The 144,179-nt window shown below is 43.2% G+C and overlaps 1 protein-coding gene across 3 annotated transcripts; it reads right to left on the bottom strand.

The window, feature by feature from the left end:
* Nucleotides 1-4,908: 4,908 nt before the first annotated feature.
* Nucleotides 4,909-116,559, bottom strand: FRMPD3 (FERM and PDZ domain containing 3). 3 transcript variants are annotated; one of them, XM_074201801.1, is made up of 13 exons: nt 116,278-116,559; nt 85,830-85,915; nt 47,285-47,389; nt 46,959-47,066; nt 42,415-42,546; nt 38,633-38,752; nt 35,906-36,042; nt 33,092-33,218; nt 32,423-32,512; nt 31,089-31,268; nt 27,739-27,883; nt 12,512-13,333; nt 4,909-9,576 (listed from the first exon to the last, which is right to left on the bottom strand). In XM_074201801.1, exons 4-13 carry the CDS (start codon nt 47,061-47,063, stop codon nt 6,644-6,646), a joined length of 4,791 nt encoding a protein of 1,596 aa, XP_074057902.1. In that variant the 5' UTR covers nt 47,064-47,066; nt 47,285-47,389; nt 85,830-85,915; nt 116,278-116,559; the 3' UTR covers nt 4,909-6,643. The 3 variants fall into 3 exon arrangements, with proteins under 3 accessions (XP_074057902.1, XP_074057904.1, XP_074057903.1); XM_074201803.1 differs by lacking the exon at nt 116,278-116,559 and adding an exon at nt 115,297-115,432; XM_074201802.1 differs by lacking the exons at nt 85,830-85,915; nt 116,278-116,559 and adding exons at nt 70,633-70,726; nt 77,408-77,494.
* Nucleotides 116,560-144,179: the final 27,620 nt, after the last annotated feature.

Below are 144,179 nucleotides of genomic sequence, written 5' to 3' on the forward strand. Positions count from 1 at the left end.
CTGGTCAATGCCAATATTGGCAGCAGGAAGTCAAAGTTTTGCAGGAGGCATCCATGGGAATTTTCTTTTTTGATTTCTCACAAGTGAAATGGGTTGCCTTCATCATTTCCTCAATGTGTCTTCAGTGTGAACTGAGAAGGTTTGGTTGTCCCAGGGGTCCAATCACATTCCCATCCCTTCCTGTGTCCCGAGCCTTTAGCTGGTGTAAATCAGGCAAGTTGATGAATGTCACTTTCAGGGGAAGATAGGAATGAAGAGGGCGCTGATAGAAACAGATCCAAGAATAACTTCTGCTACTGTGGGTGGGGGTGGGGAGGCATTATAGCCCCATAGGAAGGACCCCCTGACCAGGGAATAGTTATTGAAACATGCAGAACCCACTAGCTCAGCGTGAATCAGTGGCATCTCCCACCTGACCATTGTGGTAACTGTGCTCTAAGTGTGCGTTCTGAGGGAGTTCATAGGCCCACCGTGTTCTACCCTGAACTGACCACAATGGTATTGGGTTTGACATACTTGGAACTGCCTAGCCAGAAGATGCTCTGGAAGTCATCTAGTCTGGGGAGAAATTCCCTCTACAACATATCTAAAGATCATTATGCCTTTGCTTGAGAGACTCCAATGAAAAACCTCACCCCCCCCCCCACTCCATCCTCTGGCCTCTGAGGCAGCCCATTCTACTTTGGATCAGCACAGAAGGTTTGGGACATTTTCCCCTCAATGTCAAGTCTTTATCTGCCCCTAAGTCCCTTCTGCCCCATTATTCCTCGCCCTTGGGGGGCTATCTCTTTTCCATGTGATAGACCTTCAATAATTATTAGTTGGTCCCTCTACTCCCCCCACCCCACCCCATAATCCTCTCTTCTCCAGGAATTATCGCATCCTTAATAACTTTAGCAAGTCTTCATAGAAGATGCCCCCCTCCCACATCCTTATAGAACATCACAAAGGAGGAAAAAGAGATGTCCAACAATTAGGAACTGAGTTCTCCTTTTGCCACATGTACTCCCCCTAAGCTTCCCATTACTTCCAAAATCAAACAGAAATCCTCTTTTTGACTTTTCAAGACCTACATAATCTGTCCACTTTCCAATTCTTTCCCTCCATACTCTGTGATCCAGTGTCACTGGTCTCCTGACCTTTCCAGATATATATATATATATATATATATATATATATATATATATATATATATATATATATATATCACTTCATTTCCCATCTCCCAGGCTGTCCTCTGTGCCTCGAATGCCCTTCTTCCTCCTCATTTCCACTTCCCAGTTTCCCTGGCTTCCTTTAAATTCAGCTCAAATCCCAGTTCTCTAGGCACTGGTGCCTTCCCTAGTATGGGTGATCTTTGAGGACAAGTCTAGAATTTTGCCTTTCTTTTCATCCCGAAGGTACTTAATGAATTCTTGTTGGCAGACTGTAGGTACAAAGGATAAGGGCTACCTGGTTGACATAGAAACTTCGAGGAAGAAATCCCAAGTATTTGTTTAATACTCTCTGAGAAACCCTGTGGGCTTCTGAGTGTTTTACTTTTCTTTTTCTATGGGGGTGTATTCTAAATTCCATTTGTATTGTGCTTTTGGGGTTCGAAGTCTACTGGAGTGCCCTTTGGTATAGAGACCCAAAGGAATCTTACCTGGCTGTCCAAAGGGTATCGCTGATGTGACAGGGATATATGGAGCCGTTTTGGTGTTCCCTGCATAGAAAGGGACATCTGGCATTTTATCCAGACCCCAGTTGGATGGTCTTATGTGCTAAGGGAAGCGTGGAGGAGATTTCACAAAGTTTGGTTTCTTACTGAAATGATTCCTAGTTCCCACAGACCTGCTACTGGTTTTGCTGTAGCCTTTGGACTCTGGCTGAGTGTAGAGTAGAGGAACCCTTTGATGGGAGAGAGAAAGGCCGAAGTTCCCAGCCTATCTCTAGCCAGTAGGCTAGTATTGCTACATGTCAGTTTGATATTTCACTTAAAGGTGGAGTGGTTTGTAGTGAACCCCAAGTTCCTAATCCCTGTGGACAGATTCTTACATGTTCAAAGAACTCTGTAAGGGATCAGGCTTTCCCTCAGAATAGGGAGGCATGGTTTTCATTTTAAGACCTATTAGGGCACTGTAAAATGATGCTTGTGAAGTTGAATTACTGTATTTGGAGTATAGGAGATTATTAATTATTGAATTTGATGACTTACTGAAGTCCATAGCCTTTCCCAGACTCTTTAGCACAAGCCCCATAGATGGGATTCACAAAGGATAATATAGTACCCCCTCCAATCAATACTGACGTTTGAACTTTGGCCTTTGCCAAGCACACTCCAGTGGATTTGTGAGGGCAGCAAATATTCAAACTTGGAGGAGTGTGTAAATCGAGTCAATTCATCTAATAGTTTAAAGTAAGTGACCAGATGCTCTGGCCTGATCCCTTTGTTGGGTGAGAGTCATCAATCAGCCAGAGGTACAGAGCTAAGTGGGGAGAGAGCCACAGGGTTTGGACTAAGTGTGACAAGTCCTTGATCACTTTTGTTGTCTCTGAAAGCCTTTGGCTGAACTGCAGTGGTGTACTTCAGAAGTTACTCAGATTCCTGGAGGAAATTTGGTTCACAGCATGGGTCCTGTGCAAAACAGCTAGATTGTTTACAACACAGAGGTTAAGGAATCTAGCAACTTAACAGTGGAAACCACTCACCAAGTCCCTGAGAAAGAATCACTCGGGGGTGGGGGTTGTGGGAGTAAGGTGTCGTTGCATCAGTATCTTTCTCCCTCCTTTTGAACTTTCAGAGCACTGAAGGAATTACACTTTTCATCTGTGTCCTATAGCATCCCTGGGACAGTGGTGTCTTCAGTGGGATAGAAGATGTGATGAGGACAGGTGGATTCAAGGCTCTACAAGAAGCCCAGCAAACAAGCTACAGCAGACCTCAGGGGCACTTCCAAAGTTCCATTGTTTTTCAATATATCCAACACTTTGTAGCCCCATTTGGGGTTTTCTTGGCAGAGACACTGGAGTGGTTTTGCATTTCCTTCTCCAGCTCATGGTACAGATGAGGAAACTGAGGCAAAGAGGATGAAGTGACTTGCCCAGAGTCACACTGGTACTAAGTGTCTGAGATGAATTTTAACTAACAAACATTGGTCTTCTGATCTCTAACCCTATCTACTGCATCTCCACCTAGTAACCCTAACTGTGATTTGCCTCCTTTGCTATATGTGTGCTTTCAGCTTCAAGTCGACTTTTTCCCGGGCCCTGAATGTACTGGTGGGATAATATGTCATAAACTTTTTTTTGGATGGGGAAGGAGGGAGTAGAGGTAAATAAGTTACCAATTTCATTACCACAATTAATATTCATTTTTTTGGCAAGGCAGTGGGGTTAAGTGGTTTGCCCAAGGCCACACAGCTAGGCCGGATTTGAACTCAGGTCCTCCTGACTCCAGGGCCGGTGCTCTATCCACTGCCCCACCTAGCTGTCCCTAATATTCATTTCTAAATGCAAAGTCAGGTGAAATGAAATCAAAAGATAATGGGGGGTAGGATGCACACTGTGAGGGACTCCTAAGGCTACATGATTATGTAGACACCACCCCCAGCCCCTCAGAATCTCCTAGAACCCTGAAAGAAGATGTAGCAAGCACTCTCTGGGCACCCACAGTTGGGGTCGGGAAAATCACTTCAGAGTATTCTCTACACTCAGATGGGATGAGCTTAAGCCCCCTCACCCTCCTGGCTGTCCTTCCCTCGATGCTCCACACCACTCCTCAAAGATAGCCCCAATACTGGAGACGATACTGGACTATCTAGGCTTAGTCTCGGATACTACACCTCCCTTAATGCAGTCTAAGAGCTTCTTCTCCTTTTGGTGGCTACATTACACTGTTGACTCTTGAGCTGGCGGTTCACTAGCACCCCTAGGTCTTTTTCAGAGTCCAGCCATACCTCTCCCACTGTCTTGTTCTTGTGAGTTGATGTTCTGAACACATGTAGACTTTATGGTCATCACTCTTCAATTTCATCTTAGTAGAGTTGACCCCACTTTTCTTCCAAAGTTTATGCTCTTTATATGAGACATTTATTATAAAAAAAAATGCTGTTTGTTTGTTTATTTTAAAGTACAGTTCCCTGGATCACTCCACTGGAAGACTTCCTTCTAGTTTGAAACAGAACCAGATGCTCTGGGTCTAGAAATCAAAATCATGCCCCCTGACACCATCTGTCTAGGCAGCTGTTCACTTACCAAATCTGGCTTTTGGCAAAGAGGCAGATTTAAGCTTGGCATAAGAACAAGGTTCTTAAGAATGAGAGCTGTACCACTGTGATTTAGGTTGTTTTGGGATGCACTTGCTACATCCTATTCTGTACTACAGTCTCTTTTAGGTGACAGAGTGGATAGCGTGCTGATCTTAGAGTCAAGAAGACCTGAGTTCGAGTCTTGTTTTAGAAGGTTACTTGCTAGGTGACCCTAAGTCACTAGCAGTGAAGCTTTTATGAGATAATACACGTAAAGCACGTTGGAAACCTTAAAGCCCTATATAAATGCTAGCGATCATCAGGATTTTATTTGTCTGTGTGCCGTCTCCCATTGGACATCTAAGTTTCTTGTTTTTCTTCATTGTATCTTCAGAGCCTGGTATGAAGTGGGCATTTCATTATGTTTATTGTATTGAATTCAATGGCTCCTTCACCATCCTGGTCACTCCCTTCTCCCCTCCCAAATGAACCACTCTGAGGAGAGGCAAGGACCTGGGACAGCGACTGATCATGGAACTGAAAAATAGGGCTGCCCTCACCAACAAGCAAGCCACTGACTGTCACATTTACATCCCCACAAAAAAGTCACACTCAGAGTCGATTAGGATATTAAGATGAATAGATTTAATCTTTCTTTCTTATTTGTAAAACAAGACACATTGCATATATAATGTATATATCTGATTTGTATATATACTATATACAGACATTAAAAAATGGTTCCTCTATGAGGATGAGAGGCAGATGATGGGAGAACCTGGAATGTGACAGGCACAGAAGAGGGAAGATGTGAAAGAAGGATTCAAATGGGGAATCTGTGGCTATGAAAATATGGGAAAGAGGAGAGACCAGAGACCACGCAGGGCAGCTCCCCCACATTCTCTGGTCACAGGGGAAATCTGCCCCTGCTGGCAAGCTTCCTCTGATCCATTTGGCTACTTGGTCTTGGGGGTCAGGTAAGGAGCAAGGGGGTCTTCTTCCACAGAATTTGACCCTCTTGACCTTTGCCAGAAATATTCACCACCCAGGGAATTTTATTGCACTGGGGCATTGGGGATCGATTTAAAGCACAGTGTACATTCTAGAAAAGTTATGGAACAATGGGAGCTTTTCTGTGGGCTTTTAGAATAATCCTAAAAAAAAGTGGACAATGGTGATGGATGGGTGGACAGTAATTGATCTATGCAGGAGGATAAAGCCACTCTGTTTCATCCCTACAGTGGTAGGGAGACATGGGGACTTTGGGGTTCCACTCCTAAAGGGCTAGGAATCCAGGAAGTATAGTGGAGGGGAGGATTTGGAACAGTGTCAAGTCTGCTCCAGGTTTTCCTGGAGAGAGGGAGGTGCAGGGATGCACCAGATAAGGCTCTCAGTTCCTCAGGAGCTCTCATGCTAATGCCTGGGAGCTAAAAAAAATTTACCCCCCCTCCCCTGGGTCCCCCATTCCCAGTTAAATCCAATGGGCACTCTTGTCTGAAGGAGCTGTTGAGAGATGTTATCTCAGCCAATGGGAGTAGTTGGCCCTTCTGTGGGGATTGAGAAAGGAGCTCTGAGAATTCAGACATAAAACCAGGTGCCTTGGCCAGAGTAAGGGAGTAGATTGATAGCTGTTAGCTCACTAAGGGCCTGGGAGTTGCCCTGCCCGGCCAGCCGGTCACCAGGCGGCATGCAGGTCTACATCAGGGGGCTGGGCACCCTTGTTGGGTCCAAGGCAGAAGGGCTCCTTCCGGCTGCTAGCCGGCAGCTCAGCTTCTGGCTCGTGGGCAAGCAGGCACCAACTAGCCAAGGGCCCCATTGCCACTTCAGGGCGGGGGGTCTGGCTAGATTGGGCACTGAGACTCGATGACCTTAGGAGGTGGTTCCCATCGGTCTTCCCACATGATAGCTTGGGTGCCCAGCTTGCTTGGGGCCTAGCTTGGTGGCACACTGCTCCTATCCCCCATGGCAGTTATAGGTGCCTTGACTCTGGGTTGTTCTCAGGGGGGAGGTGTGGGGCACTTATTTGTGGGGTGCCTGGAAGTCAGGAGCCAGCCCACTTTTCCATAGGATAAGGCCCCATTAGGCTTAAAGAAAGGACAGGAAGTGAGATGGGTATCACCTCTCAAAGCATGACCTCACTGATAAGGGTTGGCTGGAGAGTCGGGGCAGGTGTATATGTGGCAGGGCAAGGGGGAAGAGGGCACCTAGGCAGCAGCTGCCTGGAAAAGCCTTGACCAAGATGGGAATTCGATCTGCTTCCGTGACATGAAAAGCCTCTCAGCTCTGTCTGGCCTGGCAGACACTGAACCGTGTACTGCACCAAGGCTGCTCAGAGGTCAGCCATCAGCTCAGGAGGTGGCATGGTGGGGTGGGGTGGGGAGGGGCAGGGCAAGAGCAGGGAGGGAAATCAAGGTTTACTTGTTGATCAGGGTCTTCAAGGAGCGCGTGAATGTGCTCATAACAGTCGCCGATGTCACTGGCGGGCGCTCCGACACTGGTCCTGTGGCCCCCACTGGCGCTACTGCCATCTGTTGCTGGTTCAGGGTCCGGGCTGTGGACTCTTCGGCAGCTCGCAACAGGAAGGTGTAGTTCTTCACAACCTCTTCCACTTTGACCAGCAGCTCCTGACGTTGGGCCTCTGAGCGAACGATATACACCAGCCGCACAAAGGTCTCAATGAGGCCACTTAGCACCTGGAAACTGCCTGTGATGGCGGCCAGCATGTGTGTGGGGCTCTTATCCACTGCCGCCACTCGGCGGCAGGAGGCCCGCAGCTCCTTGAACTTGAGGGCCAGCTCCTGCTTGTACTGGGAAAGCTGGGAGGTGTGGGGCTTGGAGGCCCGGACCTCAGGGTTCACCACACATTGCCGGAGGACTGCCAGCAGCTCGTTGGTGTCCAGTTGCACAGCCAGGAAGCCATCAGGCAGGGCATAGACGTGGCCCTGCAAGGCTGTGATCTTAGCTAGGCTCCCCTCAAAGGTGGAGATCCTCAGGTCAATCTCTTGGGTCTGGTTGTCTTCAGGGCTGCTACTGCAGGTGGTAGCATCCAACACCTGGAGGGTATGGCTCACCACAGGCACCACCTGGTCGTCCAATTTCATCCCGGGCAGGAACTGCATGGGGATCGAGTAGGAGAGCTCATCCTTGCCGTCACTTCCATCATCAGCCATGTCACACTTGCGGTAATAGAAGCAGTAGCGGATGGAGCAGCACTTGTCCCCTTCGCCATCCTCCTCCAGATCAGCTGGGCCAGGATACACCTCTTCTGGAAGGGAAAATGTGGCTGTTGCTTTGGGGCCTTTGGCCTCAGGAGTGACTTGGACATAAAAGGGGTCCCCCAGGGACATCGGCTCATGGGGCTTGCCCTTGAAACCCACACTTTGGGGAAAGCCAGCATCTGCCTCCTTAGGCAGCTGCCCTAGGGGCGGGTGCTGGTAGATGTCAGAGGTCAGAGAGGCCTGGTCACTCTTGTCCAGCTCACTGACACTATAGCGGCGCATTAGTTTCCTATAGTGTGGGGCTGCCATGCACTCCCCCCTAGAAGCACAGGTGGCCAGGCATGACACACCACTCTCGGGCTCTGATCGGCATTCCTGGGACTCCAGGCTGGTGGAGCGAACTCGGCAGCTCTTGGCGGGGCTACTGAAGCTCCAAGCTGAGGGGGCCTCTGGGCGCTTCGGAAGGGGGAGGGCTCTGGTTCTCTCTCTGCCCCGGAGCAGCTCGGGAGTGGGGAGCTGGGCTGCTTGAGGTCTCCCTCCTCGGCAAATCCGCTTACAGTCGCAGCTGCGTCGCTGCTCCCGGGAGATGCCAGGCACCTGCTGGACAGGGCTGCTCCGCAGCTGGCAGCTACAGCGGCTGAGCCCTGAGGGATGCAGATACTCCGGGGCAGGGAGGTCCCCCTTGCTCTGGGGCTTCAGGAGCTCTTCCAGGAATTCCAGCTCATACTGTTTTACCTTCTGTAGCTGGGCCTGCCGTTCGTCTGTCTCCTTCTTCATCAAGGATGGGAAGGTGGCAGAGAAGAGATTCCTCAGGCGGAAGGGAGCCTTCAAAGACTTAGGCTTGGTTGGCCCGTTGGGCTCGGACTGAGCCCCGTCCGGGGCCTTGTCAGGTTTCCTGGAGGGCATCGTGCTTGCCTGCCGGCCACTAGCCCAGAGCCCCAATGAGCTCGGACCTCTGGGCTGACCACTGGAGCTCTGGAAGGTGCCAGGGTGGCTGGCTCGGGGGCCTTGGCCACCATCTTCCAGTCGACTGTTTTCAGTCTGCCCTCTTTCCCCTGGACCCGGGGCAAACCCCTGCTTCCTAGATATTGAGCTGACTCCCTCAGACCCTTCCCTGCTCCCCGCCTCTCCACTGACCTGCTTCCTGAGGGGCTCCTGGACCTTTCTTGGGAGGTAGCTTTTGGCAGGGAAGCCCTGAGTAGTGAGCTTGTCCTCCTCTATGAGAGAGAAGCGCAAGGGGTCAGCCTGGACCCTAGAAGGGGCCTTGGCTCTGGGTGACGCCTCTGGGCTAAACTGTCCCCTACTCCGCTGCTGCTGCAGCTGCTGCTGATAACTGAATGCAACTTCAGCAGAACTGGGGCTCCCCTTGGCTGTGAGATTCTTACAGATGCCACCACTGCCCGCACTGGGTCCCTGCTTCCTCTCTCCCCTCGGGGTGCTGTCCAGGGCTGCCCCTGGGGAGGCCAAGGCCTTATTCTGGACCACTTGCTGCAAGGCTGCTGAGAGGATGGTTGGAGTTACACTGCCCTTGGAGTCCAAGATCAGCTTGGGACTCAGCCTTACTTCCGTGGGCACATTCTCCCTCAGCTCTGCTCCCTTATCTCCACTTAGAGCCGAGGGGGAGCTCCTCAGAGACATCTCCAGGGCAGCCTTAGGGTGATCAAGATCTTTGCCTTCTGCTCCCCAGGGTATCAGGCCCTGGCTCCGTGGCTCACTGCTGAGCTGAGAGGCCAGGGCTGGGTGCATTGCCAGGGCTGGGGGGAGCTCACGGTGTGTCTGGGCTTCAGCCGGCTCCAATCTTCTCCTGCCACCTGTGGGGCCAGAGCCTTGGCCAGGGAGGGCTGCTTTTCGAGCCGCTGCCACTGCTGCCACAGGACCAGCCTCCTGGCGCCCCAGAGGGTATGGGGATGTAAGAACAGCTTGCGTTGCACAGCTTGGGATCCGAAAAGGTAGGTCCTTGCGGGCCATGAGGCTCTCCTTGTTGATGTGCTGGGCCAGGAAATAGGTAGCATTCTGACGTTGCTTCATGGCGGATACCATCTCAGACATGTCTGTCAGCTCGGATGAATTGGTCTCATGGCCAGAGTCCAGAGATGACTCAGGGGTGATGGTAGCCAGCACAATCAGACCTGGACAAACAAGGGAGGGAGGGGTAGAGAGGTTAAGTAGGGCTGGTCTAGGCAAAGCCCAACCAACAGTTTTTCAAGGTTGGGCAAAACCAATATAGAAGCAAAGAATGTTGGACTTGGAGGGACAAGAGAGTTCAGAGAGTCCAATTTCATTTTACAGATGGGAAAACTGAGGCCCAATGAAGTTAAGTGACTTCTAGTTAATGGACGAGCTGGAACTAGACAGGAATTATCTTTGGAAAAGATAGTTTGCCCAACTATCCTCCCCCACGCAATGAGAAGCAACTTGAGGCCAAAGATTGTGTGTACACAATGGGCACATAATAAATGTGGAAGACAGGGCAGTACACTGGAAAGAGCATTGGCTTTGGAGTCAGAAGACCCAAGTTTGCATCCTAGCTCTTCTGTTTATCTCCAGTGTGACCCTGGGCAAGTCCCTTCTCTGTACTGTCCCTCGGATTTCTCATCTATATTAATATCAACTCATATTTATGTTGCCCTTCTCATAATAATTGAGGCAATTGCTACTATCATTCCCTGATAAGGAAAGAGCCCGAGAGAAGTGATGAGAATTAAGTATCTGAAGTAGGTTTCAAACTCGGGTATTTCTGACTACAAGTCCACTAAGCCATACCACCCTCTCTGCAAAATGACAGAAGTTCTTAGGTTTCCTTCCGAATCTAAGTCTTATTATCTCACAGGCCTAATGTTTGGGATCACTTTCTGTTGAATTAGTGTAGAATCCAGGTCTGACTCCAAGGCCACTGGTCTTTCCATTGTGCTATGGTACGATGTCTTCTTGGGAGAAAAGAGAACAAGGGTAAATCAGGAGCCATGAAGGAAATGAAGCAGGAATGCAGGGGGGGAGGGGGGGGAGAAGTAGGAAATGGGAAGGAAGCAGCCAGGGGTGGGGTAGGGGTGGGGGTGGGGGTGGGAGTAGAGAGGAGAGTGGACTTTTTGATTTTATACATTTTATACAGTGCCAGCTATATACAAACCAGTACGCCAATTCACACATTCTTTAGGACTCAATAGCTGGGCATCTTTTATGGTAATTATCCCGAAGAGGGCCACTGACACTTAGTTGAGTTCGGCCACCCCAGTAGACTGCAGCCTGAAGACCTTGCCCCTTGAGACGGGTCTGTTAACTGACTACCTAGAGGCCATCTCTAAGGCTTTATCCCTGAGGTTCAGCCAGTGCCAGCTTTAGCCAATCTGAGAAGGGGACATGCCCTGGGGACACAGTGCCAGGTCCTTTGGAGTTGAAAAGGGGAAGCTGTGGGGGCGAGGTCAGAAGTCCTCTTTCCTCTGCAGTCTCTACTTATCGTGTTAGCTGTCTTGACTCCCTTGAATCCACCAAAATAATGGATGTAGAGTGCTTTGCAGGCCTCACCCTAGTCTATTTGCTAGTAATTATTACTGCTGTTGTTCTATTGAGAAGCATTTCTAGGGTACAGGACTAACTGGAGACAGACTATCAGATGATGGTCTTTGTCCAGTCACCCTTCTACCACTTTCTGCTGTTTGCCCGTAATTCCTGTTCTCTCTACCAACACCACCCCCCGTCGTCAACCTTCATCTCCCATCTTGTCTCCTTGTACCTTTTCTCCTATCATTTTATTTGCTCATTCTTAATTTTTTTTCCTCATTTTTTATATATACACATGCGTATGTCTTTATGTGTGTGTCTATATTTTTATAGAATTTAGAACTGGTAGGGTTCCTCTCGTTCAACTTCCTCATTTTACAGATCAGGAAACTGAGACCCAGAGAGGGGAAGGGATTTGCCCAAAGTCATAGAAAGTAAGTAGGAGAGTCTCTAAGATTCAAAGTCAGACCCTCTGAGTCCAGATTTAATTCTCTTTCCATGATTCTGTATTCTTTCTCTGTATTAAAATACAGGGACTTGAGTGGGAATGGACAGGTGCCTTGTTCTTGAGCCAGTATCTACTTCAGTATTCTCATTTTACAAAGGAGGAAACAGGTTTACAGAGAGTGAGCAGCTCATCCAGAGTCATACACAGGACCCTAAATTTAGCTGGAAGGGACCTTAGAGGTCATTGAGTCCATAGAGGAAGAAACTGAGCCCCAGAGAATCTTGCTCAGGATCGTACAGCCAATAAGCAGCAGAACAGGGAAGGAAAGCCGGGCTCGCTGACTCTAAATTCACTTCCCAGACCATACTGCTGGGCTCTCTACATGGGTTTGAGTGCATACCTGAATATTTGCTGCAAATGGGAGTGGGGAATTCCTTCATCCCCGTTACTGATGGCCTTTTACTCCCCTACCCTTAATCAATTTGGTGCTACCTAATCTCTTCCACTCGCATGGTGGCCCCCCTTCTCTTGACTCCCTTGGATCTAAGGACCAAACATGGTGATTAGATAGTGATTAGGGGGTACAGGATCTGGAGTTGAGAAGACCCGAGTTCAAATGTGACCATAGATACTAGCTGTGTGACTGTGGGCTAGTCATTTACCCTTTTGTTTGCCTCACTTTCCTCGTATGTCAAATGGCAATGACAAGAGCACTCGCCTCCCAGGGTTGTTGTGAGTATCACATGAGATAATAAGTTTAAAGCATTTATTGAACCTTAAAGCCCCCAATACATTCCAGCTCTTTTTTTTTTCCTGTAAGCACTTTGCAAATCCTTGCTCGAGTGCCATCTTTATTAACTGTTATTATCAAGATCAATGTCAGGGATATTTCTAGGGGAATGGATGAGCCAGGGAGAGCTCTAGCTAGGTCACTGCCTCAGAAACACTGCTTCTCACCTGGGCCACTTCTGGCCCTGGCCATCACACAAATACCCAGTTGGGGAGTCTCTCTGGTTACACTGAATCCAAGGAACAGTGGTCCCACTGTTGGGATGGGGCCTAGAGAGAAGGGAGAGAAGGCGAGAGAAAGAGAGAGGGAGAGAGGGACAGTTCATTACCTGCTGTCTGTGGGGGTGGGGGATGCGGACAGTCCTCCGCTGCTGCGAGAGCTTCCAACGCTTGCAAGGTGGACACCAGGGCATCGTCTAGCTCTTGAGCATGGTCTCGGACGGTTCGAGTCTGCACGCTGTCAATCAGAGTCACTGGGATTTCATCGTATAAGATTCCACACAAGGGTCGACCTTGCTCCTGGCTTTGGGCCACACGACGCTTGGGATCATCCTCATCAGAACTGTTGTCCCGGAACCCAGGGGGTGGGGCGGCAATGGCAGGCAGCAGGGAAGTGCTCTCATCTTCCTCCTCTTCCTCTTCCTCACTTCCAGGGAGAGGGAGGGACATGAGATCCACCATATTGTCACAGGAGGTCCCAGGCCTCCTGCTCTTCCGGGAACCCAGCTGATTCTTGAGTTTGGCTTTGCAAGAATCACAGTAGAAATTTAGGGCCTCAGCCCCAAGGGTATTATCTATGGTATAGGCCCGGGCTCTGCTGGTACAGGGAACCTGGACCAGCCTGGTGGTATCGTAGTCGTTGGCAGCCTCACTATAACCCTGGCCAGAGCTTTTGGATGTTGGATCCGACTTGGTTCTGGGTCTGGTCTCCTCAAAGAAGATTACATTCTCATTGATGTCTGTCTGGTTCTCCCTCGCCTTCCTCTGCTCCCGCATGTGGAGGTAGCAGAAACTGACAAGCTCTGAGTTGGCAGTTGGGGGGCCCTGTGAGCACGGCTTCCCAGGACTGGAGACCATGCCGCCCATAAAACTACTCTCCTTCTTCCCCAGGTGGCCCCCAGTGACAGGGTGGTGGGCATTTTGCATGTAATCTAAACCAGAAAAAGAACGGAAGGGTCAGACCAAGCACCCAGGATTGCTGCTGAGCAAGGCTGTTCTATGTCCCCTTAGCATCATCAGCACCTTGCTCTGAGCCATCCGTCTATAGGTTGAAGAGTCCCAAAGGAGAGGGCCCTCTGACTGAAGCAAGTGAGCTGTGCCAGTTCAGGAATCCTGGGTGGTGGCCATCCAGAGGAACTGCTGCTATGCCTGTTGCCTCTTGAAATGAGGAAAAGGCAGGCACAACTGGCCTCTTCTACACGGATATACCTAAAGAACTTGTGAAGAGTGCCGAGTTCTCTTCTACTCCCTTTCCTTAGCCCTTCCTACCCCACCTCCAAATGTTCTTTAGAGTCCCTAAAGTCAAGCAAAGCTATCTGATCAATCATGAACACAGTGTGGAAATAGCACATGCTGTTACCCCTCACCCCAGAAGAGTTTTCAAAGAATGAGATGTTTTAAGGAGTTCCAAGGAACAAACCCCAATTGGCTGAGATTTGCACTTGGGTTAAGGTGTCAGAGTTGACACCAAACATGGATAAACATGACAGGATACTGTAAGAGATTAGAGTAGCTACAAATCATTCCACTAACTAGCTTTGTGACCCTGGGCAAGTCAATTTTAACTACTCTGGTCCTCAGTTTCCTCATCTTAAAAATAATTAGAGGGGTTATAGCAGGGTACTTCTAAGGTCCTCTCCCACTCTAACACTTTAAGACTCTATAAGCAAACTGTTTATTTTGAAAAATGGGAAATGGGAAAAAAGTGAAGGCATTGACTTAGGACATAATTAACTTGACAATTTTTAACTCGTGCTAAACAGTTGTCGCAAAGGAGACTCTAAGCACCCAGATAACCCCTCGATCAGCATTTAATCCTTTTTTACAGGTAGAATAACATGGTAGCCAAAGTTTAGAGTGCAAGCTCGTAGGTAAAACACTATGTTTGTAAAATAGCACAAGAAATTGAAGAGAAAACAAGATTTGGGAGCATTGAACACGAGACCCAGATAAGCCAGATAAATTCAAGAGCATTGACAGATGAATCTAGAAAGAGGATAACAAAGAGATGAGGAATGGAAACAGTTCTGCCAACATTTTGATAGCAAATTATTCTTGTTAGCAATAACGATGAAACCATATCTGAACTGTACCCATTAAACAATGTGAAAAAGCAATAATGGCATCTGGGATGATGAAGTCAGCAAGAGATATGATCATAGACTTTCAAGAGAGAAGTAGGGTAGTGAAGTAGAAAGAATTCTGGCCTTATGGTCAAATCTCAGTTCTGATACATACTAGCTACATGGCCATGGGCAAGTAGCTTTGTTTTCAGTTTCCTCATCTGTAAAATGAGGAATACTTGCATGGCTAGTATCATGAAAACACGCTTTGCCAAAGGTATAGAAATAGGAGTTTCTCATTCATATTTATAAATCTTTCTGATTTAACATGAGCTGTTACTATTAATAAGGTTAGGTGGGAGGACTTAACCATGGCATCTCATCCCTTGAGGTCAAGAAGTTTGGAGGCATGGAGGGAGGAAGCTCAGGACATAAAAGTAGGTGGTGAGGTTATCTGCTGTGTCTATGTTTGTATAAATAGAGGCCTGTAGAGAGAGGAAGAGAGAAGTGAGGTCTGTCAGTAAGGCAGATGGGATTGTGTCATGCCTACTGTTCCCTCCCTTCCTTAACATTTGAATACAGGTGAAATCTGATCAAAATGAAAGAAAGATGGTAGTCATGAGAAAGGAAAGATGAAACCAAGGGGGGAGAGAGGTCTCAAAAAGGTAGCCTGAGAAGTATAAGTAAAAAGGAGGAGGGGGATGTTACTGCTAGGTGACTAGCCCCACTACTCCTGCCTATGTTGCCTTGGTGGTTGTGATCATGGCCATAGTAGTGGGTGCGGTGACTCACTGACATGAATGAGTTACAGCTCTTTCTCCTGCCAGGTACTCTCACCCTGAGTCCCTCTGTAGGAGGGATGCCCTGTGCCCATTCATCACAATTCATTTTACTGAATCATAGCTCTAGAGTTGGAAGGGACCTTGGATGTCAGCACCCTCATTTTACGGATGAGGAAAGAGAATCAGAGAGAAGTTAAGTGACTTGTCCAAGGTCATACAGTTAGTAAGTGTCTGAGGTGGGATTTGAACCAAGTACACTGCCCTGCCCACTGCACTGTGCTGCAGTTCTTTCCATGTACATCTCTAAACCTCCTTCTAGGCTATACTTTGTGCTTAAAAAGTCCTCTCTCCCCCATCCTCATTTTCAAAAACTTTTGAATTTCAGGAAGCACCAAATCCCATCTCCAACAGAAAACCTTCCCAGACTTCCCAAGAGAGAAGGGGAGTTTGTACCAGATGACTTCTAAGGTCCCCCAGTTCTAACACTTTTTGAATCTATAAGCAAGCTATTTCCTTTGAAAAATAGAAAAAAAAATGAAAACATTTCTGCTCCCCCCAACCCCAATGGAGCTATGATCCCATTGATGGGGGTATTCCTTCCAGCAATTCAGATCACCATCCTTCCATGCCTCTCTATCCTATGGGACTCTCATACATGTCCTTCCCTAAATCTATCCCTGGGCCTCTACCCAACACTCTGATGGCTGTCTTCTAGATCTTTTGAGATTGAATGGGCACCAGTAAAGAACATGGTCTACTCATTGATTATCCTTCACTCTTGCTGTATGGCTAGCCCATCTCCCAGTCATAGGAGTCTTTGATGACTCTCTTATGCTACTTTCCCTGGTTAAGTCTTTGTTTGCAATGTGTTTGCGATCTGCCGTCTTCACCATGTGCCTCTCCTTTGCCCTTTGGATTATCCTCAGCTTTAGTTCCTTGGAGACATGTCACCTGATGACTCACAGTCATAGGAACTCACCAGGATACTGGGTGCTAAAAAGATAGGCTTTTATTTCAAGGAGAAATTGGGCGAGGGTCATTCAAGGTGTTGTGTTGTTTCCCCAAAGCAATTCATTCCACTCTCCTTGCTTGTTCAGTTCTGGGTCCATTTGCAGCATCTCTCCAAGCTCTATGTATCAGTGCACAAGCTATATAGGTAGCTGATTCAATTGTATCCTTCATCCACTTGGTTCCCCCTGTTTGGATAGTTAAGCTAAACTCTCTTGAGTGATTATGGATCATAGGTAGGAGACAATGGAGTGTTCCAGGGCCTGATACAATCAGCACAATGTTGTCCCAAACAGGAGCAACTGCAAGACCACAACACCCATAGAGAGTCCTTTATTCATTTGGACTCTGCACAGGCCTTCTTCCATGCCAGTGGGGAACAATTTGGGTGAGCATGTGATTTTGGGTTTTATGCCTCACATTAAATATTAGTAATCAGAGAATTGTGGAACAAAGGTCTTTCTGTTGTTCCATTTTTTCAAGGAATTTTATACAATGTTGATATACACATGGGAAATACCTTGCAGGGGGAGAGTTTTAGGGTATTTTGCCCTATTAAGTCAAATGCTTTTTTTAATAGTCCACAAATAATGAACACAGGGGAAAATGTTTTGTTTTCTATCCCCTTTGGTGGGATTCTAAAGCTGTAGATTGCTGTGACCTGTTATCTGTGGAAACCTACCTGTTCACTTTTCTTGAGGAGTAAATTATTCATATATGAAATTTAAAGACATGGAAAAGTGTACATAGAGGTCAATAATACAGGCCAATGGCCTTCCCCCATGCCCCCTTCAGGTTCACCTTTGGTACCTTTCTATTTTTCAGATACTTTGAGAACTTATTCTTCCACATCCTCAAAATTGCGTCATCTCCAGCATGAACCACCTCCATTCATACTTGCTTTCATCCAGTTCCTTTTGGCATCATTGTTCAGAGTCATTGTCATTCCCTGATGCAGCACAGCCAGGACTGTGATGTTAAAAGTCCTAATGTGGTAGTTGAACTGTCTGTGATGGTGAAAAGTATTATTTAAAAAAACCTTTGCAGATCTTTTCCTCTTTCCTATCTTTGTTGTTCTTTTATCTTCATCCTCATATACTCTCAAGATGTTGCTTAGTTGGATCTTTCACCCATCTTTCATTAAACTGGTTTTTTCCTCTATTGCTTCTCACAAGAGTATACTGCAGGCAGCTCAGCCTGGCTCTGGAGCCAATTGTTAAATTTTCTATGGGCGTATTTACAGCTCAGAAATGAACAAATGCTTTATTGATTTATTGTTTTCATTATTGACTGTCTAGACTTAAGAAAGTGATGGAGAAAATGTTAGATTTAATGCAGGTTAAAGTTAAGTGTGTCAAGTGAAGGTTTTTCCAGAAACCAGTAGTTAAATATTTTACCAGCACACTACCAGAGAGTGTTCATAATCTTCCACCATCCTTCTCAGTAAGATTTTGCAAATGAATTTGTATTCTAAACCAATGTTGTTCTTGCTCTGCTTATCTCCTAAAAGAAGATCCATGTTTGTCTACTGAGGTCATTTCTAGGCTCTCTTGGTGTCATTGTTATGGTCATTGATTTATTTGAATTCAACTTAGGAAAGTACTATAATCACTGTTGCTCTCTGTTTCTCATCCATTTCTTATTTTTGGCATCAATGATTTGTCTATATAGGTCAGTTTGTAGTTGATACTGGTATACCCATATCATGTTAAAAATCTCACTGTTTCCACCAAGAAAGTGGCATGAGGCAATTTGCCAACATGTTCAAATGCTACATAAAGAAAAAAGGCTTCACAGTAAGTTATGCCCTAATTTTTACAACCATCACCCAGTAAAATACGCAACAGGTACCATTTGTCCTTATGTTGTCTACCATGACCTATGCCTAGATGACAGGCTTGGAACAATATAAATAGGAGGCAGCCCCTCAGCCTAGGCTCTCCTGCAGTCAAGGCCAGGCTTGGAAAATGGCACTTGCAGATCCCAGAATCTAGTTACCCCAGAGTCAAGGACCTCCTTGGTGGATCTGTCCTAAGGATGTGATAGTGTGTACTTCCTTCTCATTCACTAGTCCTTTAAATAAAATTGCTCTCACTTCTACCTTCACTTTTAACTGTTAATTCTCCCAACACAAACCACCTTCCCTCAGTGACACTGCTTTTACTTTCAACTAAGTTTGTGTTGACTGTTTCTCTTGGAAATCTTGGGTCCTTTCAGAACAATCCTGCATATTTTCCCTATATTTATTCTTTGTTCTAGTTTGGGGTTAATTTTGACCTTCCTTCTAACATGTTACAAGATAGTTGCTATAGAAATGACTCTCACATTCATAATGAGTCATTTCATATCTGTGAAAACATTATCACTCTCTTTTGAATTTTCTTTTTTTACTGTGTTATTTGATATTTGTTAGGTCTTGGAGCTTCCCAATTCTTTTCTCAAAGGAAAGGGTTTTTTTAAAGAAAAAAAGATAGGCATAAAGCTTTTGTGTGTTCCATATGCTTCTCTCATTCCTTACTTCTGAATTATATCTTATGGTATGTTTTCACACACACACACACACACACACACACACACACACACACCCTCCCCAGCATTCCCATATACCAATCTTTGTATAGGAATCACTGAGTATCAAATTAAGGTATGATCGGCATAAAGGTTGGATGGGGAAACTCCAACCAATCCAGTTTGGCACCTTTTCTACCACTTACAGTCTTAGAGAGAGTTGCCTATGGCACTGGGTAGTGAAGTGACATGTCCAAAGTCATTCAGCCAATATATGCAAGAGGCAGGGTTATCTATACACCAAAGTTTATATTGACTTAATTGCACTACTTCCTGGACCTCTGCAACCAATATTTGAATATGAGATGGAATCATTTTCAGGTCTTTTTACAAAAACTTACCATGGACACTGCAATATGGTACAATCAAATGTTCCATGACAATGTTTCTCATGGCCTTTGCCTCTGTAAGGGGAACCTATGAACCATTCTTCCATTTCACTGCCATTTCTGTCTATCTTCTCATTTCATTTATTGGGAGAATGTAAAACCTTGCGTGAATTAGTTCTTCTAGCATTTGACCACCAGCTAAGTTCATACTTGTAGACATGTCTAAAAATAGGGTGATTCGAAGCAACCTCTTCCACCGTCACTACAGAATCAGAAACGGGGGAAGGCTACTTTGTACTTAATGGTGTTTCTTGGCTTGCCACGGCCAATTCGATTCAGTAAACATTTATCAAGCACCTACTATATATTAGGCACTGTGCTAATTACAAAAGAGGCAAAAAATAGTCCCTGCCCTCAAGGAGCTTACAATCTAATGGGGTGGGGGGTAGGGGGAGGATAATATGCAAAATATAGATCCACAAATCAAGCTATATACAAGATAAATAGAAAATAATTTGAAAAGGGAAAACATTGGAATGAAGAGAGATTGGAAAAGTTTCCTATAGAAGGCAGGATTTCAGTTGGGATTTAATGGAAACCAGGGAGGTCAATAGTGGGAACAGAGAAGGGAGAGTATTCCAGGCATGAGAGATAGCCAGAGAGAATGCCCTTGATTGAGAAATTGAGGGTCTTGTTTGTGAAACAGCTAGGATCACTGGATCAAACAGTGAGGTATAAAAAGCCAGAAAATGTAGAAAGAGGCTAGATGATGAAGGGCTTTGAATGTCTAAAAGAACATTCTGCATTTGCTCTTGGAGGCAATAGGGAGCCAGGGAGCCATTGGAGTTTACTGAGTAGCAGGTGATGTGACCAAACTTGTGCTTTAAGAAAATCACTTTGGTGGCTGAGTGGAAAATGGAAAATGGATTGGAGTGGGGAAGAGAACTTGTGGTAGGCATACCCCTCACCCCAGCAGTGATTACAATAGTCCAGGGATGAGGTGATGAAGAGAGAAGGGGGTGTATCCAAGAGATGTTGCAAAGGTGAAATCGTTAGGCCTTAGCAGATTGGATATGGAGAATGAGAGACATCCAACCCTATCTACAGGAAAAGTCAAACAATTCATATTACCAAGTAAAGATCTTACTGGCATGAGCCTCTCCAATTTTCTAGGTTGGGCCCCAGAAAACAGACACAGTCTGGGATACTGAAGCTTTGCCAGTGTGGGAGAAACCTTTCACAGATTGCATTTTGATGGCAGAGCTTACAATAGTCTAGATACATCAGCCTACCATAATTAAGAATCATGGTAGGGCTAATTAAACAGAAAGTTCCTAAGGCCACTTGTGCAGAATGTAATGATATATCTTCTGCATTTATTAACTATTTATTCTCAATGTTGAATCACTCAAAGACAACCTTTTTTTTTTTTTTTTTTTTGGAGGCAATCAGGATTAAGTGACCTGTCCAAAGTCACACCACTACTAAGTGTTAGAGACCACATTTGACTTCAGGTCCTTTTTGGTTCCAGGGCCACTGCCCTATCCACTACAGCGCCACCTAGTTGCTCTGGCATTAACTATTAAGTAATTTTTTTTTTTTTTTGTATTCACTACTTTGAATGGTAAGAAAGATGGGAAAGATGCCTAAAGACAAATAGGAGTCTTTATATAATGGATGACTTCCTTTAGGTTTGTACATCAATTGCCTTTGGGTAGATCAAATAACACTTTCTCAATTACTTCTATTAACATTCCAGAACTGTTTTGTTGACTAGCCCAAAGTTCTTTCCATATATTAGAAACTCCTTCCAGTAGACATTGTGGTACCAGAGGAAAGAGTACTGATTCTATGATCAGAAAACTTGGATTCAAATCCAACCCCTGATGCTAACTATCCATATGACTTTGGGTGAGTAACTTAATCCTAGTGAGCCTCAGTTTCCTCATTTTTAACATGAGGTACTTTCCAGTACTATATCTGTGATCTAAGGTGTTGGACCCTAGCTATTTGGGGGCACATCATATTCTAGAAACAAAGAAGATATTTCTACCTCCAATGTAGGATTGGACTAGATTTCCTCCAGTCAATTCGGAGATCGCATGATTCTAAGTATTGGGGAGACAAAAACATGGGCAACTAGCTTTATAGCTCTTCTGGGCCACAATTTCCAACGGGAACTTTTTTTTTACTTTGAGAAAGATTTTATTTCTTTTGAATTTTACCATTTCTCCCCTAATCTTGCTTCCCTCTCCCCCCAGAAGGCAGTCTGTTAGTCTTTACATTGTTTCCATGGTACACACTGACCTAAGTTGAATGTGATAAGAGAGAAATCATATCCTTAAGGAAGAAAAATAAAGTATGAGAGATGGCAAAATTATAATAAGATGACATTTGTTTTTTTAATTAATGGTAGTAGTCTTTTGTCTTTGTTCACACTCCACAACCAACAAAAACTTTTTTAAGGGTCACATATAGAATTTAATATTTATTTATGACCACAATACAATCCATATTGCCAATGAGTGTAATAATAAAATGTAACATTGCTGCATAAATGGCTTTTGAGGGTTATATGTAGCCTGTGGATTGACACACTTGTACCAGAATGATCCCTAGGGGGCAGCTAGGTGGTGCAGTACATAGAGCACTGGCCCTGGAGTCAGAAGGACTTGCGTTCAAATCCAGCTTCAGACATTTAATAATTACCTAGCTGTGTGACCTAGGGCAAGTCACTTAACCCCATTGCCTTGCAAAAACAAACAAAAAAAGAATGATGACTATTTAAGGGGGAACTGTGGGTAGAGTGAACATTCCTTTGTAATATGAGTAACCACTACCATAATGTATATTGTAAGGTGCTACAGAAATGTTGGTTCTTCTTTTTTTACAGATTTAAGTTTTTCATCTAAAGATAAAACCCTTTGATCCAGAAGGCCTATTGAGTTAGTGTAGCATTTTGTTGGAATTTTATTTAAATGAATGGAAAGGGCATAGATCTGAGTCCTGGTTTTATCTCTAATTACTTGTATGATCATGAAACTCAAACTTCTCTTGTCCTCTTGTTATATGTGGATGTATAAGTGGATGAAGAGACTGAATTCGTTTGAATGATCTCTGGGACCCTTTCTAGCTTGAACAATCCAATGATTCTCTGAGCTCTTTGCTTGACATTGCTGGTCCCAATCCTGGCTTTGACTCTAGTGAACAAAAGCCGATACCCAGACTTTTGGCATGGAATCAGCAAATGAGGCAAGGACATTCTGAGGTCAATGGGAAATGTAGGAAGGTATCTGCCATGCATTCCAGCTCACCCTATTATTGCTATCTCTTCTTAGGTCCTAGAATTGGTTGTGAGACTTGAGTGAGCAGTGGGAAGTAAGTGGGGGTCTTGTTTTTGCTTTGCTTTTTTATCTTTGGATCCTCAGTATCTGGCACACTGTAAGTGATTAATAAATGCTGGTTGAATTTAGTTCTGTCTGTTCTACATTACAAATAGCACAAGATAAAATTCCTTCTTTATGACTAAGATTGGGCTTTGAAGTAAACACATCAATACCATTTTATTTCTATGGACTTCCTGCTGGGACTTGGAAGCCTTCATTATACAGAGACTTGGGGGGAAATAGAATTTGTTGTATTTGGATATCACCAGTTTCTTTTAATGTTTGGCCTTCATTCTCAAAGAAGACCATGACATCAGGGAGGTGATGCCATGACCAGCACATGGATTAGATTTGAGTGAAGGGGTTCTGGGTTTAGTCACCAGCCTTACTTTCTCCAAGACCAGCTTTCTTTCTATTACATCATTGTTCCTTACCCTGTTATTTCTCATGAATTACTGCAAAATGGGAAAGTTGAAAGGAAATTCTTTTAAAATTGAAATAAAAGAGACCTACAACTAGAATATATTAATAAGGTTTTGATTATCTAATATTTTGTTGGAACTGTCTTTGTAAGGGGGGTGTGTGTGTGTGTGTGTGTGAGAGAGAGAGAGAGAGAGAGAGAGAGAGAGCAAGAGAGAGAGAAAGAAAGCAGTACCTAGCTGCTTTTATATAATCTACTTTGTTCTTTCTTCCCAGAATGCTTAGTGATTGGAAGTGGGGGTTGGCAAAGGGGGATTAGACAATGAATGGATAAGCATGCAAGGTTTTGAAAAGAACCTTGAGGAGACACAAGGAAAGAGAAAGAGACAACAGCTTCCATGGCCAGGTTGCTCTGCTGGGCATTCCACTGTGGGTAGGAAACTCTTCCATACATTGGAAATGCTGAAGTAGCCTGGGAAAGGATGGTCTTAGGTGGGGGTTGGAGATAATTCCTATCCTGCTAAACCAGAGATAACAAGGCAGACCATGAGGATAGCATACAAAGTAGCCAAAGGTACCATCATTTGCTGTCTGGGGAATGTTAGTCCTTGGTCCTTCCTGGAAGTTTTCAGAGAGGACCGATAACGTCACAGGGTGATGTCTTGACTTTGGCGTGAATTGGATTTAACTGAGGCAGAATTGCATGGTCATTAGCTTTGTTCTCTCTTCTAGAGTTACTGAAGTTCAGTGGCAGGACAAAAGTCAGGATGGCCAGCAATGGCCCAGGATGCAGTGGATGATCTTGTAGTCTTTGATGCCTTTGATTCCAAACTCGAAGTGGTCCACAGAGGAATGCAGAGAGATCAACACCCCCCCACCCCGCCCCAAACCTGATGTTAACTGCCTGAACCACACTGTGAGTGAGTGCTGAATTTTCCCCTTGAGGGAGGTGAGGGAAAGACATGGAGAATAGGGAAAAAGTCACACAGCAGGCAGAGTGTATGGGAATAAAAAGAAGCACTGGACTCCATTTTGATAGGGGGAGGAACAAAAGTGTGGAAGGCAGTTTTGAGGTTGAAATGATGACCATGAATTAGAATATCTTTTTATGGTTCTCAATATTACTGTGTTTTTCATGATTGATTAAACTGTTTCTTTGATATGATGGTGATTTGTTAACAGCTGGATACAAATGGGGGGAATTCTCATGTAGAGTATCTTGAATCCAGGCCTGGGACACTGAACTGGTAAATAAAGTGCTTGGATTCATACAGCCAGATTTTACTGGATCTACAGGAATCTCTCTCTCTCTTCTCTCTCTCTTTCTCTCTCTCTCAGGGTTGGACATGATGAATTGCTAACAGCAAATTTCTTTGAGGAACTCAGAAGACCAGAAAAAATTATTCTCAAGTGACTAAGAAAGGGCCAAAGAGGCAAAGTGAAAGACTAACTAACTAGGTCTCTTCATTTGAGTGAGATCTATGGGATATCATGATGAAGATAATGACTACTCTGGGTAAGTCAGATTCCAATTCAGGAGCTGCTGAGGAGTGAAACAGTGGGCAGAGCTGATTCTCTCAGAGGGGCAAAGATAGGGGTGAGACAAGCATCAGCAGAGGGCCCCCAGAGAAGCAGAACCATATTGAACTTAGCACAAGGTTTGCTGCTTGATAGGTCTTGAATAGATGCTTGGTGAATGACTATGAATGTGGACTGGATGGATTTCTGTCTAGCATCTGCTGAGCACACACAGGAGCACAATAAGGCATAAGTTTATTAGAAACTGTCATCCTTGAAAGCAGCAATGGCCTACTTGACTACAGAACTTAAGTCAACCCTGGCCAACAACATGGGAACTTAAATGGAAGTGATAGCTATTGAAAGTCCTGAACTGGTGGGTAGTGTATCACAGGTGACAATCAAAGCCTAGTAATTTTTATTTTTATTTATTTTTTATTTTTTTGCAAGACAATTGCGCTGGATTTGGACTCGGGTTCAGCAGAGCTGATGTTCTATCCACACCTAGCTGCTCCATCTAATCATTTTAAAAGTATATTTTCATAGCCTGTCCAGGACCTAAGACCTCGGTAGAGTGAGGGCCACACATTTTATAAAAACTGTATAATAGCTTTAAGGTTTACATGACATTTTCTCATGGAATTTCTCATTGAATTCTCATAACAACCCTATTTTATAGATGGGAACTGAGGTTGAGAGAGGATAAGGTCACATAGCTAGTGTCTTCAGCAGATATTGACCTTGCGTCTTCCTCCCTCAAGATTACTGTGCCAACAAGTGACCACTCCAAACCACATTTGGCTTTTATCAATAAGAACTTGCTATCTCCTAAGAAACATGTGGATATTAGGGAAGAAGGGGCACACCACAGCCTTGATACGGAGAGTGGCAAAGAAGCACCACACCTGCCACCATGAGGGAAGAGCCAAAGAGATTGGATGTTAGTTATTCTCTACTTAGTTTGAGAACAACCCAGTCTAAGGACAGGAGAATTCTCACTGCATGGGTGAGACATGGATTAGAGCAATGAAACAACACAGAGAATCCACTTAGAAGATATTCAGCTTTTGCTAGAGAACCCTCAGGAGACATAAGGAACCACTTTAACTGTCAGTCAACAGTATCATCAAGGTTCCCTGGTCCATGTGCCTTCCCCAAAAGGAAAAGACTAGAAATATCTGGATGTAAATAGATTATTGGGCTTTGAACAAGAGAAGCAAAATGGATCAATACAAATACCAGGAGGCCAAGATGCTGTGGACCGCTCCTTAGGTAGCCACTGATTTTTAGCACTGGGACACCACAGTGGGCACCTCCATGGCAGAGGAAGATCAAGAGAAGACGGCTTTGGCAGCCCAACAGGATGATTATACTGACTTGAAGGCAGATCCTAAAGAATTTGGGGGTTGGGTGCCCATCACTTTTCAATGGCTTATGCAGAAGGTATCCGGTGGTATGAGTTACTCAGAGGTGTATTTCGTTGCATTTTTTTATTTTTTATTTTTTTATTTTGTTGCATTTTTGAAAGATTATCTTATTTTTACTGATGTTTTGTTTTACTATCACAGTCAGTTCTGAATCTTGTCCTGGTCCTCATCCCCATCTCTCAATTCTTCCCTGGAACTGAATCCTCTTTTGAAACAAAGAAAAAATCTTCAGCAAGAACAACTCAATGAATATCTGATACTGCTTTTGACAATACAAAGATGGCTCTGAAATCCCCCAGCTTTCTGGGGAGAACAAGGAGTGGTTCATTCTCCATGCTCTGGGATCAAGATGGGTTATTATAGTTGCTCAGAGTATAGCTTCTCGTTACCATTCTGTACATCTATTGTAGTTGTATATTATTAGATATTATTTCTCTTCTCACTTTACTCTGTATCAGTTCATATAATTCTTACCATGGTTCACCAAAATCTCATTCATCATTTCTTGTTCGTATCTAGATCTGTGTTATAGGGAACTCCTGGGGCATTAGCGCTGCTATTTATTCGGAGGCACTGAGGGTTAAGTAACTTACCCAGGGTCACATAGTCATAGTGGGATTTTGAACCAGGGCTTTCTGGCTCTGCAGCTTCCTCTGCATTTCTTACTACATAATCATATTCCATTATATTCATATACCACATTTTGTTCAGTCATTTAGTTCCTCAATGATGGGCATGAAATTTATTAACCTGAAAAGTTCTGCTTAGAATATGTTGATATATAAATCTTTCTTTCTATTTTTTTATTTTGGGGGGATATATGCCAATAGTGGCAACGCTGGATCAAAAGTTATCAACAGTTTAGTGACATTGTATGTAGGATTCCGTATTCTTTTCCAAAAGGATTGGACCAAATCACAGTTCCATCAACAGTGTATAGGTGCGCCTATCTTTCCATAGGCCCAAACTGTGTGAATTCCTGGTTTGGGACCCTGTTATATGCCTGAATCAAATCCAAAAAACCCAAATCAAGTTCACCAATATTAATCGCTCATCTAAATGTTTGGCTTCAATTGTTAGGTTCTTTGAAAGCACAGATTAAGTCTGTGGACTTTGCCTTGAACAATGTTATCTCAGGTAGAATTGTTAGGATGATGGGCATGTTTGTTGCTTTGATATTGTTGTTAATGTTAGACGCCCTTTCTTGGGCAGGACCATGTCTTTCTACCTTAAGTTCTGTACGGGACTGTTGTGCGCATGGCCAAGGCTCAACGGATATGACGGCCAGTTTAGAGGAGATTCACCTGCAAAGAAGCAAACTCATTCATGGGCAGGTTAAACACCTGGCCGCTTTGCCACTGTACCTCCTTTTGATGTGTTTCTCTAGAAGGTGGTGTCCCCAGAAATTGTCTCCCCCCTCCCACCCCAGAATTTGCATGGTAATTATAATTTCTGTAACACATTACAATTTGCAAAGTTCTTTTCTTCACAATGAAATCACAAGGTGGGTCATGTAAGTAACTCATTTTATAGATGAGGAAACTGATTCCTAGTTCAGTCCTCTTTCTACTTCAGCATAAATCTTTTATACTATACAAAGACTCCCAAACAGATATCACAGAGATGACCATGGCCAAGATGCCCTAGAGAATGTCAGCAAAGGGACCTGAGGCCCTATTTCATTCAACAAAGACACCAGCTATGTCAAAAAAACTGCTGCAGTCATCATTAAGACATGGGAAACCAAAGGAAGTCAACATAAGACACTGAGGCAGCCATAGCCCCCCAGGCCATTGGACCCACACCATGGCACTCAAAATGGAGGCTGAGCCCTACCTGCCTTGTTCATTGCAGGTGGAGGAGGCTGGCTGGGAGTCTTGGAGAACATCATTTTCCTGGAATCCAACAGGAGGCGGCAGTACCCCGCAATCAGGCAGGCAAAGTTCGTGGCTTCGGGCCATTCCATCAGTAGTACCAGAGGCTGGGAAGAAGATAGCACATGATTAAGTTATTTCCAAGATAAGGAGATTCTGGGTGTGTAGAAGCATAGTGTGCAAGTGTTAGCATACCCATTTTACAGATGTGGAAACCAGAGAGCTCAAATGACGTGCCCAAAGCCCAAATCTGTAGCTTCATTTTGTTGTTGTTTTTGTTCTTTGTGGGGTAAGGTCACACAGCTAATAAGTATCAAATGTCTGAGGCTGGATTTGCACTCGGGTCCCCTTAGCTCCAGGGCTGGCGCTCTAGCCACTGTGCCACCTAGCTGCCCTTATTGGTTGTCTTTTTGCCCATATTTGTATCCGGCCCATTTCTTTTCCTATTCTTTGGCTATCTTTCAGGCCACTTCTGAGTACAAGTCAACTACACTTGTCACCGAGTGTGTCTGAATTGCCGTTTGGGTTGGTCAGAATAAGCGATTGCATTGATGCTGAAAAAAATGGGAAATGGAAAAAGAAAAACACTGATTCCAATTATTACCATTTTCTATGCAAATTTAATCAGTGTCAAGCAATCATTCCAAAGAGAAGGCCAAAAGAGGCCACTCAATCTCCTTATCAAATAGTTACACAGACAGCTTAAGGGAAACACCAATTTAGAATATAATTTATGTAAAACATTTCAGGAGGGTAGTGAATAGTAAAGGCTTGCTATGATATCCGTTTCAGCCCCTGGTGATTCTCTTCTTGAGACAACATGCCATTTTTTGATTCTCAACTAGATAGTATGAATACTATTTAATCTCATTGAACAAACATAGATTAAGTGCCTACTATGTGCAAAGATGAAGTAGCGCTTGTCTTGGAGGAGCTGACCCTCTCCTGAACGTATTGAATACATGCAAAAGGAAGTAAGCTTGAAACTATAAACAAAGTGATTTCAACTGACTGACTTATTGGGGGGGCATGGAAGGTCTCATCTCAAAGGTGGTGTATGAACTGTGCTTTGGAGGAAGTCAGGAATTCTAAGAGGCAGAAGAGGGGAGGTGGATCGTCTATAGGGAAGGGTTGGTAAGCAGGCTTAAGTGGAACAAAGAGTAAATAAGAGGATTCTAATGAAATGAGGAGTGAGGTTGGAAAGGGCTTTAAATACAAACTGATTTGGTATTTCATCTTAGGGAAATAGGGAGTTATTAAAGGTTTCTGAGGACAGTCACATGGTCAGATCTATACCTTGGGTAACTTTGTAGAAGACGATCTAGTGTTGCAAGAGTTTGGGGGGTTAGAGAACATTTTGAGAACATTGAGAGTGCATCTATGGAGAATCTTTCTAGTGGTGATTATCCTTCTTTATGACTTTTGGGGACAGCAGATCTGTCTCTCTGTTTCTATGCCTCAATTAGTCAACTGGCATCTACTAAATGCCTACTTTGTGCCAGCAAGTCGCTGAACAAGTTCTTTCTATGGCTGCAAGGGAATCAAAGATCCTAACTTCTGAACTCGAAGAGAGCTCAGAGGCTGTCTAGGTCAATCTAGGTCAAACCCTCACTTCCAGGCAAGTGACTTGGCTAAAGTCACACACACAGAGTAGCTGAGGTATCTATCAAGAAATCTTGTAAGATGTTATCTAGACATAGGAGATAGCTTTTTTCTCTTTTATTAAAAACTTTAAGGTTGTGTTCTGCTCTGACAAATCAAATGACATTTCTTTAGGGAAGGCATAATGATGACAATGATGATAATAACTAACATTTATATAACTTACTATATATATATATGTATTTATATATATGGCTCTTTGTAACTATTATTTCATTTGATCCTCATGACAACTCTGGGAAGTAAAGTACTACTATTATTCCAATTTCACAGATGAGGAAACTGAGACAAAGGTGAAGTGACTTGCCCAAGGTCACATAGCTGTCTAAGTATAGATTTGAATTCAGGTCTTCCTGAATCCAGGACCACTGTGCTACCTAACTGCCTCTAGCATTTAGATAGTGCCCCTAATGTGCCAGGCATGTTATAAGCACTATTTGGCAGGATTCTCATATCTGTATGATATTTCTTACATTCATTCCCTTCTCTCCACTAACACTGCTGGCATCTTAGTTCAGGACCTCATCATCTCTCACCTAGACTATTATTAGAATGGTCTCTTAAGAGGTTTACTTCCCCACTCCACCCTTCACCCAGCCCCCAAAGGGATATTTCTGAAGCTTGGCTCTGACTAGGTCATTCTGCTATTCAGAAAGCTGCTGGGGATCCCTCTTGGCCCCAGGATCAAATACAACCTCTCATTTGACATTTGTAGTCCTTCCACTCCTGCCTACCTTTGGTAAACTAATTGTACATAGGTCTCACATATAATAAGTGTTAGCAAAACTATATTAGAATGTTGGTCATCATATTGAACATTCCATTTCCCACCTCAGGGCCTTGTATAAGCTATCCCTCATGCCTGGAATACGCACCCTTGCCCAATGGAGACTCCAGCTTCCTACAAAGCTCACCTCCTGCGGAAAACTCCTTGAAAATTATTTTCGATCCATTTCATTGTTAATGTTCTATGTCTATGTCGTTTCCTCCCAATAGTACATAAGCTCCTTGAGGGTGCGAATGTTTTCATACTTGTCTCTGAAGCCCTTTGTGCACAAAACTTGGAACACAGTAGGCACTTGTTGAATGACCCAATAATAAAGCAGGTAAAGGCCTGTCTACACCCAGATCCTCCGACTCCCAAGTCAGTGCTTCTTACATAGCGTCTGTCTACCTCCTGTGAGTCAATGGTGAGGCAACGATGGATAGAGTTCCCCTCAAGCTCTGGAAATTTCTCTCCGAATTATTCTACATAGAGTTTGCTCAAACTGGAAGCTCTTGGAGGGCAATCTTTGTATCCTCAGTGCCTAAGACATAGGGGTGAGGGAGGAGAGCAATAAATAACTGCTGATTGCAGGGGAGCCCCATGAAGGGAGAGGCCTCTGTAGATGGGCCACCTAGTCATTCCACCTACATAATCTTGCCAACAGGTACACACGCTTCTTGTTTTTGCATATAGTGTGACACTTGTGGGGACATCTGTTGTGCAGGGGAGGGAAGTACGACACCATCCTTCTACATCTGTTTCTGTGAACACCATCAGAACCCAGGGATGAAATGTCAAAGACATGGATGTACTGCTTGTTCTGCCTCAAGACTCCAGTCTCTCCCCAGCATAGATGGAAGGGAGTATAAGCTACAAATGCTCACCTTAGCATCTAAGATGCTGGTCTCTACCCGGGCTACACCTTGGTTCTCCTGGAACAGCTGGATCTTGCTGATTTTGCTGAACTCTGACAGCACAGTGGTGAGATTGGTCTTGAGGTCGATCACGTGACTGATGCCATGCCGGGGCCCAACCAGGAGGGTTGTGGCAGAATGTTTCTCGTCCTGCTGGGTGGTGACCCCAGGAACATGCATTCAAATAATTCACAGCACAGGGTAGAGGAGGTGGGGAGACATGAAGAGGAAGGAGACATGAAGAGGGGGGGTATGGGGCAGCTCTGCTGGAGAAGGGGGAGGTGGGGTGAGTCTGATGGTTCTTGGTACCAGGCTGGGAGGGTAACTGGGAGGGAGAGTTGCTTTGACCATCCCACCACAGGGTGGTCTAGCTAATAATTCTCAGGCCCATCCCGGGACCAGTCAGGTCTTGGATGTCTCCTTGGCCCTTTCCTTTCCTTGGTCCCAGAGGTATGGCCCCAGAGGTCATATTCCTTTAAGCCTGTGGTGATTCCCAGTGGAACCTGGCCCTGACCCAAATAGCAAAGGGGGCAAAGTCTGTCTTCAAGTCTTCCCAGTTCTGCTTTGACACCCCACCCACCCAGCGCCCCTCCTGTTGTCTTTGGCCCATTACAAAACGCTTATGTCCTCCCATGTCCTCCCATGCATTATCCCCCATTGAACTTCCCCCCATTCAAACTTACCTGTCCCATCCTGAGTCCCATTCCCTCAGAGCCCTGCCAGGAACTAATCTGATAAACTTGTTTCTGAGAAAGTAATGACTGATCATGGCTTAATGTGCTCCATCCCCCCAACCCCAGCCCCTCAGATCAATTTGCTTCTCTAAAGGGATTCTGGATGTCTTAAATGAAAGAGAACTTAGGGTGACTTGGTATGGTATGGGGAACTTTTGGGTAAGGGATCAGATCACAGCAGTCTGGTGGCTGCCTGCTTAGGCAATGCATAGGTCCAGCCCCTTGGGGGAGGTTACTGTCACGGAGCTAAGAGTTGCCGAAAGCATCCTGGGCCTACCAAGCTCTATGCTTCCTGCTAATATCTTGTTAAATGATCTCCAACCAGCATACCCTGAGAATATGGCAAGCAACTGAGCCCAGTGTGCAAGATGAGATCAAATGTGGCATGTGTGAACTAAGCTGGGTCCCATTCTTAGGGGGCCATCCCAGGCTTGCTGGACTTAGATAAATATACCCAGGAAGAAGGGAGGGGAAAGCTTTTCTGACATGTCATCTGGTGACCTAAGCTGTTCTAAGGTAGGCACCTTGTCCCCTGCCCTCCCCCACCACGACCCCCACCTCCCCACTCACCAGGCCCACAGTGTTGAACAGGACGCCTGTGAAGGTGGGAAGTTCATTCAGAATCCTAAGGTACTGAAGCTTTGCCTGCATCTGGGAACCCTATAGAATAACAAGAAGCATGATTTCTGGGTTCTTGGAAGAAAGGAGGTTGATATGGGATGGGCAAAGTAAACCCTTGCCCAAGTGGGGCATGAGGCTTTAAGTCAGAGAGTGAAGTCGGCCATGTCTTTTGGCCCCTCTGATACCCCTTGCTCTCCTACCTCTCTGTTTCTTTTCCTCCATCTTCCAGTGCCCAGTACTCTCCAGATATCCTTTGGTCTATAGTATCCCATTTAGGTCCGCCCTCTCCTTGGGTCATTACTATCCAACAGACATACTCATTCACTTTCCAGACCCATCTTCTCCCCCACTGCCCATATATCTGAGGTAGGACTAGTCACTTTCCCAAAGTTGCTCAGGCCCTAGGGGGCTTTTCTTTCAAGACTACTGAAGAAATGGGTCCTTCCTTTGTTTCCGAGTCCTGACCTCTTGGAATGACTGTGCCAAATGAATGTGTCTCCTGAAGGAAATGCACTCAGGAATGTGCCATCCCTGAATCCACGTCCAAAGACACACCTGGAAGCCCAGAGGCCAGTGGTGCCTAAGTAGAACACTTGGTGGCCAGCCTATGCTGGGTACCTTGGTGCCACTGGGGGGATGGGCTTGATGTGCCTTCAGTTGCTGGGAGAGTGATTTCCGAAGGTTTTTCTCTTTGATGCTCTGTAGGAGGGAGGGAGGAAGAAAGGGTTCCAGGCCCCACTCCTTCCTGAAAGCAGAAAGGGAGGAAAACAATGAGACATACAAAGGAGAGAGAGAGAGCGAGAGCGAGAGCGAGAGCGAGAGCGAGAGCGAGAGCGAGAGAGAGAGAGAGAGAGAGAGAGAGAGAGGAGTGAGAGAAGCCAGGTAGGGGTTGAGGGGGGATAGAAGGTCCTAGCTCTAAAGCTAAAAGGCTCTAAAGCTCAAATACTATCTTGTCCATCCCTCTGCATTTTACAGTTGCGAAAACCAACATCCTAGAAAGTGACAAGACTTGTAGGAAAAGTTACACATACCTAGTCCAATCTCCTCGTTTTAGAAATGGGAAAACTGAGGCTCATTGAGGGAAGTAATTGACCCAAAATCATATGCAAGATCATTGCCTATAGAGCTGGTAGGAACCTCAGAGGTTATCTGGTGCAATCACCTCATTTTACAGAGGAGGCAACTGAGAACCAGTGAGGAGAAGCACTTGACCAAGGTCACACAAGTAAAAGCACAGAGGTGAGAGAGATGTAAGAAAGATGGAAAAGACAAGTCAGATGGCGAAGAGGGAGATTAGTATTCAGGAAGGCTTGTTGTAAGGCACTGCAGAACTCCCCAGGGCTGGGCTGCAGATGAGATCAGGAGTGGAGCCTTTGCCATCACCCCTGCCCCCTACATTATCCTCCTTCTGACCCAGAGCATTTAGTGTCTGTACCACTTATCGACTGGGTATTTATCATTTAATAGTAACGATAACCAGCCCTTCTGTGGGTAGAGTATTCTGTGGTTTACATAACATGGTCATCTTTCAGCCATGACACTGACAATAATTCCTTGTGGGAGGTGAGTAAGGATTTGTTTTGTTGTTTGGATTTGGACCTATGATTTCACTGGGTGTGAGGAAACTCCTCTTACCAATTGGTGATCAAAACTTGACCTGGAACTTACAACCTTTGGGAGTTACGTGGGCTGATGAGCTTCACTTAGTTGTCCAGAGTCACAGTCAGTGTGTCACAGCTGGGACTTGATTCCCAAGCAGGTCACCCACTAATCTGTACTTCATGATTATACATTTTATAAGTGAAGAAACTTTCATGAAGCTATGAAGTGATTTGTTCAAAGTCTCATGGTCATAGATGTTAGGTAAACCAACTCCCTCATTTTATAAAGGGAGAAACTGAGGCCCAGAGAGGTGAGGTGATATGTTATACATGTTAGAGATAGGATTTGAACCCAGATCCTCTGACTTCCAAGCCAGTGCTTCTTACACAGCGATTGTTTACTTCCTGTAAGTCAAGAATGGATAGAGTTCTCCTCAAGCTCTGGAAGCTTCTCTCCCAATTATGCTACCTCGAGTTTGCAGAAATTGGAAGCTCTTGGGGCGGCTAGGTGGCACAGTGGATAGAGCACCAGCCCTGGAGTCAGGAGGATCTGAGTTCAAATCCAGCCTGGCAAACCCATTGCCTTGCAAAAAACCTAAAAAAAAATAAATTGGAAGCTCTTGAAGGGCAATCTTTATATCTTCCCCAATGCTTAAGACGTAGGGGTAGGGGAGGGGGCAATAAATAACTGCTGATTGCAAGGGAGCCCCAAGAAGGGAGTGGCCTCTAGCATTCCACCTGCACTCTTTCCAACCAGCACACACACCTTTTGTCCTCAACCCAAACAAATGGTGTGACACTTGTGGGGACATCTATCACAGCAGGGGAGGGAGTGCAATACCACCCACCATTTCATACAAATGATACCTACTAGGGATGGCACAACAAATTGTAGTACATGAATTCAATGAATGAAGGAATGAATGAACAAATGAATGAATGAGTGAAAAAGTATTTATTAAACACTTATGTGCTGGTACTAGATTAAGCTCTAGAGATACAGATAGAAAACCCAGGTTACTCTGCTCTCGAGGAGCTCACAATCTAATTGGAGGAGACTGCAAATATCAAAGTTCAACTTCAGGGTGAATGGAAAGGTCTGGAAGTCCTAATATAGCAACAGGGCAGGTGGCAAGGTCTATGGGTCCCTTTAGGGATGCATCAGCAGGCTAAATGGCAAATGGTAAGGCCTGGCAGTCCTCCATGTCACCAAAAGGATTGTAGTTGATGACTCCCAGCTCATCCATGCGGTGGGAATGCTGCCCCAGAGATGGAGTCTGGTTGCCCCAGCACCACAAAGCAGGGAAAGGGGCAACTATGGTAGCTGAACGGAATATTACCGTGCCCACAGGAAAAATGAAGTAATAGGGAGCTAAGAGAAAGAGACAGAGTAAACAGGACCAGGGAGAAGTAAAATAATGTAGAAAAATAACGGCAAATCAGTAGCAACTAAACTCTGTTTAATTATTCTGTCCAAAAACCTTGGCCTGGCAAAGGAGTTGAGAAAAAGACATCTCCCTCTCTTCTTAGACAAGTGAAGGATTGTGGGATATTGCATAGATTGTCTCAAGTGTTTGGGCTGAATCCTTTGCTACAAGATAAATAGGTGGGGGTGGGGGTGGGGTGGGGGTGATGATGGTGGTGAGAGGAAATATTAAGAGATGAAAGTAATGTAAAGGAAAATCTACCCAAGTTGAGTTAGCTACTCTCAGAGTCCCCCTTGCCCAAAGCTCTACTCTCTTGGGGGGCTGTTTCCCCAATTCTTGCTGGATCTTATATAATACCCCACATCTACCACCCCAACTCCCTGCCTACTTCTCTGGACACTCACTCCACATTCTTGAGGGAGAACTTCTGGCTAGGACGTGCAGTAGAGACAGTGATGTAAATATGGAGTGCAGCAAGACCTAAAAGCATCTCGGGCTTGGGGTCCATTCCAAAACGTTCTCGGATGACATCATTTCGACTCTGGGAGAGAGGTAAAGAAGGCTTTAAGTCACATTCTTGCCTAGCTAGGTCCAATCCTGATGCAACCCACCCTTACCCCAAGCCCCCGGCCCTTCCACCTCCAGTGGAAACAATTCAAACCTATTCCTAAAATTGGCTTAAACTGCCTTTCCTTCCCATCCCATGGAGTGCAAAGGCTGCTTGTCCAGCGTTGAAGGTAAGGCATCAAGTTGTTTTCAATGTTTTAGAAATGAAGATAATCTATTGTTATGCTAAATTGTTACAGAACAGTCAAGGCCACTGTCGCTTTTTCTTGGGCTCTCATAAAAGTTTCCTTTTATCCATCATTCTGGAAAGCCTATTCTCCTCCTTCCCTCCCATTCTTGCCCATGCATCTCCCAGCAGAAGGTGCCCTTATCTGGGCAGCTAGATCGGAAACTTTTGGAAACTTGCTCAGCGATGATTCCCATGGCTGTGGGCCTCTCTGAGCTTATCACCAAGGCAGCCTGGAAACTCCTTTCCTCTCTAAAACCTCCTTGCTTCCCATGCCTGGAGGAGCTAGTTCTTATAACTATAAATATACCATTGTATCCACTCCTACTTCAGAATCCATTGCTCAGAGAAGAGGCTAGTGGTGGCCTCTCTTATTGCAGGGACTCACCCTTCTAACCAGGGTCACTGAACATCCAGGATCAATGGAAAAAGACCATAGGGGACACTAAACTTGGAGCCTTAAAACTCACACTAAGGACACCTTGTCCAACTTACTACTCTTACTGCTCTCCCTTGAGGGCCAGCTTTCTTAGCAGGGGAGAAGAGAAGTCTTCTCCCTCACCGTCCTGCCACCTGCCATCAACATCCCTATTTCCCTGGGAGCCAGGCTAACTCCCCAAGCACCCAGTCCTACTCCTAAGTCTGGACATCTTGGGAGGGAAAAGAAACCCTTTCCAAAGAACTAGAACCCAGAGCCTGGGCTGTGTAGAATAGTGAGAGGGAGGCAGGGCCAGTCCTTCTTCCCCAATCTAAAGGGGAGCCCGCAACAGTACATGTGAAGAAGGCCAGTGTCAGCATGAAGCACCACTAGTTGGAGACCTACATGCAGCTAAGCTTTCGTCTTCCCATGGAACATAAGAAAGGGGGAACCTGTGTTATTTTTGTCCTCGTATCCTACCAGAGCTGGAGTAGCCCTGAAGCAAATATTTGTTGAATGACCTGTTGACCAGGTTGGTTCCTGCCTTTTGTTAAAGTGATAAAGGGTCAAGGAGGCATCAAAGGACTAACCTTGACTGATGGTTTTTGTCCTTGATATCAGGGAAGGTGATGCCATGGCAAGCACAGAATTGGATTTGAGTGGGGGGGTATGCTAAATCACCAGCCTCACTTTCTCCTCCAGAGTCATTGGGTTCCAATGGATCCCAATATGGATCAGGATGAACTAGAGATGGCCCTGGATACAAGGCACTCAGGGTTAAGTGACTTACCCAAGATCACACAGCTAGTGATTATCAAGTGTCTGAGGCTGGATTCAAACTCCTGTCCTCCTGACTCCACTGGGAGAGTCCAGGGCTCTCTCCACTGTGCCACCTAGCTGCCCCACCAACCTTGAAAGATAAAGCTTGAGAGAGGAGGACATGACTTGTGTGTCTGTGTCCAAATCCCCAATATGGGCCAAGAAAAATCTTGGCAACCTGAAGAAAACTGGTTAGGAAAAGGAAGGGAATGAAGGAGCGGGGAAGTTGCTACCTAATGATTGAGACTCTGTGACCTTAAGAAGTGGTATGCAACAAAGAGAGCTTCTGAGTATGGCGGTATTTGGCTTTTGGGTTGGTCCAGCTCTGTGGTTTCATAGGCACAGGCAATTCCAGGAAAGCAAACTCCCTCTTCCAATACAGGTTGCCACCTCCTCTAAGAGTGTTGCCTATAGTAAAGTAAGATCAAGGGTCCCAGAGCTATTTGGTGGGACTTGAATCCAGTTCTTCCTGGCTCTGAAGCTCTAAAAGTATGCAGTCAGGGATTGATCAGGTAAGATTTTATTCAGTGACATGTGAAGGAGGGAATGGGACTACCTGAAAGATGGTAGTGCTAATGAGAGACCTGAGGAAGAGAGCGGAAAAGGCTTTCATATCTGAATAGTCAATTTCTTTTTCTTCTGCTCTATCTCATTTTCTAATACAGTGACAAGAACTTGGGGCCTTAAGAACAGAAAAAGAATATCCAAGTGGGTATGACGAAATGTTAGGGCCATGGAAAGCACTCCCTGAACCCTGCGACCCAATCTCCAATCCCCTTCCTAATGGCCCTTGTTGCCTCTGGGTCAGAGCCAGAAAATGACTCAGTTGGAGCAAAGGGTGGCTTCCCTACCCTAGGGACTAGTTCTGATTCCTTTCTGCCCAGCAGTGTCAGAGTTAGGTAGCAGCGCCTCCTTCCTGAACTGAAGCAGTTCCTGCTGCTCCAATGGAAAAGCAAGAAGAGAAACTGGGAAGGGCCAGCCTTAGCTAGTTGCTTGTCTGATCTCTTCTGTTGATCAGCCTGTCTGCCTAAGCCTGGATGTTCATTCTTTGCTTATTCCCATATCCACCCCCTTGCCAAGACCTCAGCCTACTTCTCTTACCTGGATATACAGGTACTCAAAGGCAGCAGGATCTTGACGCAGCAGCTCCACTGGGTCTTTGGGAAAGAAGCTCACCCGGAAAAGGCATCTCATACCTTGGTAGTGTGTCCGCTGTACCACCTGAGCAGAGGGGAACAGAAGAGTCGGGAAAAAGCTAACACAGAAACTAGCCAAGGGTCAGGGTGGAGGCCTGGAGAGTTGACCGGTTGCTTCCCTAATCCCTTGGGGGTCTCAGTCATGGGTGTCCTGGAGTCAGTAGGAACAGGATTATTGGAACCAGCCAGAACCAGTTCATGAGAGCCAAAGTCCAATTATTGGTGTATGGCTATTTACACCTTATAAACTGGCAACTGCTCAGTTTATTGGGATTGTCTGGATTAAAGAAACTGACCAAGAAAATGTTAATAATGTAGATGAAGCAGAAAAGCATATCCTGCATCTCTTTGGTCCCAGAGAGCTGGTTGTTAAATGCTTTCTTTACTAGTGCCCTACTGGTCAGGTCTGAGGTACACCCAGGGGAAAGAAAGGGCAGGTGCCAGGGGAGCCAATAGGTCAAAGAAGCACAGGTCCAGAGCTAGGCTCTTTGGGGAGTCCAAAGATCTGTATTCAAATCTTGTCTCTACCACATTTCTATCTGGGCTACCTTAGTCAAATTCTACCTAGTGTCAGAGAGAGGAAAGCAGCAGGATTAGGATTCAGACTCAGGTTCAGGAACCCAAGTCCTGTTTGCCACAGCAGTTGGAAATCAGTCACAAGATGACAGTAGAAATAGACAGACATAGTATCTGAGAACTTTCTTCTTCACTAGCTAGATCTAAGCCAGAGTTCATCTGCAAGGATTTCTAAGTTTCCCTCCTGTGAAGCTATTGCCATAGCTCAGCTACTACCTTAAGGTCTTTGGAGCCATGTCTGATTTCAAAATTACCCAGTGGGTATAGGATGATCTGACTGAGAGAGCTTATTTCAAACCTCCTCCAGGAAGCAAAAAGCCTCCTGAGGAGGTTGTGGTTTTCCAATGGGTCCCTTGATCTTTAACAGCTGACAGCTAGAGGGGACCCCAGAGGTCCTCTAGTCCAAATCACTAGATTTACAGATGAGAACACTGAGACCCAGGGAGCTTAAGATGACTCGTCACACATAGGATCATAGTTCCAGAACTGAAAGGGATCTCAAAGATCATCTAATACAACCCCGATTTTGCCTCGAAAGGAAACTGAGGCCCAGAGAATTTAAAATGACTTGCTAAAGATCACAAGAGCTGGAAGGGACCTCAGAAGTCCTATTAGTCATCTTTGAAAGTTCATGGCAAATAGTCAATAAACATTTATTAAGCACTCCTGTGTGGGAGGCAGTGTGCTAAGTGCTAGAATAAACCAGAAGAAGCCTAAGGAAGGGTACATTATCCTGATAGGCCAAAAAAAGATAAGAATGATGTCTCCATAGGTTGGTGTACTTTCCAACAATGGTTAAAATCCTAGAATATATTCCTAAAAGGAAAGCTGGTGATCATCTGCAAAAGGAAATAATACTTGACAGAATGGCTCATTAAGAGCCATGTTAGCCCAATCTTATTCCCCTATACAGGGAGATCAAGAGAATGCTTTAGATGAGCTTGTCCTGAAATCAATGCAAAGTCTCTTGTGATCTCCTTGGGACCAGACACCACATCATTAGGTGAGTTTGGGGACCTGATTCAATGACAAGAACCCAAGAATAGTCAGGCAATGGTATGATGTCAGCTTGAATGAAGATAGTAGTGGAACACCCTAGGGAACTGTACCATGTAACATTTTTATTAATGACTTGGACAAAGGCCAATTTGATTGCTTAGCCAATTTGCAGATGATACACAGCTGAGAGAAATTAAAATAACTAAGATCTCACCTCAGACCCAGCAATTGACAAAGATGAGAAAAAATGGGAACAATCTTAGAGGGACTACAAGAAGATAGGCATACTAATGTTCTTCTAGTGGAACTGAGATGGGTCAATCATTTTGGAAAACCATCTGGAATTAATTATTTGAGAAAAGTGTTTAAAATGCACATAACAGTTGACCCACTGATCCCAATACTGTATATGTGTCTACAAAAAGGTCCCATATATATCCAAATATTCATGGCAACACTTCGGGGGGGGGTGCAAAAACCTAGAAGCTAAGAGGATTCCTATTAATTTAGGAATTGCTGGGCAAAGTATAGTATCTGAATGTGATGGGGCTATTATGCAGTGAGAAGATTTAATGATCTGTTGCAAGTTAGAACAGCCAGAAGAACAAGCTTAATGATCACAGGCACATAAATGAAAAAGATCACAGAAAGGAAGAAGCTTAAATATTGAACAATTGTAATAACAATCTTGATTTCAAAGAACATTCTTCCTCACTTTGTGGTAGAACAATAGGAGACCACAAGGGCAGAAATGTGCATCCTTGGTCAGATGTGGTCCTTGCATCTGCTATTTTTGCTTAATGGTTATTCTTTGTTACAAGAGAGGGATTGATTACATCTGAAATGACTGATGTCAAAACAAAAGGCATCAATAAAATTTACTTTAAAAAAGTCCCAAAGCTGGGAAGGGGATAACCAACATGTCAGATGACTGCTTTGAAAGAACTAATACATTGGACCAGACCAAAAAGATGACATTCAACAGAGCTAAAGGTAAAATCTTACACTTTGGATCAAAAAATCAATTTCCCAAGAGTAAAGATAGTCAATTATAGAGAAAAGATTTAATGGACCATAATTTCAACAAGAATCAAAAGGAAGAACGTGGTAGACAGGAAAGGATGGTGAGAGGCTAATAGAGGATGAAGAAATCGAAGCTATTGAGCCTGGAGAAGAGAAGTCTTACTTAGGATGGCATCATGGTCTTCAAGTTTCTGAAGGGGAGGAAAGATTAGACTTATTCTGCTTGGCCACAATGGGCATGGAATAATGATGGCAGTATGAAGAAAGAGGCAGATTTAGGACTGATCTCAACATTAGGAAAAGAGGTTGTTGATCAACTTTTAGTGGGCTTCAAAGTAAATCCTGAAGGACCATTTAAAGGAATGAAAAACAATCTTGTGCCAAGTTTGGGGCTACAAATTCTAATAATGGGAGGCATCCACAAGAGTGTCCAGCTCCAGAACTTAGGGGAAAGCCATGGAGTTTAGGGTAGGGCAACAAAGCAGATGGTAATAACTCTTCTTTGATATCATTTTTTATTTGTTATGAATACTATAGAAGGGACTCCTGTACAACTAAATCAGTGGTGTCAAATACAAATCATAAATAACTCTACAGAAGCGTCCCTGTGGTCACATGTTGACTTAGAAATCACATCTTAACATTATCTGTGATTAATTGTATTTTCATTTATTTGGTTAACTATTTTCCAATTCTATTTTAGTCTGGTTTGGGTTCATCAGAGAGGGCAGTGTGCTTGTCACTGTACATTAGATGGTTTCTGAGCTTTTGTCCAATGGTGAGATTTTTTTTTCATTCTAAATATCACAACTCTGCTGAGGGAATCCCCTAGGTAAATAGATAAGAGAAATGTTTATCTTTCCTAACTTGATTCCCTAAATGATCCTGAGAATCCCTTAGGTGTGTGCCCATCTCACCTCCACATCCACTCTCAACCTCCACTTAGAAATGGGATCTGGACATCTATGGTCTCCTAAGGGTAGATGGAATATCAATGTGCTGCTCACCGAAGCTCTAGAGACAAGATTCCAAGACTGGCTACCCTCCTCAGGCCCACTCTTCCAAACCATAACAAGAGGAGTCACTTACATGGGCCAGGGGTTGCTTGTCCTGGAGAAGCAGGAACTTGTGACTCTGTTCTGGGCTTGCATACTCCAGGACAAGAGCAAAGTGTTCAATGTATCTTAGGGAGAGGCGGTCCTGTAATGTCACCATCACATCCTAAGGAAGAGAAGAAAAAAGCCTGAAGGGTTGACTTTTGCCCACTGTGCAGTTGTAATAACTTAATTCCTGGAAAAAGAACATCTGAGAGAGAGAGACAGAGACAGAGACAGAGACAGAGACAGAGGCAGAGACAGAGACAGAGACAGAGATAGGCAGAAAAAAGGCAGAGAAGGCAGAGAGACAAAGGGGGGGGAAGCTAGATGGCGCAGTGGATAGAGCACAAACCCTGGAGTCAGGAGGACCTGAGTTCAAATTCAACCTCAGACACTTAATAATTGCCTAGCTGTGTGACCTTGGGAAAGTCCTTTAACTCCATTGCCTTAAATAATTTTTTTAAAAAAAAGAGACAGAGAGAGAGACATTGGGAAGAAGGAAGGAAGGGAGGGAAGGAAGGAGGGAGGGAGGGAGATAAAGGAACAAAGGAGGAAGGAAGGAAAGAAGGAAAGAAGGAAGGAAAGAAAGAAAAGAAAAAGACCCAGGAAAAGTGAGATAGAAAGTTCTAGAGAGAGCACTATGTGTGATGGAGCTGGTCCCATGAAACAGGATCTAATTAGTGGCCTACTGCAGCTCCTGCTCCCAGATCCCTTGGTTGTCACAACCAAGGATTCTGTCCATCACTAATGCTCTGAGCTTAAGACCAAGCACATAAGCCTATGGATAGAGTGGCACTCAGAGGCATGGCAAAGGCTAGCTTGGGCACCAGGCAAGATCAAGGAGTTTCAGGCAAGCTAAAAGGCCAAGATCTGAAACACTCTCTTTGTTGCCCACTGAGAGTCAACTGAATGCTTAAGGTAGATGCTGGAAAATATCATCCTGTCTCATGCTAGCTGTTGTAGGACAGGTGCTGCTTAGATTTGCTAGAGGGAATTTCTTCACTGGGACTTCTCATAGACCCAAGAAATCACAGGTGCAGACCATTACACAGGTAAATCACAACTGAGCCAATGTTGCTGGAGCTGAGACAGGGGCAGATGAGATTTTCAGCCTATTTAGCACTGGGAACCTGGACAGCCAAGTCAAGCGTTGCCAAAGAAAGTTACAAGCTTAATGTCTCCCAGGCCATGCTGTCAGCTCACCCAGGCACCTCTTGGATACAAGTGACTTGGCAGACTGTCAAAGTGCCAATGAGCAGCCAACTGCACCCGTCATGGAGCTGGAGCTGGAGCCAGAGTCATGGCCAGAGGACATGCCCTGAAGCCACTGGAGGCAATGGTTAACAGGAGGTTGGGGGAATGCAACAAAAGAAAACCAGAGAAAACATCCAATGCCACAGAGACCTAAGAGCACAGTCACAGGTGTCAAGACAGAAATCTAGATTCAGAAAGGACCAACTCTCTTGTTTTACACAGGAGAAAACTGAGACCTTGCTCAAGTTTCCACATTGGATTAGTCAATCTCCTCATTTTAAAGAGGAAGAAGATGAAGCCACAGAAACCAAGATGCTCAGAGACCCTTCCCACTCAATATATGCAAATAGAACTCTGACCTTGGGGGTGAACAGGTGTCCCTTGCTTCAATAAGCCATCTATTTACAAACCATCTAGGATGTGGGGAAGGCCAGGAAGTTAATCTGAAACTATTATCCAAGATAAGTTCTGTAGCTGCTGATTTTTCTTCACTGCCTCTAGATTTAGGCTGAAAGCCCTTAGGAAGCTGATGGTTCAATCTGTGTTAGGATTTCCCATGGTATAGGCTCTGAAATCCCTCCACCTGCCTTAGGTTTCTCCAGATAGGCAGACAGCCATGGGCCTCCATGAGGAATGGCTTTGGTTCCCATCTGTGCATCTAGGATGATATTGTGTATAGATGTGTATTTATATATATATGGAGATGTGTTTGTGTATGTATGGAGATGTGTTTGTGTGTATATATATATATATATCTATCACCCTCTTATCCCACATTTATGTATATATACAAACTATTTAGTTTAAAGGTTAAAATGAGTATTTTAATATTTAACGTTAATATTTAAAATACTATTTTATATCTAAAAATGTATGTAATATACACATACTAAATATTAGTTTGTATATACATAAACTAATGTTTAGTTTGTATTTATATATATGTGTATATATATGTTTGTATAAATACAAAGAAATATGGGTCAACAAGATGATACAAACATACATGCATGTGAACATGTATGTGTATATCATTCAGTTAAGCTATATGTATATGCGTATATATGTATTATACATATACACATACATATACACATACATATACACACATACACACACATACATATACACACATACATATACACATACATATACATATACACATACACATACATATACACATACATATACATATACACATACATATACATATACATATACACATACACATACATATGCATATACATATACATATACACATACACATACATATACATATACATGTACACGTACATATACATATACATATACATATACATATACATATACATATACATATACATATACATATACATATACATATACATATACATATACATATACACATACATATACATATACATATACACATACATATACATAAATTGTTGTTATTCAGTCATTTCCGCCGTGTCATGACCCCACTTAGGGTTTTCTTGGCAAAGTTACTGCGCCTGGGGCAAACAGGACGAAGTGATTTGCCCAAGATCACAACAGCTGGTCAGTGTCTGAAGCCAGATCTGAATCAGGAAAATGAATCTTCCTGACTCTGGGCCTAGCCCTCTCTCCACTGCAGCGCCACCTAGCTGTCACCATAAATACCTACAATTATTAGTATTGTTTGTATACTAATTATTTGTGTGTATGCAAAAGCTAAATATAGGCAAGACGATACATACATACACATACATTTATACATACATACAAAATATGTATCTATGTGATCCATATTTAGTTTGTGGTTCACTAAAACAAACAGATCTCTTGGTGTTCATTTCCTCATCTGTAAAATGGAGTTGAGAGCACCTACAAAGTACTTACAATGCAGCACTTTTACAAATATTAACTCATTTGACCCTGACAACACTGGGAGGTAGGTGCTGTTATTATGATTAGGATTATTGTTCCCACTTTTCAGTTAGAAAGTTGAGACAAATAGAGGTGAAGTGACTTGGCCAAAGTCAGAAAGCTAGTAAGAATCTAAAGTCACATTTGAACTTAGATCCTGCTGACTCCAAGTTCAGCATTCTATACAATGTACCTTATCAAATTTCAACTTATTTGATTCATATTGGTTTTCTGATCTGTTGAGATTGTGATTGTGTTAAGGTCTTTATTGATCCTGACTCTGTCCTTTAACTTGTTAGCTATCCCTTTATATTTTATGTCACTGGCAAATTTGATGAACATACCATGTGGAATTAGTCAGAGTCCTGGGGCACTTTACTGTAGACCTCTTTCCAAGCTAATCTTGAACCATTAATGACTACCACTTGTGTCCCAGTTAGTTATTCAACCAGTTTTGAGTCCACCATGCTACACTATCATCTAAGCTCTCATCTCTCCAATTAGTCAATACGTGTCTTGTCAAATGCTAAAATCTATGCGAATTAGTGATTTCCCATTAATCAATGAAAAAAAAAGAAAACAAGGTTAGCCTGCTACAGCTCCTCTTTTCTGTAATAGATTCTCCATCCTGTTCTTTATTTTTGGATCTAACCATTCCTTTAATAAATATCTTCTATAATCTTGCCAGGTAAAGTCAAACTCACAGGGCTCTGATTTGTAAAACTTGATCTTTCCTTTTTTGAAACTCCCAACAATGAATATTTTGTGCTTCTCTGTTCCTGTGGCACCTCTCTTTTTCCTCCGTGATCTTTCAAACATTGCTGACTGTAGGCCTTTCAGCATGGTGAGTGCCATTTATCCGCTCCCAATGTACTCTGGGTTCCAACTTGTTATTAGCTATTTTGGTCTGTTCTTTCTAGTCCAAATGTCATTTTCTTTAGCAGAAAAAACAAAAGTCAAGTAAGAGCTGGAGTTTTCTTTGCAATCCCCATGCCATCCCCTTGGAGCATTCATGCCATCATTTCTATAATCTGCTACTGTTTTCTACCTCTCATCTTAAGAAAAAACAAACAAACAAACACACCCAGCACAGTTTCTGGCACATAGTATTCATTATATAAGTCTTAGATACAACTATTTTATTATTATTATTATTATTATTAGCATGCCATCTAAACCAAACACACTTGGGAGCAACTCAGTTTCCCCCTCAGCAGATGAGATGGTTTCTGAGTACCCTTCCAGCTCTAGGACTGGGACATCATATATCTTTGTACACATCCTGGAATTCTTGCCACTGAGTTCTGGTGCCAGTCAGAGCTACCCTTATCTTATTTCTGCATCCCACACCCAACCCAGGTGCCTCTAGCTTTGAGACAAAAGGAAAACCTGTACCTTGACAGTTGTTCGGCCATCAAATGTGAAGGACTTGATCTGCCCGTTCTCTAAGAATACCTTCAAGACATTGGGGATGAGCAGGAGAGCTTCTTTCTTCAACATGTCCTGGAACAAAAGCAGGGAGGGGATGAAAAAAAGAGTCGGAAAGCAAGGTTCCCAAGGAAGAAATGGTGACGGGGTGAGAGGAGAGAAAGAAGAGAAGGATAGAGGCAAGTCAAAACAAATGGGGAGGGTGCAGAAAGGGAGAAGCCACAAAGATAAGATCCCCATCCAGAGGCAATTGCAGCCAGGGGCCATGGAAGGTTAGTCAAAGTGGAACTTACTGGGCCTTTTTTGCTTGCTGTGACCTTCTGAGAATTGGACCTTTTCAGGACTGGACCTCCGTTCGGCCTTCTTAGCAGCTGCTAAGCTAAAGGCTGATTCCGGGGCTGAAAAGATAACAAGGGACTGGTGAGGTTGTCAATATCCTTCCCATGCCACAGATGACTTAGAGACAACTTGGGTCTTTTAAATCAATCGAGCAATCAGAGGGTATTTATCGAATACCTCCTAATGGCCCTGTGCTAGATCTTAGGCGATTTTTGTGTGCTTGGGGAAAATGTGTCTTAGAAATCATTTGTATAAGTTGCTTGTTATTATGGCACCTACATTCCCAAGTCAATCTCAAGCAATCTCTCTCTCTCCCTCCCTCCAACAACCCCCCCCCCTCAAAAAACCAACGCCAAACTAGCCCAGCCAAAGTAGTGAACACATCAACTAACAGCATATACAGTGTTCCACGTCCATTGGTCTCCACTCTGCAAAAGAAGGAGGAAGCTGCCTTCTTCTACCTCCTCTCTGGGACCAAGTCAGGTCAATGCAGTTCCATAACCTACAATTTCTAGCGTCGGTGGCTGCCCTTCTTTTCATCTACATCACTGTAGTCATTGTGTATATTGTTTTTCAGGTTCTGCTGACTTCTTTGACAGTTTGCATAACACTGCCTCTCCAATTTCTTCACATTCATCAAAGAATCTCATTTCTTCCTACATGTATGAGGGCAAATTCCTTATGTTAAGATCCCATGAATATCCTTTTCGAATTATTAATGTACCTGCTGCTAGATTTGGATTCGGGGAGGGGGTGGAACCTGGGTTCATCTGTACCATGGTTTTTGTTTCATGTAGAGGCAAGAATACCAAAAGCAGTTCCCAGTTATTGCCACATTCATCTTTCACACACTACTGGTCCTGAGAGGTAGGTAAGGGACCGGAATTAGCTTAGAGGCAGAAGAAGCCTGGTTTCAGGTAATGATTTTTCCTGAGTTACACTGCAAGGGAATGGAAGGCATCACACACATAGGCTCTAATTATTGTGGCCTGTCTGAGCAAAGCTGCTGGGGAGGGTTCGGCAACAGGTAAATAGGTAGGTTTGGGGAAAAGACCTTGGGCCTCCAATGTAGAAGCTGCATTGGAATAAGTCAATCTGATAAGATTTTCTGAATCTTGTTCTATTTATTAGGCACTGTAACAGAGACATAAGTAGGGAGAACAATCCCAGCCAGGAGGACAGACTGTATAAAGATACAGAGACCAGAGATGGACTATTGGGGCAGGAAAACAACATGTGGAAGGTAGGTTGGGGACAGATTGTTCTGGGCTTTAAATACCAAAGCAAGGATTTAGTGTTTAATCCTAGCAGCAATTGGAAGCCCTGAAGACTTCTGAACAGGTTGTGATATGGTCAGACATGTGCTTTAGGAATTTAAATTTGGCAGTTGTGGGATGGATGGATCAGAAAACACGGAATCCAAATGGAAGAGATAGGAGAAAGGTCCCCAAATGTTTCTGTTTGGGGAAAGTATTGAACCCCATAATAATCCACCAGGTATCCTTAACAAAATTGATGATCATTTGAAGCAATTGGCCTAAAATACTATTAGCCATAGTCGATGTAATGGCTACTTTGTTCTAAACTGCTTCCCTTTCTCCTTTTTTTTCCCTTTTGTATTCTTTGTCACAAGGGCTTTCTGGCATGAGGAGGGGAGGAGAAAGCAAACAAAAAGAAAGGGGATATAAAGCCCCAGAAGATATCAATAGATGTTAACAATTTTTTAAAAAGAAAAATCAGCCCAGCAATTCATACAGGACAACTCAAGTGCAAAGAGAATATCAGACCCACAGCAGGCAGATCTCAGATAAGACAATGCAGACAGACAGTGAGCAGGAGTCCAAGATGGAAAAGAAGCTATGGGAACATGGCAACTACAGGAATTGGGCCAATCCCAATCAGTTTCCTTGATGCAAAGGTTCAGCATTTCCCCCCAACAATATTAGCAATGTTCTCTTGATGATGTTCTGGGATCGGGAATCAGGCAACACCACATCTCTGAAGAATCCAAATTATATAGGACTCAAAGGGCAATGGAAATGAGCATAGTGGGTATAGGTAGCCTGCAGCACATTCACAACTATCACATGGGGAGAAATTGTGCAAAGGATATTGTTAAAAGCATGCATGATCAGAAAAGGTCAGCTAGGGAAAGTGAGGGATGATAGATGGCATAGCCTGAATGCTGCATGAGCAGCCACAATTATCTTTTGCAAAGCCACAGTCAAATCTGCAGGGCCCAGAGTAGATCTTAAATGGGAGATCCACTGGAAGAAATAGACAGGGATTGTACAAGATGGGAGAAAGCATGGGTGGCCTGTGATGCTGGTGGTGGATGGATTAGTTAGTCATTAAGTACTTAACATGGGCTTCAGAGGCATAAAGAATTGGTCAGCAGTTGCTGTGGGGGGCAGGTGTGTTGAGGTGGGTAGACAGGGAAAGACACAGAACCACCCAAGTAAGAAATGGGAAGGGACTCTGATATCCTGAGGCACTATGGGTGTGGTGGTCTCAGAGTGGCCAAAGATTCAGCATAGGATTGCTTGGCTTTCTCCTTTCCCTTGCCCCACCAAATGACCAGGCATATTTAGCCAACTTTTCCCAGGTGCCTTCTGGGATTCAATTACGCAGTTGTAAGGGCAGATTCCCCCCCCCCCCCACTCACCCCTGTGTAAATCTCCTGCCTATTTCATCACTACCTGTACCCTCAAGATTACAATCAGATCACATAGGGCAACATTCCTTGCCCTAGTACAGATGCCAACACAACCAAATGAGTGACATGTCCATAGTACTACTCTAAGATTCACAAGGAACTTAAGCACTGATATTCCTCATGTTTGTCCTTCATTCTCTCTCTTTTTTTTTAGGTTTTTGCAAGGCAAATGGGGTTAAGTGGCTTGCCCAAGCCCACACAGTTAAGTAATTATTAAGTGTCTGAGGCCAGATTTGAACTCAGGTACTCCTGATGCCAGGGCCAGTGCTCTACCCACTGTACCACCTAGCCACCCCTTGTCCCTCATTCTCAAAGAAGACTAGGACAACAGGGAGGTGATGCCATCACAAGCACATAAACTGGATTTGAGTGATTTGAGTGTGCTAAGTCATCAGCCTCAGTTTCTCCTCCTGAGTCACCTGGGTCTAGTGGTCACATATGAACCAGGACAACTGGAGATGGCCCTGGATGTGAGACAATCAGGATTAAGTGACTTGCCCAAGATCATACAGCTAATAAGTGTCTGAGGCCAGATTCCAACTCCTGTCTCTTGACTCCGAAGTTGGTGCTCTATTCATTGCTCTATTCATTTCTCTCAGAAAGCTGGTTATTACATATTTGCCAGCACACTGCTGCCTGAAGTTCAGGTTCAACCATGTTGCCCCTCAACTTGATCCCAATTACCTCCAGAACCAAATGTTCAATCTTTCTGCACATCATTCTCCTTCATACATGATCCACATTGATCTTTCTTTTTTTCCCTTACTGACACTGTATCCCCCATTTTCAGGTCTTTGCACAGGCTGCCCTGAGCACAAAATTTTTTACCTCTTCACCTCTTCCTTATACATTCCCTGGTTTCCTTTAAGACTACCTAAAAGTCAGTGAAAATTCAGGGAAGCCTATAAAGATTTGCATGAACTGATGCTGAGCGAGATGAGCAGAATCAGAAGAACATTGTACACCATAACAGCAACATAGGGGCAATGATCAACCTTAATAGACTCGCTCATTCCATTAGTGCAACAATCAGGCACAATTTGGGGGTATCTGTGGTGGAGAATACCATCTGTATCCAGAGAAAGAATTGTGGAGTTTGAACAAAGACCAAAGACTATTACCTTTAATTTTAAAAAAAAAAAAACCGTTATCTTACCGTTATCTTACTATGTAAAAAAAAAAAAGAATTGTATTGGATAATTATATTGTTGAAAATAGCTAAGTCATTGACAACTGATCAATACTCAATATTGCTATCACTGTGTGCAATGTTCTCCTGGTCCTGCTCACTTCATTTTGCTTCTGTTCATGTAAGTCTTTTCAAGTTTTTTTTTCTGAAAGCATTCTGCTCATCATTTCTTATAATACAACATGATTCCACCAGAATCATACTGCATTTCCCCATATATAAGACTCATCCTTTTTCAAAAAATTTGGGATATAAAAACTGGGAGTGTTTTATACGCTGGTTGTAAATTTTTTTTACTTGCATTTCCCACTTTCTTCTGCTCTTGTTTTTGTGCTCATTGCAGTAGATTTTTTTTAACTTGCATTTCCCATTTTTTCAAATTTAGTCATTGTTTTACATTTGTTGCCAGTATGTTAAGGTTATATTTTGCCATGTTCTACCCAGAAATGCCTCAGAAAAGATTTTCATCCAGGGCTGAATTCAAGTTGAAAGTAAACCAGTTTGCAAAACTGAATAGAAATCATGCTGCTGAACATCAGTTTGGTCCTCCTCCAATTGAAAAAAGCAATCCAAAACTGGCTACAGGAAGAAAACGCCCCAGCAGAAGAAGGTCATGAGAGGCAAGTTAGCCAAATGACTTGAGTAGAGTTGAAGCTATGGACTGAAGGGCAAAGGGCAAGTGGAATTCCTCAGTTCACAAACATGGTTCAGCATGAGGCAAGAATTGCTAATGAAAAAGAAGTGACTGATTTCAAAGGACACAACTGATGCTTCAGGTTCATGGAATGGAATCGACTAAGCATGAGTCCATGCACCAAACTTGACCAAAAGGTGTCTGAAAATTATGAGCAGAAGGTCCTTGAATTTCATGATGAATAAAACTTGAGTTCAATAAAAAGACTACCCAAAAGTCACATTGCATCTGCAGTTTTACCTGTTCCTCCAGCTGCTAATGACTAACCCTCAAAGTTACCTTGGATCTGCTCTAAACTGGCACACAGTAGGCCTTGGTAAGTTTTCCTTGATTGATTTGGTTGGACTGGATTGAACTGATTGGTGCTGTGAACATTCTAATTGGGCTGTCCTTTAGTCTTCACACAATAGGAATGGGTGAATGATGGAAAACAAACCAGAGTCCTGGATGCCATTTCTGTCCATTGCTGACATTTCAGAGTACTTTAAAATTTGCAATTTGAAAATTAAGTTTAAGTGAAGTGTCCATGGCAATACAGCTAAATTTGTCAGAAGTGGGATTCAATTTCATGGCCTTGCTGATCTATCTCATACTCCCCCTTTCTTCTCTCTTATAGGCTAATTGCATATTTGTATATATTCATGTGTTCAACAACCAACCCTGCCAGAGGATCCTAGTGTAAAGATTTCACAGATTTAGTTTTCTGGATAGGTTAGCACTTGTTGTTTCAAGTACAAATTGGTGTATGTGTGTGGGGACACCCATCTCCTCCCCTTATCTCCTTTCTCTCTCTGTCTCCCTCTCTCTGTCCTTGTCTCTCTCTCTCTCTCTCTCTCTCTCTCTCTCTCTCTCTCTCTCTCTCTCTCACTCTGTTTCTCTTGCTCTCTGTCTCTGTATCTCTCTTATCTCTGTATCTCTGTCTCTGTCTGTATCTCATCTCTATCCCTTTCTCTCTGTCTCTGCCTCTCACTCTTTCTGTCTCCCTCCCTCCCTCTCTCTCTCTCACTCTTCCTTTCTCATGCTGTCTCAGTTTTCCTCTCATTGTCTCAGTTCCTATCTCTGTCTCCATGTCTGCTCTCACTCCCTTTCCCTTGCTGTCTTTGTGTCTGTGTTTCTCTCTGACTCTTTCTCTTTCTCTCTGTGTCTGTCTGTCTACCCCTTCCCCTCCCCCTCCCCCCCTCTCCCTTCCCCCATCTCAGTACACAACCAGCTGCTTCAGAAATGGCTCCATATCGGTAAAATATGTCTGCTACAATATAATCAATTTCACCTTACTGCTCACCATGTCCAGCATCTGCTGATTGTTTTCCTGAAAAAGCATTCATGTTGCATCTCCCTGAGACTTCTGGGTAGTCTTTGGTCTCTCTCACTCCTTCTTCCTGATCTGGGATTTCCAATAGATTTTCCCCCATCCTCACCTGTTCCCAATTTTTCACTAGAGCCACTTGAGTCTTTCAAAAGATACATTGATTTAATAGGTTGGGGGGGAGATGCTTTACTGTGTTGGGTCTAGAATTTCTCAGATCTCTCTATCCATTACTACCACTGGTGCATAAATGGAATTTTTCCCCAGGTGGTATATTTTTCTCCCTCCCGCTCACGAGTAATGCTCTCTTAGATGAGATAACCTGACAACCTGAAAAGCAATTTATGCATTTCCTTTGGACTCATAGTAGGACTGACCCCACTGACTCCTTGCTATGCCTCTCTGAGAGGCACCTGTAAGAAATCTTCCTTCCATTTTGTCAGAGTTGCCTTTTGTCTTCCCATTCTCATTACAAGGAGCCTTTCAAGATGGCTAATGTTCAGTTACTCCAGCCCTCTCTCTGTCTACTTGGTGGTCTTTGCAAAAGGATCTCAAAAGGTGACCAGGACCTGAGCTTGAAAACAGTCTAAAAATGCTGTCTCCTGATAATGTCACCCCAAATGTCTTAGCAGCAGGGCAGGGCAGGGCAGGGGACAGAGCACCAAGGGCCATCTTCTCTGTCTTTGTTTCCTGGGTTACTATAATCAAATAATTTATCACCAAGCGACCATTCCGTTGTTAGTTGTACTGGGCTAAGCAGGCACTCACCAATCAAGGCCAGGCTAGTGCTGGCACTATTTCAAAGACATACCTCTCTCAACCAAGGGCCAGTTCCAAAAGGCCTGGCTCGTTCTACTCCCCTAAGCTTACCTCCCCACTCCCAGGCACTGAGCTCACCCCTGGTATATGCCTTTTTCTGTGTGTAGCTATATGTGTCCATGTGTATATCACATGTATGTACGTATCTCTGGGTATGTCAGTGTGTGTGTATGTGTTTAAACCTATCTTGGACATAGCTTGCTGGATAGGAGAGACAAAAAAGGTCCTATTCACAAATGAAAAGAACATAAAAACCAAGTTTTCTTAGTAAAAAATACCATGGTTGGACCTTGCCTTCAAAGTGTTAAAACATTCTGTCTCCAGAAAGCCCTAATTAAAAAGCAAATATTTGACTGGAGAAGGCAAGAAGCCCAGTGAGCCATCAGCCTGTACTAGGCCATCAACATGGATTAATTGATCAGACTTCCCCAAGCTCTCACTGACTATGGGGCTCATCCAAACAGCTGGCAGTCTGCTTGGCGACAGGTCTTTTTTTGGCTGAAATGAATTCTGGCTTGAAACAGGGGCTTGGAATTGCTAAGTACCTCTGAGGCCCCTCTGTCAGCCAATAGGCAAGCCAGCAGCCAGGTGGATAAGCAATGCCTGTCCTCCCCTTCTTCTCCCTCCCAGCCAGAGGGCTGAGCTGGGCAGCTCAAACAACTCCTTTGGTCAGACAGCCCTTCTGGGATCCAGATTACAGGCCTGGGGACATATGTCTATGTCCTTCCTCCCTTGCTTCTCCATTCCATCAGCCTCCTACCCTAACCCAGCACTAGGTACCCACAGCCCAAAGCTAGGGAATCATAACTGAGTCTCTAATGGAAGTTGAGCAATAATAACGAGCAAGCTGCACTCACCACCCCGGGAGCTGAAAGGCTAGATTTGGCAAGGCTTTTCCATCCAGGCATCTACCCAGGACCAGCACCCCTTAAGGCTTCAATCTCCTTATTGGGCACTCTGTTAGTGGAAAGGCGGGCTTTCAAGAGAGTACTGAGCCCAACTGGGGCTTCTATGAATACAAAGAGGCAGAGTATTTATCATGTCAGGGTACCAGCAATACCCCTTAATGTCTAGAATCATCTCAGAGTAATATGTCATTACCCCATAAACATCTACATTCCCAGAATAACCCCCTCAACATGGAACCTTGAGTAAGACAATCTGCTCAGAAAGGGCTAGCAGAATAAATTTGTCTATTAGCTTCTGGTTTCTAGAAGAACCTAGAAAGAACAGGACACAGGACTGCTAAGTTTTGACCACAGAAGGAGGGAAGAGGACTAGATAGAATGTAAGATTCTTGAGGACAGGGACTTGCATGGCCAGCACCTAGCAAAGGGCCTTGCACACAGCAAGTGCTTGTCAAATTGAAGGGGCTAACTGTTGAGGTGAGGACAGTGGGGATGATGAATGCCTCCCCATTCTGGAGCTTGGGAATCTTGGGGGTTCTGTGAGAAGAGAAAGCAACAAGTAACACCCCAAACAGTCATTTTCTCATTTTGGTTGGGAAATCTCAAGCCAAAAGAAATAATCACATACAAACAAAAGACCCTCAAGTGGGAGTCCAGGGATGACCAGAGTCAGGAATTGGAAGAGCCAATGGCAGATTAATGGCTAGTTACTCATCTAGAAAGCCAGAGATCCAAAAGGAAAGGAGAGGACCTGCTTCTTGGCTTGGCCTCTCCCACTAGTAGGTGGGGACTTGGCTGTGCCAAGATACCTTAAAGCCTTGGTGGTAAGAAAAATCAAAGGACTCCCCCCTCATTCTTTTGGAAGCTGAGGCTAGGGATCAGCAGCAATTGCTTGGCCCATTGTAGGTTTATTTATTTGATTGAAAGGAAATAAAAAAAATAAATTAAATTAAAAAAAGAAAGGAAATCAGATTACTTGGAGAGGAAAGGACTATTGGCTTAGGGAACTGGGATTTCCCAATGGATCAGTCCACTGAGGACTCCCAGTGCTTTTCCTGTGGGCTAGAGGAGACCGTTAAGCACAGGCAAACTAAAAAGTCACTGTGAAGTTAGTCCACCTTAGAGCTTTCAGTTCAAGATTAGTCACTTGAGAAAGACCTATCACAGGCCTCCAAGTACATGTGAGACCTTGAGTAGAAGGCAGAGGGCATTCATCATATGCCAAAAATAACTTCAGGGGGGGAAGATGGGGGAAGAGGGAGTAGCACAGACAGCCCTAGCACAAGAGCTCTTGGAGGTCAGTTGGATTACTGCAGTAGCTGGGTCATTATCCAGGATGACTGGGTTCCTTGGAACCCAGAGAACACTAAAGGGGAGAAAATCTTTAAAAATCTTTCTAAACTTGGACTCCAAATGACTAATTCAAACCCAACTGAACCATCTAATACACTACTCCAGTGAAGTCACACACTAGTCCGAACTGGTTTTCAGATACCAGCTTTAGAGGGTTCAACCTGTGGATCTCTCCCTTCAAGGAAACAGGATCTGAATGCAGAACCAATCGATGGCACCTCCAAAAATACTCATGTAAAGACAAAATGTCTGTGTCACATTGACACATTCCTCTAAAAACTCAGAGACCTGGTGGAGGTTAGGGTTCCTGCCCCTTCCCCGGACACTCCCCACCACCCAGTGAGAATTGGTCATGTGAACAGCTGGCATGAGACATGAGTACCCAACAACAGAGCTTCTCCAGCTCCTGTGACCTGTCCGCCTGGTGCTCCAGCAGGGACCAAGTGTTGAATAGCTCACTGACTCAGAGTAGGAAGGGTCCTCCAAGGCCATCTAGGGCAACTTCCCAACCCTTCCCCTCAGCAGTATACCCAATAAGCACTCATCCTGGTAATAGGGGGTTAAAAGCACTGGATTTGGTATCAGAGGATTTGAACCTTGGCTCTGTTATCTATTACCTCTATGAGCTTGGGCAAGCTATTCCCCTTTTCTGAGCCTCCGCTTTCTCCTTTATAAAACATGAGGGGGCCTGGTGGTTTCTCAGGCCCTCTCAAAGCTTGTAAGCTATGGTGCTGGTATCCTCAGTAGTAGGCAACTCACTTCCTTATACTAGGGGCCAGTGGAGGTTGCCTCATTTTGGTTTTCAGCGAGAACAGTTCTTTTGGTATTCCAATCTACCCTTCCCCCAAAACCTTCTTACTTGTAGGGCCTGACCCCTTGATGCAAGCAGTAACTTGCCTTTATCACTACTTTCGAAGAAAGGCTTCATGGTGTGTTCTACCATAATTGCTTTTCTGGGAGATTTCCTGCAGCCTAAAACACAGCATGAAATATGTTCTTGGTGCATTCAAGCTTCTCTTCTGTAGGAAGTTTGTTTGATCAGCCTGAGTTCCTTTCAGCTCCTTGGACCAGGAACAGAGAGTGCCCTGGTCCCAGAATGCTCTAACAAATAACCTCATAATCAGTTCTGAGGCTCCCATAGTGGGGATAAACCTGAACAGGAGATGATCTGAGCTTTATTATTTGTGCCCCCAAGTCACCCAAGGCCTTTTATTTACAACTGACCCTCTCTTCAGTCTGCCAAAGCTCAAAACCGAATCTCCAAGGGACAAAATGTATTTAACAAACTCCATGGATTCACTATTTCCTTCTATTCCCAACCCAACAGAGGAGTTCTCCATGCTGCGTTTTTATATTGCTGCTCCCTCCTTGAACCCAGACTGGGGTTTGGGTAATAGGGTCTGGTCAAACAGCTTAATCTCGGGGTGGAGTCACTCAGGTGTCCAGACTCTTAGGTCTGTACACTCTCTACTGTCCCACAACCTTACCCAGGTTTTACATATGTAACCTTGAGCCAATTACTTCTCTTCTCTAGGCTTCAGTTTCCTCCTCTGTAAAATCGGTGCAGGATCCTGAGCCACTCTGTCCTTCACAGTATTGTCCCTCTCTTCCCCCTCCATACCCTCAGGCCAAAGATAAGTGCTTTCTGGAATCAATCTTCCAAGATCCTAATATATGCATCATAATTCTGCTACCCATTGGTGTTCCAACCCCTCCCTTTGGCTGGTAGGAAGCTGTTGTAAATGTCCAGCATATTTTAGCCAACAGCGTGAGATAGAGAACAACCTGTAGCACCAGGCTCTTATAATTGTCTCATCCCATGCCCACAGGACAGTCCAATGAAGGAGAAGAGAAAACAAATTTATTACTTGATAGATGGGGGGAAAAGCAAGGCCTGGAGAGGAGAGGAAACATCTTTTCATTAGAGTTGGGCACAGAACAGATGTTTGAATCTGGGATGTGATTTGATGAGTTTTGCCACTGTTCAAAAATCATCTCTCCCTCTAGCCTTTTTAACATCATGAAGGTATCCCTTGGGGTCAAGATATATTTCTAGAAAGCTCGTTACTTCAGCACCAATTGACACCAGGAAAAAAAGAGAATTCCTTTTGGCTTTTCTTTGCATCTTTAATACTTAGCACCACTGTTTACATAATAGGTAATTATTAAATGCTTATCAACTTGACTTACTGGGTCATAAAGAAATGTTATTTAGGGGATGGAAACCCAGAACCAGTAGCAGTCCTAAACTCATTCTAATGATTTTGTTTCTCTATTCCCTAGTCCTGAAGGAAGAGATTATGTAAGTATAGATGGATTGAAATAAATGATTTCTATGGTCCCTCCCAAATCTTAAGACTGTCTGAATTCACAATAAATACCTATCTATTGTTGTTCCATTGTTTCAGTCACATCCAACTCTTCATAATCCCAGTTGGGGTTGGCAGAGATATTGGAGTGGTTTGCCATTTGCTTCTCTAGCTCATTTTACAGATGAGGAAACTGAGGCAAACAGGATTAACTGATATGTCTGAAGGTCACACAACTAGTAAGTATCCAAGGCCAGATTTGAACTCAGGAAGATAATTCTTTCTGATTCCAAGCCTGGCATTCTATCCACTGTACCACCTAGCTGTCCATTTTAGCTGCAGCTATCTATATCTATACAGTTATAGATAGATAGGTAGATAGATTGGATAGATGGATAGATAGATAGATAGATAGATAGATAGATAGATAGATATCTCTCAAGTCCCTGTTGCTCTGAAACTTAACCAATGACCAACAAGATGGCAGCTCAATTGTCTTCTGTGAACCTCTCAAACTCCAAAAACTTAAAAAAAAAACCCAAACCCACAAAGGGCAATAAAAATGTGCAAACCCTTTGATCCAGCAATACCACTACTGGGTCTATACCCTGAAGAAATGATGAAAAAGGGTAAAAACATCACTTGTACAAAAATATTCATAGCATCCCTGTTTGTGGCGGCAAAGAATTGGAAATCAAGTAAATGTCTTTCAACTGGGGAATGGCTTAGCAAACTGTGGGATATGTATGTCATGGAACACTATTGTTCTATTAGAAACCAGGAGGGATGGGAATTCAGGGAAGCCTGGAAGGATTTGCATGAACTGATGCTGAGTGAGATGAGCAGAACCAGAAGAACACTGTGCACCCTAACAGCAACATGGGGGTGATAATCAACCTTGATGGACTCGCTCATTCCATCAGTGCCACAATCAGGGACAATTTGGGGTTGTCTGCAATAGAGAATACCATCTGTATTCAGAGAAAGAACTGTGGAGTTGGAACAAAGATCAAGGACTATTACCCTTAATTTAGGAAAAAAACTGGGACAGAGCCAAGATGGCGACAAGAAGGGATCGAGTCTTAGGAGCTCTCTGATAAAACTCATCAGCTAAGGACTCTAACTAAAATTTCGAGGGACAGAACCCACAAAGGGACCCAGTGAGGCAGTTCTCCTACTCAGGGTAACCTGGAAAAGAGCAGAAAGACTCTGCTCCCCGGGGTCGGAGGGGCGGCCCGCCAGAGGGGTGGCCCGCCAGAGCCAAAGAACTTCAGCCTCCCAGAGGTAGCCCCAGGGCGCTGGGATCGCCGGCTCACAGCAGCGGGGGGAGTCTCCTGAGCTGCACCCCGGGGAGCACCGGGCAAAAAGTGGGGGAACAGCGGGGGACCTCTGCCAGAGCGAGCACATGGAGTCCAGCCCTCAGGGCACACAGCCAGCAGCTTGGTCTAAGCAGGAGCCCCCAGGGCATGAGCCCATTGAGTTGAGGGAGGGGAGTGAAGAGAAATTGCCTAGCTCTGTCCTCTGCCTCTGGAACAGGGCTCTGGGGCTCTGACCACATTCAGATCCTGAACGCAGTCTAGGGCCCCCCATAGAACATCAGGGCCCCCCCCCACCTCAGCCCCGTGGCAGAGAGGGGTGCTTATGGTCATTCACAGACCAGGAGGGAGGACAGAGCCTCACACACTGAGACCCTTGTGGGAGTGTCCCAAAAGCTCAGGAAGCACCCCAAAACCAGGCCCAGGCTGGGAAAATGAGCAAGCAGAGAAATAAGAGGAAGACTATTGAGAAATATTTTGCAAATGAGCCCAAGAAGGATCAAAATACTCAGTCTGAAGATGAGGAAGCACAAGCTCCTGCATCTAAAGACTCCAAGAAAAACAGAAATTGGGCTCAGGCTATGACAGAGCTCAAAATAGACTTTGCAAATCAAATGAGAGAGTTGGAAGAAAAAGTGGGAAAAGAAAGGGGAGAGATGCAGGAAAAACATGAAAATGAAGCCAGCAGCTTAGTCAAGGAAATCCAAAAAAATGCTGAAAAAAATAGCATGCTAAAAACCAGCTTAGGTCAAATGGATAAAACAGTTCAAAAAGTTATTGAGGAGAAGAATGCTTTAAAAAGCAAAATTGGCCAGATGGAAAAAGAGATAAGAAAACTCTCTGAGGAGATTGGAGGAGAGGGGGGAAATATGAGGGACTTAATGAGGATGAACTGCATGTATTCCTACATATAAAAATGACACTGATAATACTCATATGAACCTTCTCAGTTAATAGAGCAGGTAGAGGGAGCTTTTATAGTTGAAGCACAGGAGAAGGCTGAATTCGAAGATAAAATATGGTGTAAAAAATGGAATCAATAGAAAAAAAAGGGAAATGGAATGGGAGAAAGAAAAAGGAGAGGGGGAATAGTCCAAGATATTTCACATAATAAGACTTTTTTTTATTACAATGAGCTATTGAAATGATATGGAAGGGGGGAGGCAAGGGGGAATGAGGGAACCTTTGCTCTCATCAGAGATGGCTAGGAGAGGAAGCAGCATATATACTCAATGGGGTATAGGCATCTGGAGTAAGAAGGAGGGGGGAGCAGCGGGAAGGGGTGGGGATGTGAATAAAGGAGGAGAGGATGGACTATGGGGGGAGAGTGGTCAGATATAACACATTTTCTTTTTTACTTCTTGCAAGGGGCTGGGATTGGAGGGCCTGCCCAGGACCATAGGGCCAGGTGGATTTTGGGCTAAGGGGTGGTATGGGGGCTCAGGGCTTCTTGGCTCCAGGACCAGGGATCTGTCTGCTACGCCACTCAGCAACCCTACAGCAGAGTCAGAGTGAAAGGAGAGAGAAAATATAGTACATGGTAGTGGAGAAATAAGAAAGGAGGGAGTTGCAATCAGCAATGGCAACGTTGGAAAAATATGGAAGTAACTTTTGTGATGGACTTATCATAAAGAATGTGATCCACCCATGACAGAGTTGTTGGGGTTGGAACAAAGACTGAAGCACATTTTTTGTTATTATTATTTGGGGGAGGGTGCAGGGCAAGTGGGGCTGGGTGGCCTGCCTGGGGCCACATAGCAGGGTGATCTTTGGGTGTCTGGGGCCGGATTCGGACCCAGTTGCTCCTGGCTTAAGGGCCAATGCTCTGTCTGCCACCCAGTCACCCCTTCTATTTTTACTATTTTATTTTATTTTGGGTCTTTTTTTTTCTTCTTTTTGGTTTTTGCAGGGCATTGGGGATAGGGTGGCTTGCATGTCACATGGCTGGGTGATTATTGGATTTACGAGGCTGGATATGGACTCGGGTGCCCATGGCTCCAGGGCTGGTGCTTCGTCCATTGCGCCACCTGGCCATACCTACAATTATTACTATTATTTTTTTAATTTTAATTTTTTTCTCTCCCCTTTACTTTTTTCACCCAAGCAAGTCTATCTATATTCATCGGGGGAGGGATATTTTGTTTACTTGTAAACAAGAATATTTTATTAATGTAAAAAACATTTGTCCAAAATGAGAATAAAAAATAAATTTAATTAAAAAAATTTAGGAAAAAACTGGTATCTTACTGTCTGATCTTGCTATCTCTTATATTTTATGTTTCTTCTTTAAGGATATGATTTCTCTCTCATCACATTCAATTTGGATCAATGTATACCATGGAAACAATGTAAAGATTGTTTTGCCTTCGGGGGGGGGGGTGGGGGGAGGGAAGTAAGATTGGGGGAAAGTTGTAAAACTCAAAATAAATAAAATAAGTACCAAAGGCAAAAAAAACCCCAACAAACAAACTCAGACATTTACAAGGTATATCATTAACAAAAAAGAGAATGAGAGATAAAGGGAGATGGGATGAAAAGATGAGTGCTGTGCAGAGATGATTAGGGGGAAAGGTCTTCTATGCCTGAGGAAAAGGTAACTGGAAACTCATCTGGGTTCAATCTTCTCTCCCTCAGGCTGGACCATGCTACCCAAAAAAGAATATTTGGGGCTCTGAGAAATGATAGAAAGGAGTGCAAAAAGAGTGCAAAAATTTAATAAATTCTCAATTAATTGGGGGGGGAGGATACAGTAGGAATACAAGAGGGAAATACCAGAGGAAGCCTGAAGCACTGAAAAAAGAAAGACTCTATTTCACAAGCAGATTATTAAATGCTCATAAAGAAAGAAGAATGAGTAGAAGTCAAAGAAAAATGAAAATTTTGTCAATGAGAAAAAATCACCCAAAATTTCACAATCACAAAGAGAATTCTGAGAAGTCCCCAGAGATTTTAGAATTGCAAGACATTCTGGAATGGTTCAAAAGAGAAATAAAACTATTAGAAGAAATACTCAAAAATAAGTTAGTTGGGGAAATAAGAGCTCTTAACACAAATTGAAAAAAGGTCAACAAAGGAGTTCAAAATGTAGAGGACTAAAAGTACATTCTTTCCAAAAAAAGCAGAGTCTCTGGAAGAGAAAATGAAATAGTTGGAATACAAAAATATAGGAGTGGAAGAAAAGTGGGCATAAAAGTAGCAAAAGGCAAAAACATTAAAATTCTATATAGGTCAGTGACAACCTGAACTAAAGAGTAAAATAAAAAAAATCCAGAAGGGATCGCCAAAGAAGAAAAAATACCTAAAAGGTTAAAAATGTAAGGTGAATTTGAATAATCAGGAAAGGGAAAGGGGGTAGAAGGGAAGGGATGAATTAATATTCCAAGGACTAAATCCTGCTTTGTTTAAATGAACCAATATCTTTTGCAAGAATATCGCAATGGGAATCAGGAAGTAAGAGTCAGAGGGATGCTACAGATACATCCCTATAAAATTTTTATGTCAGTCCTGAAGATATAAAAGTATCTTTACTCTTCCAACAAGAGCTTGGGTTCTGAAAGAAGAAAATAAAAACGATAGTGGTAAAGGTCTAGATAGAGGAGGGAAATAAAATAAGAGGGGATGGATAAAAACCAATTCAAATGAAATATGGATCTGTAATATATGGAAACCATGAATCTGCAAAACTCAACATGAAATGTGAATGGATTAAATGATTTGATAACTCCAAAGGGAATAGTTGACTAGATAAGAAAAGGTGGTCCCAAAACGGTTGCAGACAAGAACAACTAAAAACTGAATACAGACAAAATGGAAATGAGAGACTGAACTAAAATTTCCCATGAATCAGATGGTTGCAAAAAAAAAGCAGTACCACAGTCATCCTATCTATGGTATAGAGCAAAAATTTTAATTCTCAACATTTAGAGAGATAAATGGGGAATATACATCACTCCTAATTAAAACATAGATACTAAAATAATATCAATACTGAATAGCTATCCACCAGTGGGCAAGGATTTTAAATTCATAAAGAAAAACTCAATATGATAAAACAGATATTAATATATGCATATATATGCATATGTGCGTGTGTTTTTATAGGGGAGACTTTAATGTTCCTTCCAGAGCTGGATTAATCTAAAAGAAAAAGAAAAACATGGAGTTGAACAAACTGTTGGAGAATCTATTACAGCAGAAAGATTTGTGGAATTTTCTGAATGCGAGAGAGATAATGATAAGTCAGAGGGCTGGCCTTGAAACCAGGAAGACCTGAGTCCAAGTCCTCTTCTAACACACTGGCTATATAATCCTGGGAAAGTCACTGTAGTTCTTTTTTGTTTGTTTGTTTTTTTAGATTTTTTAAGGCAACGGGGTTAAGTGGCTTGCCCGAGGCCACATGGCTAGGTAATTATTAATTGTCTGAGGCTGGATTTGAACCCAGGTACTCCTGACTGCAAGGCTGGTGCTCTATCCACTAGGCCACCTAGCGGCCCTTACTGTAGTTCTATAGACAACTGAGGCTTTAAGTGGAAGAGGAGGTAACAATGTATATTGAGAGAGAACTTCCTCATCTGGGAGTTGCCTATACAAAAGAATGGGAATATTGAAAGATAAGTATATTTCTTATCATTTTGCAAAACCATACTATGTACTTGGGTGAAGAGAAATTATAAATATATGTTAAAAAGCAGAAATAAAAAACATTTTATATACCATAATACAACAAAAATATATTTAATAATAAAAACAGTAGTAAAAGATATAAACTAAAAAGGAGACTTAATAATGACATTCTGAATAATGAGTTAAAGAATAGATCATAGAAATAATTAATTACTGAAAGATAATGTTGAAACCAAAGCAGAATATCTGGGATACATCTAAAGCATTCTTCAGAAGACAAATTGTTATCTTGGAAAACATTTAATAATAGAAGAAAAGAGAAAATGAATGAACCTAAGTATACATTTAGAAGGAACAAGTAGGAAATAAATGACCACAGAATTAGCATGGAAAAGGGTATCTTGAAAATTGGAAGATACATAACACTAAAAACAAGACTATGAAACTGATATACCAAATTAAAAGCTGGTTCTTTCAAAATACTAACTAGGAATCTCTGACTCACCAGAGTGAGTGAGGTGTAGAGCACCTGCCTCAGAGCAGCCCTGCGGTGAGAACCTGCATCAGGAGGCAGCAGAGCCACCCAGCACATCCAGGAATCTCAGCCAATAAATTGTAAGGGGGTCAGGGGAGACTGCAGAAATATCTCTGCTCTCCCTGGGGCAGGACTCAGCTGTTTGCCCACACTGAGGTCCAGGTTGCAGTTTGGGCTTCCATACTACCATAACCAAGCAGGGAGCATCCTCACAGCTCCAGGGCAGAGGGGTGGGTCCAAAACTTCTCATAAGACCTTAGAGGAATTAAGATCCTTGTGGATTGTCCCCAACCCCCTCCCCCAAAGCCTTGGAAGTGCAGTAAATCAGTCATAGGCTGAGGAAATGAGCAAACAACAGAAAAAGAAGAATCTGACCATAGAAAATTACTTTGGTCTCATGGAAGATCAAAATACACACTCAGATGATGACAAAATTGAAGCTTTTATGTCTAAAACCTCCAAGAGAAATAGAAAATGGGCTCAGGTTATGGATGAGCTCAAAAAAAAAAACTTTGAAAAGCAATTAAGGAAGGTAGAGGAAAAATTGGGAGGAGAAATGAGATCAATGTAAATAAGTCATGAGAACCAAGTCAGCAACTTGATGAAAGAAATAGAAAAAATACTGAAGAAAATAATATGTTAAAACCAGTTTAGGCCAAATGGAAAAATCAACACAAAAGGCAAATGAGAAGTAGAATGCCTTAAAAAGCAAAATTGGCCAGATATAAAAGGAGATTAAAAAGCTCTCTGAAGAAAATAACTCCTTCAAATGCAGAATGGAGGGAAGCAGATGACTTTGTGAGATCCCAGGAAGAAATAAAACTGTACCAAAAAAACTCCAAATTAGAAGAAAATGTGAAATCTCTCATTGGAAAAACGAATGACCTTAAAAACAGATCCAGAAGAGATAATTTAAAAATTATTGGGCTACCTGAAAGTCATGACCAGGAAAAGAGCCTAGACTTCATTCTTCAAGACATAATACAGCAAAATTGCCCTCTGATCCTAGAAGCAGAGGGTAAAATAGAGATTGAGGGAATTCACTGTTCACTTCCTGAAAGAGATCCCAAAAGAAAAACTTCCAGGAATATTATAGCCAAACTCCAAAACTCCCAAGTCAAAGAGAAAATACTAAAAGCTGCCAGAAACAAACAATTCAACTACCATGGTTCTATAGTCAGGATTACACAGGATCTGGCAGCATCTACATTAAGGGCTTATAGGGCTTAGAATATGATATTCTGGAAGGCAAAAGATCTTGGTTTACAACCAAGAATTGACTACCTAGTAAAACTGAACATCCTCTTTCAGGGGAAAAGATGGACTTCCAATGAAACAAGGGACTTTCACACTTTCCTATTGAAACAACTAGAGCTGAACAGAAAGTTTGATCTCCAAGTACAGGACTCAGGGATGGATAAGAAGGACTAATTATGAGGAACTCAATGATGTTGAACTGTTTGTACTCCTGCATTGGAAGAATATATTGATAACTCATATGAACTTTCTCATTCGTAAGAGCAGTTAAAAGGAGCATATATAGACAAGGCACAGGAACGAGCAGAATATAATGGTATAATATAGTAAAAAGATGGAGTCAATGGTGATAAAGGAAAGTACTGGGAGGAAGGGAAAGGAGAGGAACAAGGGGCTAAGACAGTTCACATAGGAGTCAAGAGGAAGCTTTTACAGTAGAGTGGAATGGAGAAGGTGAGGGGGAATGAGTGAGCCTTCAATCTCATCAGAAATGGCTCAGAGAAGAAATAACATACAAACTTAATAAAGCATATAAATCTATCTTGCCCTAGAGAAAAATGAGAGGAAAGGGATGAGATAAGGGAGAATGGAGGGAAGGAAAGGGGAGTAGGTGATAGAAGATTGTGGGAGAGGGTACTCAGATACAACACACTTTTGAACAGGGACAGGGTGAAAGGAAAGAGAATAGGAAAAAAATGAGAGTGGGAAGGAATAGGGTGGAGGGAAATACAGCTAGTAATAGCAGCTGTGGGAAAAATATTGAAGCAACTTCTTTGATGGATTTATGATAAAGAAGGCAACTCATCTTAGAGACAGAGCCATTGGAATCTGAACACAGACTGAAGTACATTTTTTTCTCTCTCTCACTATTCTTGAGATTTCTCATCCTTTTGGGGGGAAGGGGGATTATGATTATTCCCACAACAAGATTATTGTAATAATATAAAATTTTTAAAAAGAAGTATAAAAAAAGAAAATATTAATGAGGTCGATAAACCTTTAGCTCACCCAATCAAAAAAGGAGAAAAATCTAATTACCCCCAAAAAATAAATGGACAAGGCAAAATCACAACAGAGGGAAAAAATGACCAGAACTCATTAAGCACTATTACAATCTTGCAGAAGAGAATTTAAAAGAAATATAAAAATATGAAATACCCAAATTAACAAAACATAAAGCAGAAATCACAAACAATCTAAATAAAAGATGAAAAACAGCCATAGAGGAAAGGAAAAAAAGGAAAAGGAAAAGACAAAAAGGAAAAAAAGGAAAAAGGAAAGGAAAAAAAATCCCTGGACTAGACAGATTTAGAGGAGGATTCTATTCTAGAACTATTAATAATTAAGTTACAAAACTTATCTTCAAAAATTGCAAAAGGAAACACTAACAGATTCCTTTAATGAGACAAATATGGCCCTAATATGTAAAAAAAGAAATATAGAGAACTTAGGCCACCAACAACCCAGAAATCCCATTGTTAAATATATCCTTCAAGGAGATCAAAGACAGAAAAGTGAACACCTATTCAAAGTATTTGCAGCAGCATTTTTGTGGTAAACATAGCTGCAAAGTCAGGGTCAATTGACTGGGGAGTGGCTAAAGAAATGGGAGTACATGAAAGCAATGGAATATGATCACATCTTCAGAATAACTAATATAAAGAATTTAGAGAAGCATGGAAGATTTACAAACTGATACAGAGTAAAATAAGCAGAGGCATGAACACAATGAACATAATGAACTCCCAATGTGCATAGAATAAAAATGACCAAAAGCACACAGAAATGGGATACCGTGTAATTGTAATGGCCAAGTTTAGCTTCAAAGATGAGAAAATGCAACTTAAAAGTTTTTTTTTTATAGGGCACAATAGGTATCTTACATTTTATACACTTTCAGACTACTGATGTGTTGGTTGGTTTTAATGAACCACATTTTCCCCTTTTTCTTTAAGAAATTATTTGAATAGCCTGGCTCACTTATCAGAACTCAAACCTGGTAGAGTTGCACTACAGAAACATGCTACACTAGCCTTGCCTGGCACCTTTTGCTAATTCATGCTATGCCTCCAGCACAGAAAAGGGGGATACACAAAAGCCAACACCTCCCTGCAGAAGATAGACAGGAGTTTAGGGGAACATTCTAGACAGGACGGAAAAGGCCTAGTGTAACAGAACACGAGAAGCTTCTTTGGGGGTGGGGGGCTTTTCCAAGGCAATGGGGTTAAGTGACTTAAGTGTCTGAGGCCGGATTTGAACTCAGGTCCTTGGTGCTCTATCCATTGGACCACCTAGCTGCCCCACAAGAAGCTCCCTTTACCACACACTGCAAGAAGTCCTGGGGTCAGAGTAGCTAGGTGGCATAATGGATAGAGCACTGGCCCTGGAGTCAGGAGGATCTGGAGTTCAAATCCGACCTCAGACACTTAATTGCCTAGCTGTGGCCTTGGGCAAGTCACTTAACCCCATTGCCTTAAATAAAGTTTAAAAAAAAAGAGGTCCTGGGGTCTCTGACACAGGAATACCTGGGAGAATAAAGAAAGGGAGGCTCAGATATTTTGTTCAGGCATAGCAATCGCTAACCTCTTGACACAACATCATCACAGCCTCATTCTAAAGAATTCTCCTTGGTCAGGCACCTTAGCTCACAGGCCAGTTACCTTGAACAAACACAACTCTAGGGAGCAAAGAAACCTACCTAACAGTGCTAAAAAGAGCTCAGATTTTCCTAGCGTTTTCTTTTCCCTAGGGTTTTAAGCCTTGCTTCATTTGATCCTCACAACAACCCTAAGAGGTAGGGTTATTATCCCTGGTTTATAGAGGCAATCTTCTTAATGTTCTTTCTACTACAGTACCCTACATCTAGAAGGGACCTTGGAGGTTATCTAATTTAAGGCCATTATTTTACAGAGGAGGAAACGGAGTCCTACAGCAGAGGAGTAACTTATTTACTCAAGGTCACAAGAGTTAGTATATCCCCTTCCCTTCTGGGAAACACTTTGCCTTTTGCCCTGGAGTTGAGACTTGTATTTGAAATCAATCTCTGTTGTATTATTCCCCACTTGCTAGGGACAAGGATACTTGTGTTATGCACCTCCCCTGCTTGTGGTGAGGAAAGCACTCTTCTCAAACTCTCCAAGTGTGTGGAGGAATATAATCTCTTATTAGGGATCATGACTTGTTACTGCTCCTACCATATTCTGCTTCCTATTTTAGCTAATTGGGTCCAAGTCACTGTCCCAGTTTGACTAGTCTCACTGAGGGCAGGGCCTTTATACTCCTCAGCTTAGGGAACTTGGCCCAGGTCCAGGCTTTGCACCTCCTGCCTCCTCCCCCATACCTCCCAGTCCCTGGATAACTCCACAAAAGCACTGCCCTTTCTGGGAGTTTCTAGACAGCTCCTCAGACAGCAGGGCTCCCCTTATTCACCCTAGGTCCTCTTTGCTTGCCAAACAGTTTGACCTCTTTTGCTCCAGTCACTTCCCAAAGAGGGGGCAGACAACATAAGATTGTCCTGCCTAACAACTGTTGCTAAGCAAGATATGGCCAATGAATTGAGGTGATGCTGGCTGGATTGGTTACAAGCTGAGACTTTTCCCCTTAGTGTTTATGGGGAAGTAGACAGAGATGTGACAGTTCAAATTACAGAGAATTAGCATTTCCCTCCACATCTGGCCTTGTATTCTACCACCTTCACAAAGCTTGCTTCCTGAGTAGTTGTCTCATTTTTAACCCACTTGTGCCTCAGTTTCTTTGTTTGTTAAAAAAGGGAGTTGAACTCGATGACCTCAAATATTTCTTCCAACTCTGGATACAGCTTCCTATGGAAATCTATTAGTCTTTTCTATTGAATAGGAATAAAAATACATGTGACACTTATCTCCAATGAAGTGTTGGGAGGAATGTATTACCTCAAAACCTCTCAAGTGTCATAGAAATGGAGACTTTTATTAGGGATCACAGTCAAATCTATTCCATCCCTGGGAATAATTATTATGCTGAGTGATTGCTGCTTTCATCTGGTAGCCAGAGGTAGAAATGGTTCTCATAATGAAGAATTCAACATCAAGGTAGTGAGGAAATCACCCTTAGTACACAGATTTCTCCTGTGCCTGAAATCCCACCATCAGAGTCTCATTGCTTTTGAGTTATATGTCAAAGATCCTGCAAAAAAAGGACCTTCTGTATGAGGGGGAGCATTCACCTAGTCTCAACTGTTAACATATTGTTGCTAATTTGTTCATCAAACTTACAGAAGACCAGGGTTTAAATCTCACCTCCAATGGGTGTCAACAGCAGCTATGTGACCTTCGGCAAGGTTTATAGAGAGGAGGAGGGTCAAAATTGGTTACTATAGGTGGAATGAAGATCCTGGACAAATGAGAGAAGGATAAATGATTAACATCTTTGCCAAAGATGCCAGCACTAGGGAGTGGATGCCCAAGGTAAGCAAGGAGGTAAGTTTCCTTAAAAAAACAATTCTAGAGCTACAGTCAGAAGGTACACCTGACTGAGGCCATCGTGTCCAATTCTCACATTTTATGGAGGGGAAATTAAGATGTTGGGAGAAGTGATTTACCCAGGGTTACCCAGATAATAAGTATCAGGGGAGATTTGATCCCAGGGCCTGACTGTAGAGCCAGTGCACCATATGGTCTATGAAGTTTCTGCCACCTCAAATTCTCCAATGGGATGAGGTTGATAGCGTTACTAGATAGGTGGTCCACTTAAATGTGGCTCTGGAGTAAAGAATTGAATCCAATTCCAACATCAGATACTTATTAGTTATGTGACCCTAGCCACTTAATGTCTCTCAGCCTCAGTTTCCTCAACTTTATTTTTTTATTTTTTTTTTAGGTTTTTGCAAGGCAAATGGAGTTAAGTGGCTTGCCTAAGGCCACACAGCTAGGTAATTATTAAGTGTCTGAGGCCAGATTTGAACCCAGGTACTCCTGACTCCAGGGCTGGTGCTCTATCCACTGAGTCACCTAGCTACCCCCACTTTCCTCAACTTTAAAATGGGAATCACAATAGTTGTGAGGATCACATTAGATAATATTTGTACAAGGTGTAGCCTTACAAAGGCCTGATGCATAACAGGGTCTATAGAAATCCGTGTCCCCTCCTCCTTTTTCTTCCCCTGCCACCTCAGATTCTCTGATGGTATGCAAGTGTCAGAGGTATCGTTCATCCTGGGAAGCCTAGTCTGAGATTTCTCTCAGCTCCCTGGGGGCATTCCCCTGTCCAAGCGCAGGGAGACTCTCACCTAAGCTGGGAGGGCAGACTGCTTGGAAAGGCCTCCTTCAATGTCTGGGGATTGAGACCTCTGTCCAAGTTAGACAACTGCTGGCAATCACCCAGAGGTACAGTGTCACCAGAGGAAAGGGCTAGTCCATAAACACTTTCCCAAGGGAAAGTTTTAGCCCTTCTCATTCCCTCCAGACAAGTCTGATTGACGTGTACAAGATTTCTCAAAGCCCTACTGCCAGGCTTCTGGCATGGGGACAGATGGAGGCAGATGCCTCGAGGCACCTTAAATCACCAGGTGTAACCATGGCTGCTGATGTGGGGTTAGAGATGGCCAATAGAGGAACTAGACCCTATTCGGGCTTTCTATTAGGGGCAGAGGAAATCAATTTAGGAGTTGGAAGGGTGGTCATCAATTGCACGTCCTATATCCCTTCCTCTTCATACAACATGAGTATTTATGGGAGAAGCAAAAATCTGTTGAGGGAGGAGAGAGACACAGAAAAAGGCAAACAAGACAACACAGAAGGACAAGGCAGGGGGTCAGAAGAGGGAATGAGAAAGGAGGATACAACCAGGAGCACATTGAAGAAGAAAGGACTGAACATAGATGAACAGAAAGTGTGTCTAGACCTGTGATTTCACCAGTCTAAGAAATCCCTGCTATGTAAATTTCCTCTACCAATGTGGGTTAGCACCTTCTCTACATATATATAGTTTTGGGAGGCCTCTGGATGTTGAAAAGCTAAGTGACTTGTCTAGGGTCACACAGTCAACACAATGGTCATAGGTGAATTGAATCCAGCTCCAGTCCTTTTTGATGATGATGATTATGATGTTGGTCCTTCATTCTCAAAGAAGACCATGACATCGGGGAGGTGATGCCATGACAACAAGCACGTGAATTGGGTTTCAGTGAGGAAATACTGGGCTACATTACCAACCTCTCCCTTTCTCCTCCAGAGCCATTTGGGTTCAGTGACCAAATACGGATCAGGATGACTGGAGATGGCCTTGGATGTAAGGCAGTCAGGGTGAAGTGACTTGTCCAAGGTCACACAGCTAATAAGTGTCAAGTGTCTGAAGTTGGATTCGAATTTCCATCCTCATTACTCTAAGATTAGCGTTCTATCCATTGGCTTGTTACCTGCCCTTCCTCTCATAGTTCCTATTATATGGCACTTTCCAGTTAAAACCATCTCCCCTCACATGAGTCTCCCCCAAATTCTGAAATAATAAGCTCACATTAGGCAGCACTTTAAGCCTTGCAAAGTGTTTTCTAAATACCCCATTTTGGTCTCAAAAACAACTGTGAGGGGCAGGTGCTACTGTTATATTCATTCTGTAGATGAGGAAATTGAGGCGTCTGCAGAAGTACACTAGAAGGTTTTCCAAGGAGATTGGGCCAGCACATTGGACATCCCAGTCTCAGGTGCGCTGCTTTATGAGAAAGCAAAATTGCTTCTAGTGAACTAAAAATGACAGCAACTGGGCCAGCCCAAGTCTATCTGGACTGGCCAGTGAGGTATTGGAAAGGGATCCAACACTTGAGATAAACCACTGCCCTTCGGATTACCCGGAAAAGTGACTGACGAATATTAATCATTACTGACCCCTAAGCCTCTTAGCCTGTCTTTATCCATATAACAGACATCCTTGATGAAGGTATGAGAAAGGAACAGATTTATAAAGCACAATTAAATGAAGATACAACAAAACTCAATATCCATGTGGTACCGACTATTTGCTCAGCACCATGCTTAACACTGTTTCTTACATGTCCTTACAACAACCTGGAGAAACTGGGATTATTACTATTATCCCCACTTTATAGTTGAGGAAACTGAGGCAAACAGAGGTTAACTGACTTGCCCAGTGTTACATGGCTATACGTGACTGGGGCTAGAGTTGAACTTAGGTTTCCAGACTCTGCATAAGAGCCACTGAATCAGCTAGCTGCTTCTTTAAGAAAAGAAGTACAGAAGATACAAGATTTCATCATGTTTAGCCATTTGTCAATTAGGAATCGTTAATCCCAAGGACTTTCTTACCCTAAATCAGTTAAGAGGTTTGGGGCAGAGACACTGCCCCAGTCATGATGATCAGGAAAGAGTTCAAAAATCGACTCCTGGACACTACTGAGCTGACTGACTCTACTCTGTTTCAAAAGCTTGTCTCCCAGAAACAAGATTCTCTTTTTGCAGACAAAAAAACCTGTCATAGCCAAGGCTCTGGGAACTGTCAGACTCTCCTAAAAAGAGGAAAGCAGCCAAAGGTTTTGGCCTACTCTGAGGCTGAACATGGGAGATTACCTGAGCTCTAAGCTAAAAGAGGTAGAAGGTAGATCCCACTCCTTTTTCTCCTAAGCCTAAGAGGCCTTCAGCACCTAAGCTGAAAACTCCAGCAAAAGGCAGGAGATAGAAACAGCCATTCCACAACTTCCAATAGCTGTCACACTAGAACTGCATGGACTAACACCTAATGAAGATGAAACATCATCCACATGCTTGTAAGACCATCTGGGAAGAGGCCTAGCAGGAACAATCTAATGACATCACCATAGCAGTAACCATTCAGCATCAGGGGTGCGAGTTGCCCTTCCATGTGTGCCCTGGCAATACATATTCCCTATGGTGCAATGGGACTAGAATCAGGAAGACTCCTCTTTCTGGGTTCATTCTGTGAACTTTCTGTGTTATCCTGGGCAAATCATTTAACCCTGTTTGCCTCAGTTTTCTCATCTGTAAAATAAGCTGCTATCTTTGCCAGGAAAACCCTGAATAGGGTCACAGACATGACTGAACAACCAACAACAGCCCGAGTCTCCTCTTCTTAATAATGGTGGCAGCTGTGGGACAGTGTGTCCCAGGCTTATGGGGATCATAATCTATTGTTACTTTTATTATGAAGCTATTTCATAGAACATCTGCTTTGAAATAATGGTGGACCAGTAATCATGGTGGTGGGGACTGGTGAGTAGATGCAGGCCCACATACTGCCTTGAACTTGCAATGGAGTATATCTGGGATAAGTTGAGGGCTGCTTCCAGCGGCTTTATTGATATTATCAGGACCATGTTTAAAAATATTTATAGCAGCAATTATTTTAATGGTAAAGAATTGGAAACTGAGGAGATGTCCATCAATTGGGGTATGGCTGAAACAAATTATGGTATATGAACATGATGGAGTACTAGAATTCTTTAAGAAAGCCATGATTGGCCAGACTCTAGAGAAGCATGGAACGAATTAGAGGAACTGATGCTGAGTGAAGGAAGCAAAACCAAGAGAACACTGTACACATTAGCAACAATGCTGGGAACAGATCAACTATGATGGATACAGCTCCTCTCAGAAGTTAGAGATAAGGACAATCCTGGGAGACCTATTATGGACAATACCATTCACATCCAGAGGGGAAAAAAAACAAACAAAAAACCAAACCCACAGAATCTGAATGGATATTATCTCCATTTTTTTAAAAAACTTCTCATGTTTTTCCTTCCTATCCCATGGTTTTCTTTCTTTTCCCTTAGTCCTATTTTCTCATATACAAAATGACTAATATGTAAACATGCTCAACAAAATGTGCATGTACAATTTTTACCATACTGTTCACCACTGAGGGGATAGGGTGGAAAGAGAAGGAGGTAGAAAAATTTGTAACTTATAAATATGCATGTGGGATAAAAGCTGAAAAACTTTCATATCATGTAATTGGAAAAATAAAATATCAATTAAATTAAAAAAATAGGGGAAGCTAGGTGGTGCAGTGGATAGAGCACAGGCCCTGGAGTCAGGAGTACCTGGGTTCAAATCCGACCTCAGACACTTAATAATTACCTAGCTGTGTGGCCTTGGGCAAGCCACTTCACCCCATTGCCTTGCCAAAAACCTAAAAAAAATAAAAAATAAAAAATTGATTTTATCAGGGAGGATCAAGCATGTGCAGTAATTCTAGAGAATATGAGAGATGTAGGGAGAGGCAGACAGTCTCTCCTTGCCTTTCAGGCCCCTGCAGTAGCAGAGCCAGGACCAACATGAAGAAAAATTTGGGACCACTCTAAGGAAATCAATCAACATTAGCCAAAGTGCAGACAGTCTTATGGCTTTAGGGAGCAGGCCATTAAAAGATCTGGCTCCTTGGAAGCCTACTCTCCCCAGGGGTCTGGAGATGTGATTTTTCAATACCCTTTGTCTGATATCTGTACCCACTGCCCCAGAACGCCACTGGGTCCCTGAGTCAGCTGAGGTAGGCTGAGCAGGGAAGAAAGAGGAAATAGGCTGCCATCCCAAGCCCTTTTCCTTCAGGGATCTGGGAAGAATCCAGCCTTCTGTTCATTTTCCATAGCAAGAAGGATCTGGGGCTTGGGGTAGAACTGTATGCAATAAGGGTCTGGATGGTTCACTGAACATCCAAGGAGGGAGAGGGAAAAGGGGAGCTCAGCACACTAATTCTAACTTTTGTGTCCAAGCCCCACTCTAACAAGTGCCTTTGGAATATGGGAGATGGGGGATGGGGAGGGAGACTGGTGGTCAGGGTTCCCAGGCCCACCTGGGAAAGGCCATGCATCACAGGACTAAGCACCTAGAAACCTAAGCGTCCCCCTTGTTATCTGGAGAAGTCACCTGAATCGGAGCCACTAGAAGAAAAGGTGATCTGCATATGTTTGCATATTCTTCCTGCCAATGTTTTCCCCATTCATGCACATTCTCATTACGTGGCATTTCTTGGGAGCCCCAGCTGGGCCACCTTAGTGCTGAGGTTCCGTTTGCCTGCATCTCCTGGCAGACAGAGGAGCCTCAGCTCCTAGCCTCTGGGGAGCTCTCAGCACCCCAAGTAGGGAAACCTCCAGGGTGGGAGCCAGGAGGTGCCACCCTTCTCTGACAGGGTGGGCTGAGTGAGGCTCAGGATTTGAGGGAGAGAAGCCCAGCTCAAATGCCTCATCCCAGGAGGAGGATGTTTGGGCTGGGGTGAACAGCAGGGAGGGCCAGAACTCTGGAGGGGGGGCCTCCACCCCCACCCCACCCCTAGGTTCTGGTGCCGACTCAGGCTCAGGCAAAACTTCTAGCATCTGGTCACTTTACTGTAAGGCTTTAAAGCCGCTTAACAGCCCCCAGGCTGCCTGCAAGATCAATCCATTAAAGGATGGGCATGGCAGCTTAGTTTCTCTCTCTCTCTCTCTCTCTCTCTCTCTCTCTCTCTCTCTCTCTCTCTCCCCTCCCCCCTCTTTCTCTCCTGTGTCTCTCTGTCCCTCCCCCCCTCCTCTCTCAATCTGTCTCTCCCTCCCTCCTCTCTCTCTGTCTCTGGCCCCCACCTCTCTCTGTCTCTGTCTCTCCCTCCCTCCTCTCTCTCTCTCTGTCTCTCTCCCTCCTCTCTCTGTCTCTGTCTCTCCCTGTCTCCTCCACACCCCCTCCTTCTTACTCTCTTCCCCCTTTCCCTCCCTCTCTCCATCTCTGTTGCTGCCATCTCCACTAAATTAGACACCAGGCTGGAAGCAGCGAGAGCACCCTTCTCACTACCACACTTAGCCAGCTCCCACCCCACCCCACCCCTAAGGGAAGCGAGCAATTGCAAAGGCCCACTTTCGCCCCGGGTATTGGGACTGATGGTGGGCCAAGATAGAGTCCAGCTGGCTGCTCTGCTCTCCTCGTCACATTCTTTCTCTTCCCCTTTCCACTTGTCCCACAGGAGATGGAGGTGGGGGGGGGGGGAGCAAGGCAGAATTTTTCCTATCTAAACACAAAACCAAAATCCCAGAAATGGATCTTATTTACAAGCTGCATAAGAGAGGAGAATACTTACTGTCTGTCCCCTCTTCCAGCTGGCGCCCTGGGATGGGCACTTGACCCTTCTCCTCGGGCTCTGCCAGCAGCAGCGGTGGCGGCAGCAGTGTCTGTGTATAAAGAGAAAGATCATGCTAAGTCTTCGAAAATTTAGCATCTGCTGTGACCAGAATCTTAAAGAAGGAGGCGACTGGCTCAGCCCCAAAGCTGGGGCTAGGGCAGAGAGAAGGTAGATGCAGCAACTGCTTCTTTCTCTCTGTCTCTCTCTGAGTCTAGCACCACCAACCACCAACCCACAGAGGGAAGTTCTGCTTCCTACTTATCAGAGTTTCAATATGGACACACTGGTCTTAGATGAAATCACTGAAGCTGGGGTTGAGGTCCAGGTCCAAGAGTTAAACAAGAATAAAATATCTGCCTCTCTTGCTCACCCCCCCCCCCAACACAGAAGTGGTCACATGCTAATGTTGCTGGAAAATTTCACTGAAATACTTCAGAGGCAGTATCCAAGGAACAGGTGTTTCCTCCAGTCAGTTGACCCTGGGGGTTCCCATCCCCTCAAAATCACATAGCTCATGATCACCCTTGTGTGCTTCCTTGTATAAGTCAGCTAGAAAGCATAATTCTTCAAAGCAAAACTTAGTCACCCGAGATTCTTCACTCTCTCCCCTGGCCCATCTGCCCATCCAGTCATAAGGATTCTGTTTCCACACTTCATGACATATCACCCACCTTCTCTCCAGTAACACAACTGCCACCCTAGGCCAGGTCTTTGCTTCTCAAAGCTTCAATTACCTTCTCTGTAAAATGGGATTGCTCTTCCTAAGTACCTTGAGCTTTGCAAGTTGCAAAATGCCAAAACAAACCCCTAAACTCCAACAAAGAGAGCTATTACTTCAGATTTATGGCCATGACAGTTAATGCTTTGGTTGGTGAGATACTATGTTGGATATTAGAGAGGCACACACACTTCAACTCGGGAAGATGGGGGTGGGGAGGTCACAGCCTCTCAGAACTCCCAGGTAAACCTTGAAGACCAGATGCAGGCAAGGTCATGATCCCAATTTGTAAAGGTTTCAATGCCATCAGTACCTTGAACTGATGCAATTAAAAATAATAATGATGATGATGGTACTGAAAAAGATCAGATCTGCTTTGAAAGACAGTCTCAGTGGGTGTAGCATTAATAAGTGATCACTTATTTGGGAAGTTTGGGGGAAGGCAACTGGAGTTAAGTGACTTGCCCAGGGACACATTGGGTATCTGAGGTCACACTGGAATTCAGGTCCTCCTCAGTGGTGCTCTATATCCACTGCTGCACCACCCTGCAGCCCCTGGATGACCACTGGTTCAGGATCATGGGGTCATAGCGACCTTAGATGCCATTAAGTCCAGTGACCTCATTTTACAGGAGGTTGACCCTCCTCTAGAGGTTAGCCTCTAAGGTCCCTTCCAGTTCACTTCCCCTTCTTGAGCCTCAGTTTCTTCAATTAATTAGAAAATGAGGGGGTGGCATTAGATGACATGAAGGCTTCTTTCAGCTTGAAATTTATGACTTTCCCCTGGAGAAAATGGGAGGCAGCCTTCTTCAGTGCATTAAGTCCCTGGCTGGAAATCTAGCCTTGGCTCTGTGACTAACCCATAGTGTAGGTCACTTAATCTCCCTAAAGCCTCCATTTGCTCAAATGGGGACAATCATCCCCCTCCTTGCTCAAGTTCCAGGGCTGTTGGGAGGATCAAAGGAGAGGATGTAGATGGGAAGGTGCCTTGAAAAGAATAAAGTCACGCAACAAATGGCAGTGATTTTTTTTTCTGATTTGGGAGCATCTCTCATCCTGAAGACGGAGCTCAGAAGAAATCCTGGAAAGGCACTGAGGCTGAACTAATCTCAGAAGATTCAACTTTCAGGCTATTTTATTTTTGCCTATGCATGCGTTCCCCTTCTCCCCCAGCAGCCTGGCACATAGGTATGCGTACTGACTAGGCTCTATCTCCACAATTCTAATGATGAATGGGTGCCCCTCCAAAGTTTGCCCTGAACATGAGTTACTGTCTCTTCCTAGGAAGTTGATACCCAATTCTTAGCAAAAGATGTAACCTCCAGCTATTTGAGTAAAAACTTCTCTATCCAAGAGGATACCCCTTAAAGGGAATGGCTTTGAGACTTAGGAATCAACGATGACCCAAAAAGACACAACATAAAGCAGGGGGCCCAACTTCAAGAATTTCCAATTTTTACTCCCTCCCCCTGCCCTACTATCATGGGCACAACTCAGAGCTGGAAGGAGTCAAAAAGGGATGGGGTAGGGCAAGACCCAAACCATTGCTACTGGCAGTAGGTCATAGATTGTCGACCCGGAAGGGTTAAAGTTCAAGAAGGAAGTGATATGTGATACATAAGCCTTTAAGAAGTTAAAGATTACCAGAGGCAGCAGTGAGCAGGGATCCACTCCAGACAGGAGCTGTTGTTCAGTTGCTTTTTCAGTCATGTTCAACTCTTTGTGACCCCATTTTGGGGTTTTCTTGGCAGAATTACTGGAATGGTTTGCCATTTCCTTCTTCACCCCATTTTATAGATGAGGAAACTAAGGCAAACAAGGTTAAGGGACTTATTTGGGATCACATGGCTAGTCAGTGTCTGAGGTCAGATTTGAACTCACAGATAAGTCTCTCTGACACTGTTCACTAGTGCCACCTAGGTGCCTGCAGGTAAGACAGTGGAATGGAAACATCTTGGGACTGAGATTCAAAACTGGAGTTGACTGTAGAGATCTGAGAGTCATTGGAATCAATGTGATACAGCTAAACCCATGGGAAGTGAGAATGGAGAAACTGCAGAGGGCTCCCAAGATGGAGTGCCAGACATGATGATCCAGCCAAGGAGACTGAGGGAGGAGGAGCAGCCCCAAAAAGGTAGAGGGAGAAGCAGGAGATAGCAGTGCCAAGGAAGCCCAAATGCTAGAGGTCACCAAGGCAGGACTGAGAAAAGGTCCCTTAATGTAAAATTGTTAACTGACAGGGAATAATGAGGTCACAAAGAGGGCAAGAAGTGAGTGTGAAATGAAAAAAAGGAGGCAATGAGTGAAGACAGGTTTTTTCCTAAGATTATGAGATAACAGAAGAGATTGGGTATAACTTGGAAGGGTTTGGGGGATTAAGTGAAGGTTTTAAGGGTAAGGAAATTCAGTCTCTCTTAAACTGCTTCAGCGAGCTGGTGATGTTATTGTTCAGTCAATTTTTCAGTCATGTCTGACTTCATGACCCCATTTGAGGTTTTCTGGGCAGAGATATTGGAGGGGTTTGTCATTACATTTTACAGATGAAAAACAGGCAAACGGGGTCTGAGACCCCGTTTGAACTCAGGAGGATGAGTCTTCCTGACTCCAGGTCTGGTGTACCAGCCACTATAGTGCCACCTAGGCACCAGCTGGTACAAGCCCTGCTACTTCCATTTTCTGTGGCTTATGTTGCCATTGTTCACTTGCACTCAGCTCTTTACAGCTCACTGCCACAAGTCCACATATCTCATCCTGACCGAATCACTGAGCTGCCTCCCTATGAACCAGAGCTCTCAAGATGGAAGCATGACTATCAAATATTAGGAATGTATGATATCTCCCCTTAGGGGCATAGGATTTTAGAGCTGGAAGACACCTTCAGGGCTACACCCTTTGGTGGGTGAAGAAATCAAAACTCATCAAATCAATTCCTATTGAGCAGGGCTTATTCTCAAGATCCATCTCTTCAATGACTGGCACACAACAGACACTAAATAAATCCTTGCTGATAGAGTTATCGACTTGTCCAAAGTAAATTATTCATAATAATATTAATTCTAACTTTTATTTCTAAATTATTTTCAAACTCCTTTCACACACATTATCTCATTAAGGCAGTATTATCATTCGCATTTTACATACAAAGCAACCAAGGTTCAGAAAAATAAACTGATTTGCCCAAAGTAGAGGAGTTGAAATCTGAACCCAGGTACACACAGCATCTAGCTTGCCTCTTTCTTTACTAGGGTCTGCTTGATTTTTACCATAAAGTCCAGGAAGCCAATTCGAGAATAATAATAGAATTAAAAGAATTATAGAACAATAACAGAAACACCAGACTTGAACTTAATTAAAAGAGTCCTAGGTTCGAGTCTTGGATCTGCCACGTATTAGCTGTGTGATTCTGGACAAACTATTTCACCTTTGCTATCTATAAAATGAGGCTATAGATCTCTGTCCTGTCCCAAGTCTTAAAGTTAGAGAGATAGACATAAGAGCCATTTTTACTCCTTTCCTGAGTACCCCTTGCGAGGACTAGCTCTACCACTATTTGCAACTCCAAGGGCATCAGTTTCAAATGTCAAATGAAGAGGTTGGAGGAGGTGGCCTCTCTGAAGTCCTTTCAACTCCACCATTCTTCCAGGGCTTTAACACTGCTCAAACCTTGGAGGAGGGCTTTAGCCAAGCTACACCAGAACACGTTGTGATTCTCTGGTCCCAGAGTGTATTAATTTGCAAGTGTTTGCAAAATGTTGCTTTCGAATATTTGTGCTTTGCCTTTTGTATGTATATCTTTCCTGCTGCCTCTGCTTTCTTACCACCCACTCCCTCCCTCCTTAACCAGGCAAGAAAAATGCTTTAGCTTTGTACAGGGTTTTATGCCTTTTTCTAATGCTCTGAAGCAAACCTGTGTGAGATTGCTTCTACTCCACAATAACACCCCAGGAGGAAGGGCAGGTTCCTACACTGGGTTGAGGGGGTGGGTGGTGCATTGCCCAAGGTCAGTGGCAGATGGAATATGAATTCCAAGGGCATCAGCACTTGTGGTTTTCCTGAAACAGCACTCCCTTATGGGCAAATTCAGAGGACCCTCCCTCTGCAGAGGGCAAATCAGGATTGTGGGCTTCTACGTTGGGATCTGATTTTGACTTAGCATCCCGTACATAAGATATGCCTAACAAATGTCTACTTCCTGGGTGAATGGTTTTCCAAAGATGATGGGAAAACCCAGGGAGAATTTGTAAAGGGGAATCCAGGGAACAGGAGCATTGGGCTCAAATCAATCTTGCTATTAGACCAAGGTGAGTGATATTGTGCAAAGCTCTCTCAAGATTTCTCTGAGGGAGTTGGGGATGATGTCAAAATGGTCTTCTAGCTTGAATCACTGACCCCACCCACCTAAGCAACTGCCTGACCCCAAATGGAACATCCTAAAGGTTTCTCAACAATTTTCCTATTCAGGAGCAGGCAAAAGCTAGCTCAGTTCAATTCAATTCATCAAGGAGTTGTTCAATCCTGACTCTGTGCAACCAACTGGGCTAGGCTTGCCCTTGAGAAGCTTGTGTTCTATTAGGAGAAACAGGGACATGGAAAATTAAATGTAAAAGATTTATGAGGTAATTTACTAACCCAAAAGAATCTCTGATGCATAGTGTGTTCAGGGGAAAGCTCACTAGCATATAGGACCTCAGGGCCATCTAATCCAATCCCTGCATTTTACAGTCAAGAAACCTGACTCCCAGGGGATTGAAGTGACTCACCCAGGAGTACTCAAAAGAACCACTTCAGAGGCCATCTGAGGCCCAGGGAGGAGGGCTCCAAGTAAAGGCTGAATAACCATGTGCACAAGATGTATTCCTATGCCTCAGAGCACCTTCCAAACTGAAAATTCTGTGATCTTCCTTTAAGGACTCCAGTTATTCAAATGGTCTCCCCCTCCCCTCTACTCAAGCCCTTTCCTATTAGTATTTCCCAGGCTGAAGTCACCCCTTTCGGGTCTACAAAGCAGTTTACATAGAATTATCATATTCTATCCTCTTAACAACAGTTATGAGGTTGGTATTATCATCTCCATTTTTCAGATGAGAAAATTGAGGCAGAGTGGTCAAATGACTTGCTCAGGGTCACACAGCTAAGTGAGCACAGGAGGTAAGACTTAAGGCTTCCTGATTTCAAGTCCCGGGCTCTCTCCATGATGTCATTTCATTGCCTTTGCAAGACTAAGTGAGCCTGTTCAAAAAGCCTGGTAGGTGATTTCTAAGCAACTCCTGTGTCTCAGGAGGGCAAGCACTTCTTGTCCTAGACTGGAGCTATGCCAGAAAATGATTGGCTCACTGACCCTCCCCTCCATTTCTCTTACCCCCCACCCTAGGGCTCAGAATCTTCCAGGAGATAAAGGTTAAAAAAATCCCATAACCCTTTGCAAGGCTAACATGCAGATGAGAGTCCCAAGCCCTGCCCCCCCCACATGTCCAAAAGTCATCACCGCACAGCTGCTGCCCACTCTTTTGCTAGGGGGCCCACATGGGATTTTGCCAAGCTGCAAATTAACCTCCAAGTGAACAGATTAATGGTATTCATGGTAACTTACATACCAAGTTTCATAGCAAGAAACTCTGAACATTCCAATTGCATAATAATTTAAGGATTTTCAAGTTCCTGGCAGTAATTAACCTGATCAGTCTATGAAAATTGGCCCCAATTTCACACTGTCACAGCAGACTAGGAGATTCTGTATTTACCCAGAAGGGTGCCTCTTCCCAGCCCATATATTGGCACTTGAGATAGCAAGGATCCCAGATGTCAGTCTCCATTTATTTATGCAAATGAGGTCCCAGTGGAAGAAATCAACATAAGGCCAGGAAGGGGAATGGACGTTTACAAATAGTCTACCTGCTAGTTGGCTGGAATTGAGTCAGAGTGGGTTAAACAAGTTTTTTTCTGAAAAGGAGGAAAAATGGTGGAATGGGCCCTTGGAATCCTTCATCCCTAGTTTAGCCACAGATTGCCTATGTGACCTTGGGTCTAAATGTCCACACTTATGAAATCAAGGGGTTGACTATCGGCACCAAATCTCAAACTACTCTACAAAGCAATAATTTTCAAAACAATTTGGCACAGATTTAAAAAGGAGATTCATCAGTAATTAGGTACACAATATATCCATGCAAAGAAGCCATGTAGTCTAAGTGTTCAATATACCAAAAAAAAAAAACCCCCAAAAACCCAGCTATTAGATTAAGGACTCACTAGCTGACAAAAATCCCTAATATAAATGTACATGGTCTGGCAGAAATTAGGTTTAAACAAACACCTCACACCATAAACCAAAATAAACTCCAAGTGACTCTATGATCTAGACATAAAAGGTTACAAATTCAAGGTGCAAGGAAAAAATTATTTTTCAGCTCTGTGGTCCCAGACAAGGGATAGAGAAGATCACACAAAGTTAAATGGATAATTTTGATTGTTTGAAATTGAAAAGCTCTTACACAGTTCTAAATCAATGCTGCTAACATTAAAAAGGAAACAGTTAAAAACTGGGGGGGGGGGATCATCACAGCAACTTTCTCTGATAAAAGTCTTATTTCCAATATATATAACAAACTGATTCAAATGTATAATTAAGAGCCATTCTGCAATTTATACAAGTTTAAAGGATATGAAAAGGTACTCCTCAGGGAAGAAATCTTAGCAATCTTGACCACTACGAAAAAAATAGTTTCAACTCACTAGTTAGTAAAAAAAATGTAAACTAAGGCAATTCCATGGCTCTACCTCACATCCATTAGATTCGAGAAGAGTCTTGAAACTTTCCCCAAGTCCTGCATCTCTGCAATACCTCTCTTGAGTTTACTTTCTTCTCATTATCCAGTTCATTCCATTAAATTCAATAAACACTATACCAGTCTTGCCTGGCACTTTTTGCTAATCCATGCTGTGCCCTCTTCACAGTAAAAGGGGGACACACAAAAGTCAACACCTCACTACAGGAGACAATCTAGTTAGGTAAACACTCCAGACAGGCTGGCAAAAGCCCTTTCTCCATCAGGAGAACATGAGAAACTCCCTTTAGTACACATTGCAAGAGGTCCTGGGCTCTCTGACACAGACATGATGTTCAGGCATAGCAATTGCTAACCTCTTTTTTTTTTTTAGGTTTTTGCAAGGCAAATGGAGTTAAGTGGTTTGCCCAAGGCCACACAGCTAGGTAATTACTAAGTGTCTGTAGCTGGCTTTGAACTCAGGTACTCCTGACTCCAGGGCCACTGCTCTATCCACTTCACCACCTAACCACACCCAATTGCTAACCTCTTGACACAACATCATCACAGCCTCTTTCTTCAGAATTCTCCTTGGTCAAGGCCTCAGGTAACTTACTGCACAGGCCAGTACAAAACCACATTTCCAGACCCATTGATTTCCAGTTATTTGTGATAGCAAATAACTAAAAACTAAGGGGGTATCCCATCAATTAGGGAATGATGGAAAAAGTTATGGCACTGGAATGTGATGAAATATTATTGCACCAGAAAATTATAAAAAAAGAATAATTCAGAGAAGCTTGGAAAGACTTTCATGAACTGATGCAGGACCAGGAAAACAATATGCAATAATTATGACAGTAGAGATGGAATGATCAACAATAAAAACGAAACTTACAGATAGTAGGGATTCTCTTCTGGTAAGGGTCGGACTAGATAGCTGCTGAAATTCTGAAATTCTTCCAACTCTGAAATTTTGTGATCCTGTGAAATAAATAGGATAAATAAACAACGGATACAACTACATAAATAAAATCACAATAACAACAAAAAAACCTAAAATTGGATGTTATTTAATCATAATTACCAAGAAATACGATCGCAAGGAAGAGAAGAGAAAACATACCTCTCTGCCCTACCCTGCTTTGTTGAGGTGGAGGACTATGGGTGTAGAATACCGCATATACTGTCAGATTCCATATTTTGGGGGTTAGGAAATGGTTATTGGGTGATATCAATCAGAGCTATTTTAAAAAATGGATGCTGAAGTAGACCTACTCTCTCAGCATTTCTCTTTTTTTTAAGGTTTTTTTTTTTTTTTGCAAGGCAAATGGAGTTAAGTGGCTTGCCCAAGGCCACACAGCTAGGTAATCATCAAGTGTCTGAGATTGGATTTGAACCCAGGTACTCCTGACTCCAGGGCCGGTGCTTTATCCACTGCACCTCCTAGCCACTTCTCTCAGCGTTTCTCAAAGGACTGAGGTCACCTTGGGTATTAACTCCGACTTCTTTCGAAGAAGTAACTGAGGCCAAATTTTGGGGGGAGGGCTCATCTCCCCAACTCCGTCTAAACTTTCACATGGACTTAAGGCTTCTGACAATACAATCTGCTGTCAAAATAAAGCTGAGAAGATCTGGCCAGGATATGGGTCTCCAGTCACAGAAAAGGACCACTCCCAAGTCCTCAATCCAGTGCTGGGCTTCAGTTATGTAATAGATAGATTCTGGAATCATTTTTCTAAAACTTCGATTTCTGCAGAACAAATACAATTTTTTCTATTCGCTTTTATGACAAGAGTAGAAACTGTTTTACTGGGAAAATCCTAGCCTCGAGATATAACTTCTGAACACAATTCAAAGATACACTTGAAGATTACATATTTAAAAGCAAAAAAAATGTCAATCTTCTGATAAAATGGCTGGACAAATCTCAATGCAAAATGGCTACCCTGGGTCATTTTAATGTTTAGCCTAAAAGAAGAACAATAATGGCTCTACCAAGCAGAGTACCCTGGGTTTCCATTAAATCACCTTTTAGATCTTCTCCCCTATCCGAAATTGCTGGAAAGCACATACAAACAACATATCCCCCAAACAAAAGACTTCAACAGGTAAGGGAAGACAAAAAACATGTCAAAGGAATTAATTCAAAATCTAACAGTTTCCTCAGCCCATGGATTGTAGGGATAGGTACCTAGAGGTAAAAGGGTCCTCAGAAACTCATCTAGTCCAACCCCTGTATTTTTCAGAGGATGAAACAAGCTGAGGAAGATGATGTGCCCAAGGTCTCCTATAGGGACACAGTCAATTCCCTCATTTCACAGAGGAGGAAACTGAGGTGCAGAGAAGTAGTAAATGGCAGAAGTGGGATTCAAATTCTGACCCTTGGACTCTAGATCTGCTACTCTTCTCACTATATCATGTTGTTTGGCCAAGGGGCCCTCTGTAAGGAGCCTTCCCCCAATTGGCGACTTGGGAGTCCACAAGACCTGAGTTCAAATTTGACCTTAGTTTTACAACCTTGTGAAGATCAAATGAGATGATCTATACAACGCCTTTTGCAATATAGTTGGTGTTTAGTTGTTTCAGTTGTGTCTGACTCTCTGTGACCCCATTTCAGGGTTTTCTTGGCAAAGATACTGGAGTGGTTTGCTATTTCCTTCTTCAGCTCATTTTCCAGATGGTGCAACTGAGGCAAACAGGATGAAGTGACCCGCTCAGGGTCACTTGGTTAGTGTTTGAGGTCAGATTTGAAATCCAGGTTTCCTGACTCCAGACTGGGTGATGTATCCACAGCACCACCTAATTGCCCCAAGCAATATAGGCACACCAGCTAATAGTAGTTATTACTTGTATAGCATCATATGCCTGCTTTGGTGGGGAAGGGGAAGGGGTAAGTCCAGTGTATCATCTCCCTCAGGAGGAGACTATCCAGGGAAGCAATACCCCAAGCCACCATAAGCTCCCTCCTTGAATATCCAGACCAGTCACTGGCTCTGCTTCTCCATCACTGAATCAGATTTCTTCAGGTCCAGTTCTCATTTCCATACTTACCCTTCGATGCTAGTGATCACACTCTGGTAGGCTACTATAAAGCTAAAAGAACAAGAAAGTGCTACCCCTCTCTTGGCTTTGCATCCGGGGTCTTTGAGTAAACCAGAAGGACCTATTCAAAGCAGGAGGCTAGACTCCTGTCTACAAAGGGGCAGACATTGCTCTTCCCAACATTATTACACCCTTGATAACCAATAGATCCATCCACTCAATCAACAAGCATTATTAAATGTCTCTGAAGGACCAGGTACTTACCCACTGTGCATATTCAGAGACTTAAATCAAACAGCTGCATTTGTAAGTGAGTTAGCTTACCCAGATGACCCTAAAGCCAAATATTCAATTTAGGACTTAAAAAAAAAACTTTTAAGCAGCTTCCCCCTAAAATATACTCGTTTTTATTCCATTTTAAAATAAGTAAAAACAGGAAGAATCTTGGATAGTGAACAGATCCAGAGAGCTAGTCTCGGAGTAGGGAAGACGTGCCCCTGTCATACGTGTCTGTGTGACTCTGGGTACTTCACTTAATGACACTGTACCTCAGGCACCTTCCAAGACTATAAAGTACACAGGTGCAAATCTGCATTAGTAAATGAAGATGAAAAAGACAAAATCGTATACAAGACCAGTGGAATCATAATCCTGGCCCAATAAAAAACAAAACTAAATTTTTTAAAAAAATAAATGCAAGTCTGAACTGATGTTGAGTGAGATGAACAGAACCAGAAGAACATTGTACACCCTAACAGTAACATGGGGGTGATGGATCAACCTTGATGGATTTGCTCACTCCATCAGTGCAACAATCAGGGACAATTTTAGGGTATTTGTAACAGGGAATACTATCTGTACCCAGAGAAAGAACTGTGGAGCTTGAATGAAGACCAGATTATTACTTTCAATTTAAAAAAAAATGTCATCTTATGTATTATATTATTTTGCTATCTCTGATATTTTCTTTCTTCCTTAAGGACATGTTTTTCTCTCAGCACATTAAATTTTGATATTTGCATATCATGGAAATAAATATAAAGACTATCATATTGCCTTCTATTGGGGGGAAGGGGAAGTGAGGGAAGAAGGGGGAAAATTGTAAAATTCAAAATCTGGAAAAAAATGATTGGTAGAAACTACTATTGTATATAATTGGAAAACAAATAAAATATTTAAAATTTAAAAATCAATGTAAGTCTCTTTTAGAACTAAGTTTTTAATTAAGGGATCTGGTAAAGTACTCAGAGAATGAGAGAGGACCCATGGTTTTGAAACAGGGCTGATTTTCAAAATAAAGGAATAGAAAAGGTATTGGGCATTCAATTTTGGGCAAAATTCTCTAATATATTATTAAAGGGATGACTAATGAACATCCAGAAAAGGAAAGGATGATTACTAAGAGCCAGTCTGGTTTCATCAAAAGCAGGTCATGCCAGACTAACCTCATTTCATTTTTTGACAGGGTTACTGAACTGGTAGATTGGAGGAAATGTTGTAGATATAGGTTACCTACATTTTTTTTGAAATATGACATGGTGTCTCATGTTTTTCTTATGGAAACAAGTACTGGGACAAAAAATAGGACCACAAAAATATGGGCCTTTCTGTATATAGTAACAACTGCCTTTAAATAGCACTTTAAGGCTAGCAATTGTATAGCAATCTTAATTTTTTAAGATTTTATTTATTTTGAGTCTTACAATTTTCCCCCTAATCTTACTTCCCTCCCCCCACCCCCCACAGAAGCTAATTTGCCAGTCTTTACATTGTTTCCATGGTATACATTGATCCAAATTGAATGTGATGAGAGAGAAATCAGATCCTTAAGGAAGAAACATAAAGTATAAGAGATAGCAAGATCACACAATAAGATATCAGGTTTTTTTCCTAAATTAAAGGGAATAGTCCTTGAACTTTGTTCCAACTCCACAGTTCTTTCTCTGGATACAGATGGTATTCTCCATCACCAGACAGCCTCAAATTGTCCCTGGTTGTTGCACTGATGGAATGAGCGAGTCCATCAAAGTTGATCATCACCCCCATGCTGTTGTTAGGGTGTACAGTGTTTTTCTGGTTCTGCTCACCTCACTCAGCATCAGTTTATGCAAATCCCTCCAGGCTTCCCTGAATTCCCATCCCTCTTGGTTTCTAATAGAACAATAGTGTTCCATGACATACATAGACCACAGTTTGCTAAGCCATTCCCCAATTGAAGGACGTTTACTTGATTTCTAATTCTTTGCCACCACAAACAGGGCTTCTATTAATATTTTTGTACAAGTGATGTTTTTACCCTTTTTCACCATCTCTTCAGGGTATAGACCCAGTAGTGGTATTGCTGGATCAAAGGGTATGCACATTTTTATTGCCCTTTGGGTATAGTTCCAGATTATAGCAATCCTCATTTGAACTTCACAACAATCATAGGAGGCAGGTGCTGCAGTTATTCTGTTTCCAAATGAGGAAACTGAGGTTGAGAAAGTTGAAGTGACTTGCCCAGGGTCATACAGCTAAGTAAATGTTCGAGGTAACATTTCCAACTCAGGTCTTCCAGATTTCAAGACCAGCACTCTATCCACCATACCACTGAGCTTTTATGTTACTATTAAAACCCAGCAGGAAGAGGTAGAAAAAGAAATTCAATTCAAAAGAACCACAAAATATATAAAACATTCAGTCTACTTAGCAAGACTAAAATAACTGTAAAGATATTAATTGTTCATGTGTGGATTATTCTAATATAATCAAAATGACAAGACTACCTAAAATTAGTTTACAGATTTAATGCCATAACCACAGGGTTACTTTACAAAACTAGACAAAACAACAATTAATCTAGAGGGAGAAAAAGGTTAAGAATCTTGAAAATAGGGGCAGCTAGGTGGTGCAGTGGATAAAGGCACCGACCCTGGAGTCAGGAGGACTTCACTTCAAATTCGACCTCAGACACATATTTGCCTAGCTATGTGACCCTGAGCAAGCCACTTAACCCCACTGCCTTGCAAAAACTAAAAAACATTTCACATTTCATAAAGAAAGAATCTTGAAAATAATAGGGGGAAAATGAGGAATAAAGGGAGTACATCTGTACATCTCCAATTAAAAACTATTTGATGTTGATTTAAGAAAGAAAACTTACAATCAGTAGAACAGATTAAGTCAACAAGACCCAGAAATAACTGAATATAGTAGCAGTTACTGCGATAAAGAGTCTCTTTTTTTTTAGGGTTTTGCAAGGCAATGGGGTTAAGTGACTTGCCCAAGGCCACACAGCTAGGTAATTATTAAGTGTCTGAGACCGGATTTGAACCCAGGTACTCCTGACTCCAGGGCCGGTGCTCTATCCACTGCGCCACCCAGCCACCCCAAGGAGTCTCTTTCAACAAAAACTGCTGGAAAAACTGAATGACAGTTTGGTAGAAATTAAGCTGAGAGCAATACCTTATACCATATACCAAGGTAAACTCCACATGAATATACATATATGTGTATATATATATATATATATATATATATATATATATGTTTCCCTTGGAAACATAGATATATGACCTAGATATGAATGATCACATCATAAACAAATTAGAGGAGTAAGAAAGAAATTACCTTTCAGATCTCTGAATGGGTAGAAAATTCTTAACACTGGCTAGAGATTATCATAAAAGATAAAATGGACCATCCTAATAATATAAAATTGAAAAGCTTTTACACAAGAAAAATCAATGCTGTTAGAATTAGAAGACTGGGAATCATATTTGCAACAAAATTATCTTATAAAAGTCTGATATCCAAGATATATAGGGAATTAATTCAAATAAATAAAAAGCAAGATCCAATCTCCAGTAAATAAATGGTCAAAGGATATTAACAGGAAATTTTCAAAAGAACTCCCAGGTAGGCTGTAAAGTGAAGCTTTTCATTTAGGGGGTCTTTTTGTTCTCATATGCCAGTAGCCCAGTGAGTCCTCAGTCTAAAGCCCAGGAATGATATTGAGTAAAGAGGGTGCTAACAACAGTTTAGGAGACTAGGAGGTGGACATATTTGGGACTATGAGTCCTTTGCAAGTGCCTTCAAACCCCTCCTCTCTCCTATGATTGACTACCTCTGGTTCTGATTAATTTAATGGCTCCAATAGCTGGAAGCATTTAAGTGAGAATGCTTTGGGCCTTTTTGGAAATGGCACTTAGGGAAACCTGAGGTCCTTCTCCCAGCAAGGGCCCTGACTCACACGCAGGCTCCCCTTTTTATGCTTCTCTGAACGGTATGAACCCCTGCCAGTCAGCCAGCTAACTGCCTAAATGCTCATTCCATCATTCACAAGGCACCAGTCAGCAGTTAGCTGCAGTTCAACTGCAGCCACAGGAGGCAAAGGAGGGCAAGAGATGGCAGCTGCCAATTCTGTTTTTTTCTAAGCCTTAAGAGAGGCAGATCACGAGTCTGTCAAGTCTACTGAGATTCCATGGAGCAAATGAGTGATGCTCCACGGGAATACCAAGAGGATAGACAGAGTCAACAGTAGCCTCAGCTTCCTACCCCTCCCATTCCACTGAAAGAAATCCTCCAAACTACTACCACAGGGCAGCAAATTGGGGCAGAGTTGAACAATCCCGAGATCATTCTGAAACTTTTTTTTTTGTCATTGACTCATTCTCTTCCCACCTTGATACTCTAGTAAAGGCTGTAGATTGCTTCTGGAAGTGTTTTTAAATTTCACACACACACACACACACACACACACACACACACACAGAAATAAAGGTTGCTTTTTTTAAGAAACAACTTCCCAGACCCCCAGGCAAAGATCCCCAGCCCTAGACCAAGGGCCAAGAGTTCTAGTTCCCAAATCTGCCAATACATTTGCAGCATGTCCTCAGTCAAGCCACCGTCCTCTTGATTTTCAGCTTCCTCAGCTATAAAATGAGGACAATGCCAGTACTCAACCAGTGACCCCATGATCACACAGCTGAGCTGGAATTCAAATCTAGGTCTTCTTAACTCCACTCAGGTCCAGAGCTTTCTCTGCACTATACTGCTTGGGTTTGGGGAGACAAAGGTGGGTAAAAGGCAGAGACGTGGCTCAATCTCCATGCTGGGCCCTCCCAGGGAGGGCCGGGACAGATGGCATCTTTTTCCCTGCTGGCAGTGTTTGGGAGACTTGCAGGCAGCTCAAAAATGAAGCCATCAGCTCAGGGCTCAGGCCCTCCCAGGATGAAGCTGCCCACCCCTCAGCTAGCAAGTGAATAACCACCTTGGCCATGCACTGCAGCAGAAGCTCTGAAAGCAGGCCTCTGCAGAGGAGGATTTGGGCTTCCCTGGAGTCTCAGGGAGCCACTGCAGGCTTCATTTGCATCTTCTCTCTCTTGGCAAGGCTCAGTTTGGTGTCCACATGAATCATCATAGAGTCTAGATCCTGACAGGAGGACAGAGTGAGAGGGCCTGCAGGATTCAAGGGGGCACACTGGCTGGCATGTCATTGAAGCTGACTGCAAGGGATTCTTTGGAGGCCACTGTTCTAGCTCCCTAACCCCCAGAAACCACAGCTTCTATATCATCTCCCCAGGACTTTTCCTCTATAGCCAGTCTCAGCCTGGGTCATCTTGCTAAGGCACAGCCTGCTCTCAAAATGGCAACTGTAATGAATGAGCAGGCACACTGAGGCCCAGGGAAGCAAATGTTTTAAGTGTGAAAAGTCACACATAGAGTAAACATCAAAGTGGGGATTTGAACCTAACGCTCTTTCCCCAAGTCCATATCACTACTTTAAATGGTTTAAGATTTTTCTCCAGCAGTGGGGAGGGGGAACCTGTAATTTTATCCTTATCAAAAATCCAGTCAGAGGAATCAATGTGCCAGGCCCTGGGTTTATAAAGACAAACCATGGAACGGGAGCTGACATTCTAATGATGAAGGGCAGAGCCAGACCTTGGGTTAGACCCATCCAGCACCCCTCACCCCAATCAGTCACAGAAGAGAAGCAGCTGGGAACAGCAACTCTAGAGGTCCCAGCCAGGGCCCTTGAAGCCTAGAGCAAGCCTAACAATTGAACATTAACTAATCAACATCCCCTTTCTTGGGATTTGTCTGAGACCTGACAAAATGCTGGGCAAAGATTTGCCACTGAAGCCCCTCAGTGAGCAAGGTCACAGCAGATATTCTTCTCATACAGAAAATCCCTAGTTTCTCATTAGCTGTCTCTGCTTCTCCAGAACTCTCCAAAGAGCATATTTCTCCTGGCTTCTCCTATATTGGGAGATGACTCTTTCCACTTTACCTACACCAGGGTTGGTCTGTCTGTGTCTCTGTCTGTCTGTCTGTCTGTCTGTCTGTCTGTCTCTCTCTCCTGTCTGTCTTTTCTCTTTCCTTCAACTCTCCCTGTCTCTATCTCTCTCTATATTTTTGTTTCTCTCTCTGTTTCTTTTCTCTCTCCTGTCTCTCTGTTTTCCTCTCTCTCCTTTTTTCTGTCTCTCCCCTCTCTCTCTATGCCTCCCTGTCTGTCTTACTCTCTGTCTCTCTCCTTTCTCGGTCTCACTTCCTTCTCCCTTCTCAGACAGCAGGTCCCCAAAGGTCCTGATGCCAGAGGATCAGGAGCCAGAAGGCAGCAGCCCCAGGAGACACTGGCTACATTGCATTCCATCTACTGCCACTGGCTCACACCCAAGAGAAGAAAGGCCTGAGCAGAGCACAACACCCTAGATGGCCAAGCTGGCCTCAAGTAACCTGGTAAGATTGGCCAAATTGACCTTGATGTGGGGTGGAGAGGACTTTACCAAACAAACACTGACACACACACAGACACACACACAGACACACACACACACACACACATATACACACACACACATACACACACAGACACACACATACACATATACACACACACTAGAAGAAAACTTACAACATGCTAAATGCCTCTGGAAAAGCTGCACTGCTGGATCATATCAAGCCTGCCCATCCCCAGGACCAGCTTCCCTAGTGCAATCAGGTTTCCTAAACCAGCAACCTCCTTCAGGGGAGTTAAATTGTCTACCTAGAAGCACTAGAAGGAGGTTTAGCCCAGAGGGTCTGGACTTTGTACTTGACCACTTAACACCTCTATGACCTTGGACCAAAACAACCTCCATAACAAGTGTAAGTGTCACACTAGGGTTCTCCCATCTTTCTTGGTGATCTCATCATACTACATCAGCTCGATGAACATTCTGAGAAGAGGATTCCCAAATCTGGCCCTCTTCATACCAACAACCAACTGGATATGTAGAAGTATGTTCCTGAGTCATCTCAAAGTCAACGTGTCCTAAAGTAGAACTTATCTTCCCCCCCCCACTACATTCCTTTTCCCAGTGTCCTCAGTCTTGTTGGGGGCATCCTTACAGTGGCCCACATTCACAGTCCTTGGTGCCATCCCTTGCTTCTCACCTGCAACCACTTGTCTCCACTAGCACAGCCACCAAGAGATCTTCATCACCTTTCTAACAACGACAACAATAATAGTCACCATTTCTCTAGAGCTCCCTGAAGGTCAGGCAACATGCTGAGCACTTAATAACTATTATCACATTGGATTCTCACAGCAACCATAGGAGGTAGAGGTAAAGTATTATCCCCATTTTACATAAGAGGAATCTAAGGTAAAGAGAGGTAAAATGACTTGCCTAGGGTCACAGAACTACTAAGTGCCCAAGGCTAGATTAGAATTCAGACCTTCCTGTTTCCAGGTCTGGCACCCTACCCATTGAACCATCTAGCTAGTCTCCCTGCCTATAGTCTCACTTCTCCATTCCATCCATCCTCCATTCAAGTGACTGTCTCATAGTGTCAGGTTTCACTATGCCCCAACCATCTGATAAATTCCAGTGACTCTGTATCACTTACAGTATCAAATCTAAGCTACTCTGTTTGGCATCTAAAATTCTTTCCAGCCTAGCCCTAACAAACATGGCCAACCTTGTCGCACATCACTCTGCTCCATACATAATGTAGTCTAGCCACACTGGCCTTGACACTCCATCTGCAGCTTTGGCACTGGCTATTCCTCTGGATTCTCAGATTCTCACTTTCCTCCAAGGCTCACTCAACCATGAGGCCTCCACATGAGAGATTTCCCGATTCCCCAGATTCTGATGCCTTACGATCAAATTACAAGTTTATCCTAGTTAGACTTGAAAGGGACCCAGGAGGGGTCACAGATCCAGATCTAGAAGGGGCCCAGGGGACCACCTACTTTAACCCTTTTATTTTACAGAGGAAATTGAGACCCCAAACCTAGCTCAATGTGGAACTTAGCATGGATGTTGCTTGATTGATATATATTTTCTGCCACAAAATTCTTAGTAATATTCTAGAGTCTACTCACACTGTGTGTCTCCATTTACCTTTTTGGTGACCTACAACTTTAATTTCTAAGATATTGATTTATATCATCAAATTCAAGACATTCTGTAAGAGTTATACCAGACCTGTGCACCAGGTACACCCCAAGCTAAGGTTTTCCCAATCAAAATTTTAGTCCTAGAATTAAAAAGTCTTCTATAGGCATCACTGCACATCACTTTTCTTAGGTTTCCTACGAATTTTTGTCAAACGTGTTCAGCAAAGCAATTGGACAAATGCTAACAAACATAGAAAGTAGGATGCAATCATGAAGCATGAAGCAAACAGCAACAATTAGCAGATGAAAGGACAGACAATAGCAACGCACTCAACACCATGTGCAATTAAGCAGCAGCGTAATCAATAGCATGTAATTGCAAGTGGTGCTGATTAGCAGCAGTCATTGGAGGAAAAGGGAAGGAAATGAGAGATAACATGGAGGTAGAATTGACAAGACTTGGCAATTGGCTAGATGTGGGGATGATAAAGGATAAAGGAGGATGGGCAAGTTTGAAGTTAGGATAGGACTGGGAGGGGTAAAGATCAGGAATTCTGTTTTGGGATTTTCCTGGGAACTCCTTCCCCCCAAAACTCCAAAAGCCGTCATACTGTGACTCTATCCAAAATTTAGAGGGGGCAGAATCCACAGAAATACTGGGTGATACACTTTTCCCAGTCCAAGATAACTTAGAAGTTCCACAGGAAAGGTGTGTCTCACCGGGACGGGGAGTTGGAAAAAAACCCTGGTCACAATACAGCTCAGGAACAGCTTGAAGGGGCGATGAGAGAATTCTGCTACACCAGAATGAGTGTGGAGTGAGGAGCACCAGCCACAGAACCTGCAGTGAGAATCGGGAGAAACCAGCCTGCAACTCCAGAGCACAGCCCACAAATGGTAAGGGGGTCAAAGGAGACTGCAGAAATTTCTCTGCTCTCCCTGGGGGCAGGACTCTGTTGTTTGCCCACACTCAGATCCAGGATGCAGTTTGGCCTTCCATACTAAGATAGCTGAGCAGGGCCCCTCCTTACAGCTCCAGGGCAGAGGGGAGTGCTGTGGTCATCTACATATCAAAGCACAGGCAAGAGAGCATAAGACCTTGGAGGAATAAAGGTCCCAGTGGGGTGGGCCCCAAAACCCCAAAGTCTTAGAAGTGTTGTAAATTAGTCTCAGGCTGAGGAAATGAGTACACAACAGAAAAAGAAGAATCTGACCATAGAAAATTACTTTAGTCCCATGGAAGGAATTCTGTTTTTGGAACAATTCAACAGAACAGTGTTTGAGATGTTTATGTAATATCTAGGTGGAGTTGTGTAGTAGACATAATGACTGGGTATACCGACTTGGAGTCTCCTTCAAAAAGATAAGCATTGAAATCATGGAAACCGATTAGGTCACCAAAGGAAAGGGTGGGGAAAAAAAGGGGAAGATACCTCATCCAGGACAGAGTCTTGAGGAAAAACCACACTTAGAGAGCAGGACAGAGATAATGATCCAACAGAGGAGAGTTAGGAATGATCTGCAATTAGGAGAATCAGGAAAGCTGAGGGAAGAGAGAGGATCCAAGAAGAGGGAGTGGTCAATAGTGTCAAAGGATGCAAAGATTGAGAAGCAGGGCTAAGCTGTAGCACCAAAAACATTACTGAAAACCTTAGAGAGAACAACTGAGTTTGAGTGATCAAATGCAAATGCAAAAAACTAACAGAGAAGGGGACAGGGTATGAGGCAGCAGAGTAAATGAGTCTTTTTCTAGGAGTTTGGCTTTGAATGGGAGAAAAAATATAGGATAACAGCCTGAAAGGATGGTGGGGGCAAGTGGAGATTCTGTAAGTATGAAATAAATGTGGGCAAATGTGTAGGCAATAGTGAAGGAACCAAAGAGAGATTGGAGATGAATGATGGGCAAGTTCCCAGAGAAGGCAAGGCTTCTGAGACAGAAGGATGGGCTCACTGGAGATGCTCAAGAGGCTAGAGAGGAATGCCAGGCTAATACCACCTTTCCACCCTCTCCCCACCTCACTGGTCCCCCTGGAAATGGCAGCCAAGCTCTCAGAGGATATCTACCACTCTTCCAACTCAGAGGGGATTCCATTGTTGTCGTTCAGCCTTCATTCTCAAAGGGAGCAATGAGCTCCAGAGGATGATGTCTTGACCTGCAAGTTGGATTTGAGCAAGGCAATCATTGGAGTCCTGTGGCAAGATATAGGTCAAAATGAATAGCAGTGGTCCACAGAAGCTGTACTCGAAAAAAGATGATTTCTGTTCAAGTGCACCATTTTTCTTTCTCATGAAGACAGCCTGACCTTCTCCAAAGCATGATGCAAGACTTGCTTCCTTTTAATAGTTTTCTCATTTGACTAGAAACTTACCCACTCCTCTGTTCAGGAATATACTTCCTGATTTTAGAGAGTACCAACAAATTTTAAATTCACATTATATTGATGAGTTCTTTAGTTATTTCTTGTCCAGGGCCTGTTTTCTCAACTAAATTATACATTCCTCAAGGACCAAGCCCAATTTTTCCCCCCCTTTAGTTCATTCTGTGATTTAAGGAGCAACAAAAATTACTTACATACAAAATGACCTACCCTGGGTAACCAAGGTGGAGATAATCACATTTGTTCCTCCTTTTGGTTAAAGAGGCATTGTCTCTAGAAAATCCAGAGAAAAATGCAACTATCTTGAAAAGTCATATGTGAACTAAGTCACAGGATTAGTTGAACAGCTGAATTGTCACCAAGCAAAGGACAAAGTATTTGCTGAAGGAATGGGGATCCCTAGACAAGTCTATCTTTATCTAGGTGAGGGGGGGAGGGAACATTTGGTGTATCCATCTAGAAATGGGAAAAAAAATTAGAAGTCATTGATTTTACAGGAGGAAACTGAGGCCCAGGATCAGAGATATAGAGCTAGAAAGGACCTCAGAGGTAATCTAATCCTACCACTTCATCTTCTAAGAGGAAATTGAGGTCAAGAATGGAGTTCACAGGGCGGCTAGGTGGCACGGTGGATAGAGCACCGGCCCTGGAGTCAGGAGTACCTGAGTTCAAATCCAGTCTCAGACACTTAATAATTACCTAGTTGTGTGGCCTTGGGCAGGCCACTTAACCCTATTGCCTTGCAAAAACTATATATATATATATATGTATATGATGAAATTTGGCTAAAATGGAGACTCTAAGTCTCATAAAATCAAATAAACTAATTTAAATGATTATGCTTCAAGTGGAGTAGCAGGATACAAAATAATCAGCAGTATTTCTACACAGTGCTAACAAAAAAACTAAGACGAAGCAAAAACTCCAACATTCATGAAATGTCTGGTAGACACATATCATAAAACAACTATACACACACACACACACACACACACACACACACACATACATAAAGGAAGACTTAAATAATGAGACATTCAGTCCTCATGATAAGGTCATATCCACAGAATAAAAATGATCCTACAACCTAAATTATCAGATTCTGTACTGTTCCAATCAAATTACCAAGGGCATATTTAAAATATTTAGAAAATAGAATAACACAATACATTTGGAGTAAGAAGTCTAAAATCTCAAGGGAAACTGGAAAAAAAGGTAGAATGAAAACACCTTAATATTGTCAGATTTCCAACTATAAAGTAAAAATTATTTAATATTAGACAGTAATCCAATGTTTTGATCAACACAAGAATATAAAAATACGGAGGAAAGAACTGCCTATTCCACAATATCAATTAAGGAAAATGGAAAGAATTATGGCAGAAACTGAGGTGGACCACCATCTTATACCATATATCACAATGAACTTCAAAGGAATATAGAACCTCCATATAAAAAGTCACTTCATAAAGAAATTGGAAGATCAAGAAAGAAGTGCCTTTCACAGGTATGGTTATGTGGAAAAATCTTAAATAAAACAGATGACAAAATGTAGCTTTGAATACATAAAATTTATAACCTTCTACAAAAAATGGAGGAGAGGGGTGGCTAGGTGACACAGTGGATAGAGCACCAGCCCTGGAGTCAGGAGGACTTGAGTTCAAATCCGGCCTTAGACCCCCTAGCTGTGTGGCCTTGGGCAAGCCACTTAACCCAATTGCCTTGCAAAAACTAAAAAAAAATGTAGGAGAAACTGTTGAGGGGGGAGAAAACAATCTTTGTCATCAAATCCCACTGATATCCAATATTTAGGAAAGAGAAATAAATATGAGTTTGCCAAAAGGTAACTGGTCAAAGAACATGAACAGGGTTTTTAAAAGAAGCATTACTGCAAGTACACAAGCAATAACTCTACTTATTAAAAGAACTTCAAATTAAAGCAGTTCTGCAGTTTTGCCTCACACCATACAAATTGGCAAAGATAACCAAAAATAAATGAACACAGTCAGCATTGGAAGAGTCGGGGGTAGATGGGTACAGTAATTACAGCATGGGTAGAACTGTAAATTGATCCAACCAGTCTGGAAAACAATTTAGAATTATACATAAATAGACACTTAACTGCTCATACTTTTCTTTTATTCTTTTTAAAAAAATATTTATTTATTTTGAATTTTACAATTTTTTCCCTAATCTTGCTTCCCTCTCCACCCCCCACAGCAGGCATTCTGTTAGTCTTTACATTGTTGTCATGCTATACATTGATCTAAATTGAATGTGATGAGAGAGAAATCATATCCTTAAGGAAGAAACATAAAGCATGAGAGATAGCAAGATATAGCTAGTAGCAATCCTTAAAAAGACTCAGGATCTAAGTGGCCTTTGGAAAGCTCAATGAGTCACCAGTGTGATGAGGCAGCTCAGAAGCTGAGAGGCACCATGCCCAAGGACTAGGGAGGTGATAGCCCTGTTTTGGTCAAACTACAGATCTAAACTACTGTGCTTGATTAGATATTGGACTAGTTAAGACATTTATTAAATGTTGATTTTAGAGCAGGATAGACAAGGATCCCGAGCACAAACCATATAAGAACTGGGTGAAGGAACCGAGAATGTTTAATCTGGATGGGGGACTGTCTTCAATGACTGTCTTCAAACATGGGATGGGTTGTTATGGGGAAGAAGGATTAAATTTCTTTTGATTGAACCCAGGACAGAACTAGTAATGACAAGTGAAAAATGGAAAACCTCAAATTTAGATGTGATGGCAGGAAAAATGGAGGGCCTTGAGAGGCAGTAGATTTGTTCAAATTTTGGTTGGAGCAGCTGGCCTGAAATCCCTTTCAGCTCTATGGTTCCCTAATTGGGATTCTCTGATTCCAAAATGTCCTACAGGTAGGCAGGTAGCAAGGGGTGGCTTGGGGGAGAGGTCATTTCAGCTTTTCCATTCCCAGCAAATGATCCCAGATGAATTTCACATCAGGTGGGAGAAATTGTCCATTATTCTGGGCAGGAAAACATCTTGAAAATTAGAGAAAAGACAAGCAGCCCCCAAATGCAATTCCAATTTGGACTCTGCAGGTGACAGACACCAAACTGTGTGGCAGTGACAGACTGGCTGTGGGACTGTCTCAGGCTCCCCCTCATTTTTCTGTATGTCAAGAAGAAATTTTCTGACATGAGAAAGGCTGATTTGACATAAGAGGAGTACACACCCGTGCCCACCGATTGAACAGTATCTGCATTTGCAAACTTGTGGCTGGCCCTCAGCTAGGTGCAGGGAAGAGCAAATTCACAGACCCAGGAAGGGCAAGGCAGAGCCTTAATTTCTTCAGGGGACCTTTTCTTTGCCAGTTATCCAAATGAGGGCAGATCCTTGAACTCTCTTCGGCTGGATTGGAATGAGGGACGGTACAGATGAAAGAGGAATTGAATTGGTCACTAAAAACACCACAGTAATGAAAAGCAATGAATGGGTTGCTGATGACTCAGTGTTCCAATTGATATAAGAATTCGAGGTGCAATAGGGTATCACAAGAGAAACAGAATAGTAATGTAATGGTATAGCAAAGACTAAAAGGAATGCTCAATTCCTAATTCGCTTGCTTTCTCTGGGCAAGAAAGGATCAACCCAACATGGTCAATAGGGAAATGACATCCAACCAGTAATGGAATCTTCACCATGGCTACTCGGTGACAGTGCTGAAGAATGAGCAAAAATGGTGAAAGTTTTGATATCAGGTGATCTAAGTTCCACCTCAGACATCTACTAGCTTGTGTGAACATAGGCATGGGGATACCTTTCTGGGCCTCAGTTTCCTCACCTATAAAAAAGCAGAAAGCGTTTTGCAAACCTTAAAATAGTATCTAAATATGACCTATCATTATTATTGTCATTATGAATAGCAACCATCTTAATCAGTTGGATATGCTGAGTACCCTACCTTACCTGTCAGTCAAATCAGTGACTTTCATTTCAAGAGAATTTCCAAGGAATGGTCCAAGATCACTTGTATTTGTCTGTATGTCTGTCTCTCTCTATCTATCTCTCTGTCTTTCTGTTTCTGTCTCTGTCCTTTCCTCTCTGTCTCTTGTCTCTTTCTGTCTCTGTCCCTGTCTCTCTCTGTCTCTGCCTCTGTGTCTCTGCCTCTCTCTCTCTCTCTCTCTCTCTCTCTCTCTCTCTCTCTCTCTCTCTCTCTCTCTCTCTCTCTCTCTCCCTCTCTGCTTCTGTCTCCCTCTCTGTCTCCATCTCTATTTCTGTCTCTGTCTCTGTCTGTCTCTCTCTAGGAGAAGTGTGAGATCAAGTGAGAACCAAAATGGTAATCCCACTTGTTTGACTACTCCCTAGTAGACCCATGGAGAAGGAATGGCACATTACCTTCTAACAGCTCTTCCAAAGGCCATCTCCTACTGCCCTGCTCTATAGCAGCCTACCTTCCCCAGAACCTCATCAAGCTCTGAGTTTGGAACTACAAATGCATTTTGCTTTGAAGACATTTCTTTAAATCATCTGCTGAAATCTCAAACTCAAAATACCTAAAATGAAATTTGTCAACTTTTTCCTCAAACACATAGAGAGGAAAGAGGCACTTATAAGAAGGGGGTGAATTTTTTTCTATACATCTTATCTTGAAATATATTCATATATTCCATTAAACTGAATGAAGTAGTAAGAAAAGAGCAAATTTTGAATTTTTGCATTTTTCTTCTGTGCACTCAAAAAAAAAGACTTCTAGTGATACATTTTAATCACCCCCCATGCCTTTCTCACACACTAATTACAATGAATAATTATTCCAATTGGTGTCTGATTCTTATACTCCACTGTAAAGCCCCTTTCAGCTCTATGATTCTCTAATTTGGATTCTCTGTTTTCAAAATGTCCTACAGGTAGGCAGGTAGCAAGACAAGCCCTGCATCTCTCCCAGTTTCACAAAACAGGCAATTTAATTTTAAGAATATAAACTCGGGGCGGCTAGGTGGCACAATGGATAGAGCACCGGCCCTGGGGTCAGGAGTATCTGGGTTCAAATCCAGCCTCAGACACTTAATAATGACCTAGCTGTGTGGCCTTGGGCAAGCCACTTAACCCCATTTGCCTTGCAAAAACCTAAAAAACAAACAAAAAATATATAAACTCCTTGGGGTGGCTAGATAGTGCAGTGGACAGAGCACTGGCCCTGGAGTCAGGAGGATCTGGGTTCAAATGTGACCTCAGACACCTAGCTGTGTGATCTTGGGCAAATCATTTAACCCCATTTCAAGAAATACTGGCTACCTAGTAACAGATAGATGTTATTTCATGTAGTTTAATCATATGGGCCATTTATTTACAAAGCATCTATTAACCTCTCAACTTTGTACTAGGCCTCATGGGGAGAGTGAGAAGTAGAAAATGGGGGCCCAGTCCTCCAGGAACTTGTAGAGTCTAGGTCAGAAGACAAGGTATAAACAGGTGCAAAATGAAACAACAGACAAGATTTAAATAACAGTTCAAGACAATAGAAGACATGTCAGAAAGAGAGTACATGATGAATTGTCCAGTGAGTGGCGAGTGGTAGAGACAATAATTGTTATAGAAATGTAAAGCAGGTAGAGACAATGTAAGCCTGGGGTGGTCAGGGAAGTTTTTATGGAGGTGAAGGTGTGGGATCTCAGGCAGAAATCCTACTCATCCTTCTCACCTGAGCTCCCCCCCCCCCCATTTTGGATAGGCAGAGGTTCAGAGGAAGAAAGACTAACAGGATAGTAAGAGCCAAGAGATGGGAAAGGGCACAGCATTTTCTATAAATAGTAGGCAGAACAGAAGGATATGAGGCTAGCCCAGTATCCTACCCACTGCACCATACCACCTGTTACTAAAAATAGCTTAAGTTTTTGAGCATGGGTAACTAAACAGGGAGAGGGTTGGTGCCACCAACAGAAATAAGGACATCAAAAAAAAGCTAATTTGGAAAAGAAATGTATGCATTCAGTTTGAGATATTTTGAATTTAAGGATTTTGTAGATGATTGGAAATGAGCTAGGGCTCAGCACAGAGGCCAATTTGTTCCATTTCGACTAACGTTTATGAATAAGTGTCTACTTTGTGCCAGACACAGTATTAGGCACTAGAGTTATGATGATAAAAACCCAAATCCTAGACCTCTATTGTGGAGAGGGAAGAGGGAAGAGGAGGATGCAAGATGTACACAAGGGAGAAAAAGCTATTTTTGTGATTAATATGCGCTGATTTCTAAGTGGAGAAAGTGCTAGTAACTGGGTGGGTAGAATCAGGAAAAGCCTTGGTTAAAAGGAGGAATCTACATTGTGCTTTGAGATTTCATGAAGCAGAGGTGAGGAATGAGTGAATTCCAGACATGGGGAACTTTTGGGGTACAGGTACATTTGGAGATGAAATGTCTTATATAGAGATAGGGAGTCACCCAACATCAGGCATCAGATATCAGACAAAGAAGGGAGATAAGAGTGTAGAGGTCTTTAATTATATCCTAGAGATTCCAGGGAAACATGGAAGATTTTTTGAGAAGGAAAAGTGCCATGGACAGGTCGCTATTTTAGGAATATCATCTCAGTAGTTCTGTCATGGCCAGAAATTGAAAAAAATGTAAAAGTTCAAGTGAGACTTTGAAGAGTAGAGAAGGTAGAGAGATAAACAGATGGGAAAAGTAACCTTCCAGTAACACCCACATTTGAAGAATTAGTCACAAAACTAGGGGGTCACCAAGCATTCTCAGAGCTAACGAGAGGGAAATTTCTTTTTTTCATTCATTCATTCACTCATTTACTAAGATAGGGAAACTTCAAGAGGAAAGAACACTCTTACAGTCTTGCTAAAGTAAATGCAAATAGGCAATATCAAGAAATAAACTGGAAAAGTAATGATAGTATATTTAAAGAAACCATAGATAATGGATCAAAATATATAGGGAAGTCATAGATAATGAACTAAAATCTTACCTGGGACAACTGGTTCAGCATCGTTACTCATAAAGAAAAAGTTAAGCAAATTGCAAAAAGACAATATAATAAATATAAAAGACTTCAGAGAAATGAAAAAAATCTAAAGGAAAGACAAATAAATACCAAACTGAACCAATTGTTGAAGTCAGATGAAATTCTTATAGAATCTTTTGAATGAGAAAACTTTTAAAATACATGTTTTTTGGAACATGGTACCCTTTGCAAAAACAGACCATTAGCATAGATAAAATTGTAAGTATAAAAGCAAACAGAAATAATCGATACATTTTTACAAGCTAGAATGCAATAAAAATTATAATACTGAAAACTCTACACTAGAAAAATTATAATACTGAAAAGACATTTGAATAATAAGTTGGAAATAATAAGATACAAGAAAGATGATAATGATAAAACTAAAACTAGAAATTTCTGATACACTTAATAATAAAATAGTTCCCAAAGGAAAAAAAAAATCACCCCTGAGAACAGTTTTAATAAAACAAGGAGGATTAATGAACTGAATATACAATTTTAAAAATCAGGGGCAAAACCCAAATAAACTCCCTGTAGGAAATGTTTAACTTAGAGGAGAAATAGATAAATTGGAAACTCAAATGGCTATGAAATTGAAAAAAGCTGGTTCTGTAGAAATTAACTGAAAAAAATGATAAACCTTTAAAGAACAGTAAATCATCAAAATAAAAACGTACAAGATGAAATCAGAACCTAATACACATAATTAGATGCCAACAAATCTGAGAATTTATATAAGAGGAATATTAACAAAAATTTAAAATATTCAAAATCACAAGACCTGAAAAAGAGATCTAAATTTCAGAAAAATTAATTGAACACGATATCATATTGATTCAAACATATTAAATAAGATCATCCTGGCAAAAAAAAAAAAAACTACAGCAATATATCCAAAAAAAATCATTCATTAGTATCAAGTTGGATTTATACCAAGGATGCAGAGATAGTTCAACACTGGGAAAGCAACTGACATAATTGATCCTATCAAAACCAAAACTTCATGATCATATAACCACACGATTATATCAGCAGATTCAGAGAAGGCCTTTCAAACTATATACATCTCTACTAAAACATTCATCAAAGTATGGACTTGGAAAGACTTTTTAACAATGAAAAGAATGTATCTAAAACAAAATACTAATATTACATACAATGGGGAAATAATAGAAGCTTTCCCAATAAAAATGAGAGAAAATCAAGGATATCTCTCCTTTCCCTGTTAATATTTGACCACATTCTAGGAATTCTAGAGATGCCAACAGGAATAAACACAGGTAAAGGAGACAAAACTATCTCATTTTTGGACAGTATGATGGTTAATGCAGCAAAGACCAGAAATTCAGCAAAGAAACAAATAACAATATATAGTTTCAGTAAAGTAATAAATTACAAAATAACTCCACAGAAATCAATAGCATTTCCATACTTCTACGTAGCAATAAAAAAATCCAATTAGATAACTACGAAATGCATGAAGATACCTGAAGTCGATCTACCAAGGCATGGACAAGACCTTGTAGTTACAACTGTAAAATACTTTTTTAAAAAAGATTTTATTTATTTTCAATTTTACAGTTTTCCCCCTAATCTTGCTTCCCTCCCCCCACCCACCCACAGAAGGCAATCTGTTAGTCTTTACATCGTTTCCATGGTATACATTGATCTAAGTTGAATATGATGAGAGAGAAATCATATCCTTAAGGAAGAAAAATAAAGTATAAGAGATACCAAAATTACATAGTAAGATAACAGTTTTTTAAATTGAAATTACTAGTCTTTGGTCTTTGTTCATACTCCACAATTTTGGTGGTATTCTCCATCAAAGATACCCCAATATCGTGCCTGATTGTTGCACTGAAGGAATGAGCAAGTCCATCAAGGTTGATCATCACCCCCATGTCGCTGTTAGGGTGTACAATGTCCTTCTGGTTCTGCTCATCTCACTCAGCATGAGCTCATGCAAATCCCTCCAGGCTTCCCTGAATTCTCATACCTCCTGGTTTCTAATAGAACAATAGTGTTCCATGGCATACATAGACCACAGTTTGCTAAGCCATTCCCCGATTAATGAATATTCACTTAATTTCCAATTCTTTGCCACCACAAACAGGGCTGCTATGAATATTTTTGTACAAGTGATGTTTTTACCCTTTTTCATCATCTCTTCAGGGTATAGACCCAGTAGTGGTATTACTGGATCAAAGGGCATGCGCATTTTATAAAATACTTTTTTAAAGAAATAATGAATTAAATAATTGGAGAGAGAGTGAGTGTTCATGGCTGGGTTGCACCAATAAAAATAATACTACTGAAATCAATTTATAGATTTAGTGCTATGCCCATGAGATTATCAAGAAGATACTTTAAGAGAGCTAAATAAAAACCAACAAAATTCACTGGGAAAGACATAGGATCTAGAATTTCTTCAAAAATAATGAAAAAAGTAAAAGACACATTTTGAAATCTTATCTCACCAAAGCTATCAATAGCTTACACTAAATTAGACTGAAGTCAACAAACCACTGTTCAATAAACCAGTAAATATAAAATACTTGAGGAGAAACTCCCTATTTGACAAGAACTACTGGGAGAGCTGAAAAGAGATCTGTCAGAAATTAAATTTGTTTAATTGATCCACTTTGTGCACAGCACTATTTAACCAATACCTTATACTCTGTATCAAAACAAACTTAAAATGAATAAATTCATGTCCTGAATATTAAATATCACATCACATCTCTCTCTCTCTCTCTCTCTCTCTCTCTCTCTCTCTCTCTCTCTAACACACACACACACACACACACACACACACACACACACACACACACAGAGACACAAAATCAGAAGAGAGCCAGATCAGGTACATTGACAGATGTGGTGAGAATTCTTTTTTTTTTCCCTTTGGTGAGGCCATGGGATCAAGTGACTTGCCCAAAGTCACATTAGTTAGCAAGTTTCAAGTGTCTAAGGCTGAATTTGAGTTCAGCTTCTCCTGACTACAGGGTTAGTGCTCTATACCCTGTGTCATCTAGCTATCCCTGTGAGGAGAATTCTTATTCAAAAAAGGGATAGATGCAATAATAAAAGATAAAAATTTATTTTGATTATTTGAAATTGGAAAATTCTTGCACTTACAAAATCCACAAAACTAGCATAAAAAGATAGAGTTAATTTGGGGAAAAAATTGTATCAAATCTCTAATAAGAAACTGATTCAAGATATATGAGGAACTAATAGAAATATACGATACCTAAAGTTAGTTTCAAAGAGTAGGAAGAAAGAGCTCTCAAAAGAACTACTAACTATTACCATGGGAAAGAATTCTCTTAGTCACTCATAGTAAAAATGGAAATCAAAACAACCATGCAGTTTCACCTCATACTAGAAAATTTGACATCTTTGCGCCTATGTTGGTGTGGCTGTGGGAAGACAAGGACATCACTACCCCATTGGGGGAGCCATGAATTAGTCCGAACATTCCGGAAAGAAAGACATGTGGAATTACATGAAGAATGCGATTAAAATGTTCATACTCTTTGACCCAGAGATTCCACTATTAAGCATGCACCCTTAGGAGATCAAGGATAGAAAAAAGGCCCCCACACACATCTAAATATTCATGGCAGTCATTTTTTGGTAGCAGAGAACTGGAAACAAAGTCCATTGTCAGGGGAAAGGCTCAACACGTTGTGGTAAATGAATGTCATGGAATAGTACTATACCACAAACAATTATACATATAAAAATGAGAGGGAGATATAGGAAGACATATACTGTTGCAAAATGAAACAAGGAGAACCACTGAACAATATACTCCCATACAACAATGGAAATAGAAGCAACAGTAAGTCAGAACTGAACTCTGTATAATACAATTACAAAGACCAAGGCTTAAAACCAAAAGCATTGGCGAATCAATCAGCAAGCATTTTAATATTAAGCACCTATGGAGGTAAGAAAGCAACATATATTGTCTGACTTCTGAAGGAAGTGAGAAGGGGAAGAGAGAGAGATACTGGAAAAGGAAGAGTTCCAGAAATAATTTTAAAATCAAGAAAGCGAACGCTAGAATCAACTCAGAGAAGCAAGGGAACAAACATTGATTAAAAAGTTTACCATGTGCTAGACACATTTGCTTTACAAATATTATATAAATAGCCCAGGTTTACTTTCTCAGCCCTGTCAATGGCTTAACCATGTGATCATGGGCAAATCACTTTATCACCCTAACCCTCAGTTTCCTCATCTGGATAATGAGAATATATACCTTACCCCTCTTTGTTTTAACAAGATTTCATAAATCTCAACTATTGAGTGTTAAAAATAAAGTGGGTGTGATCTGAATTGACCCACTAAATTGTGAGTCACTGAATTCTTTGGCTGTTTTCTGGGTGTGAAATAAAGGGTTGTCTTGTACCTGATACCTTTGTTAATTTTCCCCTCCCCATCTATGTAGGCCTACACATGAACCATATTTGTGGAGACCCAGATGAGAATCTTGGAGATCTTCCCAGAGGAGACTCCAGGTGGGGGCAATGAGCCAAAGAGATATTGATCCTTTAGGGATGCTCCCTCATAGAGATGGGCTACAGTAACTTATCACGAGTAATCTGGTCAGTAGTCTTTCCTCTGCAGGAGTAGAATGAAAAGAGTAGAGGCTTTGGAGGGAGGAAATCTGGGTCCAAATCCTGCCTGTGTAACAATTAGCAAGTCACTTTCCCTCCCTGGGTCTCTGTTTCCTCCTCTGTAGAAAAAAAGAGGGCTTGGACTTCTGAGGTCCCTCCTGGCTCTCATCTCCCAAGCTATGAATCTTCTGTGCCCCTTCATCTTGGAATTTCCTTTATGAGTTTCATCCAGTTCCTTCAGGACAGGGACTCTTTTGTGGTTTTCCTTGACATATCATCCAGCTGTGCACAAGTAGAAGCTTAATAAATACTTGGGTTGCTTGAGGAATGAGCACGCCTTACACATATGGGACTTCAGCCCACCAGTGTGCTTTCCCCAGGTACACAATGTATGAGACCTGCCTCTACTCCCCCCCACCCCACAACAAGCAGTTGAAATGAACAGATTCCCTTCTTGTCGTCAGCAGTACCATCAGACATGGTACTGTACCAACTGCTTTGAAGCCAGCTAGAGACTGGTAGAATAGAGAAGGTTGCCTGCCCTTCATGAGCAACAGCAGTCACGTGCCAGACAACTGCCAGGGTACACTAGGGATGAGATGTTCTTATGAAGGCCAGCAGGGAGAGATGCCAGCTTTGATTACATCTCCACCCAATTCAAATCTTGCAATGGCTCCCAATTGCCTTACAGCAAATTAAATTAAAACTCCTCAATTGAGTTCCAAGTTTCTCCACCATGGCAGTCCTCCTGCCCCCACACATCTACAGCCCTAATACTGCCCAACAATTGGAATATGATGAAGATCCCCCCCATCATCTCCGAGTGGAAGTTTTTGATGTATCAATGAGATTTGGTGCAATGAAACTCACAATAGGAATATGGCTCTGAAAGGGTACTTTTGTTTTGGGTAAGGTAAAGGTAAAGGGTAAGGCTAGGTAGAGATAAAGGTAAGGTTGGGTAAAGGGGGTTTGAGAGCAGCTAGGTGGGTGGGTCAGTGGATAGAATATTGGGATGCAAATGAGGAACTCTTCCTGACGCTTCTTAGTTGTGTAACCCTGGGCAAGTCACTTGATACAAGGTATCTGCCTCAGTTTCCTTGTCTCTGCAATGAGCAGGAGCAGGATACGGCAAGTCATTCCAGTATCTCTGTCAAAACTGCAACAACAACAAGCAAAGGGTATAAGGTGTCATTAGGAGAAACAGAGAGTGGTGTAAAGGTGAAGAATTAGAGGAAGGACATACAATAAAGGAAGAAGAAACAAAAGCAATATTGTGTCCTGAGAGTGTCCTGGAGATCACGTGAGTTCAGGGAGCAGCTCCCAAGCCCAGCCGACTACCAGCTTCAAAGCTCTACCGTGGAATGCATACTTGGGTGACATTTGTACTTGAGCCTGCCTGCTTGAACGTTTTAATCAATTAGCTGTGTAAATATTTGTCAAATATTTAGATTCAATACCAAGTTGAGAGGGAGAAGTAAGACAATGAGTGAGTCAGTCTTGTGAGCCAAAAGATGGGGCTGAATGACACATGGTGGAATTTAATATTGAGATGTGTCTAGTTCCAGAAACTCAATTTCACCAAGTCCAAAATGGGAGAGGTGTGGTTGCATAAGTTTGGAATCGGATTTCACGGCAACACAAGGCTCCACGTGAGTCCAAAGTGTGGTATGTGCAGGCTAAAAGACGAATGTGTTCTTACGTTCTAATAGGAGAAAACCGTCTAATAAGAGAATCATGCCTTTGTGTTACGCCTGGTCAGAATGCACTGTTCTGGACTGCGCTTTAGGAAAGGCACTGATAAAGCTGGAGTGTACAGATGGGTGAGCAAGAAAGGAGCAAAGGAAGCAAGTGGGAAGCTTCAAGTGGAGAAGGGAAAGTGGGGGAGGAGCAGAGAATGAGACTTAAGTGCTTGGTCTCAGTGGGTCGAATCAGGAAAATGGGTGGGATCTGCAAGGAGGCAAATTTTGCTTGATTTCAGGAACATCTTAGGAGGAAGAGCTATCCAAAGGTGGCACATGAGCTGCCTCGGGAGAAAGACTTTATTTATTGGGTTTGAAGCACAAGTTCAGCGAGTGCCTATTGGGAATGCTGTCATGGGAAAAACCCCACCTCCCCGCAAGGAGCAAAAGCCTGGAGGGGTGGCAGGAAAAGGGAGGGGCAGAGGAGCGGGGAAGGGGGAAGGGGGGAAGGGGGACAGAACTCGGGAGTGGGGCAGAAAGGAGCTCTCGGCTGGCCAAGAACGCTTTGAGCACTGGCAAGGGTCAAAGGGGATGGCTGCGACGGGCCGGAGAGGTCGCAGAGTTTGGCCAGTGCCAGCTCCTGGCGCACAGCCGCCGGGGCCGCCGGAGACTTGGCTACAAGTGTTGGGAAGGCCCGTTGCCCTGGCCGGCAGCTGCGTTGCGGTCGGCGCCTGCTTGGGGCCGGTGGCTGGATGGACTTGGCTGTCTCCATCTTTGTGGTCCGGCCGGGCAGGTGCCGTGTCTGCTGCCATCTTCCGCCGGCACGCCCGGCCGAGCGTCACAGAGAGGGGTGGGCAGCGGCCTCCGTGGGTGGGGAGGGCCGTTCGGAGGAGGGGGTGCCCTCCTGGCTCTGGGGGTACTGCCCGCACCTTTCCAACAGAGGCTGCCAGCGCTGGCCATCTAAGCCATGTTCTGGGCAGGGGTCTGGGGGGATCGTGAGCGCTGCACATGCTTCGACGGGGCTTTGTCGTGCGCCAAAGGCTGCACGTCTGTGAGCCAATCCGGAGCAGCTGGGCCCCGTGTCTCTGGGTCTCCCTGTGTCCGGCCCGTGGAAGCGGCTGGCTGCCAGCCAGAGGGGCACGCACCGAGAGGCTGCAGGATGACCGCGCTTCTTCCCCCAGTCCCGGCCGCCCAAGACCCCCCCCTCGGGGCGCGGCCGCCCGAGTGCCCAGGCGGCCTCCTGGCCCAGCGGCAGAGCCGTGCGCACCGCGCCTGCACCCTTTGCGAGCCTCGGGGCTCCCTGCCCCTGGCCCCCTGCTCCGGCGCCGGTCCGCTCGAGCGCGGCTGAATGCAGGCGCCCGCGGGGAGCCCCCCCCCCACTCAGGGGCCGCGCGGGTCCGACACGGGCAGCCCGGGGGAGGGGGCGCTGGGGGCGCGGTGCCCAGAATGGCCGGGCCTTAGCCTCGGTGCTGGCCGCGCCGCACCTGCACTTACCGTCCCCGGGGTCTTCCCTGCTCCTGCTCCTGTTCCTCCTCCTCCTCCTCCTCCGCGGCGGCGGCGACGGCGGCGGCGGCGGCGGCGGCGGCGACGGCGGCGGGAGCGGCCCGAGTGAGCTAGCTGCGGTCCCCGCACCAAGCCGCCATGGCCCGAGGCTTCAGGGGCGGCGGACGCCGGGGGCTGGCGGCCCGGGACGCTCGGGGTTCGGGCGCGGGGGGCGGGCTGCCGGCGCCGGGGAGGCAGGGCTGCGCGCGGGCTGCTCGGCGGGGCTCCATGGCTGCGCGGCGGCGGCTCTCAGCATCGCGCCGGCGGCGGGGAAGCGGCCGGCCGGGGGCGGCGGGGGCGGAGGAGGGGGGGGCGGGGGAGGGGCGGCAGCGGCGGGCGCGGGCTTCCTCCTGTGCCCCGCGACCTCGGCTCCGCCAGGCACGGGCTCAGGGGCGCCACGAATCACCCGAAAGCGCCCCGCGTCAAAGCAGAGACGCGCAGCTGCGCGCCGCCAGCCGCCGGCCTCCGCCTCCACCCCCACCCCCCCACCCCACCCCCGTCCGGCCCCGGCCCCGGCCCCGGCCCCGGCCCCGGCCCCGGGCCGCCCTGTCCCGGCGCTGCGGAGGCTGCAGAAGAGCCGGAGACGCGGGCCCCGCCGCACGCCCAGCCACGCCCCCGCCGGGGGTCCCCGCACCTGGGCTCCGCCCAGCCGCCGCAGCCGCCCGACAGCGCCGAGCAGGGCGGCCGGCCGCCGATTCCCGCGGAGGTCTGCCCGGAGGATGCGGCTGCCTGGTCCCGGGGGAGGGGAGGAAGCAAGGCTGCCGGAGGTGGGCGCCGCTGTGTGCGTTCGCCAGCAGATGGAGGGCGTGCGCGCTGCACACACACACACACACACACACACACACACACACACACACGCGCACACACACACGCACACACACGCGCGCGCGCGCGCCCACAGGCAGCCCCCCCCCCCCACATTCCACAGTAGCCGAAAGCTGAGCTGAAGGCTTTTCTCCCCGAAAGCCGGAGGGAATGCCAAGCCCGCCGGAGCTCATTCTCTACGGAGCCCTCGTTCCCCTGGGCACGGTGGCCCGGGCCCCCCCCCCCCAGCACGGGCTGCCTCAAGAACGCGAAAGGAGCGGCGTTTGAAAAGCCATGTGGCACCGTGCCCGAAATAAAGCAAAAGCCGGGCAAGGAAAAGATGCCCACCAAACAAAGGCTGCCCGTTCCGGAGGGCCACCGTCAGCCGAAAGGCCAGCTCCAGCTTGTCTGCGGGCATTGAGGCCCGCTCGGGGGGTTCAAGGGCCGAAGGCTCTTTCCCTGGGCCAGCTCCTTGCGGCAGCTGCTTCTCGCCTTAGCCTCGATTTCCCTATTTGCTCCAAGTGCTAACACCATGGCCCGAGGCCCCTTCCACTTCCCAGGCGAGGCCCCTAAGGAGACGAAGTCCGAAGCGCCTGAGCAGGCCTGCCTGGCCCCAGACACACGGCCCAAGCAGGGACAGGGCTGCCCTGGTCTCCCCAAAGCTGAAGTTCAGCAAAGGGGGCGCCACCAGCTTCCGCCACACTCCCCCCCCCCCAACCGACAGCAGGCACAGCCTTGCATTTGGTGGAAAACCACTGGCTGAGAGGGAATGCTGAATGAAGCACCAGCTGAGTAGGAGCCCACTAAATGCTGACTAAGGCACACCCCGAGACAAGCCCTCCCGAGGCCAGCACGGGGCCCTCCCACACCCCAACACCCGGCTGCACAGGCGGCCCACAGGCAGCGGGTCACTCACACGTCATGCCTAAGCCCTGGGCACCAGGCCTCTCAGGTCTCAGGGGACGAGGGGCAGCAGCTGCCCTGCATGCCAGTCACAAGGAGGCAGGCAGCTCAGTGCCAGCCTAGTGCAGGGATCCCCTAGGGAAAAGCCAGACACAAGGGGGAGCCCCTCATGCGCCACTTTGCAAGCTGCAGGAATGTTGCCTTCACTCTATGAGGAACACACCAAACAACTACTGAGGAACAATGATGACAACAACTGAAAGCAAGCTCTGCGCTCTGCTCCAAAGCACAGTCCAGAAAGGGGTGCGGGCCCTTTGGTGGCAGCGCAATCAGGCCCTTTGTTTCTCAACAAACTGCATAGTTCAGGAAAACCTGCTACAATCTGACTGAACAAATTGTGTGTAGCTCGGCTCACACATAACTTGCCATTGCCGTGAAGTTCTGTGCAAGTCACTTGGTGTGCCAGCTTCGGGGTCCTCCTCTGTAAAACAGTGGGGGCCCACTCGACTGCCTCGGCCGTGCTGCCACCCGGCCGACATCAATATGGCAAGTGTTCTCCTCAACACCTACCTTCTCTGGTACACAATAAGCCAAACTTCTCGAGAGCAAGGACCTTTGTGCTAGTCTGTCCTTGGATATTCACCACCTGGAAAAACGAACGTCGGGCAACTGACTCTGAATTTAACATTGACAGCCAAGCATGCCTCTCTTGCAGTCTCGCAGGGGAGCAGCCCCTCTGGCGTAACCCCAACTTCTCCCACCAGCCAAGCCTCCCTGGGTGTCCACTGCCAGAACCACTGAGCACAAGTCCCTCCCAACCAACCAATGGCTTTATATGCAATGGTCAAGCAACTGAAAGGCACTTAACGGTTAACAAAGAATCCCCCCATCAATTGGAGGAGCCCCCTCCCCCAAACAGCCACAGAGAATAACATAGATTAGAGCGGAGGAAAATGCACACAGATAGGAGACACATGTGCTCAAGGCAACTCACCCCTCTGTCACTGCAGGGCCCCAAAAGCCTATTCCTACTTGTGTTCTCCTGGCACTGCTCTTCCCCGGGGATGCCATGTCTGCCGGGCAGGCCCTCCCTTGGGCTCCCTGGCTCTGCTCCTCTCCACAGTTCAGCTCTCCCCTCCCACCTTCTTGATTTCTTGCAGATTCACTCGACTCCCAGATGGGCTTCTTGCCGTAGTGCAAGCTGCCAGGGCAGGGAAAAAAGAAATCCCCTCTCCTCTTGCCCAACTCTTCCCCAAGCAGCTTCCTCTACTGACTGGTTTCTTGGAAAGTCTGTTCAAACTGCAGAGCTGGTTGCCTTTTTATAGGCCACCAGGGGTGGGGCTAATCCTTAACCAACCAATGATTTTACAGCCCTGTGATGCTAGCAAATTGATAAAGTTTCTTCTCAATTCTTCTTCTTCTTTTTTATTTTTGCAAGGCAATGGGGTTAACTGACTTGCCCAAGGTCACACAGCTAGGTGTCTGAAGTTGGATTTGAACTCAGGTCCTCCTGACTCCATGGCTTGTGCTATATCCACTGTGCCCCCTCACTGGTCCTCCTTCTTAACTCTTAAAGGACCGACACATCTTTGGCAAGCTGTGACTGGCTTACTCTGAGTTCACGTTACAATCTGCAAATAGTTTCCCCAGCAGATAACCAACCAAGCTCTCCCACTCTTCACAAAATGCTCAAAATTTGAAAAGAAGGCAACATTGTACAATGTGCAGATTCCATTCCCTTCACATTGTGTACATGACCGGTACATTTTGTAATCTCCTCAAGGAAGTGGGAGAGACTGGGTGTTTTGGAGGTATCCCGATCACCCCACCAATCATTTTGAAATGAGAGGGAAGGGCCCCCAGTGCAGAATTTCCTGACAAATGGATTTCAACAAGGATGTTCCAAATGCCAGTTTCTTCTTGAAATTATTAAAATGAAAAGAAGTTAAATGGTGTGGGAGGATTATGGCTTTCTAAACTGGAATATGCATATCCCTAGGGGCTTAAAAAGCTTACACAAGACTATGGGGAATATTGGCTATATAACTATATTTTTCCTTTCAAAATATTCAAAAATAATGATATCAGATAGAAAACATTATATACCAAATGAAGCTTTTTTATTAAAAATTCACACATCTCTCATTTCTTGAGTGTATATGTATGGTGAACTCTATAAATGATTGCCTTTTTTGTCGAATAGAGGATAGAGAAGGATTTGCTGAACACTAGAGAGTACCAAAAATGTTGGGAATGGTTAGACACTAGAAACCTCATCTCTTACCAAGGAAATTAGCAGCTCCCTAGTGACTTGGAGATGCCACTCCTCCCCCCCCCCCCCAGTACAGTATCTGGGTTTAAGGGAATCAGTGAATGCTAATCTCTTTCCCAATGTCATGCAGGAAGGGAAAGCAAAGTGGGGGGGGGGGTAGATAGATTGGACAGGATGATCTTTGAAGTTCCTTCCAGCTGTAACATAGCCTTGAGCAGAGACTGTCTCTCAGAAACTCTCCCAGATCTATATTTTAGACCTTTTCACCTCTCTGAATGTGATGGATACCTCTGGGCAAACCATACTCCTCCTTAAGTACCAGAACAATCCTAAATATCTCCCACGCTGACTCAGCAGCCCCTCAGCAGGTCACATGGGTCTGTGGAAAGAATGATGGGCTAGCTCCGCATTCAGAAGGCCTGGATTCAAATCTTGTCTCTGATACTTAGAATGGGTATGAATGATTTCCCTGATTCTAAGTCCAACATTCTCTCCACTAATTCCCCCTTCCAGGTCTCAGTTTATGATTTTCTGTGTGACCTTGTCAAGTCACTGGAACACCCTGAGCCTTGGTTTCTTTGAAGGGAGTCCCTTCTGAGGGAAAAACTCGGTAGTCCCTTCCTCAAGATCTGTGCAGCAGCTTGCTATAATAGAATATGCTAGATTTGAAGTTAGGAAGACATGAATTTGGGTCCCACCTCAGACACATTGCTAACTATTCTGTACTTCAGTTTCCTCATCTGTAAAATGCACATAATCCTAGCAACTCCTCCACAGGGCTGTAGTGCATTCTGAATAAGATGGAACATGCAAAGAAAGAACTTTGAAAACCTTGTATATTGGTAACGAGGTTGGAGGAGAGATTGGAGAGGGGAGAGGCCAAATCAGACAACCACTGGAGTAGCCTAGGAGGTTGGCGACAAGGACCCAAACTGAGGTGACGGCCTCGAGAGAGACATGTTTGAGAGATACTGTGGCAGTAGGAGCTATAAGATTTGACAGCTGATCTGAGTCAAGAGACAGCAGACTCAGAGACTACAAGCCCCAGTGGGATTCTAGACTGAGGGAGGAACAAGGGTGAAATGAGGAGTTCCATTGTGACCATGTTGAACTCTACATGTGATTTCATTGCACTGGGGAATTTTCCAAATTTGATCCCACAATGACTATGCTTCAGAGGCAGAGCTAGAAACCAAGTCCCATTGACTCTTAAGTCAGCTCATAGAGATCTGGAGAGTAATAGGCTATTGCTGCCTCTGGATAAGAGTCCAATACACTGACAGGAGCTATCCGGAGCAGGAAAAGAGAAAAGGCCAAATTGGAGGTTCCACAAAAGAATCAGGACACACCTACTTAATTAAAAGTAAAATCAACTTTATTGGTCAAAAGGTTGAATGTTGGGAAATTACCCAGCTAAAGTTGAAAATATCTTCTTTATTAATTGAGATGGCTCTCTGGGAAGAGGAAGGAAATCTAAAAAACTAAAGTTAACAACAGCAATTTCTTTTTTAAATAGGAAAAGTCATTTTACTTAAAGGGACAATGCATTAAAAGGAAGTTGAGATGGACAAACAATGAGAGGCAGAACAAAATATAATATTTGATTATAATGTAATATTATTGCATGTTAAGAAAAGGGAAAAGGGAAGTTTTAGGGAAGACATCTCCAGACTAATGCAGAGTATTATGAGCAGAAGCAGGAGAATAACTTATACATCAATATTGTAAAATTGAACAATTCTGAAGGACTCAAAATCTCTGATCAAAGCAATGACCAACCATGACTCCAGAGGAGTTTTGCCAGAGAGATGGTAGCTGCCAAATGTAAAATGAGAAACCTAATTTGGAAGAATTTGTTTTTCTTGACTGCGCTTACTTAATAAAAGACTTTTCGTTTTATTGTTTCGAGGGAAAGGGGAGATTATTGTTAGTGCGCAGTTGTTTGTTCAATAATGTCGGACTCTTTGTACGTCCATTGGGGATCCCTCGGCAAAGATACTGCAATGGGTTGCCGTTTCCTTCTCCGACTCATTTTATGGATGCGAAAACGGAGGCAAACAGGGTGAAGTGACTTGTCCAGGATCACACAGCTAGGAAGTATCTGAGGTCCAGATTTGAACTCAGTAAGATGAACCTTCTTGAGACCAGGCCAGCCCTCTATCCACTGGGCCACCTAACTGCCTAATCTTACCTCGGATATTTATAATCTTTGTGTACACGAGCTCCCTGGCCCTGATTTTTCCAGATTCTAGAACACTTGCTTATCATTATTCTCTTTTGTAGGAGTTCTAAATCCCTTGGACAGCCTAAGGAAGCTAATGGATTCCTTCTCAAAATCATATTTTTAAGCATAAAATAAAACACATAGGATTTCAAAGGAGATGATTATATTAAAATATAATTCTCAAAATATTTTTTTAAAACAAGGCCACAGACCCCAAATTAAGTGAACTACCACACACCAAAATTGAGAGGAGTCCTGGTGATTCTGGTCTACGACAATGACAGCTGTCATCCAAGCATTGTATAATATTGATAACTTAGGAGAATTACAACTTGAGATATAACTTCTCATGTGCAGAGGCTCGTCATGTTAACTGCATCCCTTCAAGTCCTCTACCCCCTGTCTCAGAATATGTCAATCAATCAATAACCATTTAATCAGTGTACTGACGGGATTGGACATAGGTCTCCAAGAAACAAGCCATAAATAGCAACTTTCGCATCTGGGATATTTACTACAACCAATTCCTTCCACCTCCAGGAATCTATAAATATACCCCAGAGAAGGGAAAGAATTTGCCTAAGGTCATGGGGGGGGGGGGAAGGCACACAAAGGATCTCTGGCCCAAGGATCAATTGTAGAATGGCATGAGAAAGGAGCCTACTTGCCAGCTTGTCTCTGGGTCCCAAGTCAGCCCAGATGTCATGATGCCCAGTATGGCCAAATTGACCATTCTTTAGTTCCATGTCTCACTTAGTTAAAGCTTTCCAGTCCTGCCCTAGAGATCAGAAATATGAGCTGCTGTAGTGAGCAGTGAAACCTTCGTCCATGGAAATATTCAGGCAATTTCTCAGAGATGTTGTTGAGTCATTTTTCAGATATGTCTATCTTTTTGTGACTCCATTTGAGGTTTTTTCTGGCAAAGATATTATAGCGGTTTGCCATTTCCTTCTGTAAATCACTTTACAGAAGAGGAAACTGAAGCAAAGAAGGTTAAGTGACTTGCCCAGGGTCACACAGTTGGTGTCTGAGGCTGGATTTGAACTCAGGAAGAATTCTTCCTGACTCCAGGTTCAGGGCTCTATCCACTGCAGCACAATCTAGATGCCAAATTTTCAGAGATACAGTACAGAAGATTCTTATATGGAATAAGAGGTTGAATTAGTGAGCTCTGAGGTTCCTACTCATATCTTTATGATAACATTTTCTTTGGATCATTCCTTCGCCCCCATCATTTCTGCTTTGTATATCCTTATATGATGAATGAATGAAAAAAAACATTTATTGTTTTCTACATACGAAGCTGAATTAAATGATGGGGATACAGATAGAAAGGGGGTTCAGTCCCTGCTCTCAAGGAGTTCACATTCTAGTTAGAGGAAAGGCAACACAAAAGATCCTCCAAATATAATATGTGTTCCTTGAAGGTAAAGGCTATTTCCATTTTTGTTTTTCTATTGCCAAGGCCTAGCCAAGGGAAGCACATGACAAATGTTTGCTGAATTGAATTATATACCTTAACCCAATGGTTCCCATCTTGCGGGTTATAAAACTCCCATAGCGATCCCTGAGTCTATATTCAAATCCATAAAGAAGCAAACATACCTTCTACAAACTGGGAAAATGATATGTCTCCCACACCTGTCTAATACTGATTTTCAAACATAAGTAGAGAGTGTTGTACTTAAGAAACATCTAAGTCCTCTTCAAAGGTGTTACTGAATTCCTAAGGGTTTTTTTGGCCATCATATATTTTCTTCACCAAGAGATATTGATTGTATCAACCATGTCTGGGGAGTCAAGTTCCCATAATACTTGAGGACAAGAGTCTCACCAGGAAAATTTCAGTAGACTTCATTTCTTTTTTTTTAAATTTATACATAGAACAGTTTTATATACAATAAAAGACACAGAAAGGACTCTCATCAAAGTCAGTAGAGAGACAATGGAATACCCCGATTCTGAAGGACCAGCCTTCACATAAGGATCTGTCTAGCTCCTGTAACTTATGGGCAGGGGAGTGCTGGAGCCAGCTCATGCCAGCTTATGAGAACCGATTATTAAATTTCATTGTGGATATTTACACCTTGGAAACTGACAAATTCTACAAATCAGAGCCTGAGCTTACCCCATGGGGAGTGGACCTAATATAGATTCTTTTTGGGGAGGTGGAGTTTGCAAGGCAATGGGGTTAAGTGACTTGCCCAAGGTCACATAGCTAGGTATGTGTGAGTTCAAACTCAGATCCTCCTTACTCCAGGGCCAGTGCTCTATCCATTGGGTCACCTAGCTGCCCCCAACATAGATTCTTATTACTTGAAGGATGCTTCCAGCATGAGAAATTGTAAAAGGCTATGAGAATCTTATAAGAAAGACTAGCACAAGTGACAGAGGGGAGCAAATAATAGAAACTATGGCAGACATGAAGAATGGCTTCTGTGTGGAGGGAAAGACAATCTCTAATCTAGACATGACATTTCAGAATTCCAGCACCCCTTTTAATAGGAATTTTTAGGGGTCTTTTTGGCAAGGAAAATGGGGTTAGGTGGCTTGCCCAAAGCCACACAGCTAGGTAATTATTAAGTGTCTGAGGTCAGATTTGAACTCAGGTACTCCTGACTCCAGGGCCGGTGCTCTATCCACTGTGCCACCTAGCCGCCCTGTCAATAGGAATCATTAACCAGAGAAAATATACATGGTAGAACTTGTGGAAAGTCTTTTGAGTACTAATTGGTCAGGACATATGGGCCTGGTTCATAAAGTCTGTTCTACATTCATGATTGGTTATTAAGGCAGATTGGCCTTGCCACATATTTGGGAGCCTCATCAGTCATATATGTGGACACCAGCTGTTTGGGAAGACACTCATAATGGACTAGATTTTATAATTAACTTAATGATGATATACGGTAGGTGACATTGTCATATAACATCACTCAGTCATCTCCGATTTCATCCCTTCTCCTTCAGTAGAATGCCCTCTCTGACATCCTCATTCTCTCACTTCAATGTCTCCCTGTCTACTGTTTCCACAGTCTACAAACCTGCCCAGGTCTCCCCTATCCTTAAAAATCAACCCCACTAGCTATCATTGTATGTTTGCCTCCTCCCTGGCTTAACTCCTTGAGAAGTACATTCCAGTTGCCTCCCCTTCCTTGCCTCTCACTCTCCAGCAATCTGAGTAAACTACATGGTAGATTTGGCATTTGATCCAAGTTTTGAAGAAGAAAAAACTGGTATTCTAAGTATTCTAAGAGATGGAAGTGAGGAGTTGCATTCTGGGAAGGAGAAAAAGGTCAGCACCAAGGCATGGAGAACAGAGATGAAGTGTAGTGTACAAAGAATAGCTTAGTTGGACCTTACTGACTTCATCAAGACTGGAAAGGTAGGATGGGACCAATCTGTGAAGGGCTTTAAAATGATGGAGTTATTTGATTCTGGAGGCAAAGGGGAGCCACTGGTGTTAATTGAATAGGGAAGGGGCGTGACATGGATAGAACTACGCCTTTAAAAAATTATTTTGACAACTTAGAGGAGCTTAGTGGATTAAGATGGGGAGAAAGTTAAGACAAAGAAACCAAATAAGGGGCAGCTAGGTGGCACAGTGCATAGAGAACGGGCCCTGGAGTCAGGAGGACCTGAGTTCAAATTCGGCCTCAGACACTTAATAATTCCCTAGCTGTGACCTTGGGCAAGTCACTTAACCCCATTGCCTTGAAAACCCAAAAAGAAATTTAAAAAAAGAAAACAAGTAATTGTTAATACAACAGCAAATGTCCAGGGGAGAAGTTATAAGGGCCTGAACTAAGATTATTTCTGTGGTATGGATGCTAATGAGGAGCTGAGGGCAAAACCTAGGTGACTGGTCTGGGTGACCAGGAAGATGATGGTGCCCTAGACAGTAACAGGAAAGTAGAGAAGAAGGGAGAAGAAGGGAGGACTTGGGGTGGGGGGAGATACTGAGTGTGGTTCTGGATGTGTAGATTTGCATTTTCTCATTCCAGATGATCCGGATGACAGTTGGTGATATGACACTGCAGTTCAGTGGGTTAGGGTGGGTTATATAGATATAAGAATTCAACTTTGTGAAAATTAAACCCCTGGAAGCTGAGGAGGTCACCAAGAGAGAAAACGTGAAAGAGGGTCAAGGATAGAGCCTCGAAGGATACCCACTGGGGTGGTGACATGTATGAAGATCCAGCAAAGAAGACAGAGAATGAGTGATTACACAGGTAAGAGGAGAATAAGAAAAGAGTAAAACTTCATGAGAGCCCAGAGAAGAGGTTTTTAAGGAAGAGAGAGTGCTCAAACACAGAGGTCAGAGAATAAGGATTGAGAACAGGTGATTAGATTGGACAAAAACTCAAGGAAGGAGTAGGGAGATGGGAAAATTTATAGATGTCAGAAAAGGAGCTCACAAAAAGTTGAGGTTGAAGACTGAGAGAGAGTTGGGTGATAGCCAGAGAAATTAACTGAATTCTTATTTTACTCAAGGGAGTAAAATCAAGGACTTGAGTGGGAGGGTTAGATGTGGTAAAGAGGAGGGTCACAATGGCATCACAGAGTGAGATAAAAAGAGGCAGTCTGGTGGCTCTATGTACTGAGAACAACCTTGAGAGAAACTACTTTTGCATTCATCCATGAGGCTACAGGAAGGTGGGAACTGGACAGATTATGATTCAAAGAAAATGATTAATTCTTCTTGCCCTTTTTATTGGGTTTTTTTGCAAGGCAAACAGGGTTAAGTGGCTTGCCCAAGGCCACACAGCTAGGTAATTATTAAGTGTCTGAGACTGGATTTGAACCCAGGTACTCCTGACTCCAAGGCCGGTGTTTTATCCACTACGCCACCTAGCCGCCCCCTGAAAAATGATTAATTCTTAACATGCTATTGTAAAAGGCTGCAATGTCATCTTTCCAAATAGGGTGGGAGTGCACTTGCAGTTTCATTATCATCATCATCACCAGCAGCAGCAGCACCACCACCATGACCATCATTATCATGGTTTGCTCCTCACTTCTACGGGTAGAACTTTATATATCAATTACACCACAAGCTGTGAGATGAGTCACAGAAGTCAAAAGAAAGCAAAGATTGGCTAATAAAAAAAACACCAGGCCAGATGTACTCATATGGTATCATTTAAGCCTCACTTTACCATTGTGAAGTAAGTGATCTTAGTATTTTCATTTTATAAATGGAGAAACTGAAACCACAAGTGACTAAGTGACTTGCCCAGGGTCATATGCCTAAACAATACTGAAATAGTATCCCAATGCAGGTTTTGCAGACTTCAAATGCGTTCATGTTGTTCATACAGTGGACAGAGGGTTGGATTTGAAGGGAGTGGACCTGAGTTTAAATCCATGTTCAGTCAGTTATCAGCTGTATAATCTTGGACAAATCACTTCCCCTCCAGAACCTCAGTTTCCTCCTCTGTAAAATAAAAGGATTGGACAAGGTGGCCTCTGAGGATCTTGGATTCTATATGTGACCTTGGGCAAGTTCCTTTCTTTCTCTGGTCCTCAGCTTCCCCATTTGCAAAATGAAGGGGTCAGACTAAGTGGTTTATGAGGGTCCTTCCATCTCTGACCCTAGGAATTCAAAGGAGTTATGATGGCAGCAGCCAATTCCATAGACTAGAAAAAGAGTTCACTAAAGGCAATTAGATGCTCCCGTATCACACCATCCAGTCAGTCATCTACCTTAGCAATGCCTAGGCCTGGTCCTGATCCTAGGAAGCACATTAAAGAGCTCTGTCAAGCAACGGCCGGCTCTCAGTTTCTGCAATCACTTTTTTTTTCTTCTACTTCCTATTCCTTTCATTGCCATTCAATCGGTGAAAAAAAATCAAAAGGTCTTTCAAGGCAAAACTGTTGAGTTTTTTGTGGCTTATTGAACTACCCAATTTCCCCAGCAAAGGCAGGGGCTGGGAATTTGTGGCATGGAACTGTTACTAACTTGCGTGATCAGGAGTACGTTTTGTAACCTCCTTTGCCCTCAGTGTTCTCATCTCTTAAATATGGGTATAATCAGCAACTTCATGGTAGGGAGAGGAAACTAGAGACTGATTAATAAGAGTGAAGAAGCATTTCACAGACATTCCCAGAATGCTTCCATTCTTTGCCTTGAAAACCATGGCTCTGAGACAGAGATGGCAAGCATTAGTTAAGATGTTTCAGGTAAAAAAAACATTTCTCTGGCACTGCAACAAGTGTCTAATTAGAAAAAAAATAATTATAGTGTTTTTCCCTTATATGCTTTTCTTTATCATTAAAACTAAATGTCATTTAGCGCCCTGGGCATCCCCCAGCTTACACATAGGTTCCCCAAACCTCAGATTCAAGGTGGATCTGTGGATCTGCACGTTCTCAAAAACTGTTGCGGTCCTACAGATGTGTATTAGTCAGCCAAAGGAGACAATTAATTTATATGAAGGCATTTAATGGCATCACATGGTAAGGAAAATAATACAATTTGCCCATAGACCTGAGATACACCCCTTTCCCCAAATATGCATTATATCATTGGGAAGAGTGAATTCTTGTAGGGAATAGGAAAGGAGAGGCTCAACCATATAAGTAAGATGATATCCAGATCACAAGTGCGGAGAGGAAGACACATAAGAAGACTATGTGCCCAAGGTATGCAGAAGAATAAACACAGAAAGCCTTGTGTTCAGAGTGAACATGCAGAGGTACACAGAAAGGAAACACATGTTTCCATAGTCCTCACGCAGAAAACAGATAGGAAGTACATGTGACCAGGCAATGCTTATATAAATACACATGCAAAGAGCACATGTGTAGGGTGCATAGACAGAGTAGACATACAGAAGACATGTAGTTAGGATAGTCAGGTTAGCCATACAAAGAAGCACACACAGGGAAGATATGTTGGTTGGTTACTGTCCTTCCTTATTGAAGAAGACCAAAATGGCATCACTATGTTTGAGACAGATCACAGGTTGTGCTACTATGGCTGATGACACCAATAAGAGCTCAGAATTCTGTACCACAGGTTGGGCACAGATAGTTCATGTGAACCCCTTGGGTGGGTACTCTAAACTTAGGTATGGCACCCTTCCTTTGAGCTGCTTCCATTCTGGCTTCCTCTTAGAGTGCAGCACCCTCACCAATGGGGGCACGCCATGTTGGGCGGTCCTGTGTCAGTGTCTCCCATGCTGTACAATCAATTATAGAGTTCTTCAGGATGTCCTGGTATCACTTCTTCTGACCCCCTTGTGAGCACTTGCCGTGTATGAGTTCTCCAAAAAATAGTTTTTGTGGCAAGGGTACATCTGGCATTCTAACAACGTGTCCAGTCCTTTGTAATTGCACTCTCTGTAATAATGTTAAAGAACCTCAGTGTCTGGTATCTTATCAGAATCTTCCTAAGACAATTTAAATGGAAGCAATTCAGTTTCCTTACATGGCGGGGAAGATATGTTGTCAGGGGCATGCATGCAGGAGTATCAATGAAGGGAGTATGTGCATATGCAGAGGGTGACATGCACAAAAAACAGAACATGTATTCAAGGTGCTCATGTGTAGGAGCCAAAATAAGGAGTAAAGTGACTAGGGGGTCCATACAGAGAGGCATACACACATAAGCAGCTCACGTGATCAGGGTAAGAATGGAGAGGAGTACATACACAGGGAGCATATGTGGCCAAGGAATAAATGCTGAGGAATACACACATAGAAAGCACAAGTCCTGAGGTTCATCTACAGGGAGGAAACAAAATAGAGAATACTTGTAATATGATTGTGCATGTGGAGGTATTAGTGCATAGAGAAAAGATGTGGTCAGTTTTCCTATAGAAAGGAGCACATATGAAGGGGGTACATGTGGCCTTGTTACATAGGTAAAGGGGTCACTTGTGACCAGTATGCACATACAGAGTATCACACACAAAGGCAAGCTATAGGGTGAGGGTGCTCATCTGGAGGGGAACATATAGGAAGTACAAGTTTGTGCAGAAAGTTTCCATAGGCTACAAGCACATATAGGTGGGTACACACATGAGGTGGGTACACACAGCAAGCACATGAAAAATGCAGAGGCGTACACAGGAACACATGCAGAAGGGAGCACATGCAGAATCAAACATGATCAGAATATACACAGAGAAAGGCCACACACATAAGGAGTACTTGTGTCCAGTCTATGATGACAGAAGTGGGTGCCCCCCTACATGCCACCTGAGCTCTCTCTCTTCAAGCATGTATGCATTCTAGTTACATGTTCCATACATGCACCCATTAATGTAGATATTAGTTACATGTGGTCTTTTATGTGTGTATGTGTGTGCCCCAGAAGTGTTCTGTACATGTAAGGAACACATACGATCGGAGGTTCATGCAGAATGATACACATAGATAGTGGGATACACATGTAAGAAGCATACATGTTTTGGGGTCATGAAAATGGACATGTGTTTCCAGTGTGCATGAAGAAGGGGATACATGGAGAACACATGTGGAATGGTTCAGAATGTTTGTGTAAACACATAGAGAAAGCACATGTGAACAAGGTATGTGTACAGTTACACACACATATCTATAGAAATATAGAAATATTTTATGTATATAAAAACACACATGGCCACAGAATTCCCACAGAGGGGCACATATGGCCAGGATGTGTATCCAGAAGGACACACACACACACACACACAGGAACACATGTATCTGTTGTTCACATTCGTGGGGGTGCTTCAGGAAGCATGTAGCCATGGTGGAACAGAGAGATAGCTCAGGTCACATGCAGTGGGGCACCTATGGAGGAAACACATGTAACAAGGGTGTTCCTGTAGAGGGACAGAGGTAACACATGTAATCAGAATATATATATATATATATATATATATATATATATATATATATATATATATATATATATGTAATGAGGCAAAAAGAACATTACATGTGTGGTCAGCGTTCTCTCATGTGACTAGGGTATAGTTTTAGAAGGTCATTAATTAGGAACTCAGTGACTGGGGTGCACATGCAGACAAACACATGTGTGGAGAACACAGGTGACCAAGGTATGGAGCAGAAGAGTACATGCAAGTAGGAAGCATATCTGACTAGATCATGCAGACAGAGGGGAACACATGGCACTACATCACACATATGAGAGCATATACATAGGGAGCACAGATTACTGCATATGCTCAGGTCACACCTACATGATGCCCATGTGGCATCAGTATTCCTGCAGTGATACACATGCATAGAAAGCACTCATAGCTGAGGTAGACATGCAGAGGGGTCCACACATAGGAAGCACACATAACTAAGGTATACATAGTACACATAGGGAGCATATGTGCTTGGAGTTTCCATGCAGAGAAATACATATATGTTGAGAGCCCATGTTGCCAGGGTGCTCATTGTGAACCAGTGAAAACCATTGCAGTGGCATGATCTCAGACCTGATAAATCTTTGCTAAGGATAATAACCCAAGAGACCATGCCCCAAACTTCCCATTAGATGATCCAGTAAGAGTGAAGTTCCCTGTATCCCTGCCACTTACTCCTCACATCTTCTTGGTCAGTTTTGAAAACATCTTCATTTCACTGGTCAGGACCCAATGCTGTCTTCTATGGATTCCAGGAGAGTTTCTTCTTGGTGCCGGTAGGATCCATATTGAAAACTCTATATAAGGAGAAACACCAAGGGACTCAGAACCTCCAAAGAGTATGGGAAAGGCCTTGTCAATGTCCTTGGCTCATTGGGCCAAAGGCAATGGAAGTGTCCCACTGAGACTATTCCCTGCTGGTCTCTATTCTCTTCCCACCCTTTAAATAGTAATAAAGTGTTGATAACTACTCTCTGTGGTGGGGAGGGGAGAGAGAGGAGCTGCAGGTCCTGCTGCATTTCAATGGAAATCACAGACATGACATTGATTTTGTTGTTTGTCATTCATTTGTGTCTGACTCAAGAACCCATGGACCATAGCACTATTTCTCAAAGTCTGTTCAAGCTCATTCATTGCCTCTATGACACTATCTACATATCTCATCCTCTGCTGTCCTCCCTTCCTTTTACCTTTAATCTTTCCCAACATCAGAGTCTTTTCCAATGAGTCCCCTCTTCTCATTATGTGACCAAAGTATTTAAACTTCAGATTCATGCTTTAACTTTCCAGTGAATAGTCTGAATTAATTTCTTTAAGTATGGAATAATTTGATCTCCTCACTGTCCAAGGGACACTCAAAAGTTTTCTCCTGTACCACAATTTGAAAGCATTATTTCTTCAGCTTTTCCTTATGGTCCAACCCTTACAGCCATGCTAGTGGAATAAATATAACTTTGGCTATTTGGACTTTTGTTTGCTCTTTAGTCTGCTGTGCAGCTATAGCTTTTCTTCCAGGAAGCAAGTATCTTTTAATTTCATGATTGCAGTCATTATCTGCAGTGCTCTTTGAACCCAAGAGTATAAAATCTGACACTGTAGCCATTTCTTCTCCCACTATTTGCCAGGAAGAGATGGGACTGGTTGCTGTTTGTTTTTTTCTTTTTCGATGTCAAGCTTCAAACCAACTTTTACACTCTTCTTTCACCTTCATCACTAATTCCTCTTCACTTTCTGCCACCACAGTGATATCAACTCCATATCTGAAATAATTGCTATTTCTCCCGGAAACCTTAATTCTGGCTTTTGAGTCCTTCAGTCTGGCATTTCACATATGATGTACTGTGCATATAAGTTAAATAAATGAAGTGATGTAAATCCTTTGCCAATCCTAAACCAATGAGTTATTCCATGTTTAGTTCTAACTGTTGCTTCTTGGCCTGCATACAGGTTTCTCAGGGCACAAGTCAGATGATCTGGTGCTCCCATCTTTTTGAGGACTTATTACATTTTGCTGTGATACAATAGTAAGAAGCTTTAATATAGTCAATGAATCAGAAGTAGATGGGTTAGTTGTTTTTTTTTCCCCATGCATTTTTTCCCTTGCTTTCTTCTTAATCCAGGGAATACTGTCAATTTGGTCTCCAGTTCCTTTGCCTCTCTGAAAACCAACCTGCTCAACTGCTAATTCTGGGTTCACATATTGCTGGTCTGGCTTATAGAATCTCATAACCTTGCTGGTGTATGAAATAAGTGCAATTGTTTGATAATATGAACATTCCTTGACAAATTCCTTCGTTAGGATTGGAAAATAGACCGATCCTTTCCAATCCAGTGGCCACTTTGAATTTTCCAAATTTGCTAGCCTATCGAGTGCAATGCTCTAACAGCATCATCTTTTAGGATAGGAACACATGTGGTCAGGGTTTCCCTGTAGAGGGGTCACATGTACAGAAAATCCTTATGCTTGTGATACTCAGGAGAAATCAAGTCATGTCATCAATTAATTACATGCCTACTGTAATTCCATCACCTCCACTAAGCTAATTGCTAACAATGATTCCTAAGGCCCACTTGACTTCATTCTCCAGAATGTCTGGATCATTGTTATAAGGGTAAGAATTGTCTTGTATAAATCTTCTGTTTATTCTTGCCACCTCTTTTTAATCTCTTCTACTTCTGTTAAATCTCTACCATTTTTGTCTTTTACCATGCTGATTTTTACATGAAACATTTTCCTGATATCTCTCATTTTCTTGAAGAGATCTCTTGTCTTTCCCATTCTGCTATTTTCTTATACTTCCTTTGCATTCCTGATTTAAGAAAATCTCTCCTTTGCTGTTCTCTGGAATTCTGCATTCATTTGGATGTATCTTTCCTTTTCTTCTTTCCCTCTCATTGTCCTTCTTTCCTTGGTTCTTCGTAAAGCCTCAGCAGGAAACCATTGTTGTACTCTCTTGCTCTTCTTTCTCATTGAGATTTGTTTTGGCTGCTGCCTCCTGTCCAATATTGTGAACTACCAGATCTAAGCCTTTAAATATGCTTATTATTCATCGTCTGCATTTCATATTCACAAAGGATGTTAGTTAGTTGTCCAAAATACTCCTGGGGAAGAGCAGAAGACAAGAAGTAGCTCCAGTACTAATGAAGTGTCTGGGTCAACAGCAAAAGGAAGTTTAACTGCAGATGTGTCTAGTGATGAAAGTCCAATGCTGCCAAGATCAGTATTGCATGGGAACCTGGAATGTAAAATCTATGAACCAAGATAAGCTGAATGTTGTCGAAAAGGAGATGGAAAGATTAAACATTGACATCTTGGGCACCAGTAAAATGAAATGCATGGGAAAGGGTGAGTTTAATTCATGTGATCACATACATAGATTTGTGTGGACAAGAATTGTTTAGAAGAAATGCAATAGCCCTTATAGTCAATAAAAGAGTGAGAGAAGCAGTACTGGGGTTTATAATCTCAAAAATGACAATAATTTCTGTTTGAATCCAAGGCAACCTATTTGACATCGCAGTAATACAAATCTATGCTCCAAACACTTATATTGAAGCAGCTTAGTTCCATGAAAACCTAAAACATCTTCTAGAAATACCACCAAAAAAATGCCATGTTTATCATAGGGGATTGGAAAACTAAAATAGGAAATAAAAAGATAATTGGAACAACGGGCAGATTTGACCTTGGATTACAAAATCATCCAAGGCAGAGACCAATAGAATTTTGTCCAGATAAATAGCTGGTCATAACACTCTTTTTCAACAATGCAAAAGGTGACTCAATACGTGAACATCGCTAGATGATTGGTATCAAAATCAGGTTAGTGATATACTTTGCAACCACAGGTAGAGAAGCTCTATACGGTTAGTTCAAACAAGACCAAAAGCTGACTGTGGCTCAGGTCATGAATTTCTTATTGCAAAATTTAGACTCAAATCGAAGAAGGTAAGGAAAACTATCAGACCATAAAGATACGGCAATACTCATGCAGAAGGATAATAGTAAAGCAAACTTGTGAAAAGTACACATAGCCAGGATTCACACTGAGAAGGACACACACATCTAGAGGACATGCGGCCAGGCTGGTCCTGCAGATTGGTCCATACAGGAAAGACAGCAAGTAGGGAGCACTTCTGTCTGAGATTTGCTGCAGAGGGGCACAAAAATAGGATGTATTGTGGTCAAGATACCCAGTGCAAAGGGCACACATCCAAGCAAGCCTCTTTTTACTGCTCTTTGCTTCCTTGCATTTCACAGATAGCGTGGGGATCGTTTTGGAGGGGGTTGGTGTTTACAAATTGAAAGTTTGTGGCAACCTTTCATCAAGCAAGTCTATAGGCTCCATTTTTTTCAACAGCAAGGGCTCATATCATGTCCCAGTGTCACATTTTCATAATTCTTGCAATATCTCAAACTTTTTGATTTTTATTATATCTGCTATGGCAATTTGTGATCACTGCTTTTGGATTTTACAATCGTAATTGTTTTGGGGCATCACAAATGCCCATATAACATGACAAACTTAATTGATAAATTATCGATTTAATACTGCTCCTTTCCCCTTCTTTCTTCCTCTCCTCAGGTCTCCCTATTCCCTGGGACACAATAATACAGAAGAATATTACATAAATTTAGTCAATAAAGTAGCAGCAGGGTTTGAGAAAATTGACTCCAATTTTGAAAGAACTTCAACTGTAGGTAAAAGGCCACCAAATAGTTCACATGATACAGAGAAATCTTTTGGGAAAGGAAGACTCAATCAATAAGACAAATTTTATTGTTGTCATTTTTTAAGAAATTGCCACAGCCACTCCAGCCTTCTGCAACCACCACCTTGGTCAGTCAGCAACCAACAACATTGAGGCAAGGAATTCCACCAGCAAATGGATTATGACTTGCTAAAGGCTCAGATGATGTTTACCATTTTATTAGCAAAAAAAGTATATTTAATTAAGGTATATATACACACACACACACACACACACACATATATAGTTTTTTAGACATAATACTATTACACACTTAATAGACTATAGTGTAAACATGACTTATATGGCCTGGGAAACCCAAAAATTCATGTAACGTACTTTATTTCAATATTTGCTTTCTTGTGGTGACCTGGAACCAAATCCACATAGTCTCCAAGGTGTATCTATATAAGATGCATGGGTAAACACAGTTTGCCTGTACAGACTCACCTATCAGCCACATGGGTCCAGAGTTTACTCCAGAAGGATCTCCAAATAGGAGTCATTTCTGTCCAAAGTTCACAAATCATGAGCACATGCAACCAGGATTGTATACAGAGGTTTGCATGTATGTCCAGGGTGTGCATGGAAGGAATACATAAATAGGAAGTACATATATCCGGGGGCACACTAAGATGGGACCACATGTGGCCAGGGTTTGCCTGCAGTGGGATCATGTGTATAGGAAATCCATGTACTTGTGATGCTCAGGAGAAATCAAGTCAAGTCATCAATTAATGATATGCCTATGTGTGCCAGGCCCTATACTGAGCACTGGGAGTGCAAAGGAAGACATCAGGTCCTGCCCTCAAGGAGCTGATAGCCTAATGAGGAGAGCCAATATTCAAACAACTGTGAGACAGGCAATCTCTAGACAGAAGACATCAGAAATAACGAAGAGAAGAACACTCTAACATCACAGTGGGATTGTGCTGAGGCTTCCTCTGGGAAGTGAGGATTTAGCAGGGACTTGAAAGAAGTCTAAAAGTGGAGATGAGGAGGATGCATTCCAGACTTGGGGGACCCAGGAGGAGGAAATATTCCATTTAGAGATGTAATAGTACGACGGGAGGAACAGCAAAGAGGACAGAGTCACTGCATCACAGAGTAAAGACTGGAAAGGGAGGAAGAGATCAGGTTATGAAAAAGCAAATAAAGGATTTGATATTTGATCCTGGAGATACTGAAGTTTATTGAATGAGGAAGGGGACGACTTAGTCAGATCTGCTTTAGGAAGATGAATTTCCCAGCTGATTGGAGAATGGAGTGAAGTGAAGCTTCAGCAGGCAGAGGCCCCAGCACCTACTGCCATAGACCAGAGGAGATGAGGCCTGCGCCAGGGTGGAGGCAGAAGCAGAGGAGAGAAGCGGGCATATTGGAGAGATAGCAGAAAGGTCTTGGCAACAAATTGGATGTGGCAGTGGGTGAGCTGAGAGAGATAGAGACAGAAATAGAAAAAACAGAGACAGAAAGACAGAGAGGCAGACAGACAGGTGGGCAGGCAGAGAGAAAAAGAAAGAGACAGAGACAGAAAGAGAGAGAAAGAAAGAGAGACAGAAGCAGAGACAGAGATATAGAGTGATAGAGAGACAGAGACCCAGACAAAGACAGACAGGGAGAGATAGAGACAAAGACAGAGAAAGACAGAAGGAAAAAGAGAAACACAAAGACAAGGGAAAAGAGAGAAAGACAGAGAGAGGGGCAGAGAAAGCAAGAAAGAGAGAGAGACAGAGTCAAAAAGACAGGCAGACAGAGACAGAGAGACAAGGAGAAAGAGAACAGTGAAGTTGAAGTGACATCTAGGTTGCGAGCCTGGGTAAGTGAAATGATGGTGGTGCCGTCAACAAGTAATAAAGAGAGGAGGCTAGGTGGCGTAGTGGATAAGGCACCGGCCCTGGAGTCAGAAGTACCTGGGTTCAAATCCAGTCTCAGACACTTAATAATTACCCCCACTTAACCCCATTTGCCTTGCAAAAACCTGGGAAGAGTTTGAAGGGAAAGGTAATGAAGTCTGTTTGGGAGTTTAAGATGTCTACAGGATATTCAGTTTACACCATCTCATAGGCACTTAGAGATGCAAGACCAACAGAGTTTGAGATAAAATAGGGAGATTTGACTATCATCGGCATAGAGAAGTAATTCAATCCATGGGAGCTGATGAGGTCTCCAAGGAAGTACTGTAGAGGAGGAAGAGAAGAGTGCCCAAGGCAGAGCTCCCAGTTTAGCAGGTGGGATGCGGATGACGATCTAGCAAAGGAGGTTGAGAAGGGCTGGTCAAATAGGAGGGAGGAGGCCCAGGAGAGGGTGGTGTCCTGCAAACTCAAAGAGGAAGAAGTATCAAGGACAAAAGGGTGATCAACAGTGTCAGAAGCTCATAGAAGGTCATGAAGGCTAAAGAATGAGGAATGGCCATTAGATTTGGTAATGAAGAAATTCTTTATAACTTTGGAGAGAGCAGTTTTCATTGAAAGGTGAGATGAGACCCAGCAATACCACTACTGGGTCTATACCCTGAAGAGATGATGAAAAAGGCTAAAAACATCACTTGTGCCAAAATATTCATAGCAGCCCTGTTTGTGGTGGCAAAGAATTGGAAATCAAGTAAATGTCCTTCAATTGGGGAACGGCTTAGCAAACTGTGGTATATGTATGACATGGAACACTATTGTTCTATTAGAAACCAGGAGGGATGGGAATTCAGTGAAGCCTGGAGAGGTTTGCATGAACTGATGCTGAGCAAGATGAGCAGAACCAGAAAAACACTGTACACCCTAACAGCAACATGGGGGGTGATGATCAACCTTGATGGACTTGATCATTCCATCAGTGCAACAATCAGGGACAATTTGGGGCTGTCTGCGATAGAGAATACCATCTGTATCCAGATAAAGAACCATAGAGTTTGAACAAAGACCTTTAATTTAACAATATTCCCTTTAATTTAGGGAAAAAACCTTTACAATTTTTCCCCTAATCTTACTTCCCTCCCCTCACCCCCCCCACAGAAGGCAATTTGCCAGACTTTATATTGTTTCCATGGTGTACATTGATCCAAATTGAATGGGATGAGAGACCATGGAAACAATGTAAAGACTGGAAAATTGCCTTCTGTGGGGGGATGGGGGGAAGGGAGTAAGATTAAGTGAAAAATTGTAAAACTCAAAATAAATAAAACCTTTCTTAAGAAAAAAAGAAAGGTGAGATCAGAGGCCAGTTTGCAGAGTTAAGAGGAAAGTGAGAAGAAAGAAAGTGGAGGCTGAGGTTCCTTTACTCTCTGAGATTCTGGGATTCTATCTTGTTTGTTTTTTTTTTTTACTTCCCACTCATCCTCCCTACCCTCATCCCCAATAAAATCTTCCCTTATAAGAAAGAAAAACATTAAGCAAAACCAATGGAAAAAGTATCTCTATATGAAAGCTTATGGAACATTAGAAGCCCATAGGCTACCACCTCTCTCTCCTGAAAAGGAACACATATATAGGAAGCACATTTAGCCATGATATTCAAGAAGAGTGTAACATATGGAGGAATCCATGTGGCTGGGGGTTCATGCAGAGGTACACATGTAAGGATTGTATGTGGTTGGCATGTGCATAGAGGAATCCACAAAGGAGTCACATGTGGTCAGTGAAGGGCATTTATGAAAATGTATATGTGCTTGGGAAGCACATCTGGATGGGATATATATATATATGCAGAAGGGCATACAATGATATGCTAGAGGCACCTATTATCAGTTCAGGAGGGTTGAATGTTAAATTTTCAGTGTATTTGTTTTCAGAAATCAACCTATGCTATAATTTGATATATGTGATTATCAGTTTTGCATACCTAAGAAAGTGATGGAGAAAATATGAATAGAGCAGATTAAACTGAAAAGGATGTCAATCTCCATTTTTTGAGAGCCAGTTGTTAAATGTTTACAGCATATCGTGAGGTGCACAGGCAGAGAGCAAAATGACCAGCGTATTTATGCAGAGTGACACATATAGAGGGAGCATGGGTAATGTACACCTCCAGAAAGGGCACACATGGCCAGGGATGCAGATGTGGAGGTACATTCAGAGAGAAATGACATGAACCTGGGTTACACATGCATATGAAGCAGCCAGAATGGCACACAAAGAAGCACATATGGTCAGGGTATGCATGTGAATGGACACACATGGGAAGCAGATAGAAGAGCCCAAATAGAAAACTCTTGTGACTGGTGTTCACATGAGAGAGACCCATGTAGGGACCACATGTGACCCAAGTATACATTACAGAGAGGTAAAAATGGAAGACACTTATGACCATTGTACAAGCGTGGGGGAGAAAAGATTGGGAGACCCCATGGCCAGGATGTGCCATAGTTATAGAGGGTGCAAGTGGCCAGGGTGGGAACACCCATAAGAAACACAAATTAATTAACAGGGTGAGAACCAGAGGGGCTCATTTGTAGAGAGCACATGTGACTAGGGGACAGATACTGAGGTGTACTCAGAGAGGTAGAGCTGCTAAGTGACACTGCACTGGATAGGGCACTGGAATCAGAAAGACCCCCTCTTCCTGAGTTCAAATCTAACCTTAGACATGTACTAGCTGTGTGACCCTGGGCAAGTCACTTCACCCTGTTTGCCTCAATTTCTTCATTTGTAAAAATGAGCTGGAGAAGGAAATGGCTAATTCCTCCAGTATCTCTGCCAAGAAAACCCCAAATGGGGTCACAGAAAGTCAAATATGACTGAAAAACGATGGAACAAACAGAGAGGAAGCTCATGTGAGCAATATGTGCATGAAGAGATGCATGCAGATGGGGCCCAGCCATCACACTTGAGACTTCTCCCCATAAGAAGGCTCTTTTATACAACTTTGACAAAAAATGGACTTTCCTTTCCAGAATGATATTCTTTGCCCCAGACACCAAGTTCTTTGAGTTATCCTCCAGCTAACGTTCAGATGGAAACTTCTTTTATCACCTGGATTTCCTGTTGAAAGATCAAATCTCTGTCAAGATTCTCTATCTTAGGATCAGAAAATCCTTGTAACTTACTGTTACGTTTTTCAATTGTCAGACTGCTTCAAGTCAGCATCTCTTTCTTTTTTCCCTTGCTTTATTGTTTTATTGATTTATATAAAAATGATGAAAAACTTCACATTAAATATAAAAGTATTATGTGTACATTTCTTTTACTGGTTTTAGTTATTTATTTAGTATTTTATTTTCCCCCAGTTACATGTAAAAATAATTTTTAACATTTGTTTTTAAAACTTTGAGCTCCAAATTCTCTCCTCTCTCCCTTCTCCCCAAGTGAGTGAGCAAGCAATTTGATATAGGTTATAGAAGTGCAGTCATGCAAAACATTTCCATAATAGTCATGTTGTGAAAGAAAACATTGACCCCTCCTCCAAAAAAAGAATTCTCAAGAAAAATAAAATTAAAAAAAAGTCTTCAGCATCCCTTTCAAAACTACCTTGGGGGGGGCAGCTAGGTGGTGCAGTGGATAGAGCACCGGCCCTGGAGTCAAGAGTACTGAGTTCAAATCCAACCTCAGACACTTAATGATTACCTAGCTGTGTGGCCTTGGGCAAGCCATTTAACCCCATTTGCCCTGAAAAAAAAAATCCTAAAAACAAAAAGGTAAAACTACCTTTGCAGCAAAATGCCAAGGACTTTCAGGGTCCAGGGTCCAGAGCTTTGTCAACTCAGAAGCTCTTTTTTTTCAGTGCAGATGAGGAAAAAGAGGAAAAGATATAGGAGCAAAAGGAAGCTCAAGTCAAGGTCATTCTTTTCTTCCCCCAACCCCTACCCCAGCCAAATTCTGACTTTTATTATGTATATGTGGTTGGCAACAGATCTACCCTTACATTAGGAAATCAGATCTTGGTTTCAGAAGCTTTCATCTCCTCCCATAAATGTAATTTCCCACCTGCAGTCATCATTTATTTCAAACTTAGGTAGTCTGTGCAGCTCAGCAATGTTCTCTTGATCTGGAATAAGCCCACTTGACCAAAGAGCATTGCTGACAGCATCTGGCACTTGGCCCCAGGCTGGGCTGTCTTTCAGGATGTTGGACTCATATGCTCAGCCAGGATGCCACTTTTTGCAGGGAAAATTGATGCCAAGTTCCCTTTTCCAACAAGGCCTCATCAGCTCTAAGAGCTCTGGCAAAAGTCTATGGCCATTGTATTGAGGACAAAAGCCTCATTCATTCAACTAACATCTAGTCCACTTCAAACTCTCTCTCCTTCTGCTGCTTACCACCTTTGTGACCTTGGGCAAATCTCTTTCCCTTCCTGGGCCTCAGTTTCCCCCTCTGTGAAATGAGAGGGTTGAATCAACTGGCCTCTGAGCTTCCCTCCAGCTCTAGTTTCTCCACCCTGATTAGGTAACTACTGGATGTGAGGCTGAGAGGCAGCATAATATAATGAGAACCTGGGTTCAAGGTCCATCTCTGACACATTTGGACTGTATGATCTTGATCGAATCACTTAACTTCTCAGTGCTCCAGACAACTCCCCAAAATAATAGCAGTTGATCACGATCACTTCGAGTGGGGGTTTCCTTACTGGGCATTGCTTAGATCGTGTTTCCATTTATGGGGAAATCCCTGCCTGCCTTCCACTCAGAGCTGTGGTCAGGAGCACAGGATATCATTTTGGGGAATGCGTTCTGTAAGCACTCTGCAGGTTTTATCATCATTATTATTAAGTGTTAGGCTGCAGGCTTAATTAACACTTAATGTCTACAAGCTCCTTTCCTTTCTGTGGGATTCTTAAAGGGCTTTGGAGAGAGAGTGGGAATGTGCTCTGGCTTCAGTCTTCCACAGCTACCCATGTACCTTCCCCTCTGTCACCCTTCCTACAGGAAATGAGATGGGGCAAAACTGCATTTTAGGGAGTTGATGTTTGGTGTTCCTCCCCAAGTCTTCCATCACTTTCTTTCACCCCATGCAGGGCTTCCAGGCCCCTTGGACCTGCCTTCTTCCTGCAAACTGATGTTGGTGCCCTGGACCTTTTTCTGGTCTCCCCCTCCCCTTACTGAAGACAATCCATACTCCCAACTTGGATCTAAGAATGATGAGTTACTTATCTTCATAGGCAGAAGGCATTTCCACCACCTGAGTCCCTCCTCACTGAAGAAATCACAGGCTTGAATTCCATTCACGATCCCCTCCCCCAATACTGTGTTCCAAGACTTGCTTCCTTTGGAAATCAGCCTTGTCAGAAATGTTTTTTTGTCAGAACCATAGGAAGACTTGTAAGATACAAGAATTAACAGGGTTGCCTGAGGCCCAGGAAAGGTTAAATGATTTACTCAGGCCTGCTCAGAGAGAATGTGTCAGAGTGGGAGTCCCACATGGGTCTTCTGGACTAATCCTATCCATTCCTTTCTCACTAAAGGGTTGAAGAAGAATAAGCATAGTTTAATATTGCCATTCCTCCCAGGGGCTAGCATCTTGGCTAAGACTGAAATCTGAACCAACATAAAGATTCTCAGGGCTCCGCATATTCCCCCACTGAGTCAGTTACCTAGTCTACCCATGTCCATAGCCTTCAGAAAGTCTGGAGATGCATGTATCTTAATGGGAGGTGATCAGAAGGGCTACCTTCTGCCCTAGTACACCACAATGCCTCTTTTAAAGGGAACCTCATTTTCTGATCCCATCCTGTGCCTCTAATCCAGTCCCAGGGATCACTCTCTAGTCTCTCAATCTGCAACAGATGCTTGAGAGAGCTCAGAGACAGGGGGAGTCAGCTGTGCTGGAGGGCTAGCAAAGGTCTAGGTCCCACTTTGTAGATATTTCTGGCTTCTCTGTTGTTGTTTGGTCCTTTCAGACAGAACCTATTTTGGGGGACCCTATTTAGGGTTTTATTGGCAAATTTATTAGAGTGGTTCGCCATTTCCTTCTCCAGCTTATTTTGCAGAAAATGAGGCCAGCAAGTATCTGAGGTCAAATTCGAACTCAGGTCTTTCTGATTCCTGGTTCATCATTCTATCCTCTGTACTACTTACTACCCTTCTAGCATTTGTTCAAGCAGAATTTATCCATCAAAAACAAAAATATAGCACTTTTGTCATAATAACCAAACTTAACCTTGGAAAAAAAAAGAAGGAAAAATACTTAGACTCTCTTCTTTGTTAAGTCTTAGGACTATAGTTATGGAACACTGTCAAATTCAGCTGTGTTGATGGGTTTTACTGAACTGATGCTTTCTTTTCTTTTAAATCTTTGTTGTAAAGAATGACTTGATGGGGAAAGGGGGGTATATATTCAGAAATGAATGTGACTTAATAAGAAAAGGTATCAACTAAAGTAAATAATATAGAGGAGAAACTCCTTAAATAACCTATGTCACATTGCCTTGATGATTTTGTTGAGTGGTTTTCAGTCACGTCTGACTCCCCATGATCCCACTTGAGGTTTTCTTGGCAAAGATATTGGACTAATTTGCCATTTCTGTCTCTAACTCATTTTACAGACAAGGAAACTGAGGTAAGTGACTTGCCCAGGGTTATATTGCTAGTAAGTATCTGAAGTCAGATTTGAACTTAGGGAGAGAAGTCTTCCTAACTCTACTGAATTTCCACCAATGCCTCAGTCCCTAAGCCCTACCAGTAAAGAATAGCATACTTGCTTTTCAGAACAAGGTATATCATACTACAATGGAAAGAACAGTGAATCTGGATTCAGATAGCCAGTATACATACCCCATCTCTAAAGCTTCCTACCTGTATGACTCTGGATTAGTAAATTTTATGGCTTGCTTCAATCTACTATCTGGGTCATTGAATATGGTTATTTCTGTCATATTTTCTAGGAAATATTGAATGATTTTATGGTTGGATAGGAAACATGGTATTTTCTTCTCTGGATACAAATGCTTTTTCCATAATCCACAAGTATATACTTTATATTCTTTATATTTTCATTTACTCATAAACTAGTTACATGGTATATAGAGTGCAATAATCATAAATGAATATAAAACTAAATGCTGCAGCATTAAAAAACTTCAATCTTCTCTGCCTCAGCCTCCTTAATAGTAAAATGAAGGAAATGGACTTGATAGGTTCTGAAGGTTCCCTCTAGCTCTAGATATATGAATTCATATAAACCTCCGAGCAAGGAGATTGGACCTGCTTGAAAGTTTCCTGTGACACACTGCTTCTCAATGAAACCACTGGGTTATATCAATAGAAACAGAAAATCTTACAATGCTAAGTTATGTTAACAAGAAGAAGAGAAGAAGAAGAAGAAAAAGAAGAAAAAGGAGAAGAATAAAAAGAAGAAGGAGGAGGAGGAGGAGGAGGAGAAGAAGAAGAAGAAGAAGAAGAAGAAGAAGAAAAAGAAGAAGAAGAAGGAGAAGAAGAAGAAGAAGCAGAAGCAGATAGGAATGGAAGAGTTTGCTTAACATGAAAAATAAAATGAAAAACATAACTGTGCATACTGGGTGATCCAACAATACTGCTAAAGAGATCATAAAAAAAGGGGAAAGGGCCTACAAGAACCAAAAATATTTCTAGCAGCTCTTTTTCTGTTGGCAAAGAATTGGAAGTAAGGGGGATGCCCATCAATTTGGTAATGACTGAACAAATTGTGGTATATGAATGGAAGGAATGGAGTACTATAAGAAATGATGAGTGAGTAGATTTTAGTGAAACCTCAAAAGACTTAAATGAACTTTTTATACCAAGTGAAATAAGCAGAGCCAGAACACCATCCACATAGTAAAGCGACTCTGGGCAATGGTCATCCATGATAGACTTAGCTCTTGTCAGCAAGACAGTGACCCAAGATAATGCCAAAGTGCTCAAGATAAAACATGCTCTCTGGATCCAGAGGAAGAATTATTGGAGTCTGAAGGACGCTCAAAGCAGGCTATGTTCATACTTTTTCCTTTTGTTCTGTTTCTTTTTTTCACAACATGACTAATCTGGAAATGTTTTACAAGATTGCACCTATAAATATTCTATATCAATTTGGTTACTGAGGAGGGAGGAGGGGAAGGAAGAAGAAAATATGGAATTCAATATTATTTAAAAAATGTTTTAAATTGTCTTTACATGTAATTGGAAAAAATAAAATGCTATTTAAAAGAGGAAAAATCATTTGTAAAGGAGAAATACAGGAAGCTTTCCCATCATGATTTTAGCAAAGATGTCTATTGTCTCCATCATCATTTGATATGGTTCTAGAAATACTAACTATAGCTATTATGCAAGAAAAAAATCACAAGGATAAGTATTTGTTAGAGAAGGTAAAATATATCTCTATTTCCAAATAACATAATGGTTCCCTTAGAAAAACTAAAGGGAATTATTTAAAAAATCAGAATCATTAATAGCTTCAACAAAATAACAAGTTACAAAACAAATCCATAAGGTCACCGGCATTTCTATATCTATTACTAACCAAATCCAGAAAAAATAGGAAAAATGCTATTTAAAATAACCAGAAAATTCATTTAAACAGCAAAGAATTGTGGCATCTGGAATATGAAGAATTCAAAGGAATGTGGCAAGTCTTATATGATGAAATACAGACTAAAGGAAATTGACCAAAAGGAATAATATATTTCATACATTCCACATGTTTAAATCCAAACTCAGCATCCCCTACCTCCACTCAATTTTTACTTCATTTTATTGTTTGTTCAACACTCCTTCAAGGATCCATGATTTCATTACTGTAGAAGCTTCCTTCACTCACACATGAATTATTGTCCCCTGTGATTCATTGTTTAGCAAATTCTTAAGTGGTAACCCCATTACTCAACACCATAGCCTAAATCCC

This window comes from Macrotis lagotis, chromosome X, assembly GCF_037893015.1.
Source record: "Macrotis lagotis isolate mMagLag1 chromosome X, bilby.v1.9.chrom.fasta, whole genome shotgun sequence".
Classification (NCBI taxonomy): domain Eukaryota; kingdom Metazoa; phylum Chordata; class Mammalia; order Peramelemorphia; family Peramelidae; genus Macrotis; species Macrotis lagotis.

Excerpts from the sequence above, each read along its gene's own strand:
- FRMPD3 (XM_074201801.1), bottom strand. The coding sequence starts at position 47,063 with ATGTTGAAGAAAGAAGCTCTCCTGCTCATCCCCAATGTCTTGAAGGTA. Across the intron at positions 32,513-33,091 it reads ATCCCCCCAGTGGCACCAAG|GGTTCCCAGATGCAGGCAAA; the intron begins GTACCCAGCATA and ends GTTATTCTATAG. Across the intron at positions 31,269-32,422 it reads TGTTCAACACTGTGGGCCTG|GACGAGAAACATTCTGCCAC; the intron begins GTGAGTGGGGAG and ends ACCACCCAGCAG.